Source organism: Ictalurus punctatus, chromosome 10 (assembly GCF_001660625.3).
Source record: "Ictalurus punctatus breed USDA103 chromosome 10, Coco_2.0, whole genome shotgun sequence".
NCBI lineage: Eukaryota > Metazoa > Chordata > Actinopteri > Siluriformes > Ictaluridae > Ictalurus > Ictalurus punctatus.
The window spans coordinates 18445449-18548636 of record NC_030425.2 but is presented as its reverse complement, the minus strand read 5'-3'; the positions used below and the strand labels follow the sequence as shown (position 1 = coordinate 18548636).

General features: G+C 38.1%; 3 protein-coding genes across 7 annotated transcripts; 1 reads left to right on the top strand and 2 right to left on the bottom strand.

Moving 5' to 3' along the window:
- Positions 1-14086: 14086 nt before the first annotated feature.
- Positions 14087-21733, top strand: b3gnt7 (UDP-GlcNAc:betaGal beta-1,3-N-acetylglucosaminyltransferase 7). The gene is made up of 2 exons (XM_017478949.3): positions 14087-14223; positions 19401-21733. Coding segments are annotated over exons 1-2 (1227 nt in total). The 5' UTR covers positions 14087-14221; the 3' UTR covers positions 20626-21733.
- A 5902-nt stretch (positions 21734-27635) lies between these two features.
- Positions 27636-75593, bottom strand: LOC108271227 (arf-GAP with coiled-coil, ANK repeat and PH domain-containing protein 2). 5 transcript variants are annotated; one of them, XM_053683125.1, is made up of 24 exons: positions 75188-75592; positions 63650-63707; positions 59028-59147; positions 58330-58383; positions 57429-57487; positions 57147-57330; positions 56093-56137; positions 55882-55977; positions 50210-50284; positions 41163-41275; positions 40673-40724; positions 40396-40496; positions 39552-39657; positions 38728-38930; positions 37806-37875; positions 37120-37214; positions 36762-36967; positions 35462-35557; positions 35172-35249; positions 34635-34840; positions 33362-33471; positions 32692-32802; positions 32460-32524; positions 27636-28347 (listed from the first exon to the last, which is right to left on the bottom strand). In XM_053683125.1, the coding sequence occupies exons 1-24, from the start codon at positions 75238-75240 to the stop codon at positions 28268-28270; spliced, it is 2436 nt and encodes an 811-aa protein (XP_053539100.1). In that variant the 5' UTR covers positions 75241-75592; the 3' UTR covers positions 27636-28267. The 5 variants fall into 5 exon arrangements, with proteins under 5 accessions (XP_053539100.1, XP_017334127.1, XP_053539097.1 ...); XM_017478638.3 differs by lacking the exon at positions 35462-35557 and having other exon boundaries at positions 36768-36967; positions 75188-75591; XM_053683122.1 differs by lacking the exons at positions 27636-28347; positions 35462-35557 and having other exon boundaries at positions 32022-32524; positions 36768-36967; positions 38728-38927; positions 75188-75593.
- Positions 75594-81782: 6189 nt separating this feature from the next.
- Positions 81783-83869, bottom strand: nppc (natriuretic peptide C). Its single transcript, NM_001200703.1, is given in 3 exon segments — positions 81783-81955; positions 82743-83023; positions 83678-83869. Coding segments are annotated over 3 exon segments (375 nt in total). The 5' UTR covers positions 83771-83869; the 3' UTR covers positions 81783-81954.
- Positions 83870-103188: the final 19319 nt, after the last annotated feature.

The following is a 103188-nucleotide window of genomic DNA, read 5'->3' as shown; positions in this document are numbered from 1 at the left end:
CGAGTTTCCAGACCTGATGTGCAGAGGACATTTTAAAGCATGAGTTTAAAGACAAAAACCAGGAAAGGCATTAACCGTTTGGAGGCTGTTATGATTCAATTCAATTCAATTTTATTTGTATAGCGCTTTTTACAATAGACATTGTCTCAAAGCAGCTTTACAGAAATATCAACATGGTATACAGATATTAAAGGTGCGAATTTATTCCAATTGAGCAAGCCACTGAGTGGCGACGGTGGCGAGGAAAAACTCCCTAAGATGTTTTAAGAGGAAGAAACCTTGAGAGGAACCCGACTCAGAAGGGAACCCGTCCTCATCTGGGTAACAACAGTTAGTGTGAAAAAGTTCATTATGGATTTATATGTAGTCTGTATGGCGTTAGGAGCAGCCGTAGTCCCAGCAGTCTGGAATTGAAGATTTGAGCTCCATCCAGAGGCAGAAAGGATCTGGATCTCTAGTATCTCCATAAATTCGTGTGGGGCTCGGCGAAAGGAGAGAGGGAGAAAAAAGATAATTATGACTGCGAAGTAGTAGAACGGAATCTAGTCAGGGTAGGGTTGAGTAAACAAATACGTTTTAAGCTTAGACTTAAACACTGAGACTGTGTCTGAGTCCCGAACACTAATAGGAGACTGTTCCATAACTGTGGGGCTCTATAAGAGAAAGCTCTTCCCCCTGCTGTAGCCTTCACTATTCGAGGTACCGTCAAATAGCCTGCATCTTTTGACCTAAGTAGGCGTGGCGGATCATATAAAACCAAAAGGTCGCTTAGATATTGTGGCGCGAGACCATTTAGTGCTTTATAGGTTAATAAAAGCATTTTATAATTAATGTGAGATTTTACTGGGAGCCAATGCAGTATTGATAATATCGGTGTGATATGGTCGTACCTTCTAGTTCTAGTTAGGACTCTAGCAGCTGCATTCTGGACTAACTGGAACTTATTTATATTCCTACTGGAACATCCAGACAGTAAGGCATTACAGTAATCTAATCTAGAGGTGATGAATGCATGAACTAGTATTTCCGCATCATGTAGTGACAATATGTTTCTTATTTTAGAAATATTTCTGAGATGAAAGAAGGCTATCCTAGTAATATTATCTACATGAGCATCAAATGATAGGCTGGAGTCAATAATCACTCCAAGGTCTTTAACTGCTGTACATGATGAAACAGAAAGACCATCCAGTGTAACCATGTGATCAGAAAGATTACTTCTAGCTACACGTGGGCCTAATAAAAGTATTTCTGTTTTATCAGAATTAAGTAGAAGGAAGTTAATTAACATCCAATGTCTAATGTCCTTCACACAATCCTCAACTTTACTAAGCTTCTGTCTGTCCTCTGGCTTCGCTGAAACATACAACTGTGTATCATCAGCATAACAGTGGAAGCTAATTCCATGTTTACGAATAATTTGACCTAGGGGTAGCATATATAAAGTAAAGAGCAGTGGGCCTAAAACAGAACCCTGTGGAACTCCAAAAGTAACCTCAGTACGCATGGAGAAATCACCATTTACGTCTACGAACTGATAACGATCGGTCAGATAAGACCTGAGCCAGGAGAGGACTGTTCCCTTAATACCAACAACATTTTCTAATCTATCAAGGAGAATAGTGTGATCTATAGTATCAAAAGCTGCACTAAGGTCGAGTAACACAAGCAGCGAGACACAACCCTGATCGTAAGTCAGTAGAAGGTCATTTACTACTTTAACTAACGCTGTCTCTGTGCTATGATGAGGTCTAAATCCTGACTGATACATTTCATGAATGTTATTCCTATCTAAGTACGAGCATAACTGCTTTGGTACAACCTTTTCTAAAATCTTAGCGATGAAGGGGAGATTTGATATTGGTCTATAGTTGGACAATTGAGACGGGTCAAGATCAGGTTTTTTTAATCAAGGGTTTAATAACTGCTAATTTAAGTGATTTAGGTACATAGCCAGTGCTTAGGGAAGAATTGATTATATTTAGAAGTGGTTCAATTACTCCTGGACAAATCTGTTTAAACAAACATGTAGGTATGGGATCTAGTATGCAAGTTGATGAATTGGCTGAAGAGATTAATGTAGCTAGTTCAGTCTCTCTAAGCGGAGCAAAACACTCTAAGCATTGATCTGATATTGCTACATTGTCATGTAATGGGTTTGTTACAGTACTGTCCAGTTTTAATTTAATGGCCTGTATTTCACGTCTAATATTTTCAACCTTATCAATGAAAAATTTCATGAAATCTTCACTGCTATGTAATGATTGAGTGTTTCTCTCTGTAGTGGTTTTATTCCTAGTTAATTTTGCTACTGTGTTGAAAAGGAATCTAGAATTGTTTTTGTTGTCTCCTATTAAGGTGGAGAAATAGATATTTCTAGCATCGCCAAGAGATTTCCTATATTTCAGTAGGCTCTCCTTCCATGCTGTTTGAAATATCACCAGTTTGGTTTGACGCCATTTACGTTCTAATTGTCGAGTTGTCTGTTTTAAGGTTCGCGTTTGATCGGTATACCAGGGTGCTAATTTATGATGCATACAATTTTATACCATTTTCAGAACGGGGGAGTGCAAACTTTTGAATTTATTACATTTTTTCTTTTTTCTTATTGAAATCTTGTCATACAAATCTGTTGTATTTGTTACTGTAAGGAAACTGAGCTCAATGTCTCACTGCTCTGAATTTCCATCTATATGTTGTCTTAAGGGTGCACAAACTTTTACACTGCACTGTAATACACTTTACTCAACAGACACCAGATGCTATGTTAAAAAGCCCTCAGGCGAGGTCACATCACTCTAATAGTAAAAATACACACACACACAACCACTCAGCATGACTTGAGATGGTGTCATTATATAACAGTTCATTTGGACGTGTGTGTGATGTGACCAAGTCAATAATCCCACCACATGAACCCTCCTCTAGTGCGCACGAGTGAGACACATAACTTATGTCTCAGAGCCATAACTTATATATTTATATTTAAATCTCATCTTCATCTGACTGATAACAGTTACAGATAATAAATCACTTTTTTTTATTTGATATTTTTAAACGCAATACCCCCCCCCCACCACCACCACCCTAGATGATCTGTCTGTGTGTGTGTGTGTGTGTGTGTGTGTGTGTGTGTGTGTGTGTGTGTGTGTGTGTGTGTGTGTGTGTGTGTGTGTGTGTGTGTGTGTGTGTGTGTGTGTGTGTGTGTGTGTGTGTGTGTGTGTGTGTGATGTCAAAATCTACAGCTGCAGCTGAACATCACAAACAACTCTATCACCGTTCTGTCCTGTTCACGTCCAAATCACACGTTGTTAACTTTTATTTAAAAAATGTTTAATAAAATGTGAAATGTTCTCAATGTGAATATTTCACATCGACACTGTTTCTGTGAAGTTATTAACCTTTTACCAGAAATAACATTTCTCTTTTTCTGTCTATCACAAGAAGGAATGAAAGAAAGACGGTTCATATCACCCACTAAACTGGGTGCAAAAATATTATTTACAGGCTAAATAATAGGCTTATCTTTCACTTTTGAAACCTCAACAGGACAAACCTAGTTAAACACAGAGTGTGTGTGTTTGTGTGTGTGCGCGTGCGCGTATGTACGCGTGTTTGCGTCAGTCAGAGAGTGCTCAGGAAACACCACAGGAAAAATTCCCACTTTGCACACTTTTCTATTGCTCCAAAGGCCAAAACAACGCTTTTGTCTACTTCCTGCCTCGATGGATGAAACGCAGAGCAGAAAAGAAACATACAGATGTATGTTCAATTTTTTCTCTTTCATTTATTTATTCATTTTCATATGGTTCATTTACATGTGATTCATTTACTTATTTGCTTCTCTTTAAATCCAATTTTAGACTGTGATATTACAAAGGTCCTTCCAGATTATTACTTGCTACACTGTATGCGATAACCCCAGTAAAATTGCCTGAATTCTATAATATAATTTGTTCACCATGTTAGGTTTAAATCCTCTAAAAACAGATTTGCAATTAAATAACATTACATCCTTCAAAGCATTAGCATGTTCTGCTTACTCTCACAATCCTCCAAACTCCCGCACCCAAAGTCTCCATAAACAAGTATGTTCCATTTTTTACTGTTGTTTAACAAAAGCACGTGCTATAATTATTGATCTCCTTGTGTTTACTCCTTTGTGTAAGCTCTATTACACATTGGCATCACAGCGAGGAGTCTGCGATCACTCCAGATAAAGTCTTCCACATGGCTTAGGTAGAGCTCTGCATAGTTTAAAATGCATTATTACTTTACAGTGCATTTGGCCATTTTCACATGTAGTTATGATTTATTAAGGTCCAGAGATTTTTTTTTTTCTTCCTCATTTCATTTTTGCATGTGTTAATTTTCCCCATGTTGAAGAATGACTAAGGTAATTTACCACCTGTGTCACAAATTTATACTCCAAGGAAAGAAGAAAACGTGTTTAATCACTTAGTTCATCAGCACTCAGGTGAAGGTAAAATTGTGAAATAGAGACGTGAACATTTACGTGATGCCGGTATAATTTTCAAGAGTAAGGCTGCAGGACTCAAGTGTGGTCTTGAGACATTTTCTGTATTGCTGACTAACAAAGCCAACTAGAAAAAGACTCGATAGATTTCAGCCTTGATCTTGATTCGGTCTCACTTTCATTTGGACTCAATCTGGACCTCGACCCCCTTAAGAAGCTGTCTTAACTAGATCTAGAATAGTCCGGGTCTTGGACTTGACAGTGGAGGTCTTGACTACAGCCTTATTAAACCAATACAGCCGATAAGTGTGGCGTGTTTTTTATTTTCTTAGAATAAATATATTTACACTAAAATCACGCAAAGCAACTGACCTTACTGACCTAAGACAGGATGGTTTTTATACCATTTTTATGCTATGAAAAGGAGAGTTTGCTTTTTATCTTTGTGTTACAGTATGAGTGTGGGTATAATGAAGATCAGCTCCATTTAGTTTCACTTTTCTTTGTTTGCTTTGGTTATGATCATCCCATCTTCCTTCCTATCTGTGTGTGTGTGTGTGTGTGTGTGTGAGTGAGTGAGAGAGAGAGAGAGAGAGAGAGAGAGAGAGAGAGAGAGAGAGAGAGAGAGAGAGAGAGAGAGAGAGAGAGCGCGAGCGAGCCACCTGCAAGCTGCTTCATGCCTGTTTCCTTACATTGTCCTCAACCTGCTATACACACACACACACACACACACACACACACACGCACACATTCAGTTTGACACATAAGAGAAATAAAGACAGTAATCCATGCTCAGGGTTTATGTACTAAATAGAGGGTTTAAATGACCTTTCTCCCTCTACAGGAAGTACAGCTAGATTAATCCCGTTAGGTATTTTCTCACCTGTGTGAGATGTATAATTATTAGGGGTACTTGGGCTGAACTGTAGACTCTAATGTTTCAAAGGTGTCATTTTTTCTTCTTTATATAAAAGTTATCCAGGAATTTCAAAACTGTTTTTATTACAACTTAATAGAGCATTTATAGCAAGTTCATAGCTCATCTCAAACTCCTACAGAAGCATTGTCTGTTCTGGTGTCCTTACAGCGCTGTAAGGTTACTCACCAAGAGCACAGTTCCCGATCTCTCAGCAGCCTCATTTCTCTCTCTCTCTCTCAGTTAATAAGACAAATAACGCCACTAAGTTAAGTGTAAGCTGAAGATAAATCATTTAATTTGCAGAACCCTCACCATATCAGCGACGGTTTTAATCCACTGATTCTCTTTAACCCTGCTGTGTATCAGGAGGTGACCTGAAGTAACCCTTCATATCCCAGAATTCAGTGCAGGAGGTTAAATAAGGATTCGCAGCATGCCAATGGTGTTGTTTGAGGTTTATATAACGGCTGTTTATCCATCAACTCACACTCAGCTGGACCTGGAGAAAAAACAAAGACATGCACACACACACACACACACATTACATTTATTAAATGATAAATTCTACATTGTTTAATAAGGAGAGATTCAGGTGATTTAGCTGGAAATGTTGTGAGTTTCTTTCCTGAAGAAATTCTGTATCAGGAACAAATTTAGTCAGTGACATCACTAATAAGAGCAGGGTTAAGGTTAGGGGTTAGGCTTAGGGTTAGAGCAGGAGATGGTTTATGTAGATGGAGCAATGCAGAAATAAATGGAGTGATTGGGGGGGGGGGGGGGGAATGTAATGATGCAAAGAGTTACTCATATATTTACAATAATAATAATAATAACAATAATAATAATAATATGTAATAATATTTAATGAATAACTTAATAATACATAACATATTCAACAACAAAGTAAAGACTTAATTGATCTTTTATTCATTTTTGCTGATATATTTATATTGATTTGTTTATTTACAGCTCAGAAATAGAACTCTTCAACACTTCCAGCTCCTTATAAATTCAGTATTTGTACAAATGCACATTACTGATTTCAGATGATATTTTAAAATGATGTTAATATTAGATATTATTAGATGATATTATTATGGCAAGTATTTATGTATGTATTGTTTGTTCTTTATTTATTTATTTATGTATTTATCAATGTTATAATATTGAAAGTCTATTATTATTATTATTATTATTATTATTATTATTATTATTATTATTATTATTTGTGGTATTTATTTTCTTTCTTTCTCTTATATTTCTTTCAAGAGCTCTCAGAAATATTTAAAAACTTTCTGTTCAATTTTATTTCATTTGTATGGCACTTTTAACAATGGACATTGTCACAAAGCAGCTTTACAGAAATATAAATATTCCAGATATAAACTCTATCTGTAACTTTCAGGGTCTTAGAAATGCCGAATTTCCATTAGTCAATGCACATCATTGTTTCTTTTTTGTCAGATAAATAAAATATAAAATCCTTTAAAAAAAAAAAAAAAATTAACACATTGTAGGGTTCATGTTTATTAACAGAGACTCTTATAAGCTCAGTGAGAAAGTGAATGGCGTGAATGAGCGTTTGTAGTTTTATGCTGTAGTAATTCCAAAGTGCACACTGTTATAAACTTTTTAGATTGAGTCGAGTTATAGCACAGTAAAATGTTCAGTGTAGAAATGCTCTGACTCAGTGACTATTAACCAGGAATATTTTCAATCTGTGGGAAAAACCTTTGAACTTCCTCATTCAGGAACAAACTCAGTGATGTGAGGAGAGAAAGTGAGCTGTGAATGTTGCAATACACACTGAGAAAACAGAATACTGTATAGAGCAGTGGACACCAACCCTGTTCCTGGAGATCTAACCATAATCGTGCCCACCTGACCATCTAATCATTGCCTTAAGAATCTTCTTCTTGATCAACTAGAACAAGTGTGCTAGATTTTGGTTGGAGATGAAACCTGCAGGAAGGTAGATCTGAATGAGGAGGGTCGGTGACCACTGGTATAGAGTATAACAATACAAATTAATCCTTACAGGTGCAACACTGACTTTCATCTCCTCGTGAACTGGCTTGAGACCAGAGATTTCATTCCATATGTTGCTATATTTCCTTTTGAAACAGGAAGTCAGAGTGATGATGTTTGAAGTGCTTGACTAATTTACACAGCAGCCAATAGCATTCAAGATACACCATGCCACACCCCTGCCCATTACAAACATACCTTACAGTAGCTTAGTGAACTACAACCCTAATTCCAAAAAAGTTGGGACAGGGGCAACAAAAGGCTGGAAATGTAGGTGCTACTAAAAAGTAAGCATACAGCATTAAACAACACGTAACACAACAAATATGTACAAAACACATCCGACACAACTAAAAAAAAAACGCTGAAACTTTGGGAAAAGGCTGTGTAAAAAGGCTGTGCAAACGTACACACACACGCACTCACACACGCACTCACACACACACACACACACTGTTAGATGTGTTAGGTGTTTAGAGGGGGAAAATGAGAATGACAGGATGCACATGCAGCTACAGGAAATGGACGGATGAAGGAAAGGAAGACGGGATTTCTGAACACAGCTGAAGTCTGAAGATTGAATAATTCCTGTTTTTCCATATTTGTTATCCCAGACTGGAGACTTCCTGCTTCAAAAACGGGGTCCTTCTACAAGTTTACACCATTAGTGTGTTTTAATCAATTTAAACCATTAGGATGCTGGAGATTAATTGGCTGTTATGGATAATATAAATGGATAAATATTCATTTAAAAAAAATTAAATTAATAGCAGTTATAATACATAAATAATAAAATGATGAAACCTCAATAGCACACTTCACAGCAGCTTTCAAAAACTTCATAATGACCAATATGAGTCATATGAATAATTCGACGGATTCATTCAGAGTGAATCATAAGAGTTTTGATTCATTTGAAAAAGAAACTCAAAAATGAAGATTTAGTTTCAGAAGGTTGTGTTTCGTTTTGTGTGTAGAAGAAAAACTGGAAAAGTAACATTAGCAGCAGATCCTTTAAGTCCTGTAAGTAGCAAGTTGGGGCCTCCATGGATTAGACTTGTTTGTCCAGCACATCCCACAAACGCTCTATCAGATAGAGATCTGGGGAATCTGGAGGCCAAGAAACATCTTGATCTCTTGTTCATGTTCCTCAAACCATTCCTGAATCATTTTTGGAGTACAGCAGAACACATTATCCTGCTGAAACCACTGAAGGTCACTGCCATTAGGGAATACCATTGCCATGAAGAGGTGTTCTTGTTTTGTAACAATGTTTAGGTAGGTGGTACATGTCAAAGTAACATCCACATGAATGCCAGGCCCCAAGGTTTCCCAGTAGAACATTGCCCAGAGCATCACACTTCCTCCGCGCGCTTGCCTTCTTCCCATAGTGCATCCTGGTGTCATCTCTTCCCTAGATAGAACACATACGCACCTGGCTGTCTACACAATGTAAATAAAATGTGATTCATCAGATCAGGCCACTTTTCGTGGTCGACAGGAGTTAGCATGGGCCCTCTGATGAGTCTGCAGCTACGCAGCCCCATATCCAGCAAACTGTGATGCACTATCTGTTCTGACACCTTTCCATCATAGCCAGCTTTAAGTTTTTCAGCAATTTGTGCCACAGTAGCTCTTCTGTGAGATTGGACCCGATGGGCTAGACTTCACTCCCCACGTGCATGACCCCATGGGTCCCCATGAGCCTGTCGTCAGTTCACCAGTTGTCCTTCCTTGGAACACTTTTGGTAGGTATTAACCACTGCATACCAGGAACACCCCACAACACCTGCTGTTTTGGAGATGCTCTGACCCTGCCGTCTAGCCATCACCCTTGTCAAAGTGGCTCAGATCATTATGCTTGTCCATTTTTCCTGCTTCCAACACATCAAATACAATATTCGAAAATTCAACAATATATCCCACTCCTTGACAGGTGCCACTGTAACGAGACAATGTTATTCACTTCACTTTAATCAGTCAAGTCAAGTCAAACTTTATATAGAGAGCACATTTAACACAATAAAATTTGACCCAAAGTGCTTTACAATAAGAAATATTGTATCCAGAGACAATGTCCACAAAGACAACAATAACAACAGTACATTTAAATGAATCAAAAGCTAAAGAATAAAAATGAGTCTTAAGACTAACATTAAAAACGCTCAATGTTGGAGAGGCCCTGATGTAATTTATACATGAACAAGGAACATATAAAAGAAGTTAATTACATCTTAGTGACCTAGGGCCATGTACAGCTGAAGGAGATCCCAGACTTAGTCAGGAGCCATTTTGTGCAGTGCCAAATAAAAGAATCTTAAAATCAATCAACTCTAAATTTAATCAGGAGCCAATGCAATGAGGCAAGCATAGGAGAGATATGATCCCATTTCTTTGTTCCCGTTTACAGTCTGGCTGCCGCATTTTGAACCATATGCAAGCGAGACAGAGTGGACTGAGGCAGACCAACATACAGGGAATTAAAGTAATCCAACCGAGATGACATGAGTGTATGGATCACAATTTCAAGGTCCTTACAAGAAGGAAAATGTTTTAATTTTGCAACAGACCCAAGTTGGAAAAAGCTACTCTTTACAGCGGCATTTATGTGCTTATAAAATAGGAGCTTATCGGTTACGTATTGGTTTTAATGTTGTGGCTGATCAGTGTAAGTCTTAAAGTCACAGAGAAAAACGTCAAAAAACAAAAAAGATATGAACTTCTTTCATGAAGTTTGATTTCTGAACAATATATATATATATATACTTATATTCTTATATCTAATATATCTTATATCTTAATTTCTGAACAATATGATAAATTCTTTAGTCAAATTTTATTTGTTTATAAGCATTTTATTTATATATAGTATGCTTCTTGTTGACTTATAGAATAATGACTTATAGAATAACATACAGTAAATTTGCAAATGATCTGTTATTTTCCATGAGTTTTTTTTTTTATATATATATATCTACAACCCCAATTCCAAACAAGTTGGACACTGTCCATCCATCCATCTTCTACCACTTACTCTTTTCAAGGTCACAGGGAACCTGGAGCCTATCCCAGGGAACAACCTGAACAGGGTGCCAATCCAATCACATACACATTCACACCCATTCATACACTACAGACAGTTTGGACACGCCGGTCAGTCTTTGGACTGAGGGAGGGAGGAAACCGGAGTACCGCAGTATCGCAGCACAGGATGCAAACTCCGCACACACATGGCCCCAGTGGGACTCGAACCCCGGACCCTGGAGGTGTGTACAATTTTAAGAAGAAAAAAAAGGTCATTTTAAATTTGATGACCACAACACGTCTCAAAAAAGTTGGGTTTATGAGATTTGCAAATCACTGCGTTGTTCTTATTTACATTTTACAGTTTACACAGTGTCCCAACATTTTTGGATTTGGGGTTGTAGAATCCAGGGGAAAAATGAGGTAATCAATATGAAAATATGACTCAGTCAGTGAGAAATAAGTGAAATGGATGAGAGAGTATAATATTCTGTACTGGAGCTCAGCCACATGACAACTCAGCATGTGTGTGTGCTTGTGTGTCATGTTGTCGTCACTGCCACTGGGTGTGTTTTATGCACAGGGCAACATTATTTGTTAAAGCTTATACAGATTACTCTGCTTGGGTTTCCAAACATTACATTTATAGCCATAAAATATTAATTTAAATATCATACTGGTTTGTTATTACCTTTTGTTTTAAATTATTTATTGATTTGTTTTGTTTAATAGTAATATACAAATAGATGATACATAACCATTTATATTTTATTTTATACCACACTGCGGTCGAATTCTGGAGTGTGATTGGTCAGAAGGTGTTGAATAATTTTCTATTGCAGCAACTCTGACATTAGTGCAGTGCAAATCACAGGTTTATATTAACGCACTCGTTCTAATATGTTGTTTTTTCTATAGGAACAGCTCATACAAAGAGACTTCTATGGTGGAAGCTTCATTAAAAACAAAAAAACAAAAAAAAAAGATTAAATATTATATGTAATCACTGATATGGTGAAGTTTCCTGTAATGAGATATTATTTATGGGAGGAGTCTCCAGTGTCAGCTCTTTGTAACAGTCCTTTGTAAAGATGTAACTTTAAGTTTAATCTTCAGGACAGAGGAGTTTACGCTTTGCAGTTTCTAGGTAACATGACAAGCTGTGTTATTTTGTCTTATTAACTTCAAGAGAGAGAAAAAGTAGAGGCTGGTGAGAGAATGACTGTTTATAGCTACTACAGTGCTGTGATGTAATATTTGCCCCCACCCTGATTTCTTGTTTTTGTGTAGAATTGCGGATACATTTCAAGTAGAGAAAGAAAACAAAAAATATTAAACTTTTTCCATTAAACTTTTTTTTTTTAAATTCTCATAAAACACACTTTAAATATGACATTTTCAGTATTTGCTGATCTTAAACCTGTAAAATTTTTAATATTTTTTCTGAAAATCAGTGTACTGACAGATAAATCTGTCACCTCTATTATAGACAAATTGGGTCAAATATATACAGGCAACACATGTAATACAATTCAAACCCGATCTTCCCTAAGAGAACTTTTGTCTCTACATCCAGTAATTTAATTTTAAGTCTAATGAGATAGAGACTCTTTGTTTTAGAGTAAAAATATCAACACATTTAACTGAAAAGTTGGCAAGCTTTGAAAATGAATTAAATGCTTTGGAATTGCATGTAGTAAGAATGTTAGTTATGCTAATCAGCTTCTGATCAATTTGTTAACAATAAAACACATATAATAATCATTTTAATTTTTTAAATTAGACTTAATTATTTAATGATAATTCAAGTTGAATGTATGAATCAGGAGGCAAAGACAGTCAATAATAGGTGGAGTCTGAGTCATTTAGTCAATGTTTTCTATCTTATTGTTCTGAAAATATACATCAAGCATTATTATTAGTGAAAGTTTAACGTGATTTGTGTTACTATGAAAAGCCAATTCTTTTTTTTTTATTTTTAAATAACAAAAGGTATACCTGGTAGACGCAAAATGTACCACCAATTCTAGAACTACGTGTATATCTTGTACTAAATTGTTTCAGAAATTAAAACAAAACCTAAGATAAAACAAAGGCAACCTGAGTAAACACAAAATATAGTTTTTAAATGATAATTTTATTTATTGAAGCAAAGAGGTTATCCAATACCAGCTGGGCCTGTGTGAAAATGTATTTTCCCCCATGGTTACTAATTCGTCAAATCTATGAAACTGCATTCATAATGGGGTTCAGCTGGACTAGACACAACCAGACCTGATTACTGCAAAGCCAGTTCAATCAAATCAACACTTAAACAGAACTTTTTTTCAACAGCATGTAGTTGGTTAAAAGGTCTTACCCAGTAACACACTATGCCAAAATTGAAAAAAAAATCCAGAAATGATTATTAAGAAGGTGATTTGAAATACATCAGTCTGGGAAGGGTTATAAAGCTATTTCAAAGGCTCTGGGACTCCAGAGAACCACAGTGAGAGCCATTATCTCCAAATGGAAAAACTTGGTACAGTAGTGAACCTTCCCAGAAGTGGCTGACCTTCCAATTTTCCTCCAAAAGCACAGCAACTACACATCCAGCAAGTCACAAAAGAGCCAAGGACAACTTCAAAAGGACCTGCAGGCCTCTCTTGCATCAGAAAGAGACTGGGCAAAAATGGGATATAGAAGTGTGGCAAGGTGAAAACCACTGCTAACCCAGAAGAACATTAAGGCTCATCTGAATTTTGCCAAAACACACCTTGATGATCCTCAAATCTTTTGGGAGAACGTTCTGTGGACTGAGGAGTCGAAAGTGGAACCGTTTGGAAGACAGGGGTCCCGCTACATCTGGCGTAAACCAAACACCGAATTCCACAGAAGAGTGTCATACCTACGGTGAAGCATGGTGGTGGAAGTGTGATGGTGTGGGGATGCTTTGCTGCTTCAGGGCCTGGGCAACTTGCAATAATTGAGGGAAACATCAATTCTGCTCTCTACCAGAAAATCCTAAAGGAGAATGTCTGGTCCTCAGTCCATAAATTGAAACTCAAGCTAAAACTATTTAGTATGAGATATACACAAAAAACAAAAGAAATCTGGATGTGGGGCTCGGGGCAGGAACTCACTTGTTTCACTGACAGTCCACAACATTAAATGTAACTATAAATGGATAAAAAGTGTTATGTGTTATTCTTAATCGTCGGGAGTGTAACACGGTATAACTTACCTGGAGGTAAGGAATTTAGACAGACTATGTTTTTGCAGTAGTTAGGAACTGATGACATTGAAAATATCTTTTGTATAGACTACTGTATCTCAAGTTGTAATACCTTATATTAATAATGAGATTTAACTATATTTACTATGTTTACTATATTAATATTTAACCATATTTATTCATGTATATATGTTACATTTTATTTCCAGTGATTTATATACGTTTGAATGGGTGCAGTTTTCATAGACTGACTCTATTATATTACATTAAAAATGTTTATAAACTGTACCTACTGCATCCTTTGGTTGGAGCTTTTAGGCGCGTGTCCTGTATTAGCCGTGCACTCTGGGGGCGTGGCTTTGCGGTTGATTGGCAGCTACTGAGTTCCAGCAGTCTATAAAAGATGGTGGGCGCACGCAGCAGCAAGCAACAGGAGAAGGTTTACGCGCGGCACGGCACTGTGGAGTCCAGCGGCGTTTGTGTGGGAGATAAACGGAAACCCTCGCAGTCATCTTGAACCGAGAGCTCGAACAAGTCTCAATTAATAAACTTTCTCAACATGTGAGTAAACATTCCAGTTTATCCCTGGAAACACTTATTCCACTTGATATCCACTTCTCATTGATAAAAAGGCGAGTCAGATCTCGAGAACATTCAACAGGCTGAAAAAAGTATACCTCAGCAGCACGAACTGGTTTCTTTCGGTTGTTTAGGCTCTATAATAAAATAAAATAAAAATTAATTACTTACAAACAATACTTTTACCTTCAAAAGACTATTTATTGTGTGTATGTCTTTTTAAGTTTTATTTCTTATAGAAAAAACGCGTTTTGTCTATAAAATACATTTTTCTATGTGTTTTATCATGTGCAACAATGTGTGGATTTTTTCTACATGTAATCAGGGGCACTGCTGGGGTTTCTGGGCCCCTGACTAATTTGAACCCCAACCCCCCCCATAAGCATAACAATTACTGCATATTCAATAAGAGACTATAAAAACGAAGCTTTTTTTTTTTTTTTTTTAAACAATTTATTAAATTAACTGAAATTATACATTTATAACTATATACAAATAACTATATTATACAGTATAAGTAATTAACACCAATGTATTTATTCTCTCTCACAGACACTACAGAAACTGTCTGAATTTCTTTATAAGCTGTCAACTTATTTCTTATTCCCCAAGAACCAAGAACAATGAACTTCATTATTATTGTTAGTTATTGTTATTGTTATTGTTAACTGAATGAATAATAAGTTTCACACACGAGCAGCTCTAGAAAGAAATGTGGAATTTGCTAAAACAGTGGACGCTTCATTGAATTATTGAGTTGAACTCGAGAACTGAATCGGTTCTATTCGTGAATGAATCATTCAGACTGGATTTATCAATAGGATTCTCCAATTCACTGAAATGCACCTACGCAAACAAACGATTCAATCACATCATTACAATCATTCCAACACTTCACTCATAAACTCACTCGGAACAATTAAATTAGATTTATATTATTACATTACATTTTGATCGATTCCTCACAGAAAGATTCGGAAAGCTTGAATATATACAACGCTGGACTAGTTTTATTGTCGCTTGGTGCTTTCCAATGCTTTTTGAAGCTTGCAAATTGCGTGGAAAAACACATATTCTTGGAAATATTGTGTTCCAATTTCTAAGGATAAACATCGGGGTGAGGAACTGATAGAATTTCTATTTGATGTTAATTATAACCGCTTCATACAGGCTAGCTTCAGAGTCATACCACAATACAGGGAACATAAATCACCGTATTTATTTATTTATTTATTTATTTAAATTAAATAAATAAAAAAAATAAAAAAGAGGTGAGTGGCTGTCTTCCCCATCTTGCTCTCTCCCATTTTTCATGTTTTTCTTTCCTCTTTTGGTATCCCGATTTTGTCTGCGCCATCTCTGAATAATCCGCGAACGTCTTAAGGGGACACACACATGCACTTGGCACAGTCTGAGGGTATTCATTAGAGCCTGCTTCTTAATAGATTATTGTACAAAGAAGCAATTTAAATACCAAAATCATACAGGAAAGTATGGGGTTCTGCTGGGCCGCCCTTAGAATCGTCCTAAACACCCCCCCCCCCCCCCACATCCCCCCCCCCCAGATTACATGTAATTTAAATTTATTTAAGTTGAATTATGTGATTATTAGCTCACTATTACACATGACTCGTAAAATATTTGAAAATATCATGCAGCATTTCTAATGGGACAAATTGCCTCCTCTTAACCCAACCTGTCTCTTGCTGTCTTATTTTAAACACATTATAAATCATAATTTTAAAACAGAATATACAGTTGCAATCAAAATTATTCAACCCCCATTGCAAATCGGGTTTATTGTGAAAATGTACAGACTTTCAGCTGTTTGCAATGAACAAATCAAACAAACGCAATTGAAATAGTTCAACACAATAAATGCTTCAAGTGGTTTCCCCAAATTCAACTGAAAATGCAACTTATAAAGACTTCTCCAGTTTCAAAATTATTCAACCACTTCATTGCAAGCATCTTTAATATGTAGTAGATCACGCTTTTGCTGTTATGACCTGCTGCAAACGAGATGCGAAGCCAGACACCAGCTTCTGGCAGGGTTTCTGAGAAATCTTAGCACATTCCTCATGAGCAGTGGACTCCAGTTCAATAATATTCTTGGGTATGTCCGCTGCAAGTGCCATCATCATCTCTCTCTCTCTCTCTCTCTCTCTAGATAGATAGATATCTATATATAGATATCTATATCTATCTATCTATCTATAAAAAATAAATAAATTATAAATAATTAAAAATAAAATAAATTTTTCAGCTGTGAGTTGAGATTGGAGATCTGAGAATGCACAAGGTATCATGATTGTGACATGACTGTGAGAAATTTCTGATTAAAATCTCATTGTGCGAGCACTGCTACAACGATCATCTAAAATCAGTAAACTCATGTGACAGCTACAAATGCAGTAGTGGTGCTGATAAATGAAACATGCTAATTAGACAGGAAATAAAAAATGTCCTTATTTTAAGATGATGTAAGCAGAACGTTCACCTTTAAAAAATGCTGGGTTGGGGTTGAGACTTTTGGGTCATTTAATTGGGTTATTTTCTCAGTCTTGGGTAGTTTTGGGGTAGTTTTGTGTAACCGAACCACTGGGTTAGTGACTGGGTCATTTTGACTGACAGTTGAATCAATGCATCTCAGCTCAGCTCCTTGGGTCAAATCAACTCAGCACGGACTGTTTGAATTCGCCTCAGGTGGAGGTGATGGTTTTCACACGGACAGACGGTTTTTGATTTATTTGGAGAAACACATTCAAAAAGGATGTGTTAATATTCTACACACTTTTTGTTATTACTATTTCAACACGTGTTAAATTATTGTCCAAATCACGTTGCGGACTGCGGTGCTGACGTCATCATCCAAATCTTAACTCGCCTGAAAGTGAATGTTCGCTGCTTTGATCTTTTGATTGTGACAGTGGAGTCGGAGCCAAATGACCACAGGTAAGTTAGTGTTCATCACTATTTAGCATTAATGCTGCTGAAAATGCCTGGGCGAGTTTGTGATATTTAGGCAGGGAGCTCTCGAAAATGTATTCATTGGAAAACAGGAACACAGCAAGTGATAATTAATTTTACCTATCACAACGGTTCAAAAGCGAATATCGTGTACTCCTTCCTCAGTGTTGTCATTACACTACTGTTGGCATATGTTTATGTTGGCTGTGAAATATGGACTGAGGTTATTTTATAAATCTTATCTGAGACTTTGAGTTAGGGTTAGCTAGCTGGATGCTGTCATAGGAGTGATGCTAATTTAGGCCCTCTCTTGAGTTGATAACATTACTTTAGCATACAGCTCACCATAATGTTAGAGATGCCCATTACATTTTCGAAAGTTAATGATAACCTAGCATTATGGCTATTCACCATGATGCAATGCAGAGAGTGGGTTAATGTTAACTACATTTAGCAAGTGTTTAGGACAAGGCAAGCTGTAGTAATTAGCTTTAGGTGGATGGGTTAGGGCCGTGTTTCTTCATGTATTCAGTGAATGTTAATGCTGGTTAACAGGTGCAGACAGTCAGAGGTTAATGGAACTTAGCTAGCTCAGTAGTGTCAAGGCCAAAAGTTCTTCACAAAGTTAACGTGACAAAAAGAGAGGATGGAGGTTACAGGAGGTTGTAATGCTTTCCACTGTCTCTATAATGTTGGTTAACTTAATTAAGTTGTGCACAAAAATTGGTGGTGAGGTGCTAAAGGCAGGAAAATAAATATTCGCAAGTCAGCTAGATTTTCCTGGTGAGTCTACAGCTCAATTTAGTTCATTATGAGAGTGGAGGTCACATTTGAAAAATTACACAGTTTGGGATTCTGTAACACAATTTCTCAGTTGATGACCAAAGGCAATTTGTCCATAGTTTGTAGTTAACAACTAAAACACTCTCTTTGCTCTTTTACAGCTTTTCAAATGGAAGTGGGTCTCGTCTTCCCAGATGGCAGGGAGATTTGTAAGAAGATGCATCAACTCCAATTCTTACATCTGTCAAATGTTTAAATGAACTTAATAAATGTCACCTGAATTTCATGCAATGGTTTTGTTTTTATTGTGAGCATTTTAGTATACAAACTAATTGCATTTTAGGATGATAACTCTAGGGGGAAAAAAGTATAAACAGCACATCTGTGTTATTTTTGTGTTATTTTGTAATACAGCATGTGTTAAATGTACTAACACACTGTGTTAAAAGCAACACAAAATGTGCTGTCGTTAACTAGACACACGTATGTTAAAAATGAACACAACTGAGTGAAGGTTTGTATCAATATATTTGGGATCGTACGCTGGTTACTCAGGTTTTTGGATGTTTTAAAACATCTCCTTTGATCAAAATCTGATGTTTTCGTCTTAAATATATGATTTATTTGACTAATTTTCTGAAAAGTCTATATATAAACACCACTTTAACAGCACTAGCAATACATTTCTGAACACCTTGTTGTGAATAAATAGATGGAGATACCATGTTGACATATTTGTTTATAATGTGGTAGATTTGACATTTTCAAAAGGTAAAAATAACCCTGAAAATATGAACCCATTTATGAACTAAAATTAACCCAGCATTTTTGTAAAAATGAAACCATCCTTTTGGTTGAAATACAACCCATTTGCTGGGTTAAAATTAACAACCCAACTTGATGGTTTAGCCCAAATTGTGTTCTGCCTATATTTACCCAATTTGGGTTGTTTTTAACCCAGTGTATTTTTAATTATTATTTTTTTTAATATAAAAAGGTTAGGGATTTTCTTGAATCAAATGTATATTGTTAGAGGATCTTCATCGTATAATCTAACCTGGGAAACACATGTTATCACAGTCTGTTATAGAATTCATCCCAGAATTTATTGTGATCATGAACAGTCTGTAGAGTAATAATCCTAAAACACTGTTGAACACGTTTGCATTTTTAAACGTTATCTTTAACAATCTTCTGCATACAATTTGCCAGTACGGTTGCGTGTAAGTAATCACGAGTAATGATCATCATCCATATCTCCATCATTCCTACAACAGATGCAATCCAAAGATCCTATGGACAATTTTGACACAGAAGACAAATATCAAACACAAAGGAATTTTAATGTTTCTGCTTCCTCTCTATTTCCACTTCGAAATTATAACCTTAATTGTTTTTTTTACAAGGGTGAATCCCAGACAACGGTGGAGGATGTACAAGACGGTAGCTCTGATGTTCTTTCTGGCTGTGCTGATGATCAGCGTGGTTCACAGAGGATTTGACAGCAAAAGAGGGGACTTGCAGATCGAGAGGAATGCACGCATGCAGAAAGAAACGATAAAATATTGGAAAGAAAATCAGGACAAATCGACTGAAGTCAGCATAGAACCTCTATATGAAAGAGACGTAGCCAGAACATGGGACATCACAAGCACGAACTGCAGCGCTCACACAAATATTTCTTCTACAGAAGGTTTCGATGCTCTGGAGCAGAACTTTAAACAGTTTCTCCTCTACAGGCACTGCAGATATTTCCCCATGATCATCAACCACCCAGAGAAATGTTCCGGAGACTTGCACCTCCTCATGGTAATAAAATCCATTATATCGCAGCACGACAGACGTGAAGTGATCCGGCAAACCTGGGGAAAGGAGCAGGTTATAGACGGCAAGAAGATCAAGATTCTCTTCCTGTTGGGAACTTCCTCCAATGAAGTGGAGAAGGCGAACCACCAGAAGCTTCTGGAATACGAAGATTATATCTACGGCGACATCCTGCAGTGGGATTTCATGGATACGTTCTTCAATCTCACCTTAAAGGAGACCCACTTCCTGAAATGGTTCTCCACCTACTGTGGGAACGTGCGCTACATTTTCAAAGGGGATGACGATGTCTTCGTTAGCGTGACGAACATACTTGAGTATCTGGAGACCAGCAAGAACATGAAGGACCTGTTCGCCGGAGATGTCCTGTTCCATGCGAAGCCCATCCGACGGAAACAGAACAAGTATTACATCCCACATGTGCTGTATAACAAGACGCATTACCCACCCTATGCAGGAGGTGGGGGCTTTTTGATGGACGGCCCACTGGCACGACGGCTCTATTCGGCATCAGAAATGCTGAATCTGTTTCCGATTGATGACGTGTTTCTCGGAATGTGCTTAGAGGTGCTTCAGGTGACACCTATAAAACACAACGCGTTCAAAACCTTTGGCCTAATGAAGGATAAAAAGAGCAAAATGAACAAAGAGCCTTGCTTCTACCAGAGCATGATCGTGGTCCATAAACTCCTCCCTCAGGAGCTTCTGGACATGTGGAGGTTGGTCCACACTGACCTCGTTTGCACACAAAACCTCGAGCTGTTACAGGAAGCATCAAAAGTCAGAAGCAACTTTAATGGCATGTAACTAGATTTGATGTAACCGCACTTGCCTTAAGCTCGTCTTGGAGTCCAAATGAATTCTGACTAGTGCTGTACTCTTACAGCCATTTACCTAATGAGTTAGCAAACGATTAGTAGCTAGGCTACTAATTATTTTCGCTGACAGTTGCATCAGTATGATATTAATTTGCGACACGTCCTTGTTTACATAAAGGCCAGCAAGTGTAAGATGTTTTTTTAGGTGCACACTGAATGACAATTTTTTGACCGAGTTCCTCCATTTTGCTTGGCGAAAAAAAAAAAAAAACGTGTGCCGTTTGGATGGTAACGCAAAGAACTTTCAATGTGTTTAAAGCAGCATTGCATGTCCTTCCTGGAGAGGGCGGTTTTGATACGAGTTTTATGAAGGTTAAACATTTTTTTTAGTGATATTATTATTATTATTATTATTATTATTATTATTATTATTATTATTATTCTTTTTTAAGTACACTGTGGTGATGAGGGTATTAATTGATTCTTGTTTATAATTTTTTTTTCTTATTTGATTTGTAAATGTATTTTAAATAGCATTAGATGTTCTAATGAAATAGAAGGGAGCAAAAAAATTTCTCTACCTCACTCATGGAGTTCTGAAGGCTGTATGAACTATTTTTGTTTTGTTTTAATCTAAAGCAATGTTTTGTTATGGTTTTTTCTTCAGTTTTTAACATGCCTTCCTGCACTTTCCCCTTGAACTGCTAATGTGAGGTTTATTAGATGAGCATGATAGGGAGTTGACATCGCTGTTCTCTGCCAAGAGGAGAATCAGAGAAGCAACCAAATGGACAAGAGAATCTCTCAGCCTGGTGCTACCACCACAATGCTTCAACTTGGTTGTAACTACAAAATGGGGGAAATTTGAACGGGGTGAATACTTCTACACGGTACTCTATATTGGAGCAATACAAGATTTGAATGTTTATTAGGTTTTACTTGTCGCTTCTGATCATGACTGTTCGGTAGTTCGCTTTTCATGTAGTTCATACAAAAATGTCAATTTTTGAGGAAACTATACCCTACACACACTGCTCCATATGCTTTAATTGCCCATCCACTTCCCATAAAGTGTGTAACATGTGCAAAGGTACTTTTTTTTTTTCAAAAAATAGTACTGAAATACAGGCTAGCATTTACTAGGTAGCATTTAATAATTTTCAAATTTCTCCAAGTCTGTGTCTCTTGTCCCACACTCTTGTCTGTGTTTTGTAATGTTCACTGTTTATCAGTGTAAAGTTTGTAAATGTGTGTAAAGCTGTCTCTCAAATCACACACCTGAAATGTAAACATGCCTAATGTGTAGTTCATTCTGTGGAGAAGATTAATATATTTAACTTGATGCTAAAATGGGGGTGAATTCTGTACATTTGTTCAGTAAATGTCATCCAGATCTTTTTCTGTACTTTTATTTATTCACATTTGGGATGGTAACATTACAGTTAGTGTGCACACTCAAACCACACACTTCTATACTACATGACATGAGACACAGCAATTATTATTATTGACAGTTTCCAGCCACACAGGGAAATATTTTGTTTTTCCATCACTTTACAGCAGGAAAAAAAAACTCACCAAGATCAGACGGCCCAATATACATTATAAACTGTGACATTAATAAATACTTTGGTACTTAAATTAAATTAAAGCTAGACTAAGTTTAAGGTTTAGGGTCTATGATATTTAATTTTTCTTCCGAATTTTTTAATTCTGACTTGAAATTACTGAAATTGTTGAAATCAGCAAGGATATGGGGACAATAATTATAAAATAAAAGTTTATAAAGATAAAGATGTGTTCTTTCTTTCTCTCTCTCTCGTCACACTTTGGTGTCATTCCCCCCACCCACCCCCCCAGTTTGTAATAAAGTGTAAAAACCACTCTGTGTGTGTTAATTAACTAACCCACCCTGAGACCTAAACAGTTTCATATAAACACATCCAGTAGTGCAGTTGTAAATCACAAGCTTACATTAATGTGCTTGTTCTAATATGTTTCTGTTTCTATAGTAACAACTCATTCACAGGGATGTGGATGGTGGATACACCATATAAACTGATATAGGGAAGTCTGGTTAGGTCATTCAAAAACATTGATCTTTTGGTTAAGGAAATCCTTTGTTGATTTGGATGTATGCTTTGGGTCGTTGTCGTGCTGGAAGCTGAAATTCCTTTTCATCTTCAGCTTATTGACAAACACCTAAAGGTTTTGCACTAAATTCTACTGGTATTTGTAGCTATTCATGATTCCCTCCACCTTGATAAAAGCCCCAGTTCTGGCTGAAGAAAAGCAGCCATAAAGCATGATGCTGCACCGTGGGTAGTGTGTTCATTGGTGATGTGATTTTTTGCACCAAACATACCTTTTGGAATTGATCTCATCAGACCAAAGCAAATTTTACCACATGGTTTGGGGTGATTTAATGTAGCTTGGATGTGTTTTGTGAGAAAGGGCTTCTGTCTAGCCACCCCACCCCATAGCCCAGTCGTGTGAAGAACACAAGAGATTGCCATTACGTGCAGAGAGTAATCCGTACTTCTCAGATATTCCTGCAGGTCCTTTAATGTTCCCATAGGTCTCTTGGCAGACTCCCTTGTATGTTTTTGTCTTGTGCTTTTATAAATTTTGGAGGGTGTCCTGTTCTTGGGGATGTCACTGTGTTGCTCCATTTTCTCTATTTGTTGATGACGGCCTTTACGGTGTTCCATGGTAAATGTAATGTTTTGGAAACATTTTTGAATCCCTCTCCTGATATTTCAACAAGTGAGATACTGTATGATTTTTAAGCTCTTTGCAGACCATGGCTTTAGCAATCGGATGAAACCAGTAAGATGAAGAAAATCCTACAGAAAGAGCAGGTCTTTATTTGGAGTTAATCAGAATAATTTCGTTGATGACAGATATATGATTTTTACTTTTGAACATCAGATCAACTGATTAAACAGGCACTGATATATGACTTCATAGAGTACGTGCGTGTTTGTGTGTCTGTTGTTTAATACATTCAACTTAATATAATCCTCCCGTCATGGTGGCTTATGTTCAGGAGGCTGTGTGTGTGACATTGGTATGTCAGCAGATCTTGAAATCAGATTAAATACCACAAACAGTTAGAATATCTGAAATTCATAAACAGCCATTAGGATTTAAACATGCAGCCATGTATATAATATTTTATTTCAGGTCTTATTTGACCGATCGTTATCACTTCGTAGATGTAAATGGTGACTTCACTACACATCCCGAGGTTAAATTTGGTGCTTCACAAGGTTCTGTTTTAGGCCCACTGCTTTTTACTTTATATATGCTACTTCTGGGCCACATTATTGGTAAACATATAATTAGCTTCCACTGTTATGCTGATGATGCACAGCTGTATGCTTCAGCGAACCCAGAGGACAGACAGCAGCTTAATAAAGTTGAGGAATGTGTAAAGGACATTAAATACTTATTAACTTCCTTTTACTTAATTATGATAAGACAGAAGTACTTGTACTAGGATCACGTGTAGCTAGAAGTAAGCTTTCTGATCTCACTGTAACTCTGGATGGACTTTGTTTCATCATGTACAGCAGTAAAAGACCCTGGAGTGATTATTGACTCCAGTCTATCATTTGATGCTCATGTAGATAATATTACTAGGATAGCCTTCTTTCATCTCAGAAATATTTCTAAGAAATACAATGTCATTACATGATGCAGAAATATTAGTTCATGCTTTCAGCACCTCTAGACTAGATTACTGTAATGCCTTACTGTCTGGATGTTCCAGCAGGAGCATAAACAAACTCCAGTTAGTCCAGAATGCAGCTGCTAGAGTCCTCACTAGAACCAGAAGATACGACCACATCACCCCGATCTTATCAACACTGCATTGACTCTCAGTGAAATCTCGCATTAATTATTAAATAATATTACTGACCTATAAAGCAATAAATGGTCTCACGCCATAGTAATTTTTGGTTTTCTATGATCCGCCACGCCTACGTAGATCAAAAGGCGAAGGCTATTTATTGGTTCCTCAAATAGTGAGGGCTACAGCAGCCTGGAGAGTGCTTAGGATGGTACCACTTGAAGTACCATGGAAATGCTTTTGGACCTCAACTGCACATGGACATTCTCACTGTGGTTGCTGGGACTACAGTTGCTACTATGGCATTGGGACTGCAATTACCACATGCAGTTTGAACTTGGGTCTCCTTTAGTGCACAGTGTTCTAGTTCAACAAACAGACTTCATATAAAAACCATAATGAACTTTCTTTTACTTTCACACTATCCGGTGTCACCCAGATGAGGATGAGGATGAGATGAGTCTGGTTCCTCTCAAGGTTTCTTCCTCATATCATCTTAGGGAGTTTTTCTCACCACCGTCACTGAATTCATTTTTCATTTATTTTTAATGAAAGTAATCGAGATTAATTTATGTGACGAAGTCGTTTGTTTCTTTTTCGTGCACATACTGCCATCTAGTGGCCATTACAGCAGCTTCATCTAAAAACCCCCAAACGTAGAACTCTGATGGACTCAGCAGAATTTAACTAACAATAAACTAACAAGAAAAAAGAAAGAAAGAAAGAAAGAAAAAAAACAGTTTAGAGTGGGGTCTGTGATTTTATAATTTTTTTTCCTGGTTTTTATTATTTTAATTTATACTGAGGTGGTCTGTGTATTATTATTATTATTTTTTTAAACAGATAAGACATCCCTGACTATTTAAAGTTTAAGCACTCCTAAATTCATGCTCAAATGTAAATATATATATATATATATATATATATATATATATATATATATATATATATATATATATATATATATATATATATATATATATATATAAAACTAGTGATTCACAATATATAAATAGAAGGTGGAAATTGTGCTACTACTACTGTGTGGTTAGACAACTGGGTCAGAGCATCTCCAAAAAGGCAGGTCTATCCAGCAGTAAGTACCTACCAAAAGGGGTCCAAGGAAGGACAACTGGTGAACTAGTGACAGGCTCATGGATGCCCAAGGCTCAGTGATGCGCTTGAGGAGCAAAGGGTAGCCCAGCTGGTCTCATCCCATCGAAGAGCTACTGTAGCACGAACTGCTGAAAAAGTTAATGCATGGTATGATAGAACTGGACTATGGAGCAATGGAAGAAAGTGGACTGGTCTGATCAATCATATTTTCTTTTACATCAATGGGAAGGCCGGGTGTGAGTGTGTGTGTGTGTGTGTGTGTGTGTGTGTGTGTGTGTGTGTGTGTGTGTGTGTCGCTTACCTGTGGAAGAGACTGCACTGGGATGCTCTATGGGAAGAAGGCAAGCTGGCAGAGGCAGTGTGATGCTCTGGGCAATGTTCTGTCGGGAAACCTTGGGTCCTGCCCTGCATGTGGATATTACTTTGACACGTACCACCTACCTAAACATTGATGCTGACTAAGTACACCTCTCCATGGCAATGGTATTCCCTATAGGCAGTGGCCTCTTTCAGCAGGATAATGCTCCCTGCCACACTGCAAAAATTGTTCAGGAATGGTTTGAGGAACATGACAGAGTTCAAGGTGTTGAATTGGCCTCCAGATTCCCCAGATCTCAATCTGATCGAGCATCTGAGTGATGTGCTGGACAAACAAGTCCGATCCCTGGAGTCCCCACCTCACATCTTACAGGACTTAAAGGATCTGCTGCTAACGCCTTGGTGCCAGGTATCACAGCACACCTTCAGATGTCTTGTGGAGTCCATGCCTCGCTATGGCTGATGATAATAATAATAAAGCAGTGCATCATTATGGCCAGGAGAATAAAATGCTTTATATAAAAATCATACAGAAATCATACAGCTTCATCAACTGAACCTCAGCATCTGCAGGAATCTAATCATCACAATAATAAAACCACAGAGCAATTCATTTAAAGTACCGCCATTTCACATTTAAGCACATAAAGCACATGTATACACAATTTACATCAAAAAGAAAAGCATAATGCAGATTTAAAACAAGTGCACATATCTACACTGAGCATTATACAATTCAGTTTAATTCTAATGATGACCTAATCCATGTGAAAGAAGAGAGAGAGAGAGAGAGAGAGAGAGAGAGAGAGAGAGAGAGAGAGAGAGAGAGAGAGAGAGAGAGAGAGAAACAAAAGATGATGAATGGAAGTAAAATAGAAAGGAACAAAGAAAGAGAAAGGAAAAAGTAAGAAAGACGGACAAAAAGAAAGAAAAAGAACGAAAGGAAGTGAGAATGATGAAGAGAAACAAGTAGAACGGGGATACCTCCACTGCCATCAAGTCTAGTCCTTCTTATGACTAATCTGTATGTCTGAATTCACCTTAAATTTTATTTCAACAGGTAGGAAACTATTGAATAAATTACTTCACACATCTGTCTTTGCTGTGACCGTGATCTTACTTGGATCAATACCAAAATCTTATCAGTTCACCAGTTCAAAGTCATTCAACCACTCATTTGGAAGATTTTGATCTAAAAAGAGAGCAATCTGAAAATATAATGCCTTCACCACATAATAAATGAGGTACAACACAAAGGAACAAAGAAAGAAGAAAAGGAAAAAAGGAAGAGACAGACTGTTTAAGAGACAGTATAGAAGAAAAAAATTCTTTAGCACAAAAGTTAAAGAAAGGTAAAACATGGAAGAGAGCAAAGACAAAAAAAAATTAATTATGAGGAAAGCAAAAAGAGTTTTGCATCTCATTTGCATAAAATAAATCTACATATATTCAAAACACTGCTAATAAGTTCCTTTAGCATAAAAAGTTTAACAGGCAGACTCCTGTGAAATAGTATCTGTTGTATTACTGAGCGTTCAGGTATTTTTTTTTTTTTTTTAAGCACCAGGTTCTGACATTCCTTTAAAAAAGAAAAAAAAAGAATCAGAAATTTTTCTATAGAAATATCATCCTACTGATGTTATATATATATATATATATATATATATATATATATATATATATATATATATATATATATATATATATATATATAAAAAATAAGTGATCAAATAAAAGTTACAGCTCCATGCTGATCAAAGTCTCAGAACTTACTGGTATGGTGAGAAAAAACAAAAAAAAAAAACGACAAATAAATAATTTTAAATAAAAACAGACCCTGATGATAAACTGATCTGAAAATTATGATATGATTAAAGAACATGCAACAGGACTAAAACATAGTGTTGCTAAAAACTAAGAACAAAAAGAAATAGAATCCAATATATGGCAATAACATTAACATGAATAATACATTACATGCTATAATTCATACATAACTAATAAAATCCCACACACGCTGAGTGATTCTCACAAACATAACACCAAATTTTCAACAATGTGGTAAAAAGAGAATATAAAATATGCAGGAGTTTAAATACAGAATAAAATGAAACTGAGATTATGCAGTAATAATATAGAGACAAATATTTACACTTGTGGGACTAAGAACTGATCATTACATCATCAGGTATACTGCTTACTTTGCTGTAACAATTTATCTTTGGTGTAAAATTATTTCTCTATTTTGTGAAATTTAAAATACATGCAAGGTCAAACAAATGAAAAACAAAAAACCTTCATTGTGCTGCATGATAGATGCAGGAGCAAAGAAATCTCAATATCAGAAGCGATGGAGTTTATCTGGATCATCTGATGCCATCTGGGAGAAATCCTGGAAAATGTCCTGGTATGTTTCATTACCTAAGGAACACAAATAAATAAATACGTAAATAAATAAACAAACAAACAAAGGCTTCCGTTAAAAATGGAAATGGGACAGACGCTTTCTGCAAAAACAAGAAAACAAGATGAAAGATGGAAAATGGAGAACAAGAAGTCATACCTGGGCTCTCAGAGCTCATCAGCCAATCAGCAGAGGAAAAAAGGAGAGGAATGAAAACAGGAAGTAGAGGAAGTGTGTAGAGAAACAGACATGTTTATTGGATCTTATAATCTTATAAATATGAAAGGATTTGTTTGTGTCACTCACTAAACACAAAATAGTGCATCAGAGAAGACATTAGTAAAGAAGTCTCAGAAACACAGCATGTCTTAGTGTCACAGAATAAATGAGGATTTAAAAAAAGACTTAATAAATGCAATGAATATACAAGCATATACGTACACAAATATCAATGAAACCGATTTCCTAATTTTTATAAAATGGTTTTATAACACAATCCTCTACTGGGTTTAATCTGCACTATTATAATTCATTTGGCACATAAAACTAACAACTTCTTTTTGCATATAATACATATTAAAAAAAAAAAAAAAAAAAAGTACATTCAACTGTCCTAAATAGTCTATAATAAATAAATATATTATTTATATAGCTGTATATATATATACACACACACACACTAATATTTCACAAAAAAAGTATGCAAAGATCACTTGCCATAAAAATAAATAACAAAATAAATACATAAATTAGGTTTAAAAATAATTTCAGGTATAATAAGACACTGTGTGTGGTGTGTGTTTTGTGCTGCTTGGGATAAACAGCAGAATTTACAAAATGATAAAATTGCAGATTTACAGCTAAACGGTGTTAAAATAATACAGACACCTTCACAAAGAAGATGCAACGTATATAAAAGATATCTAAATAGAGATCTAGAAATGTAGTTGCAGCTCTAAATGAAATAACTCAGGAATGTTTTTACCAGCATTAATGACTACATTAACACGGATAAGGTGCCGTGCCACTTTATAACCTCTATATTCATCCTCAGGTCTGCAGTGCTTTAATGGAGTTATTCTGCAGCAATCTGGGACTGAAGAAACACAAACTGTGTGTGTAATTAATCAATAGTGTGTGATGTAGTGGGGAGATGAAGAGTTACTGTTACCACCGCATGCCCCAAAGTATGTTCTTCCTTACAGCAATTTGACAACGATTAATAATGTATTTATTAAAAATGACAAATTGTACTTTTTATCCATTTATATGTTATACATTTGATGTTAATTTGTATCGTCTTTAACTACGTGCACACGTACGCAATGGCAGTCACACGCATCCTGCAGTCGTTTGGAGCTGCTCAGAAATTTCTGCATGTGTCCGCATGCTGCAATACCAACGAAAACAGCAGGACAGTAAAGCACCATGTGACCGCAACTGACAAAACAAACTAGTGCTGTGTCTCAAATCACAAACGTAAGCACTATCCGAGACACTGAGTACTAACTACGGGTGGGCCAAAAGATACAAATACCAGATCATGATACCTTTCTATGATATAAGATATGCCAGCAATACACTAGAGTTGCATTTACAAATAATACAGTGGGGTTCAAAAAAGTGAGATTGCTAGCAAAAATGCTTCTATTTTACATTCTGTTCTAATTTTATACACTTTTTTTTTTATGACAAATTATATTATTTTTATTATTATTTATATTATATTATTACATTATTGACAACAACTTGAGTGAAAAGTAGACTCTTTGAAACATTTACTTGTATTTCAGAGTATTTAGTATTAGGTATGTCCAAATATCTTAAATTTGCTTACATTTAAAAAGGGACCTAGTATTTAGTATTTGGTACGTCCCCTAGTATTTAGTATGTCCAGTAGTATTTAGTATGTCCCCTAGTATTCACAATTCAGTATTATCGTATTTTCCACTAGTATTTGGTACGTCCCCTTGTATTAATATGTCCCCTAGTATTTAGTATGTCCTCTAGTATTTAGTATTAGTAGGTCACCTAGTATTTAGTATGTCCCCTAGAATTTAGTATTTGGTATGTCCCCTAGTATTATTATTTGTATGTACCCTAGTATTTAGTATGTCCCCTAGTATTTACAATTCAGTATTATAGTATTTTCCACTAGTATTTGGTATTTCCCCTAGTATTTAGTATTTTGTTTGTCCCCTAGTATTTAGTATGTCCCCAAGTATTATAGTATTTTCCACTAGTATTTAGTATGTCCCCTAGAATTTAGTATTTGGTATGTCCCCTAGTATTTAGTACGTCTCCTTTTTGCGTTAATGCTAACAGAAGAGATTAGGCATGAGGAAAATCTGACCTTTTCTACAGAGCAGTTATTATGGTCAATATCACAAATTTGCACACTCTTGAACAGTCCCTCCAGGATTTTGCGAAAGTAGAAATGCAAAATCACGCAAATGCGGCAATATTTGGAGGAGTTTGCAATTTTTCAACATTACCGCAGATTTGGGCCCAGACACATCATATGACATTACAATCCGCATTCAGCCAAAGCCCTCTTTGATTCACGTGAGATGAAAGAGTACTGCTAAAAAGGTCTAATTTACCACCAAACATCACTGTGAAAGACCGTGCAAAACTATTTTGTGCAATTGCAATTTCCCCAATTCAAGTAGTTTTCTGCAAAAAAGCACACAAAAAAAAAAATAATAAAATTTTTTAAAAAAAAATTCAGCTAAATCCTTCACAGACTGGTTGAATATTAAATGTTACTGATGTTACAATATACTGAATATTTACTTTCTTTGTTTTAAATATTTACAAATTCTAAAACCTTCTGTATATATTTCCAAGTTTAAATGAAAAAAAAAATTCTATGCGGTTCCAGACTTTTGGACCCCACTGTATATACACAAAATGTCTTTGTCTATAATGTCTACAAAAATAAATTCATTTAAACTGAAAAATACATTTAAAATAATAAATTCTAATAATTTGAATACATTATTTTACTAGCAAAAAAAAAAAAATTATAGGTTGTTCAAATATTTTAAACATCCAATAAGAGTTGGTCATCGCTATTGTGAAAATGTTAGAAATAGCCAAGAGATAGCGGCAATATATCATAAAAGTCTATTGCGATCCAAGTTACCATGATATCGATGATATCATATCATCACTCAGTTAGTATTGAGTACTTACACTAACCAGTTTTTCATATTATGGTTAGAATTTGAATTTTAAAAACCACTCATGCTGCAATAGAAAGGTTTGTTTCTGGACCAGTCTTCTGGATCTTCTAGTAAATCTTTTAGAAAGGTCAATCAAAAAGTTTTTGTTTTGAGACGCAGCACATGACGACAATCACGACAACTGCAGAACATTTTAAAGAGACATCATTGTGCTTAAAATCGCGAAACGTTTCACAGTTCCACTTGGAAACCGGGATGTTTTGCTCTGATGTGTTATCTAGTAAATCCTCCAGATGTACATGAAGTATGCACGTGAGTGTGTGAACAGTGCCACTGACGAAACAGCTTCTTCTATATGTGCAAGGAAAGTCACGTTAAGTATAAACCAGGTCTTAGCTCCTGTTCTCAATTACATCATAGCAGCTATAAACAGTCGTTTCCTCACCAGTCTCCCTTTTTTCTCTTAAGTTAAGACAAAAAAAAAAAAATAAATGCAGCTTGCCGTTTGTATTGTTAATGAGAACCAGGAAAGCGTGAACTCTATGACATTTTCTTACATCTTGGGGACAAAGTTACAGCTTTACCTACACTGGAGACTCTTTCCGAAAATCTTATATAAATGTCTCCTTACAGAAAACTTCACCATATCAAAGAAATAATTTATCTGTTTATTCCGAGAATCTGCTGTGAAGTCCCTGTGCATGAGCTATTGCTATAGAAACAATAACATACGAGAACGAGTGCATTAGTCTAAACCTGTGATTTGCAGCTGTACTACTGTCAGAGCTGCTGTTCTAGAAAAATAATGAACACCGAACTTCATAGCAGCATGGTTATAAAGAAAATGTGAGACTGTTAGGAGTCACCAAGCTGTAAGAAAATAAACTCTTCAATACACTTCCTGTACTGGATCTCAGTGAGACTGTTAGAGGAATATTGACCTGTGAGACCCGTGTATGGTCCCTCTGACTCTCGCATTTCTTCATTCATCTTGGCCAATCGCAGCCTGAGGAGAAAAGACGACACACAGAGTCAGTAATGCGTGATCTGGTTATAATAAAAATTAAACGATAATCAGAAATTCAACTGAGTAAACAAGATTTAAAGGAAATTGAAACCTAAATAAAATTATTAAAAAAACAACAAAAACTTTTGTATGTAAGTGTCTCTCACAGCGTTACAATGTCTGCATTAGCTGCGTCCACTGCAATGGACAGTGGCGTTTTGTCTTCAATGTCCGCTGCATTCTGATTGGCCCCACGCTTCAGGAATAAACACACTTGTCTGAGGCAGAAGATTAGAAAAAAAAACTTTAAATCACATTTCACCATGCAGTGTGTTTTCACAACATTTATTTATTTATTTATTTGAATACCTTCTATAAAATGCAGACAGTCAAGACATTTCTTCCAAAACTGTGGAACTCAAAACCACTTTTTACCACTCACTGTGTGTTTTATGTCTTAATGTAAATATTTTAGTACTTGATTGTGCCACTACCATGTGTATAAAATATAAAGATAATATATTAATATAAATATCAAATATTACATAAAATTATATAAAAATAACAATAATCGTTATTTTTTTGGTTAAAATAAAATCACACAGAAATTGCACATAGTAATAAATAAGTAAATCATCATCATCCTATTTTAAATTACCATGTACAGTTATGACTTTATTGTAAATAAAACATGCCAGAGCTAATGATATTTATGTTTTCATGATCATACAGTGGAATCTGTAAATATTGTAAAATCTAATTTATTCTAATTCACTCATTCTTTCTTTAACATTATTTCCCTCCTCTTAGTGATTGCGCATGTGTGTATAAACTGACCCGGTGTGTCCGAGGATGGTGGCGTGGTGTAGTGGTCCTCTACCCTGACTGTCACACTGATTCACACTGGCTGAATTCTGGAGCAGAAACTCGCATGTGACCAGAGAGCCCTGAGAAACACGAACACACACAATGCTGTATTTCATCATTGCTTCCACTGCAACGTGAGCGGAGCCTAGATGTCAAATTTCATGTTTCAGATTTTTATTTATTTATTAACCTACAGGAACAATATTGTCACTAATTACCAACATTTTGTATTTATAATCTGTGAGCCAAGTTGAAATCCACTATCTTCATTCGAAATGGCTTCCTATACACTCTGCATGCTCAGTACGTAGTGTCCTACATGCAGAATGTAAACATCGGCTGATAAATTCTACATTGAAACCTCTTTGCTTTTCCATTTGCATCTAAAGAGTATTGGCACTACTGACTGCATCCGAGTGTGTGCTACCATTACCAGGAATTTTCCTTCATTGCATTGCCACTGTTTGGCTGTGTGAAGTATTATTTAGTGAAAGTTCACTTCAACGTACTTTTGAATTGTAGTATTCAACTTTACAATTGTAGTATTGGCACCCCAAATATGTGCACTGCTATTACATGAACATTGTATTTCAGTATTTTCACAAAAATTATTGCCATTAAAATCTCTCTCTCTTAATTTAGTTTTTATTAAAGATTAAAATATCTGCACCCCCAACTATGTATTAGTGAATGCAGCTATCAAGCAAAAATTTGCTTTGGTGCATTTTCACTTTTTTTTTTTGTATTGGCACCCCTGTCATTGTGTGTGTGATTATTTAGTGCCATTTATTTTTTATTTGTTTGTTTTTGTTTTGGTTGTTTAAATTGCAAACAGTATTTTACTGATTGTGCCCATCACTAGTTACCACCTTATAAACTCCTGATAACTCCTCCTTTTACAGGTGGTGCTACAAACCCTGGCAAAAATGATGGAATCGCCAAACTTAGAGGACGCTAAACAAAATTTTTGTTTAGTAGCCGAATATTCTGGCTTTATGAAACATACCTCAAACAAATTAAACTAAATTGTTTTAATTAATGCCATTTTTTGGTGTTATATCTGATTTGTTTATTTGCTACGAAGTAAAAAAGCTAGGTGAGCATCCACTAAGTGTGGCGATTCCATCATTTTTGCCATGGGTTGTATGTGATATGGATACACCTCGAGCTATTCAGTGGGAAAATGCTATTACAGAGCTTACGGGACCTGCACTCAAGTTTCTTGAGTGATGAAATAACTCACTCCGTGCACAGCCATGATCAGCGGCGATCTCTTCTCTTCCTCCGTGTTGATAAAGTTGACCTTTGCCCCATGTGCCAGAGCCTCGGCCATGTCGGGGAGGCTGCGTGTAAATGAGGCCCAGTACAGATGCAAGCTGGGACAGAACTGCTTTGGCTCAGAGAAAACCAGCTTCTCCTTACTGCTACATGTGGAGGACTGAGTCTCATCTACGTTTGCACAACACACGAGAGGGAAATTTCACACAAAAATAACCACCACCTTAAACATGAACCCCTTAAAACACATCAAGTTTTGATAAATGGTCATTTAAAGAAGCTGATGGGTATTATTAAGTTCTTCTGATTCTAATAATCTGCATTTTATTAAATGACCAACTGAGCTTTTACTATAGAAACAATCACGTTTTCGAGGAAGTGCATTCATACAAACCTGTGATTTGCAGCTGCTCTATTGTTAGAGATTGTTAAGTGAAAATTAATCGACACCATCTTACCAGTATCAAAAATTCATTATAAATATAAATAGGTACCATCTGACCTGTATGATTATGGCTGGTTTTTACAACCATGGGGCTTCCATCAGCTTTGTTCATGATGCCACTGTCTGCACTTTTAACTGAGGAACACACACACACACACACGTTTTACTCACACAAGACACTAACCTCTGGCTATTTCACCAGGTTTATGAGCAATGAACCCCAAAGAAGGAACACCACAGCCACAGAAGGGTTAAAAAAAGAAAAGCGAAAGAGGAATGTGAGGACGAGGACAGAGTGGTGCTGGATGATGAAGCTCAGCTCATAGCGGGAGTTGTTCTGTACTTACTACTGCGCTGGCCAGACGCATCAAAGTAGGAGAAGAGAGAATCTAACTCAGCAGGACAGAAGAGAGATTCACTGGAAACGTCAAGGCCACTCGCAGCTATGCATAGACCAGGTCACAGGGCAAAGGTCAAAAGGTCAGAGGATGGGGAGGTTAGTCAAAAGCGGAAAAGACTGTGAAGAAGGTCAAACAGAAAACTATAGCTGCAGGAAGAAAAAGCAAAAAGGAAGCAGCGTCATAACCGGTACAGTCACAATTTTTTCACTCATCACTTGTACGTAGTGGGGATTTCAATACTCATTTGCATAAAGCTAAACTACGTTTACCCGGATCACGCTGCTGTCTTCTGTACAAGATACAAAATTTAACATCAAATCAGCTGTTTCTAATCAGAGTCGGTCATAGCTAATGAAAATAAATGGTAGAAAAAGATATCCCAATACCTGTACTACCTCAGAAGAGTGAGAATATTGTGTAAAAATTAACTGTAATATTGATATATCGTCAAATTGTCCTTAATGGCAAGCTGGTTAGTGAAGTGCATTAACACAGACTGAAAGGAAACAAACAAGTGTATCATCAGCTTATGATCACCCTTTTCAACAAGTCAGCAAGTCATTGGCCAATGTTTCAGCTACAAGCTGTGGTGTTCTGTAAAATATATATAAATCTGGCTAGTGACCATTTTCTCTTGAAGGTGACATATTGTAAATTTTGTGCTAGCAGAAGTGTTTAAAAAAAAATAAAAAATTGCCTCCAGGATTTCGAGATTCTGTGATCGCAGAAACGAACACAAACGCCACAATATTCCGAAAAGAGCTCGCAATTTTCCAATATTACTGCAGATTTTCCACAGATTTGGGCCACGAAACGTCATGTGACGTCATTACAACGCACATTCAGTTAAATCCCTTTTCGATTCATGTGCATCGAACATGAATACAGCTAAAAGGTCTCATTTACCAACAAACCATTGCGAAAAACCCTGCAAAACAATTTCACAAAAAACAAAAACAAACAAACAAAAAAAAGGCACAAAAAACTCCATAAATTGAATCATAAATACTGAAAACATCCGCAGCATAATCAAGCATTTTTGGCCGCAACAATCACGAAAAAAACTCTGCGAAATCCAGTATGGACTGATTTAACAATCTTGCATTGGATTTACTTTTTGTTCCTACATCCCTGCATGTTCTTGATGCTGCAAAGCATCCATCATCAGTCATCCATGTCTGCCAATTAATCCGACTTGTAAAAGCTAAAAAGTAAAGTCCCTTTCCACTGACCAGTGAAGTGTCACACTGACCTGAAGCTCCGGACGGTGGTTGTGTTTTCTGTGGGTGTGTATGTTGTGTTGCTTGTCGTGTCTGTGGTTCGGAAGAGTCGCTGAGTCGTTTCTGCGCTACACACAAAGCCCTGATCTTCAGCTTCAGTTCTTCGTCCGATGGCATTCTGATGAACCGCCGATCAACGTACTTGCCTCTGATGTACAACTCCACGTCCTGCCTGAGGGACAGACACACAGAGACATAGACAAAAAATGACAGACAGCAGATAAGAATCCTACATGTCCTCTCTGACAAAGATGTGCCTAAACTGTCTTTAACAGACGTCATCATCAGATGAATGGACTTATCGGCTATAATCACGGTGTGTACCTCGAGTCTCCTGGCTGTGGTTTCCGTGCTCCGAGCTCCTCCCTGCGAGCTTCATAAATCCGATTTATGACGCCATTTCCAAGCTCGCACATTAACTGAAGAACATTGACATACACAAGGTTACAGTCATGCTGCAAAATGTAGAATGAATATTGTACTTTGTAGTTTTTCTAGCTGCACAACTATCACGAAAAAATTTTTGATTATCATGACAGTGTGTTGGATGCAGCACCTCCGAATGAATGCTAATGAAATTTTAATAATAATAATAATAATCTAATGGACTTTATTGTTATTAAATATGATGTGTATCATATTTGCATAGTAGTACATCATAAATAGTGGCAGGTAATCTCGTGTTACCCGATCCGCATCTCAGATGACCCAGTTAACTTAGGGATCGTGACCGTAATCGTCATGGTTACTTAAGAGATAGCATTTCAGTTTGGGATGGTTCTGTAATATGTCATTGTGAAAGTAATGAAGACTTGCTGGTAATTTTGCTTAAATATTTATTTCCACCCATATGGCTGTGACTGGGTGTGTATGTGGGAGACAGACAAGCTGTGACGTAGACACAGTGTGAGTTTGAGTGATACTGGACTAAACAATTGTGACTGTTTCCAGTGGCCATCTGTCAGCACTGCTTGTGATCTCGATCTCTCTCTCTCTCTCCCTCTCCTCACCTTCAGCAGTTCTGGCTCCCACGTGTCCAGAGTCAGAGATCTCACCTTGGAGAAATGTACTCCTAAACTCCTAAAAAGGGAGAGAAAAGCAAATGCAGTTTGGCATTCCTAACGTACAGGGTACATTTACTGTTAATGACTGAAACCCTATCCCTGCTGATATCGCTCCCTAATTCTCTCTTGTGGGCAAATTGTTTGATGCACATCACAGGTTTATATTAATGTGCTTGTTCAAACGTTATCACTTCTTTAATAACGGCTCATTCTTAGTAACTTGCATGGTGGACGCTCAAAGTAAAGGAATGTTTTAAAAAAACAAACAAACGTGTAATCATTGATATTGCAAAGTTTTCTGTAAGATGTTGTTTTATTGAACTTTTATGGAAGGAGTTTCCGGTGTCAGCGCTCTGTAACAGTCAGAGCTAAAGCTGTAACTTTATTTTTCACAATATCTTCATGAAAGAGGAGTTTATGCTTTTGATAGTGTAACTCTGCTTGACAAACCACCCAGTCATTCAGTATTGTACTATATAAGCATGACACAGAGTGGGTGATTCTTTACTTAGCAATTACTTGTGTTTCATTTTATTTAAATATTCTAATCAAACTCAAGAGATGGTGAAACTGTGTTTATGATGTTTTGTGGGGTTTTTTTTGTGTTGCAAATCTAATGGGGAACAAGAGATTAAAATGGAGATGATAAAAATCCAGACAGAGGGGGCAACTGCTTGGTTCTGGAGACAATAATTTGCTAACACATTAGACATAACTTCTGTGTTTTTTTGACACTACTGTTTAAGGTAAAAATTTCTGTACACAACTTTACTATAACTGCACCATCATGTAATGAGTACTTGACTGACAGACACACAGACAGGTCTGTATCCTGATGAATTGTGTGTGTGTTTTGAAGTTTGTATACCTGTGGATTCCAGAACACTGGATACACAGCGTGATTCCCAGGTTAATGCTGGCCCATTTGGGCTCTGGCTGGCCACAATCACAGCATGTGCTGTTTCCTGCGATGGACATGACCTTTTGTAAGGCTCCTTCTCCTTTCAGAGTCTTCTCTCTGGGGTCTGACTCCAAACTTGCTGTGGACGGCGACGACTTCCTGTCCAACTTCTGTCAAACACATTGTACTGTAATCACAACTTTGTGTTTTGTTTTGTTCTTTTGACACATAGGAAATTAGTTAATTTTATCAGAAATAACATTTTAAAATGTACATATACGATGTACAAAATGACCAGCAAAAAAAAAGAACTATTTAAAAAAAAAAGTTGACTAATAATAAATTCGAATAATTTTCTTGTAAAATTCTAATAATACAGGTTCAGCTGCTTCTAATTAGAGTTACTCACTTTATTTAAAAATAAATGTTAGAAAAAGATATCACAATACCTGCAATATCACAAAAGTGACATATCACGATATCTATATCATATCACCCAGCCCTATGTTGAAGATATTGAATGAAAGCCAAAGGATTAAGTTTTTTTTTTTGTTTTGTTTTTTTAATAAAGTCTTTCCTGTTTTGGTTATGATAGAAAAAATGTGCAACACTATTTCTTTAACACATGGTCTTCATGAACGTGCATTTTGTTACAGATTCACCCGCAGCACTGCTGCGTTTTCCCAGTTTTTCCTTCCTTTCACGCTCTAGCTGTCTTCAAATTTCCAACTCTTTGTTAAGAATTTAAATGATCTAATCATGCAAACTGGATTAATCTGTAATAAAGTCACCTCTGAGTCATCTGATCTGTCTCTGAAGGCCGTAGCGATGCTGTTCTGCATGGCTCTGATCCACGCCTGTTTCAGCTTTTCAGAATCGGCCTGCATCATACAGCTCCTGTACACACAGACACGCACATACTTACAATGAAAACATGCTTCACATCTTTACATTAGAGCTGGGTGATATATTTCGTATGGTAGAGATCATATCATGTTATAAAGGTTAACAAAACACCAGAAAAACCTTATTCATGTATTTAAAAACATGAAAAATAGGTAATCCATTTAAACAACTGAAACTGTTAAACTGAATATATTTTTATTTAATATAAAAAAATAAATAAACAAATTACCCCAAAAAGGAGAAAAATTTAATTCTCTAAGAACTAACATTCTATTTAATATCTACATATCTAGAAAATTGACAAAAAAGTAACAAATTTAACACTAAATGGGAGGGGGAAAACTCTAAAAATTTTAAATTAAAAACCATTTTATTTAATGTTTAGTTTAATTTTGGCATTTAATATCTAAAAATATTATATTTAACAATGAAAAGGGACATTTTTACAAATCTGTAAAAACGTACAAAATCTATTTGCTATCTACAAAACACATTTTAGAATGATTAAATAATTAATAAATAAAAAGGTAGCATTTTATTTATTATATATTTTTGTATCATTAGAAAAAAAAGAAAAGAAAAGAAAAAACAACAACATACAGTGGTGTCCAAAATATTCTGGAAAAGTATATTGCATTAAGTTTATTAAATAATCATTATTATATCGTCATATTGCCCAGCCCTACTTGAACATTTGTGTATGTGTGATTATTGCTGAGCTGGACTCACTTTGTGGGTGAAACCACCTCAAAGCAGAAACGGCGTTCGATGTCCTCACAGTGTTTAACTGTACACAACCTGAGATCTTCCACCACCACAGTGGGGTTATCCTGTGTCAAAAACAAACAACTTACACTCACACACTGACAACCATATATTTAATACTTAGAAAGAAATAACCTTCTAACTGGATAATTTATTGGTTACTGCACTGGTTATTGCACTTTACAATAAATCAACACACGTATCTAAAGCCTGATGGGACAGGAAAAGTCATGTGACAAACCTTAAACTTCTTCTGGTAGACTAACTGATTGTTCTGAATTGAGAACCAGCGCCTGGAAAGAACAACAAACACACAGAGATCTAACAAATAATCTACCATGTAGTACTTCTATGGAAAAACTCAACGTTACTGCTAATCATTAGCCTTATCCGGAAATTTCTTAAATTTACATGGGGTCCTGGGGTAATTTCTATTTTATTATATAATTTCTAACTTTTACATAAAATTCAAACTCGGTTTTTGCCTGACAACTTTAGTCCTCTCAGATACACATGTCCATGACTATCTTTGCAGACATCACCTCGCATTGGAAAAAATTATGTTTGACTGCTGCTACTGATACATATCAGTGACTCGCTTCCCCTTACAATTTTATCATTGAGATGATAAAATTTATATATATATAAAAATACAGACATCCCCATGATAAATTAATCTGATCTCAAAAGGGCTAGTGTGTTAACTCCAGGGCTAGTGTGTTAACACCAACCTGTTCCATGTTTTGAAGGCATTACTAGCCCTCTTGAACAGATAACCCTCCATAATGATCCCGTTCTCGGCGTCCACATTGTACTCCAGCTTGGTGTCGTCATTCGAATAATCCTGAGAAAACACACACCGGGGGTTGGCACTCTATAAAACTTGTCTATAAATTGTTCATAATCTGTGGAAAAGTGAAGACAAAATGATGTTTGTAAATGATATGTTTAAGAGGAAGAAAACAAACTAGAAACCATTTGTTACATAACATCCAAATGAGGAAAGAACGTGTCAGTCTAAATGAAAATAGCGTCATCAATAATTCTGCTCATGTCAAACAAAAACCTACATATCCACAATCTTAGATAAGCAATAAGTCACTGGAACCTTTCAGTTTGTAGAAGCTGTACAGTAGAACTTGCAGCGTACTGTAAATGAACTCCTGTGGAGAAGGAAAAAGAAATAAAGGAAGCGGATCTCATGTCGGTGATTATGTTACAGAGGAAAGCGGTGAGGAGAAGAGCTTAGGTCTACTCAAATTATCTTCAGAGGATATTACAGTCCAGTCCAAAAGTGAGTCCACTATCAGGACATGTTATTAAACTGATGAGCCCAGAAAAAAAGGTATGTTTATTACAGAGCAAAGGCAGTATGGTCGATCTCTGTAACAGTAGAAGCCTGAAGAAGTGTTTCCACCATGACCAAGTATTTTTGAGGTGATAGAATGCTAGCCTACAGTTACCGCCACTAATATTGGCACTCTTAGTAAATGTGAGCAAAGAAGGCTATGAAAAAAACCTTTTGAACTTTTGTTAAAAAAAAAATATTCACAAAAATACTCTGCTCTCATGGATATCAAACAATTGCAAACACAACACAGGTTTATCAAAAATATCTTTTTTAAATATAGGTGTACAAGAATTATTGGCACCCCATGAACTCATATGAGAAAAATATATTTGAAGTATATTCCCATTGACATTTAAAAAAATAATAATAATAATTTAGTACACCTGGGTGACAAGGAACAGGTAATTGTTCAACCATGACTTCCTGTTTTTCTGCCAGAGGACCTGGACATTTTGTTAGGATAAACGGCATCATGAACTCAAAATATCAACAGACGGTAAAAAAAAACCTGACTGCCTTTGGCAGAAAGCTTAAAATGGGCTGTGGTTGGATCTTCCAGCAGGACAATGATCCAAAACATACATCAAAATCAACACAAAAATGGTTTACTGACCACAAAATCAAGGTCCTGCCATGGACATCCCAGTCCCCTGACTTGAAACCGATAGAAAACCGGTGGGGTGAACTGAAGAGGAGAGTCCACCAGCACGGACATCAAAATTTGAAGGATCTGGAGAGATTCTGTATGGAGGAATGGTTTCAGATCCCTTGCCATGTATTCTCCAACCTCATCAGGCATTATAGGAGAAGACTCAGAGCTGATATCTTGACAACGGGAGGTAGCACAAAGTATTGACTAAAAGGGTGCCAATAATTGTTGCACACCTATTTTTCACAAATATATTTTTTGATAAACATGTGTTCTGTTTGATATCCATGAGAGCAGAGTATTTTTGTGAATTTTTTTTTGAACAAAAGTATCAAAAGGTTAAACAATAAAGATAATTATTCACAGGCTTCTTTGTTCATATTTACCAAGGGTGCCAATATTAGTGGCGGGCACTGTATATCCTCAGTATTAGCATGATATATTAACAATCACTTTATCTACAGAGACATAAACTCACTGACATAAGAATATAAGCTCGTTCTATAATCTGACATACAAGCTCATTCTAATATTTTTCTAATATACTATTTTAATATACTTATATACATGATAATTTCTATAGTAGCAACTCATTCACAGGGATTTGTACAGTCAGGGTTCATACACATTTTACCAATAAATTTCAATTTCTTTTCCATGTCCTTAAATAAGAATAAATTAAGAAGAAAAATCCATGTCATCTACCACAGCATATTTTAACTAAAATTAATCCAAAACCAAAAAACGAACAGTAAGGACAGTGTGTATTGAAGAATGTCTACACAGCTATACTATAAAAGCAGTCCATATGACACAAAGCTCTAGTATGGCCACTTGGCATATAGTTTTTCTGATGCACATTTAAAGCTCATGATCATCATCATCTTCTGCTGTTTTATAGACTAGAGCTGTAATAGAGAAAACATTTTTCCACTCTCTGGAATAGAGTGGAAAAATGGTATGACATAAGGGAAAGTGTAAATGATAACAGAATTTTCATTTTTAGGTGAACTATCCCTTTAACCTTTTGAGTACAGACCTGACAAGGACATACAGACTAGTGTCAAAATGCAATGGTTGCAGACACGTGGGGGTTTATTGTCCAAAAAAGAGAATTAAAGGAATAAAGAACAATAGTTAAAAGAACTTCATTCGTAAATAACATTTTATTTTAATAAATGACTCTGTCCTAATCACAACCTAAAAACACACTTGTGTCAAAGCCAAACATTTTACCATGTTCTAGTGAAGTCTGAGGCAGGGGCGTAACCTGGTCTGGGCATTCATGCCAAAAAAAATGGATATACGCTGATTTTTTTCCCCAATAAAAGGGAAAAACATCCTCTCATGCTGAGCAGGAAAACAAGGTGTGTAAATGTCTCTACAAATTCCAAGTTGCGTGAACATGATATGAGCAGAGCATAAGGACAACTAAAGTACTCTGCATGGCACTGTAGCAGCTAAACCCATACAGTGATAGCTTACTTGTGCCTCCCTTTGGCCAGAGACACTAAACTAGCCGAGTCTCCTGTTAGCCAAAATGTTTATATTTTAGCATTCTGGTAGTCGTGCAAACAGTGATACCACACGAGTCAACTTTTATGGTAAATCCAAATTTTTGTCCAGCGTTCACATTTTTTAAGCAATTAGCCCTCACATGCAAGAACAGAAAATGCATGGAAACAGTTTATTTAGAAGTACATTTTAAAAAATCCTGCATGATTAACAATCTAGGTAATGCCCCTGGTATCAGGAAATGTGACATTTTAAGAAAAAAAATGGTCATTTTGAATTTGATGTTTCTTTTTGTAACACTTTTACAGCCTTTTGTTGTCACCGTCCCAACTTTTTTGAGATGTGTTGCGGCCATAAAATTCAAAATTACCTTATTTTTTCTTAAAATGGTACATTTCCTCAGTTTAAACATCTGATATGTTCATGTTCTATTGTGAATAACATGGGTTTATGAGATTTGCAAATCCTTGTGGTATTTTCATTTACATTTTACACAGTGTCCCAACTTTTTTGGAATTGGAGTTGTACATTTTTATTTTGTAAAAACAAACAAACAAAAAAAAAAACAATTACAAATACTGTCTGAATCTCAAGTTAAAAGCTAAATGAACACTACTGTACTGCTGACAGTCTGCTTGGAAACCTATGTATCATGACACATATTGAGCGTCACAGAACTGTGTTGAAATATCATATGATTTTTCCATACTTCCCAGCCCTAGTACATATTATTATTATTATTATTATTATTATTATTATTATTATTAAGCCTTATTACACATAAGGCTTCAAATAAGATTTTAAAGCATCAAGCATAGTACAGGCTATAAATAGGAAAAGGCAACCCATTCCAGAGACTATTCCAGAATATCTCCTTTTGATATTAAACAAGACTTAGGAATAATTAAATGGAAACTCTGTCATGACCTTAAAGGTCTAGAAGACATGTGTTGCTGAAGCCAGTGGAGAGATGCCAACAAAACTAAAGACTAAATCTTCACACCCCAACCTGTTCATTTTAAATTAGCTATTAGACCCCTGAGGGTGATATCTGGAAAAAAAAAAATCCTAGACACACTTTACGCATTCACACGATGCTTCAGTGCTACAAACGCAGCGGAAACGATTTTAAACTGACATGCTGTGATTCACGAGTCACAGTGTGGAGGACTGAGCCAGACATGATGCAGAGAGAGGAAGAGGAACTACAGAGTGAAGACTGTGAGCTAAATTAACAACATCTATGTGCACATCAAGCGTCTGACGTCAGCACTTAGGACTGCGTTGCTTTTTTTTCCCCCATCTAACTAACGAGGACGTCTACAACAAAGACACACATTGCATAACATTTACAATAGCCTTCATTCTAATCTCTTAATTACTAGGTGTGCTACTCCAGCATCTAATAATATATACTGTTGTCATGTAACGCAAACATAAGCAAACCGCATTTCAATGCGGACGTCTTCACTGCAAGGAAAAACACAGCTGTGATATGCTAACTCTGAAATATGTAATGACTCAAACTATAAAGAATGTTGATGGAGGTTCACTGTAAAACAATCAGAAACAAGTCTATTAAAAAAAAATCTGATGCATACAGCAATGATGAGCGCCTGATACTGATTTTCTGCCTTGTAAGAATCAATAATTAACATCCGGTGAGGCATTCAAAAATATTAATGTGCTTCATGTGATAATGATGTATGGCTCTCTTTCATGAAAAATATTGTATAATTGTGGAACAAATAGATGTCGTGTGGAGGCTTCGCTCACCTTGTGATTGGAAACTTCAACAAAGACGCTACACAAAGAAAGCCCATGACTGGTCATTACAAATGAGGCATGCCCAAAACAATTCAAGTCAAGCATTACAGATCCCACTAGTGTGCGAAACTCGCAATCCTTGACCCTCAATATATTTAATGGTGTCTCATAAACCTGGGTCATGTTTCGGTTTAAAAATGTGGAACAAAACATTCTTTTTCCTTCCTCATGTTCTAGCATGTGTCTTCAACTAGTCATAAAAACTAATATGAAATTTTGCAGGACTGGAGCGCTCATACACAACCGCTAAAACAGTGAAACAGCAGAGCTTTGAACTTTGAGAAAGTTTCGTTTTTGCTCAATGTTCACAGATGTATCTGCATTACGCATGCTGAAGCATTTCGAAGGACGCTACAAGTGTGTAAAGTCATAAATAACACAAAGTTAAAAAATAAATAAATAAAAAAACAGTGAGCTTTAAATATAGAATCTTATTGGTCAAAAGGTGTGCATTATTTCTGTATAACAGCACGGACAGTAGTTTCGGGTGTAACTTGAACAATAGGTTTATATTAATGAGCTTGTTCTATTATGGTATTATGATGGTAATTTGGTATCTAAGAATATTAATAAGTCATTACAAAAAACTGTTTAACAAAGAAAAACACATCATTGATGTTTGTTAGGAGACTTTTATGTAACATTTATGGAATGAGTATGGAAGTATGGAAGGACAGACTGGTGAGGGAACGATTGTGTACCACTGCTATAATGTAACTGAGCACAGGAACCAACTTGTCACTTGGACGTTCCACAACATTAAATCGAACTATGAACCATTCAAATGTGTGACGTGTCGCTCATTAATAAATTGATCATTGGCGAATCACTGGTACTAGCAGAATAACAATCCAGACTGAGAGGTTATACAGAATTAATCCACCTTGGATTTTTTTTTTTTCCGTATAACTGCGTGGCCTGTAGATTGTTATTCCTTACATAACACACAACCATACAAGTCTGAATGTAGAATAAATAACAGTCCCTCGTTACCAACATTCCTGCGTTAAAGTGATGTTCATGTTGTTTAATCATATGCTGCTTAAAACAAAAACAAAACAATAAGTTCCTTAGACATTTTTACACTCACCAGATACCACACGTAGTTAAAGCGACTGAAGATCTTCATATCTGATAGATAAGCAAGTGTGTGTGCGTGTGTGTGTCAGCAGTGACGCTGCACACAACGTCCAAGCATTATAGTGACCATCATCCTGTCTGTGAGTGTGAGCATCTGCACTGCACTAGCAAGCAGGCTAGAATAACCAGGAAGAGCTCTGCTGCATTAAACTTTTATGCTGTGTGTGTGTGTGTGTGTGTGTGTGTGTGTGTGTGTGTGTGTGTGTGTGTGTGTGTGTGTGTGTGTGTTGACCTTGCAAATGTCATAATGCAGAGAATCACAGAGAGTCTGGAGGCTTTAACATGGAGTCAAGAAAAAACAGAATGAGGAAAAGGAGAGACAGACTCACCTGCTGAGCCGCCTTGGATAAAGTGCAGAGAGAAAAGAGAAGAGAAGCATTAGCTGATGCATGCACATTTCTCTTCTACCCCTCCCTCTCTCCCTCATGCTTTCTCCCTCCCTCTCTCCCCTATCTATCTATTCCCCCTTTCTTTCTCCCCTCTTACCTAATCCCCTATTCTATCTCTCGCTCCCTATTCCTCTATTCCCTCTCTTTCTCCCTGTCCCTCTATTACTATATCCCTCTCTCTTTTCATTCACCGTTCCCTCTCTTTCTTCATCGTTCTGTCTTTCTAGCCCTCTTTCTCTCCCCCCTCTACATTTCTCTCTGTCTCCCTCTATCCCTCTCGCCTAACCAATATATAGCAGTGAGCGAGCCTGGTCACTATACAGCAAGTCAGCCCCTCCCATCACTTTACACTGGGAGGGGCTGACATGCTGTATAGTGACTGGGAGGGGCTGACCTGCTGCATAGGGACTGGGAGGGGCTGACCTGCTGCATAGTGACTGGGAGGGGCTGACCTGCGGTATAGTGACTGGGAGGGGCTGACCTGCGGTATAGTGACTGGGAGGGGCTGACCTGCGGTATAGTGACTGGGAGGGGCTGACCTGCGGTATAGTGACTGGGAGGGGCTGACCTGCGGTATAGTGACTGGGAGGGGCTGACCTGCGGTATAGTGACTGGGAGGGGCTGACCTGCGGTATAGTGACTGGGAGGGGCTGACCTGCGGTATAGTGACTGGGAGGGGCTGACCTGCGGTATAGTGACTGGGAGGGGCTGACCTGCTGCATAGGGACTGGGAGGGGCTGACCTGCTGAATAGGGACTAGGAGGGGCTGACCTGCGGTATAGTGACTGGGAGGGGCTGACCTGCTGCATAGTGACTGGGAGGGGCTGACCTGCTGCATAGGGACTGGGAGGGGCTGACCTGCTGAATAGGGACTAGGAGGGGCTGACCTGCTGTATAGGGACAGGGAGGGGCTGACCTGCGGTATAGTGACTGGGAGGGGCTGACCTGCTGCATAGTCAGCCCCTCCCTCTCATCTTACAGCAGGTCAACCGCTTCCTCTCACTACACAGCAGGTCAGCCCCTCCCAATCTGTACATCACACACACTCACAGCCTCAACCCCCACCCCAATCTACAATATCCACAATGTAGTGCACCCAAATATTAACCCTTTACCCTATAACATTAGCATACTCTAATGTTTCTGCAGAGCAGCCATAAAAATGTGCAATGGTTGGCAGGTGTGGTAATATAATATAATCTACAAGAAATATTCATGGCAATGTAATATATACAAGCCTACATTATGCTCGAATGTACACACAGTGGGAGGGAATGAAAAGCTCATTAGAAAATATTAAGCTTTCGGATTTGGATTAAATCCATGTGTGTAATCAATGTACGTTTTTACCTTAATACACTGATAAAGCTGCACGTCAGTGGTGGTCATCGTTTCATTTTGCTTTCATAAATATTGCAAAGCTACAAAATCTCTGTCCACCCCCATTGAAGCGGCCAATGAGAGCAGCGCTCATTAGCGCAGTGTTGTTAAATTGTGAAAAACTGTGTAAAATAGAATCCAGTGAGAGGTGGGGAAAAAAATGTAAATAGCACACTAATAAGAAGCAGGGAGGGATTTTACCACTTGCACTCAGGGACAATCTTATGATTTAGCAGACATTTGGTCCTCACAACAGGCTAGAAACCTCCCACACACGTCTCAATGTTCAACACTGTGATTATTCCAACAACCCAAGCAAAAAGGAAAACCAAATTCTGGTGGCTGCATGGAATTTTCTCAGTTGCCAAAGACCAATGGAGACATTGATGGTTCTTATATCGGTGTATAAAGGAACTGCACTGTTTCTGCTGCAGCTGAATAAACCATGAGCATGACTGCAGCACACACTCCTCACAGATCTGCTTACACCTCCATCCATCCCTCCATCCATCCAGCACTGTCCCCATTCATATACACCATTAAAGGTGTTTATTTTACACTGCAGTAATATACACATCTGTACAGAACAGACATCCAAGTGCAGTTGTTCAATTCAAAACACTCACCATTTTTAAGTTAACCTTATACCTTCCTGCTGTTGAATTGTGGATTCTGATTGGTCAGAAGTGGATTCATTTTCTAGAACAGCAGCTCTGACAGCAGTACAGCTGCAAATCACAGGTTTATATTAATGTGCTTGTTCTAATGTGTCACTGCTTCTATAGAAACATTTCATTCATTATTACTTATTAACTTCAAGAGAGAGAAAAGAGAGGCTGGTGAGGGAACGACTGTTTACAGCTGCTATAAGGTAAGTGAGAACAGGAAGTAACTTGTTTCACCAATCTTCCACAAAATCAAAATAAATGGATTAAAAAAAATACACAGATAAAATATTTGATGTCATTCTTTAATAAATTAAACAATGTAATTGTTGGTAATTTTCTGTGGTAGAAGTGGAATAAAACACTTTGTTTGCATGCAGCTGCATCACAACACACTTTCTCCTGAGGATTATCTTCCTGTAACAGTACATCCTGTGATTTAGACTTCTAAAGAATGGTAGTGACCTTTTATTAGCATGTGGTTTCACTTTCAGGAAGATAGTACCACACCTGACTTCCAGTGAAAAGGAAAGTAAAACTTGTCAAAGTTTTGAAATAAGTTTAATAATTTGTGGAACCACATTAATTAAAAAAAAAAAAAATGCAATTATTAAGCTACAAGATTAAAGATGATCAAAATTCAACCAATCAATACTCATACTCACTCACATCTACCCAGACACACACACACCCCTACACCTACACACACACACCCCTCTACACACACACACACACACACACACACTGGTAGTTATTGTTATTTTGGTTGATGTGATGATTGTTGCTGTACTAGAGAGATGGTCAGAGAGAGACAGAGTCAGAGCGAGAGAAAGAGAGAGGAGTGGTGAATGTTTAGTTTTACCTTTTGCTGAATAGTGGAGTGTTTTGTCTCCATGACCCTCTTATCCTTTGCTGCATCAATCATTAACTGCTCCAACTAAAAAAGCAAACAAAAAAAAAACACAGGGTTAAAAGTGTAAGTGTGTGTGTGTGTGTGTGTGTGAGAGAGAGAGAGAAATAGAATAGCCAGCTATGAGATAGCTTTCATTGGAAGCCTACTTAGGGTCAAGTTCAAACTGTTCAGTCCAATTTCCACTTTCTTTTTCCCCCCTTTTCTGTTCTACATACAACAGGTTAATGAGACATAAATCAGGGTAAACCAAATTCCAGAAACAATGTTAATATTTTAGCCTTTTTTGCAATATTTAAGCATAAGCATAATTCTTTTCTGCTTTGGCAAGGTAAAGTATCTGCTTATGCAGGAGAAGCATTGAGCATGTTCGGGGTATCATTTGGAAATAAAGAACTCCTGGGCAAGGCGAATCCCCAGCAGGGCCATAAAGAGGTCCAAGCCCAGGCACTGAGAGGCCCTCACTCAGACACAAAGGACAGTCCGCCGCATGGGCATAAAAAGCCCCTACTTGGGCAAGGCTAGGCCCCAGCATGGACATAAAGAAGCTCCAGCTTAGGCATGGAGAGGGTCCCAGCTTGGGCACAGAAAGGCTCCTACTTGGGCATGGAGAGGCCCTCACTCACACACAAAGGACAGTCTTCCACATGGGCATAAAGAAGCCCCCATTTGGGCATAAAGTATAATATAAAAAAGTATAATAAAATATAGAAATACACAACCATTAGACACACAAACACACACAACACAATCTGTATGTGATCGTTCAGTGAAAGGAAACAGCCCTGGAATACTAGAGCAACTAACCGATAAAATCGATAATAATCGATAATGAAAACTGTTAAGCAAATCTCATTATGTTGGTCTGCGTACGGCATGGAGTACATTTACTCACTGTTACTTCTGTTCCGAAATCATGCATCGGAGAGTACAGACCAAAGCTGTGTCCCAAATGACATACTATAAACTTACACTATACTCTACCATCCAGTGTATGAATTTTAGAAGTGTAGTATCATCTCAAATGGAACACTAGCTTTTGTTTACTAACCAGCCGCTTCCCAGACGTTGGCACATGACATCAAACGCAAGTAATGAGACGCCACTAGCTTTAGCAGAAGACCTAGAGTCAACGAAATTGAATTTCTTCAGTTTAATGTTTGTAACGAGGCCGCGTTGGTCCACAATGTAGACGTGGTGATAAACAGTGGGAGCATGAGTAAGATCTGTAATGTTAAATGAAAATGGTATGATCAGTGTAAACAAAAATAAAGCAATATATCTAAAAGGCAGTGAGTAACAGAAACCAGTGAAGGTGCAGTGAAAGTGAGTTTTTTTTTTTTGTTTTTTTAATTATCAGTGCATTTTTTGAGCATCCATAAAAAATTATACATGAATACTATAAATAATAAATATAATATAAACTAATATATGTATATATTTCATATAACTGTTTGTCCATAGATAGATAGATAGATATACAGATAGATATATTAGCACTCATTAGAGCATTAGTTTTTTTTCATAAAATTAATCTAGGGAAAAGAAAATCATCAGCCTATTAAAATTGATTATGAAAATAATTATTAGTTACAGCACTAGCGCATATACACACACAAACACCTACACACCCCTACACACACACACACCACTACACACACACCCACACCTGTGGACAGCTTCTCCATGGCAGTCTACACAGCCCTTGTATGTTCTTCACCTTCATGATGGTACTCTCTCGTGCTCTCTCTTTCTCTCTCTCTCACGCACACACACACAGCTCAACTCCTATTAAACTCTCAGTTAACACTCCAGGTCTGATGTTTACACCTTCACACTCGGACTCCACTACAGCTTCAGCTAACACGAACCTTTAAGTCACACACTCACACACTCTCTGGGAATACCCAGACTGGGAATAACCAGTCATTCCTTCAGCCTCCACTTCCTCTTTCCAGTGTCAGGTGCACCATCACCACTGAGCTAAAGCAAAAATAAAACTAAAACCACTGATGGACAAACCGTCCTCATCCTTCACTCCCCCAAATTTTTACAATATGCACTGACAAATCACACAGAACTACAAGTCCTGATTGGCCAGTTAGGATTAATTAGGACTCCATAATTAGGAATTAATTGGGAGTGTACCTGTGGCTGTAAAAGGGCCCATGTTAAGGCCAGTAGGCTTGCGAGATCATGTGCAGCATGCCCCCTAACTATGGCCAACTGACTAGATCATCACCCGTGCCTTTGAGGGGGAGATACAACAGATTTTATTTCCTAAAGCCACTGAAACCACATTTTCCTTGATAGCCATCACAATTGTTGGAATCTATCGGTGATTCTCGATAATACTGCAAATTTCCCAAATCTAAGAGCCAGTGTCTTTTTGCACCATCATACCGTGGGAATTAACTTCACCTGAACCCCAACAAAGGACCCAGTGCAGGAGGCATCAGGTACCAAATGTGTACATCACTATTAACAGATTCCTACATTCCCATGGGCTGAAATGCTGCTGCACAAGGATGAAGCCCCTACTCCAACATATATTTAATAAATAAATAAATAAATAAATAAATAAAAAGCCAGACTGAACTTTGCAGGTGATCACCGGAATTTTTGGAGCAGTTTTCTCTGGTCAGATGAAATAAATATGAAACTGTTTGGCCGTAATGATCTGCTATGTAATGGAGGGAAAATGGTGAGGTTTTTAATCTGAAGAACATCATCCCACTTGTGAAGCATGGAGGTGGTAGCATCATGTTGTGGGGGTGTTTTGCTGGAAAAGTGACTGGTGAACTTCAGAAAATACATATCAACATGAACAAGGAGAATTATCTAGATATATTGAAGCAAAACCTCAAGAAATCAGCCAGAACATAACACAAACATTGGTCACAACTGGGTCTTCCAGCAGGACAATGATCCTAAGCAAACCTCTAAAATTGTAATAAAATGGCTTAAAGACAACAAAGTGACAAAGTAGAATGAACTGAGAAAGTGTGTCTGAGCAAGGAGGCCCACAAACCTGACTGACTTACACCAGTTCTGTCAGGAGTGCTGTGAGAAGCTTGTGGAAGTCTACACCAAGAGTTTGATTCACATTTAAGCAATTAAAAGGCAAAGCCACCAAATACTAACAGCATGTATGCCAACCTTTGACCCATTGAAAGTCTGATATAGTGAATAAGAGCTGAAATAAATCTGTCTCTTAGCTATTAATTAGAAACGACTTGACACAGGAAATGTATGGTATAAAGATAGGCACGAGTACTCGGAAGAGGCATCAACGATCGATCATTAAAAAGATGATCGTACAGTTTTTCTCCATTTTCCAATTTCCTTTTACATGTTTCTCTCAGCCACGCAAACAGCAGTGCGTGCATACGACAATAATTAGAGTGACCGTGGAAAAAGCAGAGACGCGTGCTTTCGCTGCAATAATTTATTGCTTTTGGCCAGCGAGTCTTCACATTATGACAGTATTCACGATTCACGAGAAACCAATGAGCGCCGCCATGATGAATTTTGACTTCCATTGTACTGTTTTCCTGTTCTGGTCTCTATAGGAGCCTTTATTAAAACTGGCTTAAGAGAGCGACTGAATGACTTAAACAGAAACTTTGGGAGTGTTAGTAAGAATAAAAATGAGTCATTGGCTGCCACAAAAGCAACAACAGACTTAAGAAACTCCTGGAAAATACTTGTTCTGAGCACCAGCAAACCCAAAAAGATCGTCCGTGTCTGGCGCCGTGTGCCTTGCATTCTATGCCAAATATTGGTCAGAGGAAACAAGCATGGCTTGCAGCATTGTAGTTAAAATTCCTCCCAAAGGTGGTGTGTGTGTGCTCTTATCATTTTGTAGACAAAAAACCCTCCGAAGTTCACCTCGATCCAGAGCTGCATCTAGGATATGAACACCCACCTGTTACCAAGCGGCGAAAGCTAGTTTCCCAAACTGCTAAATTTCTGACTGAACTCGAACTCAGCTTTCAAAAAAATTAAGTTGCCGTGTTTCCTGTACAAAACCTGGCCTATTTTATTATAGTGCAAGTAATTATATGCTGCTTTTTTAATTTCAGAGTTCTTCGCCATCAACACCTTTAGAGAAACTGAAGTAGTTAATTATATCAGTGTAGCTAACCTCGGGCCATAGCTTCATGCCATCTACCCAGTTATTAAACTTTGATGGGTGAGGTACTGTCAAAAGACGGTTATCGCAACACTGTAAAGTCTTGGCACTATGGAGTCATATGCATTTTTAGCCATTTTAGCAAGATTAACGTCACATTATCAGCTAGAAACACACGCTAACTTTAAACAGACCAGAAATGTAAAACAGGCTTCCAGTGTGAGCCAGATGAGACTTACGTGTTCAGGAAAAATGTGGATATGATGCTGTTTTTTTTTTTATATTTATTTATTTATTTACTTTTTTTGTATTAAACATTATAACAGCCTGTAATACTGAACAAGTGAGACAGTGAAACAACAAGATGAACCGCAGAAGTAAAAGATGTCCGTCTTACATACAGTATATGAAAATAAACAACTATGTAGTTCTCCTGAGTACTCGAATAGACAAATCGTCCAAAATGCCCATGCCTAGTGTGGTAACATTAAATGTTGTGGAAAACTGAGTTTGAGTTAGCCTAGGAGTGTGTAAACTTTTATAACTTTTATAACTTTTAACTTTTTCAACTGTATATTCACAGGGAAACCTTTTTATTGGATACTTAAGCTCCAGACCAGACTTTGCCACCCAGATTTTATTCGACTTTCCAGAAATTTTATGTTTTTAAATATCTTTTTTAATGTACCATGAAATGGAAAACATTAAAAGTGAAATACATTAGCTTTTATAATCCAATGCATATACAAATGTTCTTAAAAAGAAATATTTTCTGAAATTTCCCATTTTCAGGTATAGAAATGCTTTTAAACTTTTTTTTTAATTTCCCCATCTACACAAGAATCCAGGACGTTTTATTCCCTGCTTCAATATAAAATGGTAAGCAAATGTTGAAAAAGTTATTTATGTTTGGAACTGGAAATGTTTACAAATAAAGAGAATGGACTGTTGTTTTTTTTTCATTTATTAACTTTACACTATAAAAGATTTGGGTGTGAAAGAGTTTAATTGTGAAGTGTTTAATTATAAAAGGTTAGTCATTTCTAAAGAAAACAATATCAGACGGGTAGCGGTGCTGGACTGATACTTGAGGTTTTGGTATCAGTACCAGTAAAGAAAAAGTGGTGTAGTGCCATCTCTATTCAGCACCAAAGCTAAACTCACACAGGTGTATCTCCTTGCTTGTGACATAAGAACATTCCTCCCAGGACCACAATTCTCCCTTAATATTGAGAAACGGTCCATGAGTGTGTGTGTTTGTCCAAACTCACACCATGATCACTGCATAATGCAGTATTCAGTGAGTTTAGAGCCTAGTGAAGGACTTCCAGTGCACTCAGAAAATCCAACATCCTGCCTGAAGGAGACAGGAAGTCCTCATATCTCTTCCAATCAGGTTGTTAGTATTTCTTGGAACTGTAGCTAAAATTTGTTGGAATTAAGTGGAATTGGATGAAAATTTTGAGAAAGAGCAGAAGCTCTGCCCTACCTGCCCCCCGAGGTGCTTCATTAGTGGGTGAAGTTCACTGAACAGGTCATAACCTTGGTGGAAGAAGGTCAGGTGGGCATACATGAAGGACAGCATCTAAATAACGAATAAATAAAAAAGGAGAGAAAGTGTAAGAAATATGGAAACGGGTTGTGCACGAGAATTTACAATTAGTAATAATAAAACCATTATTAAAGGTAAATATACTTGCCGATTTGAGGATTTCTGATTGTCTCTTGGACTGCAGAAGATTAATCTATACAGAAAGAAAATAAAAATTTTGAGTTACCCCAAAGTTGATTTTCTTATAACAGCACATCCCCAAGTGTTACATTCCTCTTACGTTATAGCAGCTATAAACAGTTGTCCCCTCACTAGCCTGTTTTTTTCCGCTCTTGGGAGGAAAAAAGGAGAGGGGGGGGGGGGGGGGACACAGCTTGTCATGTTACTGAGAAACCATAAACTTCTGTTTGGTAGATCATAAAACTTAAAGTTACAGCTTTACCTCTGACTGTTACAAAGCACTGATACTGAAGACTCCTTCTATAACTGTTTTACAGAAAACCTCACCATGACGACCAGGAGCTGAGTAAACTCATCTGCTGTTTTTAATTGAGGGGACAAAATAAGACCGCTTTGATGCATCATTGCGTGAGAACACGTAGCAGCATATCTGATGTTAAAAGACAGAGCTGATAAGCAAAATGTGTAAAGGTCGTCAGGTCTGCCTAACCACTAAAGCTAATGATAATGGGCTATTTGTACAAAGGCACTTTCAGCTGCTTCTGGCTCATGCACTACAATGATACTGAGCTATTTTACACCCAGTTTCTGCAGGAGTAATGAACATCAGTGACGTTTATCATATACGTAAAGGCATCAGACAGTATGCTTCATCATAAATAAACTACTATGAAGGTAAAAAAATACCTATTAATCGAAATTAACTCCCAAACTACTGTTAGGCCAACACTATGACTTTATAGACTGAAAAATATAAAATGTTAGACATTGCTGTCACACTGTACTACCAAACGTAAACAATGCAGCATGAGAGATGAGACTGGCACTATTTCAGAATGGAAATGCATCACAGCCCTGGGTGCAAGCAGCCTATTACTCTAACAGCATACTCAATCTAACAAACCCCTAAGCCTTAGTAATGCTAACACACCTAACCCTAGCAAGCTTCGCGACCATATCCATATAACAACCCTACTGAACTGCTCGTCCTGAATCCCGACACACTGCAGGTGTGTGTTTACCTGGAGGACATAATCCAGGACAATATGGCGGAAGCATTTGCGTGTTGCACTGAGAATGCCGTTAGCTTCCTCCACCTCATGTGGTTTATTTCTGGGTGCCTGAGCATTCTTGATCAGCGCCGCCTCCTTCTCCTCACTCACTTTATCAAACTGCTTCTTCGACTCCTTAAACCTGCGCAGGTCCCTGAAAAAACATATGCACCGAAAAGTGAGTACATCAGGTCATCGATGGTATTAATACTGTTAGTGTAGTGTACAAATAAGAACAGTTTCAGTACTTACTCTTTCACAAACATCTGAAGTTGTGATTTGATTGATCGCTGTGCCTGGTCAAATAAAATCTGTTAACAAAAGAGTGATGGGTCAGTCTTCATTTCTCATTCAAATATATAAGCAAACAGGCTTAAACCTGGAACCTGAGTTTATGTAAGTATCCCTCACTGCAGAACGAAAAGTCCATAGGATGGAGTTTGACTTGGCCTAGTCCCTCGCACCTAGCCAGATTTAAACCAAAAATCCAGGAAGTGGAGACTCTGGAAACTCTGTGTTGTTCAGGCTAGGTAAGTGTGCTGTTTGGTGTTGTACAGTGTTGTGTGGGTTAAGGGTTACCCGTCTGGTTCTGTAGCGAGGACTGGGATAGTGTCAATTGCCCTCACAATAAATAAATAAAATCAACTAACTACTTAATAATTTAATACTAAGGATAATCTTTTTTTAAACTAATTTTAAAATAAATAAGCGATTTTTTTTTTTCTTTTGGTTACATAGGTTCTGAAAGGTTAAAGAAAGGTACTTCCAAAACCAATAAGTAAAAGCGTGTGTGCGTGTGTGAGGGAGAAAGATCATGTGCTTGGTTTCATGCAATGAGAACTCTAACAGGAGTCAGCTGATTTTACTGCAGGTCTAAACTCTGACTCATTCCACTGACAGACACACACATGCACACTTTCCTGTTTATTTTGCTTATCATCACTTTTCTAACTTCTAGGCCAAGAAAAAAAAAAAAAAATATATATATATATATATATATATATATATATATATATATATATATATATATATATATATATATATATATATATATATATATATCTCACACTAGGGCAGAAGTAGAACACTCTCTCTACCTCTCTCTACACATTCACATACACATTCTTACACGTCCTGGATCTGGTTCTCTTACTGTGTGATAGTTGGTCATCTCCTGCAAACTCTCAGCAAACTTAGTCAGACTCGACTGCGAAAACAAAACAAAACATTAAGAACAGATGTTTCACAACACTTATACCACCAGTGCTGTTGAATTTTGGATTGTGATTGGTCAGAAGGTATTGATTAACTGCGCTCACTCTAATAAGTTATCGTTTCTATAGTACCAGCTCACTCACAGGGACGTGTACGGCGGATGCTCCCCATAACCATATCAACGTTTTATTATTTATTTATTTGTTTAAGTTTTTCTTTATAAAGAGGCATTTATTTTTAAACATTTATGAAAGGAGTCTCCAGCTTCAGCGTTTGAAACAGTCAGAGCTAAAACTGTAAGTTTTCCGACATCATCATGACAAGAGTCTACGTTTTCTGGTTTCTCTATAACATGACAAGCTGAGGGATTTTTTTTGTTTTGTTTCGTTTTTTGTCTTATTAACTTCAAGAGACAAAAAAAGAGCTTCAGGTAAGGGAACCACTGTTTATAGCTGCTATAACATAAGTGAGAACAGGAACTAACTGTTAATGTTCCTGGAACATTAAATGTAACTATAAACGGATAAAAGGCATGACGTGTCGTTCTTCAATAAATAAAACTGTTGACAAATTACTGTGGTATAAGAGGAATCAACAGCTTTTGACCAATCAGAATCCAGAATTAATGCTCCTCACCTCGATGACCTCATCTTCAGCCGACTGCTGTGCTAATTCTCGGATGCCGTTCACAAACTGCTTGTTGGCCGAGACGTACGCTTTTCCAGCGTCGATCATCCCAATGCACAGCTTCACCAACTTAAAAAAAATAAATAAATAAATAAATAAAAAATAGAAAGATAAAGCTGTAATTACATTCAATAAATAAACTAGAGTCAAATAAGCTAGCAAATAAATGCTAGAAATTTTCTGCTATATTATATACTAATACTAACCCCAGCACAAATTTTCAGGACTATCATTCATGAACATGCAGCTGAACACGCTGTGAGGAGACACTAACTCCCCAATTCTATATAAATGAGCTCAGAGATGGCTGTGTTGGCTAGCAACCACAGGGGAGCGTGAGTGATGTACTGATAATTCAATGAGCTCTACTAGATATACTAAATGATGTAGAACCACAGAGAAGTATCGTACAGATCATGGAACACTATTTACACTCACTCTCGCAGTCAGCTCCATTCTAAACACCGAGACCAAATATGGAATACTTTCAGAACAACACGTGTGTTTAGAAAATTGGGTAAAATCTTACTTTATTTACAAATATTTACCAAACTATCATCAAGGTTAGCTGGTTAAAATGTTAGAACAAACCTAGTATACAGCTGGCTAGCTTAGATGACATTTACACTGTATGATTTTTCTGCCGCAGACAGAAATTACTAGTCATGTAATGTAGGAGATGAGACGTCTGATCTCAGAACACATAATGTGGTGCAACTTAGTGCCACTGTGACCAAAGACAATGAAGTTGATGAAAAAGTTGTCAGTGTGAGAAATTTCTGATGCGTCCATGGTTTCCAAAAAGAATTTCAAATTTCAATTCATCTGACCACAGAACAGTTTTCCACTTTGCCTCAGTCCATTTTAAATGAGCTTTAGCCAAGAGAAGACAGCAGCGTTTCTGGATCATGTTCACGTGTGGCTTCTTCTTTGCATGATGGAGCTTTACCCAGCATTTGTGGATGGCACGGCACTGTTCACAGACAATGAGTTCTGGAGGTGTTTCTGAGCCCAAGCAGTGATTTCCATTACAGAATCATGCCCGTTTTTAATGCAGTGCCGCCTGAGGGCCTGAAGATCACAGGCATGCAGTATTGATTTTCACCCTTGTCCTTTGCACGTACAGATTTCTCCAGATCTCAGAATCTTTTGATAATATTACGTACTGTAGATGAAGAGATATTCATAGTCCGCAATTTGACATTGAGGAACATTATTCAGAAATTGTTCCACAAATTGTCGACACAGTTTTTCACAGATTGGTGAACCTCTGCCCATCTTTACTTCTGAAAGACTCTACCTCTCTAAGATACTCTTTTTATACCAAATCATGTTACTGACCTGTTGCCAATGAACCCAAGAATACTGAACTGGAGGCCATTCCTCATGAGGAATGGGCTATGATTCCTCAGGGACGCTGCAGAAGCTGGTGTCTGGCTATGCATCTCATTTGCAGCAGGTCATAACAGTAAAAGCGTGCTCTACTAAGTACTAAAGATATTTGCCATGAAGGGGTTGAATAATTTTGAAACTGGAGAAGTCATTATAAGTTCAATTTTCAGTTGAATTTGGGGAAACCACTTGAAGCATTTGTTGTGTTGAACTATTGTGTTGAACTGCATTGTCAACTGCTTTTGTTTGATCATTGCAAATGGTCTGCACTTATACAGTGCACTTAATATATAATGTATCATACTTATTTCAGCAAACTGCTGAAAGTCTGATTTGCAATGGGGGTTTGAATAATTTTGATTGCAACTGTATACTAGAAGTATGAAAAGTTCTGAAAGCCATTTTACTAAAATTTTTGCAGAGACCTCTGGGACACCCTGTAGTTATTTCTAATAATAATAATAATAATAATAATAATAATAATAATAATAATATAATAATTATCTAATAATTTATTTAGTGCTGGCTCTCCATGCACTTGGTAAAGGTTTATTTAAATGACCCTTTTTTTGCTTTTTAGCACACTTGAATTTTTTGTGGAACCGAGTGCAGCAGCACTACCAACATACGAAAAACACACAAAATGGTAGAGAAGACGTGAGAAGTGAGGCTGGGGCCGATTTCATTCTCACCCAGACTGTAGATTCATGCAGCCAATCAGTGACGTTTGCCTCAGGTGATTACACAGTGACATGACCCCTAGATCTGATCTCCATTAGCACTGATATGTTTCACACACACTCTCACACACACCCTTAACACGTTATCAGCACCAATTAAGGCGCGCATGGGAAATAATGAATGTGAACATGGATTATTTACTTCCCCAACCCCCCACCATCCAATCAGAGTGTAAATATCCAAAAGGACAGACGACAGAACATAAGACTAAACGAAAGCATTACAGCTTTTCTGTTTGTTTGGTATTAGGAGAAACCACAGCATGAACCAAGTACTGCATTACAGACTTACAAATTTGCAAACACAGCTGCATATCTGTGAGTGTGTCAGATAGTTTGCCTCACATCACCATTAATTTAATCATAATCATTAATGATCATTAATCATAAAATTTATGGATTTTAATGTTGTGAATTCTTTATATTTCCAGATTTCTTGATTTTATACTGATGTCTGATGGAAATTTCATGTGAATAGCCGCATTGGAAATATATTTACTGAAAAAAATGTTGATGCCCCCTTTCTGGGGGAGGAACCCGGAGAACATGCCAACTCCGCACACATAGGGCCACGGCAGGAATCGAACCTCAACCCTGGAGGTGCGAGGCAAACGTGCTAACCACTAAACCCACTAGATCTTCCATGTTGTTAAATGATTGTAGGCATTAAAAAAAAGTATCTTTAAAAAAAATCTAATCAAACTATGTTTATTTTTTTATACAACACTACTGTTTTTGCATGCAGTTTGCTAGGATTTCTTATGATCCATGATGCATATTTGTGTACTGTAAAAATGTCTTAAAATATCATAATGTTTTTGTCATATCTCCCAGCGTTAGACTTTTCCGGAGTGTTTGAGCGGATCAGTGTGTTTTGGGGGTTTACAGAGAGGCTAATTTCAGAATCGTGTCCCTCCTCCTCCTCCAGTTCTTTGAAATCAGAGAGAATATCCTTCCTTGGCATGAAGGGGAAGTGAGAATGTGAGTCACTCAAACCTTTCAAACAATAAGCTGCTCTGATTAACACAGAGCTTACAAGCAAACTTTCATTTCTGTTTTACTCGGTCTCTTGCTGAAATGCTCTCGCCACTTCCCCTTATTCTGAATGCCTTTAGCAATCAACAATTCACTACTTCATTAAAACGTTCGTTAGACGAGGAATGTGTCAACATCACCGGAGCATTTAGAAGCATAATGTACACAGACAGCACAGCTTTGATTATAAATGAAGCAAGTAAAAAATGTCAGATGAAGACAGAAATAAGCTGAAACCGACTATAGAAATACTCAACATTTCAAAATTAAATGCAGCTGCCAGCAGTGATTGGCGGGCCCAAGCCCACAGCGGTATCCGTTTTATGAGCCAGTACTGGAGCATGGATGTTATTATACATGTGACGTCTGTGCCATATTGCATGATTTACACTGGAATTATAGCAGAAGGGAAAGGAAGTGGCCATGTCTCAGTGCTCGCTTTAACTGCTCCACACTCACTAATACCTGTGTGGGCACAATTCACCAGTCCCTCCAGGATTTTGTGATCACAGAAATGAACGTAAAAGCAAGCAGAGTCCACAATATTTGGAGGAGCTTGCAAGTTGTCAGAATTACTGCAGATTTTTAACAGATTTGGGCGAAGACAAGTCACATGACATCACAACGTGCATTCAGTCAAAGCCCTCTTCGATTCACATGCATCAAACATGAGGACAGTCAAACATCACTACAAAAGACCGTGGAAAAACAATTACATGCAATTGCAATTTCCCCAATTCAAGTAGTCTTAAGCAAATAAATAAATAAAATAAAATAATAATAAAACGCGGCAAGTTGGAGAAAAGACGCAGCAAAATCAATTTATCGCCACAACAATCAGTTTCAAAAAACTCGGCGAAATCCTGTACGGACTGATTCAAAAGTATTTCCCACTCATTTTTAATGACCACGCTTCCTGCTTCTGCTTGAACTTTTTGAACACGATAGCACGAGCTTTGACAACTGACAAAGATATGCAGACTTGTTTTTATTTGCCAATTTTTTCCATGTTCATATATAACCTAGGCTATTTAAGATGCTACAGGATGCTTTTTGCATAGATGAGACACATCTGCCTAAAACGACAGCCCTCAGAGCCCCGCCCAAGCCCATTCAACCAGTACAGTTCAGCAGTGGTGTTTCTAGAACAATCCCCTCTGTGTAATAAATGTGGTGTTAATGTAGGAAGTCATGTCACCTGGCATGTTTAAATGTTCAGCTTTATGTTCATGCGTCAGAGATTTGAATGCATACATCAGTAAATGAATAGGATGTAAAACATTTTAATGGCAGTAAACAAGATTTTTTTACCTTCACTTTAATTACCATGGTACAGGACTTGTGATTGACACGGAGGAAGTGGTTTAACAGTGTAACACACACAGACCATGATCCTGAACTTACCTTATCTAATTTGGACTCCAGCTCACACACATCTCCCTCCACCTCCTCAATGGTGGCCCTGTGTTAGAAAAAAATAAAAATAAAAATGTAAGTCTTAAAATTGTGGGTGCACCAGTAACCTGACCAATAACCTATCAATTATGTTTGACCATTTTTCTCTTAATAAGAGTACACAAGTGATCACAATAACAGACATTGACGTGAAGGGGCGGTCACACGACACTTTACTATGCTGACATCCATTCATACGTATGCGAATGCTGGAGACCAAAACGCAAGCTCGTGAGAAGACGTTTTGCATTTCGCAGTGTTCCACAGTTTGGTGAAATATGACCTGCGAATTCGTATCATATGAAGACATGTGAGCAGTAGAACTTCGACATGTCACGGCAGGACATTTGATCATCCTGTTTTATACAACGCAATACATATGCATATTTATTCACATATAATACACATATACAATATAAAATCGACATCAAAAGAGAATCTGCCTGGATTGTGGTGTCGCTGAATACAGAAACAGATGGTATGTTTTAACATTGAAACATATATTAATAACAGTGTACGCACATCAGAATACATGATGTGTGCAATATTTATTTATTTTTTTAAAAACAGCACCTCTGTGCCTGATGTCATATCCAGTTGCCTCCCCATGTTCACGGCAGTCTCTGAAGAAATTTTGCATGCTGAAAGTCTAGTGTGACCGTCCCTTGACAAACAACCTCAAAGTTCTAACTGGAATAACCAAAATGCAGCACCAAGCATTTCAATAAAAATGTCTTATGTTTCAGGAAGGATTTTACGCTTTAATGACAGTGTCCAAATAGATGGATTAGTCATCAAATAAATAACTGCTGTAATGCTTTTGATGTCTGTGACCAGATCTTAATGAGCTGTCTCATTAAAACGAGGTCACACACATCCAAGCAAAGTGCTGCAGAGTTCATGTGTTAATGAGGACGTAAAGCAGAGTGTGTCAGCCATACGAGAACTGATCTAAAATAATAACACAGATAAAGCTTAATGAAGTGTGAAGCATCATTTAGATAACATTAGAATGAACACACACACATTATTTGCAGCTGCACTACTGAGAGATGCGGTTATAGAAAATTAATCAACACCTTCTAACCAATCACAATCCAGAATTCAACAGTGCAGTGGTGTAAAAATGAAAACAGGTGTGCGTAAGAGAAAGTCAAAGTTCCCTCTCTTTTCCTCTCTCTCTCTCTCTCTCTCTCTCTCTCTCTCTCTCTCTCACACACACACACACACACACACACACACACACACACACACACACACACACACAGTTATGGTCTGCATTTCTTCAAACCCCCCCTTCGAAGTCCTCTGGATATGAGAACAGAAACATTACTGTAGTGCAGGGCTCTGTTTGACCTCATCCACATTTATGAGCACATGTATAGTTGCAATCATAATTATTCAATCCCCAGTGCAAATCAGGTTTATTGTAGAAATGCACAGACTTTCAGCTGTTTGCAATGAACAAATCAAACAAAAGCAATTGAAATAGTTAAACACTATGAATGCTTCACGTGGTTTCCCCAAATTCAACTGAAAATTGAACTTATAATGACTTCTCCAGTTTCAAAATTATTCAACCCCTTCATGGCAAGTATCTTTAGTACTTAGTAGAGCACGCTTTTACTGTTATGACCTGCTGCAAATGAGATGTATAGCCAGACAGCAGCTTCTGCAGCACCCCTGAGGAATCTCACTCACTCACCCACTAAATTTAAATAAACTTTAGAAGCAAACACTCTTATGACACCAGCACTATTTGAATATTACATCAACTTAATCACGTGACCATTAGTTTATTCTGGATTTTGATTGGTCAGGAGTTGTTGATGAATCTTCTACAACAGCAGCTCTGAAAGTAGCGCATCTGCAAATCACAGGTTTATGTTAATGTGCCTGTTCTAAATATTATTATTTCCATAGCAACAGCTCATTTTAATGTATTAAACGATCAACACATCACTATTTTGAACCGTTCATATTTATATTTAATGTTACAGAAGGTCCAGGAAACTCGAGTCTCCAGCACAGTGGGGTTCGTGCTTTCCGGTTTCTCAGTAACATGACAAATTGCATTTGTTTTTTCTCTCTTTAAATTCAGGAGATGGAAGAGACTGGCGAGTAGGGCTACAACTAATGATTATTTTCATAATCGATTAATTGGCCGATTATTTTTCGATCGATCGATTAATCGGATGGGGCGGGGCGATCTTTCAGCACCCTTTTTTTTGGTTTATTTAAAATAAAATTCACAAACTGAGTGGTACAAATATAAACTTCAGACTAAAACTTTACAAAACTGGTTGTACAAAACAGAAAAGAACCCAACACACACACCAGAATATATATTATTCATGTAGGACTGTAGTTTAATTCGGTGCTTTTGTGCATCTATAAAAATATAATGAATAAATACTTATATACGTAATATATACACATATACAAACATACATGCAAACACACACACACACACACACACACACACACACATTATATATATATATATATATATATATATATATATATATATATATATATATATATATATATATATATATTTTTATGGATGCACAAAAAGCATAGAATTAAACTACAGTCCTAAATTAATAATAAAAACTCACTTTCACTGCACCTTGTTCCTCATTGCCTTTAGGAATATTATTTTACTTTTGTTTACTTTTGATCATAGTGTTATAATTAGACATTACAGATCTTACTCACGCTCCTACTGCGCGTCTACACCGCGCGTGATCAGCAACGTGGGCTCGTTACTAACACATCACTTCCGTTATAATAAACGACAGAGGTTACACTACAAGCACGCAAATAAAACATAAAAATGTTTGAGATAGGCCTGGACAATAATTCAATATCAATATATATCGCGATATAAATTTTTTCAATAAACGGTGATATGATTTTTAAACACATTTCCGATATTTCGATATACATTAAAACATTTGAAACTGACTGACGTTCAGGGCGCAGTAGTCAGTTTGTTGTATTCAAGCCGAGTAGAATGAGCAGAACACAATTAGCTACGTGCGTGATGATGTACACCACAGGCACGCAGCCAGTTCTCGGCAGTTTTAGGCTAAGCTCCAACACGGCAAGTTTTAGCTATAAAATGATTACCCGTGACCGCAATACAAATGCGACTGAGCGAGCTTCCACAAATGAAGAGAAAGCAGACGAAATAGTCGATAAGAGAGGAAAGACTAATTCAGTGGTATGGAAGTGGTTTGGCTATCTAAGCGCTGATAAACTTCAGGTTTCAGTGCGCTGCAAAATGTTCCGGAGAGTGGTGCCGACTAGCAGTGGGAACACATCAAATCTGTTCCACCATCTGAAGCAGTTCCACCCGATAGAATATTCTGAAGAAGATGAGGCATCATAAAGGTTTAAGCCAACCTGTCTCTCAAATATCACCGCGACCCACATCCTCAACACCAGCTGTGTCAAAAGAGAAACCGATGCAGCAAACGCGGATCGCTGCATTCATGCCTCAGGACAAACAGTCTAAACGATATAAAGACATTACTAAGGCTGTCACAAACTTTTTGCTAAGGACATGGTGCCGTTTAGTACGGTAGAAAATGTGGGCTTCAGGAAAATGATGTCCGTCATCGACCCCAGATACGAGCTCCCTGGCCGGAAATATTTTTCCCGCACAGCTATACCTACACTTTCCGGTGAAGTTAGGGAAAGGGTGCAGGAGCAACTGAAGTCAGGGTCATATTTTGCGACCACAGCGGATCTGTGGTCAAGCCGAACCTCGGAACCATACTTGAGCCTGACGGTCCACTTTATTGACCAAGATTGGAAGCTTGTCAGCTTATGTCTCCAGACGGTTTACTTTCCCGAGGATCACACGGGCGAAGCAATTGCAGCCGGACCTACGGATGCGCTCGCCTCCTGGGGACTCAGCGAGGAGCGCCAGGTCTGCATCACCACAGATAGCAGGACCAATATCATCAAAGCCGCCAAGTTGAACAGATGGAGAAAGCTACAATGCTTCGGGCACCGACTGAACTCCACTATTGGTAAGTTATACACCGTTAATATACATTTGAGTATTATGTAAAGTTATTTTGCTTATGGCATGAGGATATATTACTACAATCATTGCAGTAACAAATAGGCGATATGCTTATCACAAAATAGGCCTAACCTAAATGTAGCTCATCAGTGCTTGTATGTTTTTGATAGCTATTTTTATATTTGTTTATATTCACACAATTTTATGCTTGCTATGTGGTTGTTGCATGCCATGTCATAAGAAGTTCATTGAGCATGTGTTATAATGTGCATTTGATTTGATAATTAAAACACTTCAGTTGAGGTGCTCTGTGTTGTGTAGGCTATGATTTCATGTGATTTCATTCCCCCAGTTTAAGTGACTGAATAGGTTATTCATTTATTCTTTAATTAAGACATACATATTTGTATGGATTCATACATACAGCAGTTATATTAATAAGATTCAAAGGTGTTTTACTGGCATGGAAACAGATGTTTACTTTGCCAAATCAGGTGTGAAATAAAAACAACAAAATGTACATAAGCAGAAGAATTGTGATTTTGCTGTAAGAATAATATAAATAAATAAAATTTTGTAGTTAAAATACAAATGAGAACTATATATTGCAATATTTTTTTCTCTCTCTGTGTACAGAGAAAGTTCACCAAGACAAGCGAGTGGACAGAGCAGTTGGGGTCTGTAAAAAGGTGGTGGCTGCCTTCTCCTACTCCTGGAAGGAGAAACGGGACCTTGCAGCTGCTCAGGAGGAGTATCACTTGCCACAGCACAAGCTCATCAGTGAAACCCCAACAAGATGGGGCTCCCGTCAACAAATGGTGAGGCGGGTTCTGGAGCAGAAAAGGGCCATCACAGAGGCCCTCTCAAAAGACAAGAAGACCAGGTCGCTGGTACCTACTTGGCAAGATGTGGACGTTTTAGAGTCTATAGATGCAGCTCTAAGCCCGCTCCTTGAATTCACTGATGCCTTGTCCGGTGAGTCCTAAGTCAGTGTGTCATTCCTAGAACCAGTGATGCATCTCTTCAACACCTCCATCTTGAAGGAAGAAGAGGATGACACAGACCTCACCAGGACCATAAAGACAACAGTGATGGGATACCTGAATGAAAAGTATGATGACCCAGCCACGGATGATCTACTTGACATGGCATGCCTCGTTGACCCAAGATTCAAGCTTCAGTACGCTCAGGAGGAGAACAGAGAATACATCAAAGAGAAAGCTGTGTTGGAGATGCTGAAGGGAGAGAGAGCTGTTGTGGTAAGGGAAGAGGAGTCCAGAGAAGAAGCCATGGGAGATGCTTCTGCAGCAGTGACACCAGCCAAGAAAACAAAGCGGTCTCTGACTAGCTTTTTTTCCCCAAACAGGTCCACCAGTACCAACACAGAAGGCTTGAGAGGGAGCTCAGCAACTACCTTCTGTCTCCAGATGCTGACAATGACTCAAATCCTCTGGATTGGTGGAAAGTCTCTCACAAGAACTTCCCCAGAGTAAGCCAACTGGCAAAACATTACTTGTGTATTGAAGCCACAAGCTCCCCCTCTGAGAGGGTTTTTAGTACGGGTGCAATATTGTCACAAGTAAAATGGCATCTTTGAAGCCAGATAATGTAGACCAGCTTGTATTTCTTACCAGAAACCTCTAGAGCCTGTCATAGGGTGTCATCAACCCCCAACAATGTCCCTGCCCCAGCTACATGTGTAGTTGTTATTGCTCACACTTTTTCTGTTTTCTTCAGCAACTCTCAGCATTTTTCATTTTTTTTTTTATCCTGGCTGAAGCACTTTAATTTCAGTCTATAAGAATAAAATAATCAGCCTATGTTGTAGTTTAAAGTGAAAGATATTAATATTGACAAAGGTGAGAGTTTTGTGTTTATTTGACGGTGATTTCACATTTCTTGTTTGTATGAAGGTTAAATTCAAATAAAAGGTGAACGTTCATTTATTTGTGCCATTTTTATTTCTAAATTATTATATAGTTTTATAGGAGGAGAAGTTTACAGAAGTTTAAAGGTACAGACATCTTTGTGGGCGTCCTTGGCAGTTTTTCTGAGGATTTATATTGTTCATATCGATATCGGAATTATATCGTATCGACTGAAATTAAGAAATATATCGTGATATACATCGTCCAGCCCTAATTTGAGATGATATTACCTTTCTAAAAATTCACACACTAGACTACGCAGTGCATAGTGTAAGTGTACAATACTTCATTTGGGACACAACTTTAGTATTTACTCTCCGAAGCATGTTTTTCGGAACAGAATGAGTAAATCTCCCCCATGCTGTGCGCAGACCAACTAAATGATAATGAGATTCATTGCCAACGATTTTCATAATCGATTTTATCAATTAGTTGTTGCAGCTCTACTGGTGAGTAAATAAACTTAAGCCAAATCACACGAGCAAGAGTGCTGCTGTAGTGTGGATCAGCACAGCTGTGATTTAGCCACAGGTCAGAACAAGTAATCACAGCTGTGCTGATATTCATTACAAACAGCACTCTTGCTTCTGTGATGATGCTTTTATATAGCTCTATTAACAAGAAATTTATAGAGTAATTGACATTTCAGACACAATATGGACAAATATTTTGTTTAGTTTTGCTCAGACAATGAAAATAGTTCCCAAAGAAGCCACAGCTGGATAGTGTGTTTTGTGTTGCCATGGTAATGAACAGATGGACTGACAGCCCACAGTAAATGTAGTAAGGTTTTGAATGCAACAAACTATTACTAGAACTGGAATATAATCTAGCAACCACTAATAAGAGGAGTGTTACAAACAGTGAAATATACAAGTAGTTATACTAGGTATCAGCACATCTGGAACGCAGCGTATCCAATCAAATTAATGGACCGGAACTGGCAGTTATATAACAGGGTATGCAGCTGCGACTGTATAAGTGAAACATGAAATAATGCCAGTGCCAGTAAACTTGCTGACTTTTACAAATCACTGACACTCGACACACCTTCCAGAAATGTCTCCAAATAGGACACTTCACCATATCAATGATTACAAGGTTTTCTTTGTTAAATAACACGTATTGTACCGGTTTATTATTAGGCTGAGATTGTGCGAAGTGTCCACCATATGCCATTCAAGAGGTCTCTCTGAATGTTCATGCATCGTTTAGGTTAAAGTCATAAATACATCAACACATTCTGACTGAAGAATTTACCATGATAATTATTGTACGCAACCCAATATCTTCTAAAACAAAAATTATTTGATTCTTATTTGGGTGTGACGTGATAGAGCATTCCCCATGTATTCCAGCACCCCCAATATAACCGGCCTTCCTGTATCCCTCTCATGTGTTGTTCTTTAATAAATAAAGCATCGTAATTGATGGCAAATTGCTGGAGTATAAAACGGAAAGATCTGACCAAGAATATTAAACAACTTATTTACAGTATTCTTATTTTACCAAATTACAAAAAAAGTTAAATATCGTCTGTGAGTGGTGTCTGGACTGGTTCCTTGTTGGCTGTATTTGCAGAACATCATGTTGCAGTCACTCTTTTTTGGACTTGTTTGCAGCTTTGTAACCGGACACTTCTGTACTCGGTTTCTGTTTAAGTGTATCCTCTTCTGTGTCACTGTTCTATTATTTTATTTTTTAACCTGTTTTTGAAGACAGGACAAAATGATCAATAAATATCAACAATGTTATTTGGGGCCTATTAGTCTATCTGCTGAATCAAATCAAAGCAAAATTTGAAACATTACATTTGTTTGCTGATGGTTTGTTTTGTTTTCTTACTGCATGGAATTAAATAAAAATAAATAAATAAATAAAAATCTGTGGTGTGTGATATTGGAACTTAACCTTTTATTGCCCTTCTTGAGTGCAATTTGTTTTACAGCAATGGAATACAGCACAAATAAGTCCAAAAACATTATACATGGGCGGCTGTGGCTCAGGTGGTAGAGTGGATTGTCCACTAATTGAAGGGTTGGCGGTTCGATTCCCGGCCCACATGACTCCACATACTGAAGTATGTGTAAGTAAAAAAGACACTGAATCCCAAGTTGCTCCCAATGGCAAGTTAGTGCCTTGCATGGCAGCTCTGCTACCACTGGTGTGCGAATGAGACACAGTGTAAAGCACTTTGGATAAATATGCAATTTAAGTGCAGACCCATTACCATTTACCATTATATATTAAACATGTGTGTAAGGCTTAAAACATCCTCATAAATCTCTTTCATTCGGCAGAAATACACAGAGAGATAAAAAGTTATGCAAAACTTCATGTGCATGTAGAAATCATAATAATCCCCACACATGGAGAACATGGAGTCTGTGCTCAGTACATGATTTAATAATTATATAAATAACTAATAATACAACATTTTGAATATCTTGTTCAGAGGTTGCTTTTTGTTCTGTTTTAAAGATGTTTGCCAGTCCAAATCTCCACAGCACATGTCATTTCTGCTCTGTTCTTAACCTCAGTTTAGAAGCTAAAAAACATCTACAAAAAAAAACCCAAAACACACTGCACTCGTCGATGGTCACAGAGCCGCAGAGTCATCATAAGGAGACATCTGAGGCGTCCGAGTGGTAGATAAAATGATATTACTGACCCTTAACGAGGGAGACGCTCCGACGGCGCGTAAAGACGGAATCATGTTCTCCATAGGTCGGTAAAACACTCCTCTGAAAAGTCACATGACTGGAGTTCATTTATGCGAGACTTGGCAAACGTTTATTCTCACTTGTTAAAAGGGAATAATGTGCAGGAACAAGCCTGGCCAAAAACACTGATAAAAGACTTTTAATAACAAGCTGCTACTGTAGAGCAGTACTGTAAAGACACGCCCCCAGGGGTGGGACAAATATATTCTACATTAAAACAACTTTTTTACATTACTTTTTTTTTTTTTTTTATTAAAAGGGACAGGATCAAAAAGCACAAATACTTATTCTGGTTTTATTTTTAAAAGAAAAGCAGAATACAAAATGAAAACACAAGTACGCACAGCTGTCACCATCAATGAGAAACCACTTCAACGTGTGTGGGCTGTCATCCTGTTTCATACATTTAAAATGCTTAAAAATATGACCAATATAAAATGTACAAAAACAAGACAAAAAGTACAATGATGTATATTATAAAATCAAGATTAATTTTTTAGAAATTATATAGTATTTGTTTTAGATCATGAAAATGTATTTATTTTATTTTAAAATGTAATTATTTTAGGTTGTATTTTCATTTTCAAAAACCTGTTTTGGCTATATCACTCATTCCTATTGCTATAAAAATATTCTTTTATTATTTTGCTTGTTTGTTAATGTGCAGGACCAAGTGAAAGTGAAAGTAAAATTAAAGAGCTGTCTAACTGTTCCATCTACCAGTCACAAAGCACTGACACTGGATTTTATATTATAATACAATATATATATAAACACAAAAACTTTACCATATAAACAATTATTTTTTTAAAATCCATTTATGTGCAAAATTCAAGAAACAAGCCCCTTTGAACCAGCTGTTACTATAGAAAGGATAATTAGATAAATATAAACCTGTGATTTCTGTTCAGTTTAACATCACTGTGCAATTTAATGCAAGACGGTTTGATTTACATTTTTTTTGTTTGCTTGTTTTTTGTTTTTGTTTTTTTTTAAAGTAATTGTAAATGCATGTAATATGTAATTGGGGTTCAAATGTTTCCACATTTATTCACCCCTGTATGAAATAAAAGTTGCGTTAGGAACTGCAGTGTGCTTGGGTTGTGGTGTTTACTGACAAAAGAAGGGGGGGGGGGGGGGGGGGGGGGATTTGGGAGTGATGAGTCTATTTCCAGTGTTTACTGCAAACAACTTTCTAAACATCTGCTCCTTGTTGTGCTGCTTGCGCTCTGAGATACTAGAAGCTCTGAGATACTAGAAGAGGAACGAGGGAGAGAGAGAGGGGAACGAGGGAGGAGGTCATTCTTTACTTCACAAAGCCTGGAAAGCCTAATCCGAGGGCGGACCAACACTTCCTCTGTGTGAAATACAGGAAAGACACAGTGGCTACATCCCAAACACCACACTCATCAGCAAGTAAAAATGGGGGGGGGGGGGGGGGGACAAACAGCAGTGGCCACATAGCACACCACAGACTACCGTGTTGAAAAGTACGTCAAACTTGTTTAATGTATAACAAAATAGCACTCTGATGATGAATCATTTCCACACCCTATGCTAGTTTATTAAATAATATATCAAAACAGCACAAAATGGCAGTAAAGCAGCAGCTACATCCCAAACCACAGGGCAGACCTCAAGTCTAAATAACAGACCACTTCACATGATGCATGTTCAGCTACACACTAGCTCGTTTCTCAGAGTAGAGAGATAACTGTACTAGCTACGTACACTCACCAGAGGCACCAACAAGCTCCATTACTTCCCTGCAAGCTTTATTTCTCTCCAGAATGTCTCTTTACACATAAGAGGACAGGTAAGACAGTAGAAGATGAAACCACAGTTTGTCTATCCTTTTTTTGTGTCAAAAAGTCAATGTGACATAAAGCTGAGAGTGAGGAACTGAAGAAACATCAGACCACGTGCGCTATGGGATTTTTCTGAGGAATCAATCGAGCTAATGTTTTGGATTTGTTACTTTTTTCCCCCCCAGAGTAGAATGAGAAAATCTCGTTTTAAAGCTTGCTTGTTGCTAAACGTACACAAAACGCACGCTTACCTTTTGCTTTGTTAGTCGCTAGTGTGAACATACAGTACATTACAGCGTTAGCTTGGACTGTTACAGAGGGCCGACACTGGAGACTCCGTGTAGAAAACTCCACCATATCAACAATTACACACCATCTGACCAATCAGATTCGAAAAATCAAAACCATTGTGGTATAAACACAAACAAATATATAAATCTATTATAATTATCTGAAGGAAGGAAAGAAAGAAAGAAAGAAAGAAAGAAAGAAAGAAAGAAAGAAAGAAAAGGCATTCAAAGAGACAGACAAAGATGCAGAGAGACAGAAAGATGCAGAGACAGAGATAGACAGATGCAAACAGACAGAAAAATGCAGAGACAGAAAGACAGAGACAGAAAAAAGCAGACAGAGACAGAAAGATGCAGAGAGACAGAAAGACAGAGACAGAAAGAAAGAAAGATGCAGAAACAAAAAAGTATGTTTACATTTAAATTTGATGATATAATCAGACTGTGAAATAACCCTAATAATCAAAGTGAGAACTTGATGTTTCTACAATATCCTGCTCGGTCACACCCAGATTTCTCTTTCATATTCCTTGACATGTTACTGAAAGTTTTTGGAGGTTGAATGTCCACACCGCGGCGGATATCGGCGGTTAATCGGAGCGCGTGACAGTATCGCGGTTCGTCGTTCCTCAGTCAGGACCTGACATTCCTGGACAAAAATAGCCAAAAAATTACATATAAAGCTGAAAACTTTCCTACCTGAATCTCGGAGAGTCTCTGAGACATTCCTCAAAATCCACCGTGATCCTCATGTTCGTCTGTTAAAGCGCGAATTCTCAAAAAATAAAAAGTTTGATTTCTTTATTTGTGTTTTTATAGACACCGCAGCTTAGCCCAGCTAGCCTGTCCAAACCTCACAACCCAGCTAGCCACCTCAGCAACAAACACAACCCCAGCTAGCGTTCCTGCTGCTGGCTGGCAGATTAAACTGAAAATAAATCCTAGGAACATATATAACTACCAAAAAGCTTTGACACAACTTAAAAACAGCGCTGAATTTTTAAAAAAGGGTTTTTTATTCCGCTGCCCACAGGAACTCAAATTGCTTTAGATCACTAATGCCAAATAGGTGTGCTGTATATTAGATTTTCCCACCCGCATTCCGGTAAATCCCGCCTCTGCTTAAGTAGATTAGGCGCACGAGCAGATTGCTGATTGGACAGTAAGTATTAACTACTAACCAATCGTAGCACATAAGGCGGGAGTTGAGTGGGCAGGGTAGGAGAGGAGGAGGAGGAGGAGAATGAGAATGAGAATGAGAATGAGAATGGGGAGGGGGGGGGGGACGTGTACTTCGCTCTGTAGGCTATTTTATTCTTGTAAACTACACATCCCTTCCAGTAATGGGCGGATCAGCTGGACAAATCACAGAGCGGGAATTCATCCGAGCGATTTTGTAGTCACTGGAATAAAATCATATTTTCAGAAATATTTTCTATACTTGATCAGTAAAAGATGAAATAAAATATTAATAAAATAGAGTATTAAAAAATCGAATATAAATCATGATGGTTTCATCTGGTGGGACTTCCATTCTATATGCTGGGTTTCCATTAAATATTTTTTTCCAGCAGGATGCATTTTTTTATTATTATTATTGCACTTCCATTAGATTCTGATGGTGTCTTGTGAATAAGCTTTTTTTTAATTAGTATTCGATGGTCCACAATAATTATTTTGTTTTTGCATTCATTTTAATAATTCTACATCAGGAATGAAGAGTGTGTTCCTCTGAGTTCTCCTTTTGTCCATTTGTGTATTCCAGGTTCATAATATTAAATCAATATTTCATATTTATCTAAATCATTATCCAAATCATTGCTTCTTCATCCAAATGAATAAACTGTTAACTCAAGGTGTTTCCGTGATTTGAAGAGCAGGATCAGATACAAATATCAGAGAGATCCTCCTCATCCTGCTCAAACTTTCAGTAGTCTTAAGAAGAAGCCCCAGGGTGGGTTGAAGCAGCCTGAGAGGATGAAGCCCCAGCATGGGCAGAAGGATCCATAGGTTGTGCAGAAGAAAAACTCAGGCTTGATGGAAGAAGCCAGAGGCTGGCCAAAAGAAGCCCCTGGCTGGATGGAAGAAACTACAGGTTGGTTGGAAGAAGTTAAAGGTTGATTGAAAGGAGCCACCAGTTGGGTGGAAGAAGCCCCAGGCTCTTCCAACAGAGGGTGGACGGGTGGACGAAGTTAAAGGTTGTTTGAAAGGAGCCACCGGTTTGGTGGAAGAAGCCCCAGGCTCTTCCAACAGAGGGTGGACGGGTGGACGAAGTTAAAGGTTGTTTGAAAGGAGCCACCGGTTTGGTGGAAGAAGCCCCATGTTGGGTGGAATAAGTCTGGGAGAAAGTCTGCATGGAAGCCACAGACTAGGCAAAAGAAGCCCCAGGCTGGGAGGAAGAAGCCCCAAGCTGGCCAAATAACCCCAGGCTAGGCAGAAGAGGCCCCAAGCTGGGCGGACGAAATACCAGGTTAGGTGGAAGAAGACTGAGAGGAAGAAGTCCCAGGATGTGTGGAAGAAAACCCTTGGACTGGGCAAAAGAAGCACCAGACTGGGCAACCCCCACCTCGTTTACAGAAATAAAACCCCATGCCCAGCAGAAGAAGCCCCAGGCTGCGTGGATGAATGGAAGATGATCCAAGCATGAATGGAAGACGCCCCAAGCTGGCCAAATAACCCCAGGCTAGGCAGAGAAACCCCCATGCATGGCAGAAGAAGCCCCATGCTGGGCAGAAGAAACCCAGGATTGGATGGACAAACCCTGAGAGGAAAAAATACTACGCTGGGCGAAAGAAGCACCAGGCTGGGCAGAAGAACCTGATGACAGACCACCTCATTACATTTTCTCTTGTATGTCCTACATATGTACATGAACCAGAATAGTCACCTATTATTTAAAAAAAAACCTCTAATCACTTTCACCACCAGGTGGCAGTATTACAGCACTGATGTAGCAGCATGACATGTTTTACACTCTATGGAAGCAGAAATATACTTCTACATGTAATATAAAATGTGTGTATGAGCTCACACTCTGTCTGTTAATAGTATTTATATTTATAATGTTCACTAGGTTTTTTTTTTTTCAATTAAATCAAATCAATGTAAAAGAGATTTTGAGAAACTGTGCATTATTATACAGGTTTTCCTCTGAGATGTCATCACTGCATCATCAACTCCTTCTTCCTTGGCAAAAGAAACCCCAGGTAGGGAGAAAGAAGCTCCAGGACGGATGGAAGATGTCCCAGTATGGGTGGAAGCTTCTCCAGGCTGTGTGGAAGTAGCTGGGGCAGCCTTTTTCCTCAGTTATAATATCTCCAGTAAGCTTAAAATGTAACCAAAATGTTAAAGTGTTGGTGAAACGTTTGTCCGGCCCTGTATCTATTATAACAGTATTAGATTATCAGTTATGAGTAGGTGAGAGAGATATTAACTATCTATTCTTTAATTCTTTAATAATTTACGGTAGTGGTCTATTTCTGAAGCCAGACAAAAAATATAATAAAATTGCATCGAATCACATCTTCAGGTGACACTTCTGCAGTGAATTGGCATATAGTATTAACCAGGGACATCACAGAACATGTCATTTAGCTGTATTTATGTTTCCCCAGTTTACATAGAGGCCATGAAAAGGACACACTAACTCTCATTCTTTATAATGTTAACGAGCCAATTTGAATAAAAATGAAGCATGTTAGCTAGCTACATTAATTAGCTTGCATGGAGCAGGGTTGCATTGGCGAAGGGCGGGTTTGTTTCAGTTTGTAAAACTGTTTCTGTACCGCTGTAAGTAAGGTACGATTTTGTTTCATTGCGTCAGAAACCCCCAGTGTCGATGACCAATAGCGACTGATTGTCAAGAACAACATAGTGGAACACAACAGCTGTTATTGTCACTAAATACAAGGTATTATTTCTCACCTAGGGATGAACTCCTTGTGCTGAGTTTTATGATTAGGATGTTTTATCAGGTTACTTATTTTTTAGGAAGATGTGGTAGTTCTTCATCTTGATATATTGAGAGTTTACAGTCTGCTTTGCTTCAATCAGTAATCAACACATTGTATCACCTGGTATGTTGGGGCATTGTGAGTATGAGTAAAAAAAAAATCACAGTATCAGGCTAAGACCTGATGCCTGTATCAGTATCGATGCATCCCTAATTTTAATCCTTTAATAGAGAGGAAATGTTTATATGACTTAACTAACTCATTAAAAAAGACATCATATTAACTCTACAGTTTATATTAATGAAGTAGGTTTAACCTATATCAAAAGAAAACCCAAAATAATCTTGGTAAATGGTCTATTGTGAGGAAAATAAAAACATTTCTCAATCTAAAGAATTAGAATTGGTTCTTTGTTCCAATGCCCAGTGCTATTTAAAAGAAAATTAAAATGAATTTAGCAGCATCGATTGTAGAAGCTACATAATAAAGATAGATAAACTTTAACATGGTCAGATATTGATTTGTCTGTAAGAGAGTTAATGCATTAGACTCTAGATCACAAGCTTAATCAAATGCAGCATTATTTTACAAGTCTGGACTGAAATGAAATAAAACCATGACCATGAGGTTAAAGGTAGCAGTGTTTCAAAGTGTTTAATTTGAGAATATTTACATTTACTCTTTTGAACTATATTAGAGTTAGAACAGCTTTTTTTTTTCTTTCTTACAGGTATTTCAGGTACCAAATGTAATCACCATAATAGATGTGGTAAACTGTACACACATGCTGAGCTATGATGCTACCTACACCATGTTTCACACATACAATCATCATTTTTTTCCCCTCTTTTCAATAAGTTTATTTTCAGTCAGTCTCTTTAAAACATATTTTTGGTCCATAGAGCGTTTTCTCATATATTAGGCTACAGTTATAATCATAAGCTTCTTTTGTTCTGAGACCTCTGCCTGATTGTGATTGTACTAAACACCACATGCTTGCTCATATCACTGCAGTTTGATTTTCAAGTGTTGGACTGTTGGGAAAACTCAAATAAGTCAGCTTGCGCCCATCTCTTTCTACCTTTTTAACAACATGCCTGCAAGTGTTTTATACCTCTTATACCACAGCAATTTTCAACAATTATTTAATAATTTTTAATCATCAGTTATTAAAGAACAACACCTCATATTTTATATGTTTTTAGTTCCATTAAATGTTATGGAATGTCATTGAAACAAGATAGTTCCTCTTCCCACTTACAATATTGCAGCTATAAATAATTGTTCCTTCACCAACCTTACTTTTTTTCTCTCTCTTGATGTTAATAAGACAAAAAATCTAGCTTGTCATGTTACCGAGAAAACACAAAGCATAAACTTCTCTGTCCTAGAGATGTTAGAAGCACTGACACAGGAGGCTCCTTCCATAAAAGTAAAATAAATATCTCCTTGCAGACAACGTCACCATATCAACAATTACACACATTTTTTCATCCTTTTATCTAGAGCATCTGCTGTACAAGTCCCTGTGAATGAGCTGCTACTATAGAAATGATAACAATATAGAATGAGTGCATTAAAATAAACCTGGGATTTGTTACAGAAAATTAATTGACACTTTCTGACGAATCAGAATCCAGCCTTCAACAGTGCTGTGGAACAACATAAGCTAACTGAGAGCGAGTGTGGAAGCACCCTTGAACTTTGCACCAGAACTCTAATGTATTTTCTAGGACACCAGTAATCTGCTCTTCCTGCTCCTGAGGTTTTTCAGTGGTTAGCCTCTTGTGGTGAAGCCTCTGAGGTCATGCTGATGTTTTCTTCTCTTTATGGTCGCCTTTGGCCCAGCTGGGGAGACTCTACATCCTGGAGAGCATTTTTAATTTGTTCTGCAGATGGAATAATGGGGCTACCAGGTATAACAAAGCTAGGCAAGCTGAATTGAACCAAGTCTGTCAGAAACCTTCTGTCTATAAATGGATCATGTTCTCATATGCTGTAGGTTCTAGAAGATATTCTCACTATTGAAAATTGACGTTTTCAGCAAACAAAATGGGACAACAATAAAGATTCTTTGAAGTACAGGAAAACCACTTCTGTCCTAGCACTTAGCTAGCTATAATTAATTATGTTTCCTAACTAATTGCCATAATTAGGTGAAATTAATTTAGTATTGAAGCCTGGAACATGTAGGAGGAACTCCATATTATAATATTTTATCACCATATTAAAAAGCTTGGTTCTACTATCATAGATTCACATGAGTAACCTACCACAAGCTTTGCGTTTTCAACTTCTTTGCAATTTTTGGTCTTGTTATAGAAGAAAGAAAGGCTGGTGATGGAGCAACTGTGTCTAGCTGCTATAACGTAAGTGTGAACATGAACTAACTTATTTCAAAGAACATTAAGCATAAATTGATCAAATGCATATCATTCTTTAATTAATAAATACAATGCAATTGTTGTCAAATTACAGTGGTTTAAGAGGAAGAAAAGCTTTCAGGACATGCTATTATAGGAAAAGAATCAACTTCAGGGTGGAAACATTAATGTCACCATTATTTCATCAATAATAGTTTTTTAAACTTATTTTTAAATGTAATTTAAAAAGTATTTTTATCATTACTAGATATGATTAAGTGTTTAGTGTCAGAGTCACTTATTTCTGCATTTTGTTGGAAAAGTTTAGTCCAATTTGTCAGTTTTATTTGTTGATGTCCCTTAAAACTTTTATGCATGAGCTTTTTAATGAGTCAATCAATCATTTAGGGACTTGGACTTCCTATGATTTAGATTTTATCTTCACAGTATAGATCTAAAAATCCTCAAAATACAAAATAAAACCAAAAAAAAACAAAAAAAAACAAAACCCTTCAATGTGGTGTAAATTAATGACTGTACACAAACTGTAGCATTTTTCCAGTTTCTTCCTGACTATATATATATATAATATAATATAATATAATATAATATAATATAATTGTACAAATATGTATATACCATGTAAATCTTTCAGGCGAAAGAGTTATGCATGATTTTTTAATCATTTTTAAATCATGTACAACTATTCAAGACAAAACAAAAGTTACAAACAGAATTGGCCTGCAGTTTGCATTCATCTGAAAATGTTACATAAATAAAATTCATTTATAAATATCTCTTTTTATAAACATATAAATAGTTTTTTTTTTAAAACATAAATACATTTTATGCAGGAATGAAGTACATGAATGTACAGCAGCAGCGACAATATACAGCTTCGCGCATTTTTTTACACTGTTGTCCGCCATCTTGTGATGTCACTGATGAGGCGTGGAATTTTTTCTGGTTTTTTTTACATTTTTGATGATTACATTTTTTCTCCCATGGCGCTCAATTTTGGCAACTTTCCGTACCGACAATCTGGGTCTTTTTTCTTTTTTTTCTTTCTTTTTTTTAATACATTTTCTTAAGGCTTTTCCTCAAAAGGAGAAAGTCAACATTGTCCGAAACCTCATCGTCCTTGCGATACTCTGAAAGAGAATAGAAAGAGACAAGAATGATTATTGTTAAGGCATGTAAATATTGTGAAATACATGCTGTCAGTCACAATTTGCATGCATGCTTCATCTTGTGTGAGTCGTTATACAAAGCTGTGTTCAGACACGCAGCGAGCATTAAAAAAACAAGCCAGTGCAATGATGTAATAATTGTTCGCCTTCTACTCTTTCAGGTTTAGTGTTTATGTGAGTGAAGCGGAGGATTTCCTGCTTGTTTTGCGCATTACAAATGAGTGACAAGTCTTAGAAGAGCTGAGTTTTTACCTTTTTGCTGATCGTATTAGTCATACATTTAATTTTTAGCCTGTTTCGTTTACACCTGTCTGTCAACTTGAAACTTTTTTGCTTTGAGCAGCGAAACATAAAAGTATGATCCTGTCTATAGACATATCAGTTTATTTGGCTTCACCATCATTTAACATTTTTAGATTTATGACTGTATAAATGTAAGAATAAGAACTTTGTAAATGTGTACACTAAACAAAGACTTAATGAAGAAGTGATGGTAGTGGGATTTAAAAAAAATTGTATAATAATAAAAAAATTCAGAATAATTGTAATAAATGGCAAATGTTTTCTATATTTTACAAAAAGAATAAAAAAAAAATTATTTTCATTACCTGTTATAATGTTAGAATAGTTAAATATAAATGTCTTAAATTTTTTTATTCTACTGTAAACGAGGATTTAACTCTCTAAGTATGTTTCCTAAGATTGATTTAAACACAATTTTGTATTCACTGACAGAATCCCGACGTACCAGGAGAGGTTATTTGTGGATGGGTAATACGCCGGTTGGCAGCCCATGCCGCTGATGGTGCCTATTCTGTCCATCTTGTGTCCAAAGCAGCCGTTCCTGGTGGTGCTTCCTGCTTTCTTTGTTCCTGATTTGTGCCTCCGTGAGCCATTCTGGTCACTTACAAAGCGTGCCCACATGCCCTTGGCGCGAGTGTCTGTGCGGAGTTCCCTCAGCAGCCGCATCCTGCGTTCACCTGAAGCCAGAAAATCCGCCAGCTCTTCTCCCAGCAGAGCTTCCAGAGCCTGAAACACAAACACACACATGCACAAAGGGGTTTTTATTACAGGGTACTGGTCCTAATAATGCTGAAGCAGGCAATGATGAGGCTGCAGATGACTTCATGATCATGATTAAAACAAACCAGAGTGATAAATGTAAAACCATCCAAGCTGTGCAGTGTAATAAGAAATGGAACAACTGCAACACTCTAGTGTTCACTGTGCTGTAATAATAATAATAAAAAAAAATGAATATTAGAAGAAATTCTATACTAAGGATTAAAAAAAGTGCTGACTGTGATTAAATGTTTTGAGCATCGCCTGCACAGATCCAGAGCATCTCTCAGCATTGCAGGTTCGTCACTTCTTTGGATTTGTAATTTCATAGGATATTACATGTAGCAATCAATACAGAATTAAAGCAAATGATTTTTGCAAAGGAGTTAGACTGCAACACTGCAAAAACTGCACTGCAGGATTTTTATTGTGCATCATCTGGACAAATTGAAGGACTGAAAAACTCGCACTTGAATCATTTATCACTCTTTGGATGTGAGAAAAGTGTCAGGATAATGAAACCCCCGTCGTATCCCTTCTTTATTTTTCCACTTTTTACACTAACCTGAACTTTTCTAAAAAACAAAAACAAAAAAACAGATCCCAAACCCAAAGTCTCACCTTTTGCTGGCTTGGTGTTGTGGGTCTCGCCTCTGTTCTGACCAACATAAGACTCATGATTAGTCCACAAGCCATCAGCTGCACGACATTCATCCTGACTTTTAATGAAGGAGCAATTCTCAGATTTAAAAAAAAAACAAATGTAAGAAAAGATCTCTCTCTCTCTCTCTGTTCCTCAATGAGCTCCAGCTCTACTCTAAACCCCTATGCTGCTCTCCTCACAGTTTTATAGTCTAATGAGGGTGATGTCATTGCAACCTGCGTAATGCTCTTTCCTCCCTCCCTACTTCCTTCCCTTCATCTCTGTGTCCTATTCCTTCCTCAACACCATCATATCAATCACTCCCGCTTACCCATTTCCTTCTCTTTGACTGATCAAAGTCTGAGACTTGAGAGGTAACATGAATCTGGTGTTTTGGTAAAGTGTGTTAAGGACAATTTTAACATTTTTATTTATTTATTTATTTTTTTAAACGGAGAATGGATTTCTGAACTCCTGAAACATTGGCTAAAATAATTTCAATTCAGTTCTTTAGCAGAATTTACTGGCTCCCACTGCTGCATAATATTTAATATGAAACCCTGGACATTATGTGGAAAATGTGTAATACACAGACTATACATGAACAATTCCGAGATTTAAGCCTGAATTGTATGATTTCCATCATATCCATCACTTAATACGTTCGGAAATTGTGTAATTTTGTATAAATGACTATTTTTATATGGAAAAAATAGGATAACTAATCGAATTTGTATCATTTGTATCATATGTATAATTTTATATCACTACGTTTTATTCTTGTTGATGGCTTTCCTATTTTCTTCTCCAAAAGATGTCTCAGGGATCTCAGGGAATCTCAGGGAAATGTTCATCATAAAGACACTTTGTTAGTAATATTTTGTAAATCGTCCCCACAAAGATAGGAATAATCTGAGAATAACAATTTTGGACAATTTTGACCTCCAATACAAAGAAAACAAAAACTGCAACAAAATGAAGGATTGTAAGAAACATGTGTGCGTGCGCGCGCGCGCATGTGTGTGTGTGTGTGTGTGTGTGTGTGTGTGTGGCTGTGTGTGTGTGTGTGTGTGTGTGTGTGTGTGTGTGTATGTGTGTGTTAGTGTTTATGTGGCACACATTCTAACCACTAGGGGGCAGTATGCATACACATAATGTCCATTTGGTCAGGTGTTCATCTCAGGTGTTAACAGGCCACAGGTGAGAGGAACAAGGAGAATGATGGTAGCACCTTAGGGTTCTTACACGGAACCTAATAGATCTGAGCCACCAAAAAAAAAAAAAGCCAAAATGGTTATGGGTTATAATAGTACTTTAGATGCTCATACCTACTAGTTGAAATGGCTCTTTTCAGTGAGTTGGATCAATTGATTCAACTCACCAAAAAGTCTTGACTCTTTCGGTTCCCGAACAACTCATTTTGACCAGTAATTGTTTTTCTTTGCTTGAGTATGGCTGAAATCATAATCTGGAAATATTAAGTTTAAATGATGGCATTTTTATTCAATTATATTGTAAGAGTAACAGCATTTGTGGGTTTCATCTGGGTTCTCTGGTTTCCTCCCATCTTATAAAAACATACCAGTAGGTGGATTGCTGAAATTAAATTGCCCAATATTTGAATTTATGTTTGTGTGTGTGTGTGTGTGTGTGTGTGTGTGTGTGTGTGTGTGTGTGTTGTTGTATCATGATGAACTGCCATCACGTCCAGAGTGTATTCCCACATAATGCCCGGTGTTCCCTGGCTAGACTCTGGATCTACCACCACCCTGAATCAGAATAAAGTGTTTACTGAAAGTGACTGAGTGATTGTGAGTAATAGCATTGCCTAAATCTACAAAACAAAGTGGAAAAAAACAGCTCACATGTGTGAGTCAGCACTCAATGCTCACCTAAATGAATGGGTTCGCAGAGCTGACTTGATCTTGAATGACACATGTTCTCTATAGCATTATATCAATTAAGTTCCACTGTATCAATTTAATTACACATGGGTCAACTCTGTGCAACTGTGACTTCCAGGCTCCATAATGTCGCAACAGAAAAGCATTCACCCTGTCATCAGGAGACTGAATTAAATCCCAATGATGCCACAGCCAAGTCCAAGAAAGCATAAATTGTTCATGCTTTCTATGTGGGAGGGACACACTCTCTCTCTCTCCACTGTCAATCACAGCACTGCTAGCCAATCCAGGGCATCTGTGAGCTCATATAAAAGCAGACCCCCTCCTAAGTTAATAGCTGTCATATGATGGGGAGAGCTGACTAGGTTGGTGGGAATTGGCCAAGATCAAATTGGGGAGAAAATGGGTGGAATTATGTGACTTCTGAAGGTAACTAGATGCACCAGAATTAAGTTAGGGGCTGAATATTTATATTATGGATATTTGTAACAGCATTTTCATTATTATTTGTAAATAATGTTGTAAAGTATATTAATAATTTTTCCTCACACATCAATATTTATGAGTTATTTTTAAATTTTTTGCATTTTGTAGTTTATTGGTTTAAATTTTGAACCTGAGGGAAACTTTCATGCATAAAAATTAGCAATTGTGGAAAAAATTCATGGCTGACAAGGGTTAAGGTGGAAAGGACTATTGTTTTTTTGTAGTTGTTGTTTGTTTGTTTGTTTGTTTGCTTTTTTTAAATTTTATTTTATTTTTACAAATTTTTACAAATTTATAAGCTGAATTAATTACCAAAAGTTCAATCAAAAGAAAGAATAAATCAGAGAAAATACTCCAAAAAGGTGTTTTACAGCTCATGGACAAAATAATAAATACATAAACTTGCAGATGTTAAGCCAATAAAGCTGAAATAGTTAAACCAAAATTTAATGAAATTCTCTCAGGGGGAAACCACATCACTATTAATCAGTGTTGGGTAAGTTACTAAAAAAAAGGTAATCCACTACAGATTACTAATTACTAATTTAAAAACAATATTAAGTGATAGGCAAATGTGGCACCTTCTGATATGATATGAGCAGAGCATAAGGGAAGATAATGTACTTTGCATGGCACTGTAGGAGCTACCTATAGCTTAGTTGTGCCTCTCCAGGCTAGCAACAAACTAGCCTAATTAGAAAAGTTTGATATTTTATCGGTCTGGTAGTCCTTCAAACAGTGACAACACCCGAGGCAAGTTTTATGATAAATCCAACTTTTTCTGATCATGTCATACATTGATAGCTACCACAACTTCCATAAAACAAAATTTTATTGAAGGCTGCTAGCTGACCTGGAAAAAAATGCACGGAGAAGAATCTGGGCTCAGCCTCAGATAATTAACAGCTATTTTTAGCCATGAAGGTTATACATGATAAAATTACTTTAATTACAAAAAATATAAAATTTTGTAATGATTTTAATTTAGTTATGGTGACTGAAATGATTGAATGTAAATGCTACAATACTTTCACTATTTTAGTGCGTGAATTATAAGTGCGTAATTTTAACGGTGTACATATTTTTATATGTTTATTGACAAATAAAATGTCAACATATAATGAAATATGCTGTATTTTATTATTTTGTAATTGTTAATAAAATATTAGGACAGTTTTATACTATTGCAGCAGTTTAGAGATCCATCCGCGTTAGACATAAACTCTAACGACCCGAATATGGAATAATGATTGGCAAAACATGCATGCATTTAAGGGTTAAAGAAATCTTTTCAAAGACACAATTTTGCACATTTTATTGTTAAAATGCTTTCACCTTCAAGCAGAATAAGACAAACAGAATCAAAAGCAAGAAAGTGAGATTTGAAACAGATTTTTTGTTACTAAAAATAATGATGATGATGATGAAGATCAGATATGATAGACACAGACATTCTGATGAAAGTGTTTCCAAATGCCTCAACCTCAGAATCTCAATCATCTGCTGTCTCATAGTCCAGTTGTACTTCTGCTTGAATCAAAAGCCAAAGATAAAAGGACAACAACAGCACTCCTCCAGTGTGCAGCTATGTGTTCTCTAGAGAAAAAAAGTAAAAGAAAAAAAAAAGAAAAAGAAAAAAATGAACTGAAGAGGAGCTGAAAAAAAAAATCCTGGAAAAATTGAGAAAGTTTGCTGCTGCCACTCCAAAGTTATCTGCAGGGCTTAAGGGAGTAAATCAAGAGTTAAAAGCAGAACCTTCATCAGTTAATCAGCAAGAAAATTATGAAAGGCACCACTCTCCAAACTTCTCTCCAAACTCCTCTTGGGTTTCCTCCGGGTTCTTCAGTTTCCTACCAACTCCCAAAAACAGGCTTCCCACTTCACACACCAATATTCCTGGGATAGGGGGGAAAAAAAGCCATAATATTGAGAGGTACGACTACAATATAGTTAGAAATGATAGAAATATAAAAGCATAAAATTTGTGACTACATAAGTATTCACCCTCTGAAATTAGTTCCGGCTCAGAGTCCACCAGAAATGACATAATTAGTTAAATGGAGTCAACCTGTGTGCAATTACAGTGTCACATAATCTCAATATAAATACACCTGTTCCTGGAGGAACCCAGAGTTTGTTAGAGAACATATATAAGCAAACAGCATGATGAAGTCCAAGGCATGATCAAAAAAAGTGCAGAACAAAGTTTTGGAAAAGTATCAATCAGGGTTTGGTTATTAAAAACGATCCCTTTTAGCAACTTTTAGCATCCCACAGAACAACATTAATTCCATTATTTAAAAAATGGAAAGATACAGCACAAACGGCACTCTGCTTAAAAGAAGCCATCCACAAAGGGTCAGTGAGGAGGTATGGAGGGGATTAGTCAGAGAAACAACCAAGAGACTAAGGGAAACTCTCAATATTATACTATCACCACCATGCTTCACAGAAGGGTTTATGTTTTCAGGGTGATGTTCAATGTTGGCTTTTCACCAAACATAGTACAAATGTACTTTATTGTACATTTACGATCTATTTCCCAAATCTTTTTTTGCTTTCTTCAGTCTGTTTCATAAGCTGAGTTAGAAAGCTAGCTAGTTTTCTTCTGGCTAATCTTTCTGGAATGTGGTGTACTGTATTAGAAGCCGACACTGAGTGGCAGATCAGGATGATGGAAAGCATTGATGCTGAACGGCGCGCTGGTTCTCTTCCAAACAGAACTGCACTGATGGAGGGACTCTGACACGCATCGTTCTTTCAGTATGAAAAAAAAGCTGTGGATTAGAGCCTGAGGTCTTGAGGGGTAAACGGAAATGAAGGAACGTGGGGGTAAATTAGCTCCAGCTTCACATGCTGATGGGTCCTAACCCAATGATGAAGATGGCACAAATTACAGAGACAAATAAACCTAAAAAAATATATTTAAAAAAACAGCAAACAGCACTTGGCACATGAGGGGGTCAAATTATTTGCCAGTAGATTTTGTGAAAAGGTCTTGTTAATGCACAATCCGGAGGAGATGTTCGGGGTTAATATAGAGCAAGTTCTCCAGCATAGAATGAGACCTGACAGGTTGAAATGTGGTGTTGATCAGCATGGGCATAAATGTTGGGTAAAAAACATAATGATCACCAGGCAGCAGGAGCTTTGGCTCATACTGAATACATCGCCTGTGCTGAGCTGTCAGCCGGCCTCTTCAGTCATTCTCCAGCGTTTTGCATCTAAAATGAGCATGACCACTTCAGCACACACACATAGTAACTATTTTCTGTATCATGGTGATCAAAAGGTCAAACTCATCATTTATACAAGCAGATGTGAGATAGATGTGAAGAGCATAGGTTTCCATAATGTATGACGATACCTCTTCATAAAATGATTACGGAGTGCGCTGAATTGCGCGACCTTCGGAAAAACCCATTACCTCCAGATAGAATAAGATTCTCCACAATGTTTTTGACAGATTTATTTTTAAAGAGAATAATCATATGGGTCATGTAGTGTATTCTGTTATATGAGGGGAACACACTTCTGATTGTACATACGTAAGAATTGTCACTTCTCCAGCTGAACGGTGCTGTGTAGGGTTTAGCCATTTAAATTTCATAATAGGAAAACGGGAACATTGTGTTATCTGATTTCTGATTTAATGTGTCATTAAAATATGATCTAATCTAAATTACAATAGGGAAATGGTGGAACAGGTGTTGGAATTTTCAACAAAGTCCCTCAACAAAACTTTTCCCCCATTTCAGTATTATGGGCTATTTTGTGTAGGTTTATGACGTAAAATCTCAATGAAGTCCATTTAAGCTCCAGATTGTAACATTACAAAATGTGGAATATTTCAAAGAAAACGTATGCACACCATTGTAGCTCGAATAACTACCAACGTTCGCCTATGTGTTAGAATAGAACATAATATGAGACTTCTATATTTTGTTGTCAGTCAATGTCTTCATTTACTGACTTTTTCGAATTTATTATTACATGCATTTTCTCTCTTTTTTTCTCTCTTCAGACCATTTTGAGTACAAGTATGAGTATGTTTTTTGTTACTAGTTGATACTGATAGTGATACTGATGAATAATCTACTAACTTTCAATCACTCAGGGACATCATTGAATATTTTTTTAGTCCAGTTTGGTTTCCCTAGTTTAAATAGACTTGTTCTTTTTAATATTAGCTGGATGATTAAAAAAAAAAAAATGAAGTGCATTAGCTAGCTACAGTAGTTAGCTTGGATGCAGTAGGGTTGCAATGGAGAAGAGTGGGTTTTGTTTTACTTCAGGGAAGCATTTCTGTACAGCTGTTAGTAAAGTACCATTTTGTTTCCATTATATCAGAATCTCTCACTGTCGATGAGTTGCAGTGGGTGATAGTCAAGAACAATACAATGGAACAGAAAAGCTGTTATTTTCACTCGCCTAACGTTGTCTGTAGACATTTTTTCTCAGGCCAGATTGCTGTCATTTCATGTTGTCTGTTTGCTAGCATGACAACGTACACTAGGCTTACATAAACATTGTATTATCTGGTATTGGATGTTGGTATTGGGCATCACTGTGAGTAAATGAGCACAGCATCAGACTGATACTTGATAGCAGAATCATTATCAATGCTTCCCTACATGGATAGCTGTTTAGCGACTGGCGTACAAGCCTTGATGACAGAAACAAGTGTTTAGTGTTCCTCATGGCGCATCCTGAGACACTCAGACTGCTTTTCACAAACAAACATGTTGAATATGCTGTTCAACCTCTGTTTTGTTTGCAATTGTTTGATATCCATGAGAGCAGAGTATTTTTGTGACTTTTTTAAACAAAAGACCAAAAGATTGAACACTAAAAACAATTGTTCACAGTCTTCTTTGCTTATATATATATATATATATATATATATATATATATATATATATATATATATATATATATATTGTCGCGATGGACCGACAGCCGGCGCGCAGGAGAAGAAAGACGCTCCTTCCCCAACTGCCACACCGGCACAAAGCGGACAGCCTCGTGCCAAACACACCAGCAGCCGGAAGGACCGGCACGGCGGGGCGGGACCGCTGACACTACGCCGGCCGGCGATTGGGGAGTCAGGCGGGAAAAGTCCACCAATCAGGCAACAGAGAAGGAGGATAAAAGGGCGCGCTTCCGGCCATACAGGAGGAGGAAGACCGACGGTCTTTGAGACCTTCGAGGGTATTGCCCGCCGGGGAGGATGGGATTGCGATGACTGGCCTCGCGCCCTCAGCCCCCTGCTCACGGGAGAGGCGCGGATGGCCTACTACGCCCTCGAGCCAGAGGAGGCTGCCGACTACGCCACCATGAAGGAGGGGGTCCTGGCATGGTGTGGGCGAACCCCCTACCAGGCGGTGACGGACTTCCATCGCTGGACTTACCGACCGAGGGCCCGACCACGCGGCCAGCTGAACACCCTCCTCCGGATCACCAAGAGATGGCTCCGGCCGGATCATCATACCGCCGCGGAGGTGACAGAGAAAGTGGTGGTCGACCGTTTTCTGAGGGCGCTACCCCGGACAGAGCGCCAGGCAGTGGGGGCACAAGCCCCGACCACGACCCAGGAGCTCCTCACGGCCCTCGAACGAACCATGGCCACCCTGGAGCTCGGCCAAGCTGAGCAGCCGCCCCTCGACCGACCCCGTGGTGCCCCTGGCCCCCGGCCCGACCGCCAGTCCCGTCCCCGCGCCTGGAGGGCTTGCCAGAGGTCGCCCGTTCCTGGAACCCCCCCGGACGAGCCCATGCCTACGAAGCCGGAGAGGGAACCCGCCCGGCCGCTTTCGAAGCCATGGCTGGCGGCCTGCACCCTCCACCTACAGCAGCCACAGCGACGCACGAAGAGGAGCCGGGCCCGGCAGGCCTACCTGGCCCAGGATGGTGGAGAGACCTCCACGGAAGGTAAGACCCCCCAACCCACTAATCCTCTGTGGTCTGTCTTTTCCCAGGTGAACCGGGAGGGGAAGTTTGGACGGGAGCAGAAGGAGGACGACCGTCTGAAGCACTGCTGGGCCCAGGTGCGACTGATAGAGGGGGTCGACCAGAGCCCCGACCTGAGACTCCCCGCTTCGTACTTCCTCGTCCGGAACGGGCTCCTCTACCAACGGACCTGCTGCCGCGGGGAGCAGGTGGACCTACTGGTGGTCTCCAAACCCAGGACACCCACCGTCATGCATCTGGCCCATACACATCCACTCGGCGGCCACCTGGGGCCACGAAACACCCTGGAGAAGCTGAGGGATCGCTTTGTGTGGCCCGGGATGGACATGGATGTCCGGGCCTTCTGCCAGCAATGCCCGCAGTGCCAGCACACGGCCCCACGGCCGCCCCCCCCGGCTCCCCTTATTCCTCTACCCATCATCAGCGTCCCCTTCGAGCGGGTGGGCATGGACCTCGTGGGCCCCCTACCCAAGTCTGCCCGGGGCCACGAGTACATCCTGGTCATTGTGGACTACGCCACTCGGTACCCCGAGGCGGTGCCACTGCGCAAGGCCACCTTCCAGAACATCGCCAGGGAGCTGGTACTCCTGTTCAGTCGGGTGGGGATTCCAAAGGACGTGTTGACCGACCAAGGTACGCCTTTTGTATCTAAATTAATGGCCGACTTGTGTCGATTGTTGCAGGTGAAGCACCTCAAGACGTCGGTCTACCACCCCCAAACCGACGGGCTAGTCAAGAGGTTTAATCAGACTCTCAAACGGATGCTGCGCCGGGTGGTGGACGAGGAGGGGAGGAACTGGGACCTCCTCCTCCCCTACGTGCTTTTCACCGTCCGAGAGTGCCCCCAGGCGTCCACGGGCTTCACCCCCTTTGAGCTCCTGTTCGGCCGGCGCCCGCGGGGACTGTTGGATGTGGCACGCGAAGCTTGGGAGGAGCAACCATCCCCCTTCCGCTCGGTCGTCGAATACGTGAAGGAGATGCAAGCGAGGATCGTCCGGGTAGCTCCCATAGTCCGGGAGCACATGCACGCTGCGCAGGAGGAGCAAAGGAAAGTGTACAACCGCCCAGCACAGCCCCGAGAATTCCAGCCGGGGGACCGGGTCCTCCTGTTAGTGCCCAGCAGTGCCTGTAAGTTCCTGGCCCGGTGGCAAGGCCCATATACAGTCCTCGAACGCCGGGGCCCGGTCGACTACCGCCTGCAACAGCCCGGTAAGCGTGCATCGGCGTCGGCGTACGCAACCCGGGACTCGGACCATGGCAAGCGTACCTTGGTCGGGTTAGGGAAGGACCTCACCCCTGCCCAGAGACAGGAGCTCACTGAGCTGATCGACCAGTTCTCGGATGTGTTCTCGGCCTCCCCGGGGATGGCCTTCAGCACGGCCACCGGCCACTGGCAGTACCGGGTTCTCCCCTTTGGGCTACACAGGGCACCCGCTACGTTCCAGCGGTTGATGGACATCCTCCTGCGGCCCCACCGCACGTTTGCCGCTGCCTACCTGGACGACGTAGTCATCCACTCCTCCACATGGGCCGACCACCTGTTCCATCTTAGGGAGGTCCTGAAGGCGCTCCGGGAGGCCGGCCTGACGGCCAACCCCAAGAAGTGCCACCTAGGGCTGACTGAGGCCCAGTACCTGGGGTACCGCATCGGCCGGGGGATGCTGAAACCACAGGCGAAGAAAATTGAGGCCGTAAAGGACTACCCTCGTCCCACTTCGAAGAAACAGGTACGGGCCTTCTTGGGGTTGGCGGGGTACTACCGGAGGTTTGTGCCTAACTTCTCTGCTGTAGCTTCCCCCCTCTCAGATCTCACCAAGAAGGGCCAGCCAGACCGGGTCAGGTGGTCAGCCGACGCAGAGAGGGCCTTCCAGGCCCTGAAAGGGGCCCTCACCAGCGCGCCGGTACTGCGTAATCCGGACTTCGACCTCCCATTCACCATGCACACTGATGCGTCCGAGACCGGGCTTGGCGCTGTCCTCTCGCAAATCTTCGACGGGGAAGAACATCCGGTCCTCTACATCAGCCGGAAGTTATCCCCTGCAGAGAAGAAATGCACAGCCGTCGAGCGAGAGGCCCTGGCGATAAAGTGGGCCATCGAGGAGCTGCGGTACTACCTGGCTGGCCGGCACTTCGTCCTCGTAACTGACCACGCCTCCCTGCAGTGGATGGCCAAAGCCAAGGACACAAACGCCCGGGTAACACGCTGGTTTCTCGCCTTGCAAGATTTCTCGTTCCAGGTTAAGCACCGGGCGGGGGCCCAGCATGGCAACGCAGATGGGCTCTCTCGACGAGACGCACTCTGGGCCCACCACCAAGCGGCAGTAGGCTCGGAGCTGAGGGGGGGGGTACTGTCGCGACGGACCGACAGCCGGCGCGCAGGAGAAGAAAGACGTTCCTTCCCCAACTGCCGCACCGGCACGAAGCGGACAGCCTCGTGCCAAACACACCAGCAGCCGGAAGGACCGGCACGGCGGGGCGGGACCGCTGACACTACGCCGGCCGGCGATTGGGGAGTCAGGCGGGAAAAGTCCACCAATCAGGTGACAGAGGAGGAGGATAAAAGGGCGCGCTTCCGGCCATACGGGAGGAGGAAGACCGACGGTGAAGGAACAGAATCCGTGCGTGCTCTTCAGCAGCCTACAGACGCGCCAGCGCGGAGCACACCGGTAATATTGACTCAAGCGGACCACTAATCTCTTTCTCTCTCTCTCTCTCCCCTCTTCTCCCCGAAGGTGTGAGCGCGGACGAGGCCACCGGGCGGTGAAAACGCACGCGCCAGTGGATGACGGCACGGGAGACCCACGCCCTCGCCTCAGGAACCCCGACACGCCCTCAAGAAGGTCACGCGACAGCCACACCCCCCACGCACTCACACACACGCTAAAATAAAACACCCTTAATAACTGCAACCTGTCTCTTGTGGGTCTGTGCTCTGCCCTTTCCCCGAGCTAACTCCGTACAATATATATATATATATATATATATATATATATATATATATATATATATATATATATATATATATGAATGAGACATTTACAAATCTATACAACCGAATGTATTGAGACTGTCGTGTTTTCCCCTTGAAATTGTTTTTAATTTCAATATTTAACAACAGAGTGAAACATTTGTCTGCCATGTTGCGAGTGTATCATAACAAGTTTTGCCTCCTATTTTATGTCACGGATTTAAAGATGCTGTCAATTTTTTCCAGTGACATCATAAAGAATATTTGAGAGAATTTTCTCCTTGTCTTTTTTTAAGCCCTCGACCGCAAACTCATATTTTTAGTGCCTAATTTTTAATATGCCTCCCGTCTTTTATGTGGTGGAGAGGACTGTAGGATGGCACATTGGGGGTGGTGAGCGGTGCAGAGAGACGGCCGGAGAGGTGTTGTGTGTTCCGAAGAGTTCCTCTCTGTGTTAAGTGCTTCACCACGGATCGAGTGTCTCTGTTCTTCTTTTTGGGGTTAGTTCAAGACAAACTACAAGCCCGTTACAGTCCTATAAATAACTAGTTTATTAGGCCTGGGATTTTAATGCCTTTTACACGCCGCTGCTCTGAAAGCTTTCCCATGTGGAATTGTTCGGCGCATGGATGCCATTTCTCTCTCTCTCTCTCTCTTCTCTCTCTCTCTCTCTCTCTGTCTCTCTCTCTCTCTCTCTTGCTTTGTGTATATAACATGAAACACATGGGGGCAATGAGGCCACTGTGATATTTCCTCTATCTTCTATTCACACCATCCCTCCTTCAGTAAAGAACACATCATCTCCATCCTGTACAGACCAAACCACTGCCAGTTATCTGACATCTGTTTATTGCCAGCGCATATCCACACATGTATATACTCCATGCCACACTCAAGCATCACATACATTATAAACATTCTATCGTACTTCCTCTGTATCTCTCACTCTTTCCGTAACTCTATCTCTCTCACCCTGTCTCACTCTCTCAGATCAGGTCTAAGCTAATATGGCTATGTTAAAATAATATATTTGTGTATATTTATATTAAGTGTCAGGATAATTACTCCACTTTCAAACATCTCACACACAGAAATACTGAGTGACAGGGTGGTGTGATGAAGTGGAGTTACTGTTACCACCCTGAATTGGATTATTTTCCTTTCACAGCACATCCCCGAGTGTTTTAATCTTCTTACAGCAGTTTGCCAATGATTACCATTTTTTTATTTATTAATAAATGATGCATCATGTGCTTTATCTGTTTATTGTCACGTTTAATGTTGTCAAACATTGGTCAAACATGTTAATTCCTGTTCTCACTCACATTATAGTAGCTATAAACAGTCATTCCCTCATCAGTCTCTATTTCTTCTCTCTTTTGAAGTTAATAAGACTAAAAAAAAACACAGCTCGTCAAGTTACCAAGAAACCGCAAAGCGTAAACTCCTGTGAAAACTTAGTTAGCTTTAATACTGTGCACTGGCACTGGAGACTCCTTACATGAATGCAACTTGTCGTGTTACTGAGAAACCGCAAAGTATAAACTCTGTCCTGAAGATTTTCCTGTGTCAGCACTGCTGTTGAGTTCTTGGTTCTGATTGGTCAGAGGGTCTTGATGAAGTAGTGCAGCTGTAAATCACAGGTTTATATTAACAAGCTCATTCTAATACGTTACGTTAGCTCTTTCACAGGAAATAGACATGAAGAAAATGGTTATGGATGGTATAACTCACTCTAATTACTGTAAATATCACCAAGAAGAGAAAATAAACTGAACAATGGTGAACATTTGTGATCACTGATTGGTTGTTAGGAACAATGGCTATAAGTAATGTGTTAGTAATTTGTCGCTAGGTTCTTTTTTTAAATTTAATGTCACTAAGGGTGTAAAAAGTCAGCAAATGTAGCAACAGAATCACAAAGATGGCAACACTTAGGATGTGTTTTTGTTTTATTTTTTGTTTCAAGTGGTTCAGACTCAGTGATTAAAGGCTCTCAGTTACTGTTTAGAAGGTTGGTGATTCTACCTCCAGCACTGCCAAGCTGCCACTGTTGGGCCCCTTAACCCTATCGGCTACAGAGGTGCTATATTTTGGCTGTCCCCGCACTCTGAGCCCAGCGTCCTACTGTAATAAGCTGGGATATGCGAAGAAAATAATTTCACTGTGCTGTTATGCATGTGTGAGAAATAAAAGCTTCTTCTTAATAGAGAGAAAAAAGAGAGGCTGGTGAAGGAATGACTGTTTATAGCTGCTATAATGTAAATTATGAACAGGAACCAATTTGTTTCTGTGACATTCCACAAAATTATATCTAAAAAAGGATTATTCTTTAATAAAGCGAAAGTTTTAATTGTTAGAAAATTCTGGAATAAATTTGGGGCTGTACTGCTATACGAAAATAATCAACTTTGGGGTGGTAACAGTAACTTTGCTTCATCATTTAAATTTTATTTTTTTTTTTTTTATACTACAACAGCAACACACACAGTGTTTAGTAGTTATAATAAACTAGTATAATAAATCAGAGCCCCACTGTGACTGGGACTTTGCTCTTTACATCCTAGCCTGAAACTGCACTGTGTTCACTGTTGAACGTGTCACTGGTGTTATTAACATTAGTGTGTGTTTTAATGAGGTGTCAATTTAGTCTGAGAGCTGTGTCATGAAACATGACTAAAACACACTCTTAGGTCATCCTCTATTTAAGGATGAATATGGACTCAGCTCTGGATGGTATGGTGTGCAGTCTGGATATAATTTGCTGGCGGTCTGCTTTCAGGAGTTTGTAATAACAGTAATGACATGTTCTCCTTGAGCCTCTCACAAAGCAAAAACTCACAGCTTACAGCTAAACTTATAAATAATGGCACGTTTTACTGCTCTCACTGTGTTAGACATAAAATAGTGTATTAAAATTCCTCCTTAAGTCTGTCAGGACGACAGTGGCATAGAGGTACTCCACTACATCATCAAATATTTTACACATTTAGCATAACTAGCGGTTGAACAAAGAAATGTGCTACAGTGGCAGTCGTCATTGCTGTCGCTCTGTTTGGCTCTGCTGTTTGACGTCTGGGTGGCACATGTCCCTGTAAAACTCAACACAAATGGAACATATTTGAGGCGTGGAGTCATCTCGTGAAAAGAAATGCAATAACGTGTTTGCGGGTTTCGCAAAAAAGGTCGTGGATTCACTCGCAGCGACGGCATGGTTTCTGTCACATGGCGTCAATCAGCCAATCACACAAATAAATAGTAAAGGAACGTTTTTGAAAAGAAAACGTCCACAGTGTCCTGCTTACTTCAAATGAAGTAAACTTCAAAAACTTTGCTTGTACTTCCTCATTTGTAAGTCGCTTTGGATAAAAGCGTCTGCTAAATGAATGAATGTAAATGTAAATGTAGTCGATGAGGCAGGGCATGTTTAGTGTGTGATGTCTGATAGCAAATAATGGAAGCTTTTGGCCACCAGTTTAGCATGTAGCATCTATACACTTATTTTAGATATCATGGATCTAAAAGTAGTAATAGCTCCATCACGTTCTTCCTCTGAATGAGAGTAGGGGGTGTGATCTAAAATCTGAAGGCAGAGCTTGTACATTGGACCTGATCTGGTGCTAAAATAGTTCACATATGAATTAAGGTCACTTAATGGCTCAACGGTTAAAATGGGTTTTTGATCAGAAGGTTTTTGATCAGGCTCTGGGTTATTGATCAGAAGTTCTGGGGTTCAAGCCCCAGCCCTGCCAAGTTGCCACTGTTGGGCCCTTGAGCAATGCCCTTAACCCTCCCTGCTCCATGGGTGCCGTATTATGGCTGACCCCAACTTCCTAACAAGCTGGGATATGCAAAGAAAAGAATTTCACTGTGCTGTAATGCATATGTGACAAATAAAGGCTTCTTCTTCTAATTGTGTGTATATATTGTTAATGGACAAATAATGTTACTCTACATTTACCCTAGCAAGTGACTAAGCATTATTTTCTACATGCGTAAATTGTCAAATTTATGTACATTTTTATGACGATGTAAACAAATCCAAACAACTGACTTGAACGATTCTTCTGGCAAATCCTATGGCATGTGTTGTTTGACCTTTCTTCAGTTCCCTGCTTACAACTTTAGTTCCTACCTGCACTTAGTTCCCATATAAAACTTAAAACCACGTTTCCATCTTATCCTGTCATATACAACCACTCATTAAAGAGACACTGTGAAGAAAAATAAAGCTGGGGAAAAAAAATTGTAGAGATCTTTGATGCCTTCAACTGTTTATGGCTAGTATGGTTAACTTGTTTTGCTAATCTAATGTGAGTGTGTGCACTTAACATGTTAATTAAACAACATATTTTCACACTGATTAGTGTGAACCTATAGATAGTGTTGTTTCATAGCACAGGGTTCCCAAACTTTTCCAGGGCAAGGCCCCCCAAATGGCATTAAAATTTCACCGAGGCCCCCCTTTTGCAAGATGTCTTTAAAACACATAAAAAATACAGACTTCTGAATATATCTCCCTTTTTTTAAAATTAATAATTACATCTTACATCTTTACATTACATTACATTAGGAATTAATTGTGTGTGTGTGTGTGTGTGTGTGTGTGGGGGGGGGGGGGGGGGGGTCTGAGAGTGAGAAACAGAAAACATACATTTATTTATTTTTCACACCAAATTGTTGAGGCCCCCCGGTGGCCCCCCCACAGCCCCCACTTTGAAAACCACTGTCAAAGCAGGCCTACAAAAATGCCGAACAGGCCACACCCACACACGACAAATGTAACGGCCGCTACACACTCACAAAAGACAACCTGACACCAAGACATCAAAAATGAATATGTGATTTATGATGCTAAACTGGCACACTGTAATAATAATAATAATAATAATAATAATAATAATAATAATAATAGTAATAATAATAGTAATAATAATAATAATTCCATTAAATTTACTGCAAAATAGTAAATAAATAAAACAGACAGCTGTGATTTCTAGACTTTTACTGTAAAAAATATGGCAGTACCATTTATTGTGATATGGTCAAATGAAATATAATTACCTTTTATATTTTATGTTGAAAGACTGTTGTTTATTTATAGTAATGAACAATTTAAAAAAATAGCACTACTGTAAATTGAATGTCAGATATTTGTTATAAAATTAAAAGGAAAACCTTGTGTTTGCTTTATATAGTATTACCATTAATTATGTGGTATTGCTGTACATTAAACTTTCCACCTCTGAAAATACAGAAAATTGAGTGTGTGTGTGTGTGTGTGTGTGTGTGTGTGTGTGTGTGTGTGTGTGTGTGTTTGTGTGTGTACAGTAATGGAGGACATAAAGTCACTCACATGGAATGATGTCATATTTAATGACAAGTCTGAAATCCACAGCGCCACACACTCACTTTGAAGTGGAACTTTAATTCCTGTGATGAGTTTGTTCACTTAAAAGGAATTATTCCTGGACAGAGAATACATTTTCTCACATCTTTAATTTTCTTTTCTCATATATATTTTTCACTCTGACAACAGACAATGCTCTTTGTTTTGTCCTCATTCTTCTGCATAAGCTGGTTGATGTAGAAGGCCCATTAAATTATGTAAATGTTTTATTTTACATACTTACTTTACATATAATCTTTTGAATTAAATGTATCTTTATAATTTAAATTAAATTAAAGTTCCTCTGATGTTTTGTTGTTTATAGATTCCATTTATTTTTATTTCACTATTGTAAGCATTCCTTTATTTTTATTTATCTTATTTTATTTCATTCGGTACTTTTTATTTCCTTACAAAGAAACTACAAAAAGCATAAACTTCTCTGTCCTGAAGATGTGGGAAAACTTAAAGTTACAGCTTTACCTCTGACTGTTACAAAGCGCTGACACTGGAGACTCCTTCCATAAATGTTAAATAAATACAATTTTTAAAATCCATTGTTGATTGTCCACCGTACAAGTCGCTATGAATGAGCTGTTACTATAGAAACAACACTGTATTAGAATTTGCACATTAATATAAACCTGTGATATTAATAATCATAAATTTTAATTCATTTATACGACATAGTGAACCACACACAGTATCTGTTGAAATGTATACAATTTGAGTTTTTTTCAGAATCACATCTGCTATAACTTGTTATTCACAAGTTAATAAATAATATCACTTTTATAACTCCACTTACACAGGTCATAACATTTAATGGAACAAAAACAACATAAAGGATTTGAAAGCTCTCACAGGAGGAATTACAGAACATAAACCTGAGCTCAGTTTGAGAAAAATGGCCTAGTTTATTCTCCTTAATGCAAAAGACACATTTTAGTTCGAATTGACTCATAATTAATCAAGAGGATAAGCAAATCATTATACAGCCACCAAAACAAAAACAAGTTATTCAGGAGATTTTAGATTTTAGTGATGGTTATGATTTATTAAACCCGAACTCTTCAACTAATTAACACTCCTCCATGAGGATTTTCTGACATGTATATTTGCATGTATTAGTGTCATTAAGGTAACAGGAGATAAAGCATATTTCACACATTTTAATGCGCTGACGTTTTTGCTTAAAGGTTTTGTTTAAAATGCGGCAATGTTTGATATAATTTGTGTTTCTAGCAAGAAGGAAATAAGGTGAATTTTTTTGTTAAGAATGTAGATGTTATGACTCACTCAATCACTCGCAGCCAATTAACAGAGCATCCAATTTTACAAGCTGATTAAATTTGCTATTGAAACCTAGTGATAATTATAGATAGACTTAGCTACAACTTGGCTAATACTTGTTAGTGTATGAGATCAGTGCTCATCCCTCCCAGTGCATTATAGGTAATACACACACTTGTTCACACTTCACACAGTGAGCAGAACCGCTGACATAGCTTCAGTTTGTCATTGTTTTAACTAGTGAACTGGACTGTATGTGACAGAGTGTGTATTTGTGAGACTTTGCGTAACGTTCTCAGTGACGTCAGTGATGTGGCAATGCTCTGGAGCTCGGAGAGTCGCAGGTTTTCATTTAGTTTGATTTAAGTGGCAATAAACAGGGTGCACCAGACCATAGAGGCTCTCTGAGTTTGTATACATTTGAGAAAACCGCACTGCAAACACGTTGTACCTGAGCGTCCAAGGTGGCCTGAAGTCCCCGACGTTTATAAAACATTTACAAACCCGGATCGGCTGTGTGTTTTTCCCCTCTGTAACGGTTTTGATGTTCTGCATGGGTTTGTGCGCACGCGGTGGTTCTGTACACGCAAAACTCCGTCTGTAAGCACAATAAGAAACAGATTCAGACTGGATGTTTATTTATTTAATTATTTTTAATGCCCACTTTAAACACTTAAAAATTTTGTTTTATGAATTACAGAAATGTATTTTATTTAAATGATGTGACGTTGTTCATATACCAATCTAAAATACCAATATTTAATCTACCTGCTTAATATTGTGTAGGTCCCCCTTGTGCCACCAAAACAGCTCTGACCCATTGAGACATAGACTCCACAAGACCTATGAAGGTGTGCTGTGATATCTGACACCAAGACGTTAACAGCAGATCCTTTAAGCTCTGTAAGATGCAAAGTGGGGCCTCCATGGATCGGACTTGTTTGACCAGCACAGATGCTCGATCAGATTGAGATCTGGGGAATTTGGAGGCCAAGTCAACACCTTGAACTCTTTGTCATGTTCCTCAAACCATCCCTGAACAATTTTTGCAGTGTGGCAGGACGCCTTATCCTCCTGAAAAAGGCCACTGCCATTAGGGAATAACGTCACTCAGATCTTTATGATTGCCCATTTTACCTGCTTCTAACACATCAACTTTGAAAACTGACTGTTTACTTGCTGCCTATTATATCCCACCCCTTGACAGGTGCCATCGTAACGAGATAATCAGTGTTATTCACTTCACCTGTCAGTGGTTTTAACATTATGGCTGATTGGTGTATAAGCCATTTTTAAATATCCAAATGACCTGCAACAATTATTTTTATAATTTCTAGAAAGATTTATAATTTATTAAAAATCTCTTGGTAATGTGGATCAGCTTAATGGCTTCCACAATATTCTTGAAGTTTTCCATTAGAGATTTTCTTGTTACTATTAAGTAACACCAGAACATAACAGGGCTTTAATACAAGGTAGTGA

Excerpts from the sequence above, each read along its gene's own strand:
- LOC108271227 (XM_053683125.1), bottom strand. The coding sequence starts at position 75,240 with ATGAGGATCACGGTGGATTTTGAGGAATGTCTCAGAGACTCTCCGAGA. Across the intron at positions 56,138-57,146 it reads TCCTGGATTATGTCCTCCAG|ATTAATCTTCTGCAGTCCAA; the intron begins GTAAACACACAC and ends CTTTCTGTATAG. Across the intron at positions 40,725-41,162 it reads GCCTTCAAAACATGGAACAG|GCGCTGGTTCTCAATTCAGA; the intron begins GTTGGTGTTAAC and ends TGTTCTTTCCAG.